Below are 125,773 nucleotides of genomic sequence, written 5' to 3'. Positions count from 1 at the left end.
GTGTTCCCTCCTCTACCTCTCATACCCAGGGTACTGAGAATAATAAGAAGACGAGGAGTAAGGACTATACTTGTGGTTCCGGATTGGCCAAGAAGAGCTTGGTATCCGAAACTTCAAGAAATGATCTCAGAGGACCCATGGCCTCTGCCGCTCAGACAGGACCTGCTGCAGCAGGGGCCCTGTCTGTTCCAAGACTTACCGCGTCTGCGTTTGACGGCATGGCGGTTGAACACCGGATCCTAAAAGAAAAGGGCATTACGGAGGAAGTCATTCCTACGCTGATTAAAGCCAGGAAAGATGTCACTGCAAAACATTATCACCGCATATGGTGGAAATATGTTGCTTGGTGTGAGGCTAGGAAGGCCCCAACAGAGGAATTTCAGCTGGGTCGATTTCTGCACTTTCTACAGTCAGGAGTGATTATGGGCCTAAAATTGGGTTTCATTAAGGTCCAGATCTCGGCTCTGTCGATTTTCTTTCAGAAAGAACTGGCTTCACTGCCTGAAGTTCAGATATTTGTTAAAGGAGTGCTGCGTATTCAGTCCTCTTTTGTGCCTCCAGTGGCACCTTGGGATCTCAACGTGGTGTTGGGTTTCCTAAAATCACATTGGTTTGAGCCACTAAAAACCGTGGATTTGAAATATCTCACGTGGAAAGTGATCATGCTGTTGGCCTTGGCTTCGGCCAGGCGTGTGTCAGAATTGGCGGCTTTGTCATGTAGAAGCCCTTATCTGATTTTCCATATGGATAGGGCGGAATTGAGGACTCGTCCTCAGTTTCTCCCTAAGGTGGTATCTGCTTTTCATTTGAACCAACCTATTGTGGTGCCTGCGGCTACTAGGGACTTGGAGGATTCCAAGTTACTGGACGTAGTCAGGGCCTTGAAAATCTATGTTTCCAGGACGGCTGGAGTCAGGAAAACTGACTCGCTGTTTATTCTGTATGCACCCAACAAGCTGGGTACTCCTGCTTCAAAGCAGACTATTGCTCGCTGGATCTGTAGCACAATTCAGCTTGCGCATTCTGCGGCTGGACTGCCGCATCCTAAATCTGTAAAAGCCCATTCCACGAGGAAGGTGGGCTCTTCTTGGGCGGCTGCCCGAGGGGTCTCGGCTTTACAACTTTGCCGAGCTGCTACTTGGTCAGGGTCTAACACTTTTGCAAAATTCTACAAATTTGATACCCTGGCTAAGGAGGACCTTGAGTTCTCTCATTCGGTGCTGTAGTGTCATCCGCACTCTCCCGCCCGTTTGGGAGCTTTGGTATAATCATGGTCCTTACGAAGTCCCAGCATCCACTTAGGACGTCAGAGAAAATAAGATTTTACTCACCGGTAAATCTATTTCTCGTAGTCCGTAGTGGATGCTGGGCGCCCATCCCAAGTGCGGATTGTCTGCAATACTTGTATATAGTTATTGTTAACTAAAGGGTTATTGTTGAGCCATCTGTTACGAGGCTCCGTTAATATTTCATACTGTTAACTGGGTATAATATAACGAGTTATACGGTGTGATTGGTGTGGCTGGTATGAGTCTTACCCGGGATTCAAAATCCTTCCTTATTGTGTCAGCTCTTCAGGGCACAGTATCCTAACTGAGGTCTGGAGGAGGGTCATAGTGGAAGGAGCCAGTGCACACCAGGTAGTCCTAAAGCTTTCTTTAGATGTGCCCAGTCTCCTGCGGAGCCGCTATACCCCATGGTCCTTACGGAGTCCCAGCATCCACTACGGACTACGAGAAATAGATTTACCGGTAAGTAAAATCTTATTTTTATTACTTTATTCAGCTCTTTATACACTTAACTTTGTGTTTAATATTTCAACGATTTATCTTACATACTTTACTGTACTTAATAAAGGTTATATATTTATTAGTGCGCAAACAGGACAGCACTTTCTCTTCTTTGGTGTTTTTTTATAGCAATGTCCATGTCACCTCTAGTAATCCCACATGAGCATCCATGTCACCTCCTAGTAATCCCACATGAGCGTCCATGTCACCTCTAGTAATCTCACATGAGCGCCCGTGTCACCTCTAATAATCCCACATGAGCGCCCGTGTCACCTCTAGTAATCCCACATGAGCGCCCGTATCACCTCTAATAATCCCACATGAGCGCCCGTGTCACCTCCTAGTAATCCCACATGAGCGCCCACGTCACCTCTAGCAATCCCACATGAGCGCCCACGTCACCTCTAGTAATCCCACATGAGCGCCCATGTCACCTCTAGTAATCCCAAATGAGCATCCATGTCACCTCTAATAATCCCCCATGAGCGTCCATGTCACCTCCTAGTAATCCTTCAAGAGCATCCATGTCACCTGTAGTAATCCCACATGAGCGCCCGTGTCACCTCTAATAATCCCACATGAGCGCCCGTGTCACCTCTAGTAATCCCACATGAGCGCCCACGTCACCTCCTAGTAATCCCACATGAGCGCCCACGTCACCTCTAGCAATCCCACATGAGCACCCACGTCACCTCTAGTAATCCCACATGAGCGCCCATGTCACCTCTAGTAATCCCAAATGAGCGTCCATGTCACCTCTAATAATCCCCCATGAGCGTCCATGTCACCTCCTAGTAATCCCCCAAGAGCATCCATGTCACCTCTAGTAATCCCACATGAGCGCCCGTGTCACCTCTAGTAATCCCACATGAGCGTCCATGTCACCTCTAGTAATCCCACATGAGCGTCTGTGTCACCTCTAGTACTCCCACATGAGCGTCTGTGTCACCTCTAGTAATCCCACATGAGCGCCCGTGTCACCTAGTAATCCCACATGAGCGTCCATGTCACCTCCTAGTAATCCCACATGAGCGTCCATGTCACCTCTAATAATCCCACATGAGTGCCCATGTCACCTAGTAATCCCACATGAGCGCCAATGTCTCCTCTAGTAATCCCAAATGAGCGTCCATGTCACCTCTAATAATCCCACATGAGCGCCCGTGTCACCTCTAGTAATCTCACATAAACATCCATGTCACCTCCTAGTAATCCCACATGAGCGTCCATGTCACCTCTAGTAATCCCACATGAGCGCCCATGTCACCTCTAGTAATCCCAAATGAGCATCCATGTCACCTCCTAGTAATCCCCCAAGAGCATCCATGTCACCTCTAGTAATCCCACATGAGCGCCCGTGTCACCTCTAGTAATCCCACATGAGCGTCCATGTCACCTCCTAGTAATCCCACATGAGCATCCGTGTCACCTCTAGTACTCCCACATGAGCGTCAGTGTTACCTCTAGTAATCCCACATGAGTGCCCATGTCACCTCTAGTAATCCCACATGAGCGTCCATGTCACCTCCTAGTAATCCCCCATGAGCGTCCATGTCACCTCTATTAATCCCACATGAGTGTCTGTGTCACCTCTAGTAATCCCACATGAGCGTCCATGTCACCTAGTAATCCCACATGAGCGTCCATGTCACCTAGTAATCCCACATGAGCGTCCATGTCACCTCTAATAATCCCCATGAGCGTCCATGTCACCTCTAGTAATCCCACATGAGTCCCCGTGTCACCTCTAGTAATCCCACATGAGCGCCCATGTCACCTAGTAATCCCACATGAGCGTCCATGTCACCTCTAATAATCCCCATGAGCGTCCATGTCACCTCTAGTAATCCCACATGAGTCCCTGTGTCACCTCTAATAATCCCACATGAGCGCCAATGTCTCCTCTAGTAATCCCAAATGATCGTCCATCTCACCTCTAATAATCCCCCATGAGTGTCCATGTCACATCCTAGCAATCCCACATGAGCGTCCATGTCACCTCTAATAATCCCACATGAGCGTCCATGTCACCTCTAGTTATCCCACATGAGCGCCCACGTCACCTCTAGTAATCCCACATGAGCGCCCACGTCACCTCTAGTAATCCCACATGAGCGTCTGTGTCACCTCTAGTAATCCCACTTGAGCGTCCATGTCACCTCTAGTAATCCCACTTGAGCCTTCCGTGTTGATCAAGATCCAGTCTAAGCATCCTAGCTTTTTTGTTTTTTTAATAAACATAAAAGCACTGATTACAGGTAAAAAAAAAATGGCAGTTATAGAATTATATATTGTATCCTGTTACATCCTGGGTCTTGTCTGCTCATTTTATATATTAATGTATTTTATTTCCAGCAGATGGACCCACAAGCAGGAATATCTCAGAAGTACATCTAATGTTATCCCTGGATTGTGAAATAACAGATAATGACAGTAGACAGGATTCTCCAGGAGATAATCCCATTACCCCAATTATACATCAAGCTCTATCAGCTGATCCCCCTGATCCTGGGAAATGTTCTCCTGATCACTCTATTACAGCTCTGAGATTAGATACAGAGTTTCCCTGTTCTATAGATGCCAAATGTTTTACACATAATACAAACCGTATTACTCATCAGCCAGCTAAGGCAGGTGAGAGGCCATTTCCATGTTCTGAGTGTGGGAAATGTTTTACATATAAATCAGATCTTGTTAGACATCAGAGAAGTCACACTGGTGAGAAGCCATTTCCATGTTCTGAGTGTGGGAAATTTTTTACAAATAAATCAAATCTTGTTACACATCAGAGAAGTCACACTGGTGAGAAGCCATTTCCATGTTCTGAGTGTGGGAAATTTTTTACAAATAAATCAAATCTTGTTACACATCAGAGAAGTCACACAGGTGAGAAGCCGTATTCCTGTTCTGAGTGTGGGAAATTTTTTGCACAGAAATCGGATCTTTTTATACATCAGAGAAGTCACACAGGTGAGAAGCCGTATTCCTGTTCTGAGTGTGGGAAATGTTTTGCATCGAAATCATATCTTGTTACACATCAGAGAAGTCACACAGGTGAGAAGCCGTATTCCTGTTCTGAGTGTATGAAATGTTTTCCACAGAAATCAGATGTTGTTACACATCAGAGAAGTCACACTGGTGAGGAGCCATTTCCATGTTCTGAGTGTGGGAAATTTTTTACAAAAAAATCAAATCTTGTTACACATCAGAGAAGTCACACAGGTGAGAAGCCGTATTCCTGTTCTGAGTGTGGGAAATGTTTTGCATCGAAATCAAATCTTGTTACACATCAGAGAAGTCACACAGGTGAGAAGCCGTATTCCTGTTCTGAGTGTTGGAAATGTTTTAGACAGAAATCAGATCTTGTTACACATCAGAGAAGTCACACAGGTGAGAAGCCATTTTCCTGTTCTGAGTGTGGGAAATGTTTCACACAGAAATCAGCCCTTGTTAAACATCAGAGAAGTCACACAGGTGAGAAGCCGTATTCCTGTTCTGAGTGTGGGAAATGTTTTTCATCTAAATCAGCTCTTGTTACACATCAGAGAAGTCACACAGGTGAGAAGCCATTTTCATGCTGTGAGAGAAATAAATACGCTCTTGTTGAACATATTAGACATTACCCAAGCACGGAACCATTTAAATCTTCTGGAGTATAATTATCACTGTCATGCAATGTTCCTCAAGGGTCAATCCTATCTCCTATGCTTCATGCAATATACAGTCTGGTCCATATATATTGGGACATCGACACAATTCTCATATTTTGGGCTCTATACACCACCACAATGGATTTGAAATTAGACAAACAAGATGTGCTTTAACTGCAGACTTTCCGCTTTAATTTGAGGGTATATACATCAAAATCAGGTGAATGGTGTAGGAATTGAAATGGTTTTTATATGTGCCTCCCACTTTTTAAGGGACCAAAAGTAATGGTACAAACTAAACAATCCTAAATCAAATATTGTAAATCAGATCAGTGCGCTCGTCCAGTTCAACAAAAAGTACTTTACTACTTAATGTGGTCGCAGCCCGGATCAGTGTTTCGTGAATTGAGCTTTGACATATTTTCCAAGGGCGATCTGATTACCATCTCCTAGATGAAGACCTGGATACAATATCCATACTGATATGCAAATATTTATCTGGTACGCATATAAATTTTGTGTGATAACTGAATTTAATCCCACATACGGAAATATACTACGCTATATAGCGATTATTTGTGTCTCCTAGCAGCATTTAGATCCCAGTAGTAACCTGGACTAAAGAATGGGGGACTGATACGCCATGTGTCAAGCCGTAATCCGTACGCTATAATATTCTTGCGTGTGACAAAACTAGTGATGAGCGGATTCGGTTTTACTCGGTTTTACTCTGTTCTCAAAACGGCATCTTATTGGCTTACAGATGTCATGTGTTTTGTATAGCCAATAAGATTCTGTTTTGAGATCCGAGTAAAACCGAATCCGCTCATCACTAGACAAAACTGATTGAAAAATACTACACCATAGTCGCTCTCTTGTTTCTTCCTTTGATTCCAAAATCCTAAATCAAACTTTTACTTTTTAATATTTTGTTGCAAATCCTTTTGTCAGTTACAGCCTGAAGTCTGGAAGGCATAGACATCACCAGACGCTGGGTTTCATCCCTGGTGCTGCTCTGCCAGGCCTCTACTGCAACTGTCTTCAGTTCCTGCTTGTTCTTGGGGCATTTTCCCTTCAGTTTTGTCTTCATGAAGTGAAATGTATGCTCAATCGGATTCAGGTCAGGTGATTGACTTGGCCATTGCATAACATTCCACTTATTTGCCTTAAAAAACGCTTTGGTTGCTTTTGCAGTATGCTTCGGGTCATTGTCCATCTGCACTGTGAAGCGCCTTCCAATGAGTTCTGAAGCATTTGCCTGAATATGAGCAGATAATATTGCCCGAAACACTTAAGAATTCATCCTGCTGCTTTTGTCAGCAGTCACATTATCAATAAATACAAGGGAACCAGTTCCATTGGCATCCATACATGCCCACGCCATGACACTACCACCACCATGCTTTACTGATGAGCTGGTAGGTTTTGGATCATGAGCAGTTCCTTTCCTTCTCCATACTCTTTTCTTCCCATCACTCTGGTACAAGTTGATATTTGTCTCATCTGTCCATAGGATGTTGTTCCAGGACTGTAAAGGCTTTTTTAGATGTTGTTTGCAAACTCTAATCTGGTCTTCCTGTTTTATTGCTCACCAATGGTTTACATCTTGTGGTGAACCCTCTATATTCACTCTTGTGAAGTCTTCTCTTGATTGTTGACTTTGACACATATACACCTATCTCCTGGAGAGTGTTCTTGATCTGGGCAACTGTTGTGATGGGGTTCGTGCTATTTAGTACACTAGTAGTGTACTAAATAGCACGAACAGCTTGTAACGTAGAGTAGCAAGTTTAATCTTTCTATGGATAATGGAGAGAAATAAAAGCTCCTCCCTAAGTTCCTGGATGCCAAATCACTGTCCTTAGTATCTCTGTACAGTTTTTTCTATTAGAGTACTAATTAGCAGGAACAGCTTATAATGTACAACACATATTCTCACAACACAGATTCTCTAATGCCGACGATCTACAGTACTGTGTTGCTCGAACAGTTAGTTGCGTCAGAATACACTAATTTATATCTACTGTTATGTCTATACGTGCTCATTACCGCTGTGTATTTTAGATAGTGAATGAGTCACTCCTGCAGATTTATCCCGATTTGTGTGAAACCTGTGTGCACCCTTCTGTTGAATGTTTTACAATGGATTACACAGAAAAAATAATAAAGTGAATGTCACTGGAACACAAAAAAAATTGACACTTTGGGAATCGAACCCGGTACTCAGCGTGGCAGACCGGAGCCTTCATCGCTAGCCCACAGCACTGCATGGAAGATTCTCAAGTTCATGTGTAAAAGTACTGCAAAGAGCGATTCCTCCCCATTGGTGTTTGTTTATGCCGTTAGGGGAGTCGGACGCTCATTTTGTGCACTGTACATACTGTAAAGTCAATGAGCTACATTATTCCTTTCACACATTAGTTGTGTCTGCATACACAAGTGTTTTAACACGTTCATTTGCGTCTGTATAAACTATACACACGGATTTGGCATCCAGAAACTTAGGGAGGAGCTTTTATCTCTCCCCATTATACTTAATACTACGGGATTTGGACACTCGCATATCCCTAACATCAATAGACCATACTGTATCTGTAACACGTTCATTTGCATCTGTATATGCTGTACTATTTGCACCTGTACTGTATATACTGTTATATACTTTATGACATACTGTAGCATAATGTAGCGTAATGAGATGCACCAGTAAAGTAGTTCTTACGCTGTAGTTCAGTATTGTATTTTAATGGAGACCACGTGCTTGGGCATTGGTGATTTAAAAAAGCGACATCTAGTGGATGATCTTCGGTATTACACTCGAAGGTAACGCCAAACGCTCTGTGTGTCTTCCTACGACTAGGCGCGCCTCCTTGTGCCCAGGTACGCTGCGTATGCCTGATCGCGACTAACGCCTCAGCCAGCCAAGATAACGGAGGACCCGTCTGTATATTTAGTTCCTAAATAATACATCCCAAATGCTTAGGTATTTTTTCTGCTGTTTATTTTGTATCTTGTGCTTTGTGTAAATGTGAATGTCTAATACCAGTTTGCACAATCTGTATTGCTGCACGACAATATGGCGGCCATTGGAACGTGTTTTCACTTCTAGTTTGCCTAACTTGTTGCAGACACTCATCTTGATAAGGAGTGCTGAGTGTTTTCAGATACAAGATCCTGTCCATATATACCCTGTACATTGTGCATTAGAGTCACCCGGGTTACATCTGCGGTGGTTTGTTGTATGTTACATCTATATGGTGCGGATACTCCCCTGTATGATTTCATAATAAAAGCTTTTGTTTGCATCTAATTATTGCATTATAGCTTTTATTTTTATTCTATTTTATATTCCCATCTGAGTAATTACGCCATAATGTCTAATCTCGGAGTGGACAACAGAAGATGTAAAGAAACCTTTGTAAGTGTTCCATCATTGTGTTTCGTGCAAGCATACAGGTAAGTGATGGCACGGTGGTCACTGACCGTCACCTTCAGGTTGTATAATGGAAGTGGACTATCTGGGCTTATTCTAGTCTACTGCAGAAATAAAAAACTCAGCCTTTATCCTGCTTAAAAAAATGACAAAGCCCATAAATCAAGCTTGGTCGGACAAGACAGTGTCCACATTAATGGTGGCACATCATATAGGCTGAGGACCCATGCTTCTGCTATATATGGCATAACCCTCTTTGTCGAAAAAAACCTTGACGTCACCATTCACAATGTCCACCATTGCCCTTTCAGAAGGGACACAACTTTGCTTGTTCCACCTACTCCACAGAGCCCAGGACCATCTCCATGACCATGTCATGTTTATCTGGGAGGTTCATGGCCTGAGATGACCACAGAACCACCAGGTAGTTGCCAAGAAGAGAGAGGGGGAGCGCTGTCAATAGCAGCTGGTAAGAGGGGTGGTAAATCCCCTGGTGGATAAATATACAGCAAAAGAAAAGAATTACCAGCGCTGGCTGATCATGTATGATTAATAGGTACTATACATCCGAAAGGCTTAGTGAATTAAAAACCACAGTTATTCCACATGTAAAAACACACAAAAAAATAAAATAAAAATAAAATAAATAACATTGAGAAATAAATGATTAAAAATTAGAATATGCCACAATATGCCTGAGTTGATGATTTAGATGTCCACATGAACTGCTAGTGATGGACATTTCCAGTGACATTGGTCCTCTCTGAGTGTCATTAGCCGTTGATGTGGACATCTAAATCATCAACTCAGGCATATTGTGGCATATTCTAACTTTTAATTTATTTCTCAATTTTTTATTTTTTTTTAATGTGTTTTTACATGTGGAATAAATGTGTTTTTTAATTCACTAATCCTTTCGGATGTATAGTACCTATTAATCAGACATAATCAGCCAGTGCTGGTAATTCTTTTCTTTTGCAGTGGCCAAGAAGAACCCAGACTCCCCAGGAACTGGAGAGTCCAAAGATCCACCCCGCATGAGGTAAAGAAGGGACAACCACAGGGTCTGGCTCACCTATTTCCTTCCTAAAAGCTGCTCTTTACACACTTTGATACCTGTGGGATCCCACTCCAATTTCTCTTGAGAGTCCTTACCCTCACTAATCCCTTCTGAACCTACTAGTTCCTTCCTCTTCCAACCACTCCTCCTTTTTAAGCTTTTCACCACCTGCTGTGTGAGTCCCATGCAACTACTCCATTCCTTGACTCATTGGTGTAGCAACCCCCTTCTCCCACCCCCACCACACTGATACACTGCAGTTAAGCTGTGAGACTTGCTGCTAGCAGTACTCACTACTCAGCACACACACTCACATCATGATTACACAGCTGTGCCAGAGACACTGTCTCACTGACAACCAGGACGAGACACTCCCAGAAAGGCATGTATGTATGAGTACGGAGAGAGTGGGTGCAGTGGGGCTGCATAACTGACATCTGAGCCTGTCACATCAGTGAGGTGGATGGGGCATCCCATTCCCAGCTGGAACAGCACAGTATTTGTAAGAGCCGGAGCGGTGCTAGGCTACTGGCTGACAGCCTAGCATCTCGGTGCAGCGGCAGAAGTCTGTAAATGATGGGAAATAACATCTGGCCCATGGCTACTGTGAGGAAATGAGAGGTCTGTTACAATATAGCTATGCCTCATTTCTCTGACGTCCTAGTGGATGCTGGGAACTCCGAAAGGACCATGGGGAATAGCGGCTCCGCAGGAGACTCGGCACAACTAAAGAAAGCTTTTAGACTACCTGGTGTGCACTGGCTCCACACTATGACCCTCCTCCAAGCCTCAGTTAGATTTTTGTGCCCGGCCGAGCTGGATGCACACTAGGGGCTCTCCTGAGCTCCTAGAAAAGAAAGTATATTTTAGGTTTTTTATTTTACAGTAAGACCTGCTGGCAGCAGGCTCACTGCAACGAGGGACTAAGGGGAGAAGAAGCGAACCTACCTGCTTGCAGCTAGCTTGGGCTTCTTAGGCTACTGGACACCATTAGCTCCACAGGGATCGACCGCAGGACCCATCCTTGATGTTCGGTCCCGAGGCCGCGCCGCCGTCCCCCTTACAGAAGCCAGAAGAGGTCCGGAAAATCGGCGGCAGAAGACTTCAGTCTTCACCAAGGTAGCGCACAGCACTGCAGCTGTGCGCCATTGCTCCTCATGCACACCTCACACTCCGGTCACTGGTGGGTGCAGGGCGCTGGGGGGGGCACCCTGAGCAGCAATAAAAACACGCTGTCGTTTGGACTCTCCACGGCACCGAGGGTCTTTACCAAGGTAATGGCAGAAATGATGATACTCCTTCGAAAAAAGGGAGTTTTAACTATCCCGTACTTGGACGATCTCCTTATAAAGGCGAGGTCCAAGGAGCAGTTGTTGGTCGGGGTAGCACTATCTCGGGAAGTGCTACAACAGCACGGATGGATTCTAAACATTCCAAAGTCACAGCTGGTTCCTACCACAAGCCTACTGTTCCTGGGGATGGTTCTGGACACAGAACAGAAAAAAGTGTTTCTCCCGATGGAGAAGGCCGAGGAGCTGTCATCTCTAGTCAGAGACCTCCTGAAACCAAAACAGGTATCGGTGCATCACTGCACACGAGTCCTGGGAAAAATGGTAGCTTCCTACGAAGCAATTCCATTCGGCAGGTTTCATGCAAGAATTTATCAGTGGCACCTCTTGGACAAGTGGTCAGGATCGCATCTTCAGATGCATCGGCTGATAACCCTGTCTCCAAGGACCAGGGTATCTCTGTTGTGGTGGCTGCAGACGGCTCATTTTCTAGAGGGCTGCAGATTTGGCATACAGGACTGGGTCCTGGTGACCACGGATGCCAGCCTTCGAGGCTGGGGGGCAGTCACACAGGGAAGAAATTTCCAAGGACTTTGGTCAAGTCAGGAGTCGTCCCTACACATAAATATTCTGGAACTGAGGGCCATTTACAATGCCCTAAGTCAGGCAAGGCCCCTGCTTCAAACCCAGCCAGTTCTGATCCAATCAGACAACATCACGGCAGTCGCCCATGTAAATAGTTATAGTTATTGCCTAACTAAAGGGTTATTGTTATGAGCCATCTGTTGAGAGGCTCAGTTATGTTTCATACTGTTAACTGGGTATAGTATCACGAGTTATACGGTGTGATTGGTGTGGCTGGTATGAGTCTTACCCGGGATTCAAAATCCTTCCTTATTGTGTCAGCTCTTCCGGGCACAGTATCCTAACTGAGGCTTGGAGGAGGGTCATAGTGGGAGGAGCCAGTGCACACCAGGTAGTCTAAAAGCTTTCTTTTAGTTGTGCCCGTTCTCCTGCGGAGCCCCTATTCCCCATGGTCCTTTCGGAGTTCCCAGCATCCACTACGGACTACAAGAAAAAGATTTACCGGTGAGTAAAATCTTATTTTCTTATGTCAGATATGTACTTTTTATCCCTATACATTCAATTCATCTGTTTCCTCATTCTCCATAACATGTCCATTACTGCTCACCCAATATTGTTTAAATCAACCTTAATATTGTTAATATATGCAATTGTGTTACGTTATCTGTTACCCTTTAGATAATGTATTCAAGTTAGACCTAGTTTTCTATTGTTTACTACCACCACAGTGGACACTCAAAGGGTGAGTCATATAAGGTACCATTGTCCCTTTTTGTTTACTCCCTATTGTCCAACAGTGAGCTGACCAGACATGGTTGCTCTCTGGCTGATGTAATCACCTTGATTAGAATATGTATTGTATTCCAATGCTGTAAGATCCTTAGACAAAGAAGTCACACACACCCCATGTAATATGAAGCTTCTGGGGGTATAAGTAGAGCTAACCAGAGAGCTGAAAGAGATTCTATGCTCCTTGACTAAGAAGTGATGTTCTGGCAGGAGTTTGTGGTGGGAATTGTCATGTGGAATTGGATTACAGAGGTGTACTGAGCTGTTTATAGCCTATACTGTTCAATAAACCACTGTTGGTTTTTCATTTACCACTGTGCCTGAGTGATTTGGAACCCAGTATCTTCACAGCTTCTATCGATGGCGGGTAACTTCCTGGCTCTCTGCCTTTGATGGTAAAACTAGTTATCATCAGGTATAAACCATCAATGATTCCTGATCATCAATAGTTGATGGCCAATCCTAGACCAGACCCTGAGAGACCACAGCCACCACCAGATCCACAATGTGTACCTAGAAGCTTCCACATCTGGCACTTTGTTACCCACCATCAGATCTACCTTCTCCTAGAGAGCCACCTTCACAGCTTTCCACATCTAAGCTGGAACTCTGCAGGTTTCCTTCACCACCAGCTTGGATCTCCTTTGCATCAGCATCCTGGCCAGCCTCAGACAGGTCCATGGAATCAGCATTATGATAACTTTTGACTCTCTATTTGCTGCAGCTGCTGTATAGTTCCTGTGATTTCCTCCAGCTCATTAACCAGCTGCACCAGCTCCTCATTTCATGTAACTCTCCCAGCTGCTGTAACAGTTTTTTCTCTGATGTCCTAGTGGATGCTGGGGACTCCGTAAGGACCATGGGGAATAGACAGGCTCCGCAGGAGACTGGGCACTCTAAAGAAAGATTTAGGACTACCTGGTGTGCACTGGCTCCTCCCCCTATGGCCCTCCTCCAAGCCTCAGTTAGATTTCTGTGCCTGGCTGAGCTGGATGCACACTAGGGGCTCTCCTGAGCTCCTAGAAAGAAAGTATATTTTAGGTTTTTTATTTTCAGTGAGACCTGCTGGCAACAGGCTCACTGCACCGAGGGACTAAGGGGAGAAGAAGCGAACCTACCTAAGTGGTGGTAGCTTGGGCTTCTTAGGCTACTAGACACCATTAGCTCCAGAGGGATCGCACACAGGACCCGACCTCGTCGTCCGTTCCCGGAGCTGCGCCGCCGTCCCCCTTACAGAGCCAGAAGCAAGAAGGTCCGGGAAAGCGGCGGCTGAAGACTTCTGTCTTCTCCAAGGTAGCGCACAGCACTGCAGCTGTGCGCCATTGCTCCTCATGCACACCACACACTGTGGTCACTGATGGGTGCAGGGTGCTGGGGGGGGGGCGCCCTGAGCAGCAATATTAACACCTTGGCTGGCAAACTGACACCATATATAGCCCCAGGGGCTATATAGGGGTTTATTAACCCCTGACAGAACTTTTACAATAGCGGGAGAAAGCCCGCCGAAAAAGGGGCGGAGCCATCTCCCTCAGCACACTGGCGCCATTTTCCCTCACAGCTCCGCTGGAAGGAAGCTCCCTGGCTCTCCCCTGCAGTCCTGCACTACAGAAAAGGGTAAAAAAAAGAGAGGGAGGGCACAAATTAGGCGCAGTATAAATATATTATGCAGCTATAAGGGGAAAACACGTTTTATAGGTGATATCCCTGTGATATATAGCGCTCTGGTGTGTGCTGGCATACTCTCCCTCTGTCTCCCCAAAGGGCTTTGTGGGGTCCTGTCCTCTGTAAGAGCATTCCCTGTGTGTCTGCTGTGTGTCAGTACTGCTGGGTCGACATGTATGAGGAGGACAATGATGTGGAGGCGGAGCAAATGCCTGTGAATGTGATGTCACCCCCTGCGGGGTCGACACCTGTGTGGTTGGACTTATGGAAGGAATTATGTGAAAGTGTCAACTCCTTACACAAAAGGTTTGACGACATAGAACAGCCGGCTACTCAGCTTGTGCCTGTTCCAGCGTCTCAAATGTCATCAGGGGCTTCAAAATGCCCGCTACCTCAGGTGACAGATTCAGACGTCGACACGGATACCAACTCCAGTGTCGACGACGATGAGACTAGTGTAACTTCCAATAGGACCACCCGTTACATGATTGAGGCAATGAAAAATGTTTTACACATTTCTGATAATACCCCAGGTACCACAAAAAAGGGTATTATGTTTGGTGAGAAAAAGCTACCTGTAGTTTTTCCTGCATCTGAGGAATTAAATGAGGTGTGTGAGGAAGCGTAGACTTCCCCCGATAAGAAATTGATAATTTCTAAATGGTTATTGGCAGCGTACCCTTTCCCGCCAGAGGATAGGTCACGTTGGGAAACACCTCCTAGGGTAGATAAGGCGCTGACACGCTTATCAAAGAAGGTGGCACTACCGTCTCCGGATACGGCCGCCCTGAAGGAGCCTGCTGATAGGAAGCAGGAAACTACCCTAAAAGCTATCTACACACACACAGGCATTATATTGCGACCAGCGATTGCATCAGCTTGGATGTGCAGTGCTGCTGCCGCGTGGTCAGATTCCCTGTCGGATAATATTGATACCATGGATAGGGACAATATTTTGCTGACGATTGAGCATATAAAAGATGCAGTCTTATACATGCGTGATGCACAGATGGATATTTGCCGGCTGGCATCAAAAATAAGCGCTATGTCCATTGCCGCCAGAAGGGGGTTATGGACTCGGCAATGGTCTGGCGATGCCGACTCGAAACGGCACATGGAAGTTTTGCCCTATGAGGGGGTGGAACTGTTTGGGGAGGGTCTTTCGGACCTCGTGTCCACAGCTACTGCTGGGAAATCGACCTTTTTGCCACAGGCTACCCCACAGCAAAAGAAATCACCGTATTATCAGGTACAGTCCTTTCGGCCCCAGAATAGCAAGAGGGCTAGAGGCTCATCCTTTCTGCCGAGAGGCAAAGGTAGAGGAAAAAATCTGCAACACACAGCTAGTTCCCAAGAGCAGAAGTCCTCCCCCGCGTCCGGTAAGTCCACAGCATGACACTGGGGCTGCTCAGGCGGACCCGGGTACGGTGGGGGCCCGTCTCAGGAATTTCAGCGCTCAGTGGGATCTCTCACAAGTGGATCCCTGGGTTTTTCAAGTAATATCTCAGGGGTACAGGCTGGAATTCGAGACAACTCCCCCCCGCCGTTTCCTAAAATCTGCCTTACCGGTAACTCCCTCTGCCAGGGAGGCGGTGTTGGTGGCTATTCAAAAAGTGTATTCACAGCAAGTGATTGTCAAGGTACCCCTCCTCAAGCAAGGAAAGGGTTACTATTCCACAATGTTTGTGGTACCGAAACCGGATGGTAACACTTATATCAAAAGGTTCACGTTCAAGATGGAATCGCTCAGGGCGGTTATTGCGAGCCTGGACGAGGGGGATTACATGGTCTCCCTGGACATCAAGGATGCGTACCTGCATGTCCCCATTTACCCTCCTCACCAGGAGTACCTCAGATTTGTGGTACAGGACTGTCACTATCAGTTCCATACGCTGCCGTTTGGGTTGTCCACGTCACCGAGGGTCTTTACCAAGGTAATGGCCGAAATGATGATACTCCTTCGCAAGAAAGGAGTTTTAATTATCCCGTACTTGGACGATCTCCTGATAAAGGCGAGGTCCAAGGAACAGTTGGTAGTGGGAGTAGCACTTTCTCGGGAAGTGCTACAACAGCACGGCTGGATTCTCAATATTCCAAAGTCACAGCTGGTCCCGACGACACGTCTTCTGTTCCTGGGAATGATTCTGGACACAGACCAGAAAAGAGTGTTTCTTCCAGTGGAAAAAGCCGAGGAGTTGTCATCTCTAGTCAGAGACCTCCTAAAACCGGGACAGGTGTTAGTACATCAATGCATACGAGTCCTGGGAAAAATGGTGGCTTCGTACGAGGCAATTCCATTTGGAATGGTTCCACGCAAGGACTTTCCAGTGGGACCTGTTGGACAAATGGTCCGGGTCCCATCTCCAGATGCAACAGCGGATAACCCTGTCGGCAAGAACCAGGGTGTCGCTGCTGTGGTGGCTGCAGAGGGATCATCTACTAGAGGGCCGCAGATTCGGAATACAGGACTGGGTCCTGGTGACCACGGATGCCAGCCTTCAGGGCTGGGGTGCAGTCACACAGGTAAGAAATTTCCAAGGACTGTGGTCAAATCAGGAGATTTCGCTTCACATAAATATTCTGGAGCTAAGGGCCATTTACAATGCCCTAAGCCAAGCAAGACCACTGCTTCAGAACCAGCCGGTGCTGATCCAATCAGACAACATCATGGCGGTCGCCCATGTAAACAGACAGGGCGGCACAAGAAGCAGGAGGGCAATGGCAGAAGTCACAAGGATTCTCCGATGGGCAGAGAATCATGTGTTAGCACTGACAGCAGTGTTCATTCCGGGAGTGGACAACTGGGAAGCAGAGTTCCTCAGCAGGCACGACCTCCACCCGGGAGAATGGGGACTTCATCCAGAAGTCTTCCAAATGCTGGTACACCGCTGGGAAAGACTACAGGTGGACGTTATGGCGTCCCGCCTCAACAAAAAGCTAAAAAGATATTGCGCCAGGTCAAGGGACCCTCAGGCGATCGCTGTGGACGCTCAAGTGACACCGTGGGTGTACCAGTCGGTTTATGTGTTTCCTCCTCTGCCTCTCGTACCCAAGGTACTGAGAATAATAAGAAGGCGAGGAGTGAAAACTATTCTCGTGGTTCCGGATTGGCCAAGAAGAGCTTGGAACCCGAAACTTCAAGAGATGCTTGCAGAGGACCCTTGGCCTCTGCCGCTCAGACAAGACCTGCTGCAGCAGGGACCCTGTCTGTTCCAAGACATTACCGCGGCTACGTTTGACGGCATGGCGGTTGAACGCCGGATCCTAAAGGAAAAAGGCATTCCAGAGGAAGTCATCCCTACCCTGATCAAGGCCAGGAAGGATGTCACCGCAAAACATTATCACCGCATTTGGCGGAAATATGTTGCTTGGTGTGAGGCCAAGAAGGCCCCAACGGAGGATTTTCAACTGGGTCGATTCCTGCATTTCCTGCAAGCAGCTGTGACATTGGGCCTCAAATTGGGGTTCATTAAGGTCCAGATCTCTGCTCTGTCGATTTTCTTTAAGAAAGAACTGGCTTCACTGCCTGAAGTACAGACATTTGTTAAGGGAGTTCTGCATATTCAGCCTCCTTTTGTGCCCCCAGTGGCACCTTGGGATCTCAATGTGGTTTTGGAGTTCCTAAAATCGCATTGGTTTGAGCCACTTAAGACTGTGGATTTGAAATATCTCACGTGGAAAGTGGTTATGCTGTTGGCTCTGGCTTCGGCCAGGCGTGTGTCAGAATTGGCGGCTTTGTCCTGTAAAAGCCCTTATCTGATTTTCCATATGGATAGGGCAGAATTGAGGACTTGTCCTCAGTTCCTCCCGAAGGTGGTATCAGCTTTTCACTTGAACCAACCTATTGTGGTGCCTGCGGCTACTAGGGACTTGGAGGGTTCCAAGTTACTGGACGTAGTCGGGGCCCTGAAAATGTATGTTTTCAGGATGGCTGGAGTCTGGAAAACTGACTCGCTGTTTATTCTATATGCACCCAACAAGCTGGGTGCACCTGCTTCTAAGCAAACTATCACGCGCTGGATTTGTAGCACTATTCAGCTGGCGCATTCTTCGGTGGGACTACCGCAGCCTAAATCTGTAAAAGCCCATTCCACAAGGAAGGTGGGCTCATCTTGGGCGGCTGCCCGAGGGGTCTCGGCTTTACAACTTTGCCGAGCTGCTACTTGGTCAGGGGCAAACACGTTTGCAAAATTCTACAAATTTGATACCCTGGCTGAGGAGGACCTGGAGTTCTCTCATTCGGTGCTGCAGAGTCATCCACACTCTCCCGCCCGTTTGGGAGCTTTGGTATAATCCCCATGGTCCTTACAGAGTCCCCAGCATCCACTAGGACGTCAGAGAAAATAAGAATTTACTCACCGGTAATTCTATTTCTCGTAGTCCGTAGTGGATGCTGGGCGCCCATCCCAAGTGCGGATTGTCTGCAATACTTGTACATAGTTATTGTTACAAAAATCGGGTTGTTATTGCGAGCCATCTATTCAAAGGCTCCTCTGTTAGCATGCTGTTAACCGGGGTTCCTATCACGTGTTATATGGTGTGATTGGTGTGGCTGGTATGAGTCTTACCCGGGATTCAAAATCCTTCCTTATTGTGTCAGCTCTTCCGGCACAGTGTCCTAACTGAGGCTTGGAGGAGGGTCATAGGGGGAGGAGCCAGTGCACACCGGGTAGTCCTAAATCTTTCTTTAGATGTGCCCAGTCTCCTGCGGAGCCCATCTATTCCCAATGTTCCTTACGGAGTCCCCAGCATCCACTACGGACTACGAGAAATAGAATTACCGGTGAGTAAATTCTTATTTTCTCCTGCAGGGTCCACAGGTTATCCACAGGATAACATTGGGATATGATGATGCGACAGTGGATTTGCACCAAATGGTCAAAGCTTTTGGCCTCCCAGAATGCAGTGGGCCCGTCCATATATCCCCACCTCCTGGCTCAGGCAAATCAGTTTTTTGTTTGGTGTGGCAGGAGCCAGTCCATGGTCAAGAGGGCTTCTGGTTTTTAGCAGCTATAAGCTTTCTTATTTTATTTTTATAGTCTTTTTCTTGAGTGATCTTTCTAAAAAGCGTCTTACACCTACCTTAGAAAGAGTAGCTCCAACAATGCCCCGCCGAGTCATGACAACGCTTACCCACATGTACAGTGCTGTTTTGGCGGGAGTCTGCATCGGATATACTAGCAAGTCCAGCAGAATTTACCTGGCTGTGACCGGAGCATGGGGAGAAGGTAAGGCATCGGTTCTGCTTAGAGGGGGAACACGGACACAGCCGCACTGTTTTGGAGACTACCAGTCACTGACGCAGCTGCCACCTAGGGTGCACCGTGCTAGGCCTTCAGGATCATAGGCTCCAGAGGTAGCATAAGGCCACCATACCTGGGATTGATGTCAGCTGTGGGGAGACAGACGCTCCCCTGCTCACCCCTCCCATGAACCATTTTCCGGCTTCCATCTGAGACACTGTGTATCTAAAAGGACCCAGTCGCAGCATAGGCGGCTGTGTGACTGGTGCGGCTTTGTTCACTTGGGCGTCTGTGTTCACTGTAGGTTCACGGGGCGAGTGTGTACACTATTAGTGTCTGGATCCACTCAGCGTTCGCTAACGTATTGATCGGTCCTGGAAGCGAGGTGAGTCTCGTCGTATCCCACTCTACTGAGCCGGGTAATACAGCACTAAGAATCTAACTACCTTTTGAGTATGAATAGTTGGATATGTGCCTACTGCATACGAGTCTAATAATTATTACTGTTGTTTCTTTTGCTATATGTCTGAATATGGCTAAACTCCTATATAAGGTAATAGTCCCATAGTTACATAATTAGTGAGGTTGAAAAGAGGCAAAATGCCCATCGGGTTCAACCTGTATTCTGTGATCATATGATCATATTATAATGTACCTGCTGATGTAATGGTTTCGTACCAATTGACAACAATGACTCTTACCACTCCCAGTTTAATGTCACTGTGGTAAATGCTATAACCCTGGATTCCCTTTCCAGTTAGAAATTTGTCTAATCGGTTTTTAAATGCATTTACAGAGTCTGCCATTACTATCTTCTCCGGCAGGGAGATTCACATTTTTATTGCCCTTACCGTGAAGAACCCTTCCCTACGCTGTATACGGAAGCCTTTCCTCGTACTCCAGTGTCTCTAACCCTTTAATCAGTTTAGTAGCCCGCCTTTGAACCCTTTCTAGTTCTCCTAAATATTTTTTATAATATGGTGCCCAAAATTGAACACAATATGCCAGATACAGACGTACCAATGATTTGTACAGTGGCAGGATTACATCCTCGTCCTTGGTCTCAATGCCCCGTTTTATGCATGCGAGCACTTTACTTGCCTTTTTTGCAGCATTTTGACATTGTGTACTGATAAGCCTATTATCCATGAGCACCCCAAAATCTTTTTCCACCACAGTTACCCCTATAATTTCCCCATTTAGAGTGTACGCTGCTTGTGTGGTTTTTGTCCCAAAATGCATAAGTTTGCATTTTTCTATATTGAACCTCATTCCCCATTTAGACACCCAGGCTTCAAGTTTAAATAAGTCATTTTGTAGAGACTCCACATCGCTATCTGAATTACCTTACACAGCTTAGTATCATCCACAAAGATTGACACTGTGTTTTCCAAGCGTATTCCTAGATCGTTGATAAATATATTGAACAGTTGCGCGCCAAGTACGGACCCTTGTGGTATTCCACTAACTACTGGTGCCCAGCTGGAGAACATCCTGTTGACCATTTCTCTTTGTACTCTATTATCCAGCCAATTACCTATCCATGTACAAATAGTATATCCTAGACCAAGTTCCCTTAATTCGATGATCAGTCTCCTGTGAGGCAGTGTATCGAAGGCTTTTGCAAAATCTAAATACACCACATTCACTGCTTTTCCCTGATCAAGATTCTCGCTCACTTCCTCGTAGAAGCTAATTAAGTTAGTTTGACATGATCTGTCCCTTACAAACCCATGCTGACTTTTGCTAATAATCTTATTAACCTGCAGATAATCCTCTATGCTATCCCTCAAGAAACCTTCCAATATTTTGCCCACTATAGAGTTAAGCTAACTTGGCTATAGTTACAAGGATTATTTTTAGTTTCCTTTTTTAATAATGGCACTACCTCCGCTATGCACCAATCCTTAGGTACCTTGCCTGATCTGTTTGAACTGTGGATTATCAAGTATAGGGGTTTTGCTAGCTATGACCTAAGCTCCGTAATAACCCTCAGATGAAAACCATCTGGCCCTGGTGATTTATTAATCTTTATTTTGCTTAGTCTCTCCAGGACAACAAGTATTCAGCCAAGAGTCATTACCATCACTATCTTTATGCACTACTTTCTCTGACTGATCCTCCCTGGTGAATACTGAGGAAAAAAATTGTTCAGTATTTCCGCTTTTATTTTATCATCGTTTATCAAAGCTCCCAATTCATCTTTTAACGGGCCTACATTCTCCTTCTTTAACCTTTTACTGTTTATGTATTTATAAAACTGTTTAGGATTGCTTTTACTCTCTATAGCGATTTGCTTTTCGTTTACAACTTTTGCTGCGATTACTACTTTATTGCATTTTTTTTGCATTCCTTGTAATGCTGGAATGACTCCTCCCCTCCATTAGATTTAAATGTTTTGAAAGCACGCCTCTTTTTAGCCATTGCTTCTTTGACCTCCTTATTGGTTTGTTTTTAGTACTCCTGCGTTTACTGTTCATAGGAATGTATTTGTGAATATTGCTATCAAGCAACCCTTTTAAAGCATCCCACATTTCTGTTGTCTTTACCATGAAACAAAACTTCCCAATCAATCTCGTTTAGTGCCTGTCTCAGCATATTGAAGTTAGTTTTTCTAAAGTTAAATGTTTAGTTGTTCCCTTATAGCTATGTTTCTTGAAACTGATGTCGAATGTGATCATATAGCGGTCACTGTTTCCCAAGGTCTCCCCAACTTTAGTGTTTGATATAATGTCCACATTATTGGTAATAACTAGGTCCAGAATAGTTTTACCTCTAGTTGGGTCCTCGACTAATTGAGTTAAGTATTGATCCTTTAATGTATTTAAGAACCTGCTGCTCCTAGTTTTTACACATGAATCGTTACTCCAATTTATATCAGGATAGTTAAAATCCCCTAACACTAGGATGTCCCCCATTCCCGCAGCTTTTTCAATTTGGTGTAAGAGTTGTTCCTCGTCGTGTACACTAATATCTGGTTGCTTGTAGCACGTGCCAATGACTAGTTTCTTTGCCTCTGTGCCCCCACTTGTGATCTCACCCCATAGCGACTCCACGTTATCTCCAGCCTCCCTGTAAATATCTTCTATTAAGTTTGGTTTTAGAGATTGTTTAATAAAGAGACATACCCCTCCTCACCTTTTGGTAGCCCTATCCCTCCTGAAAAGAGAATATCCCTCCAAATTCGCAACCCAGTCGTGAGAGTCGTCCCACCATGTTTCCGTAATACCTATAATATCATACTGAGACTTTGATACAAGCCATTCCAATTCCCCCATATTACCCGATAGGCTTCTTGCGTTCACAAGCATACATCTTAGCTTAGCCTCTCCATTGCCCGTTTGTTTTAGTTGTATCTTATCTATATTTACAAGAGCCTTTCTAGACTTACCCTTACTGACTGTTATTCTCCTCCCTCCCTTTCCTCCCATCATGCTTAATGCAGCTTTCCTCTCTACTATCTCTATCTGACCTATAAGACTTTCTAACCCCCCCCCCCTGATGTTATTATCCTCCCTTATGCTATGCACATTATTTTCTATATACTGTGTTGCTAAGCCATATTTGTCATTAGGTAATACATTGGGAATATCTTGGGCAATACCTGTGTCAGTATTTCTGGTGTCAATACCCATGCAAATACCCTTGCCATCTGATCTTACACTCTCCCCTTCTCCACCCTCAAAATGTTCACTACCCCCATCCTTACTGCTTTCCCTAATTAACCCGCAGCTTCTAACTAAAACCTCCCCCCAGGCTCCTAGTCTAAAAGCTCCAACCTTCTGACCATGCAGCACCACAGCCCCTCCTCATTCAGTTGCTATCCATCGCAACAAAGATGGCACCTGACTGAGAAGAACGCCCGGGGTTCCAGGAACACAAACCCCTCCTTCCTACACCAGTCTCTAAGCCACACATTTACCTCCCTAATCTCCCTCTGCCTCCCTGGGCTAGCGCGTGGTATTGGTAATATTTCAGAGAATATTACCCTAGATGTCCTTGCCTTAAGTTTCTTGCCTAAGTCCCTATAGTCTTTCTTAAGGACAACCCACCTACCACTAACTTTGTCATTGGTGCCAACATGCACCAAGTCTGACGGGTCTTTACCAGCCCTTCCCAACAATCTATCTACCCTGTCCATGATGTGTCGTACCCGAGTACCCGGAAGACAGATTACGGCGATCACAGTCACGGTAGTAGGTTGCCCTGTCTTCCTGATAATAGAATCCCCTACCACCACAATCTGACTAGGTACTTCACTATCTTTTTCCCATCTGCATCGTAGGGACCGCTCCTCTGGTTGCTAGAGGAAACTGTCTCCTCCGGTTCCATCATTTTCTCACTGCCATCCTCAGAATCTTCATCCAATCAGGTGAATTTATTGGGGTTTGGCAGATTGGAGATGTCCTGTCTCCCCCTCCCCCTCTTCTTCCTTCTAACCATGACCCAGCTGTCTACCTGATCTTCCTCATCTACCAGTGATCCCCCCTGCAACTCCTCCACCATTCTATCTAACCTTTGCTCGAGATTGTGAATGCTCCTCAGTCGCATAACGGTCCGCTCTAGATCAGTTACCTGGGCTACCAGGGTGGCCGTACGGTCACATCTCGCACAGATGTACCCACACTTGGACTGTTGTGTCAGGTGCGCATACATCATGCACGACACGCACTGAGTGAGATTCCCAATCTCGGCCACCCCCATTTTTTTTCGTATAATCTGCTTTTATTGAATATAATACAGACATGTGCCAATATATAAACACGTAAGAACACATTAACTGACACTTAGAAAACGGCTTAATATAGTGGCGTACAGTAGTATAAACGAGGTAGTAGCAGTGTGTTCAGTATATACAAAGTCTGCACTAACATTTTTTGAGACAGGAGCCATTAGAAGAAAATAGACACAGGATGGAAAAAAGAAAATAACAGAGAAAAAGGTGACCGAGCCGAGAATGCAAAGAAGAGAAGGAAAGGATGCGTGAAAAGAACAGATATATTCAAATATGCAAACCCGAGACAAATGACAAATAGATTCTCATCTCATTTCGCAGAAGAATTATGGGTCTTGTACGACTCAGAGGTCTTCTATTCTATCCAAGGCAGCCATATAGCAATAAACTCAGACCGTCTATCCCCAGCACTCAGTAATATATCTTCCATATTCATAGAATAATCCAGTCTGGAGAACCAGGTATGCCACGTGGGAGGATTGGAGGACCTCCACAGAGTGGGAATTACTGCCCGGGCGGCATTGCCAAGGTGTCGTAGTAGAGATGACTTATAGGTAGAGAGTGGGGTAGTGGAATGGATCAACAACCAAAAGGCCGGTTCAGGTGGGACAGGAACATGAAGGATAGCACTGGAAAGAAGCAAATTATACTTACCGATAATTTCATTTCTTCGAGATACTTCATGGCAGCCATAACTACTGGGATTGTATCCCTATTCCTAACTTTAGACAGGGAGTTTTCTTAATCCACTAGGGCCCACCCACTATGGGTATATAATCGCACTCCACCCCTTCCTCCTTAGTCTTTTGAGTGTCTCCTACGACAAGCCTCTCTGAGAAACCCAATAAGGGAGGGATTTTGTAGGCTGCCATGAAGTATCTCGAAGAAATGAAATTATCGGTAAGTATAATTTGCTTCTTTCTTCTACGCTACTTCATGGCAGCCATAACTACTGGGATATACCAACTCTCGTATAGGGAGGGCAATATAATACACAGGAAGCCTTGCTTTGATGCTGAAAATAATACTTATTTATTGCAAAGCCCCTTGAAGGACCTGCTTCCCAACAATATCTAAAGCATAATGAGTAGAGAATGTATGCATCGAAGACCACGTGGCTGCTGCGCAAATGTCTCTCGCCGACACGCGACCCTTCTTAGCCCAAGAAGTTGCCATGGCCCTAGTAGAGTGTGCCTTTAAACCTTCTGGAACTCTGCGACCACTTCTTTCATATACAAATGTCAAAAGCTCTGTAATCCATCTGGAAATGGTCTGCTTTGTTGGCCTTTCACCTTTCTTCACACCAGAGTGTAGCACGAACAGATGTTTTGTGTTACGGAACTGTTTAACTCTTTCCATATAGATCGAAACTGCCCTTATCAGATCTAACTTATGCATTGCTTCTTCCTCCTCATTCTGCGGATCCGGATAGAAAGATGGCAACACTATGTCCTGACTGAGGTGAAACTCCGACACAACTTTTGGCAAAAAATCTGGATTGGTTCTCAGAACAATTTTATCTGGGAAAAAATTAAGATAAGGTTCTTCCGACCACAGAGCCTGTAATTCGCTAACTCTTCTGGCCGTTGTGATGGCTACCAGAAACACAACTTTCCAAGTTAAGAACTTCAGCGAAATATCCTGCAGAGGCTCAAACGGAGGCAGCATCAAAGAATTGAGAACTAAATTTAAGTCCCAAGGAGCAAGAGTTGGCCTAACTCGAGGTCTTATTCTTTTAATTGCCTGACAAAACTTCTTGACCAAGTCTTCCTCAGACAATCTCCGATCCAACAGAATACTCAGAGCCGATATCTGAACCTTAATAGTGGACACTGCCAATCCTTTCTCAAAACCTTCAAACAGGAATTGCAAAACTTGAGAAGTTTCTGCTTTTAATGGATTAAATCTTGATCCAGACCAAGAGATGAATTTTTTCCAGACCCTATAGTAAACACTAGAGCAGGGGTCTTCAACCTTTAAGACAGTGTGGGCCACATAAAAAAATGAAACGAAGCCGAGGGCCACTAAGCTATACTGCGGTATTTAGAATCTAAATTTTTATTTATGATTGTAATGAGACCTTTTCTAGACTCATAAGACCATAAAAAAGACTTCAAAAGATAATTATTGTAATTTAATGAATGAAACATGGTCTACTTTACCTTTGTTATTATAATAAGTTCATATCAGTGGGAAACTTGGCATTGTTTTTGCTTGGCCAGCTTGTCGATGTTGGCATCAATGTTAGAAGTCGCTATGCGCAGAGTATTCTCAAGATGTTGGTCTGTAAGCTGAGTTCTTGTCTTGGACTTTGCGTTCTTCATCCTTGAGAAGAATTGCTCACATAAGTATGTGCTTCCTAACAAAGCACACATCTTCAAAGCGTGCTGCCAGAGATAAGGGAATGTGTCCTGAGAAATGTAGTCTTTGTAAAACGTAAACAAGGGCACATTGAAGAATTTTTCTCGCAAAGATGAGTTGTTTTGGAGATCAAGCAGCTCCATTTGTACTGAGCCTGGCATATTGGCAGCATTGACAGTAAAAGGCATAGAAAATAAATCGAAAAAAGACTGTTGATTACGGAAATCACTAAATCTGTCTTCAAACTCACTTCGCATCATGCTTAATTTTGTAGCGTAATCACCAGGAGACAAACAGTTGGACTCACCGAGAAGCTTAAAATGTGTAAAGTCTTTTTTCGTGAGTTGTGCCTCCCAAAGTTTGAGCTTTTCTACAAAAGTTTTAATGTGATTAAACAGAGTGTGCACCAGCTGATCCTTGGATTGTAGCCGCGTATTTAGGTCATTCATATGCAAGGAGATGTCGGTCACAAAGGCAAAATCTGAAATCCACTTTGGATCATTAAATTCTGCAATCGGCTTCCCCTTGGTTTGCATGAACTCTTCTATTTCACTTCTTAAGTCAAAGACTCTCTTAAGTACCTTCCCTCTGCTCAACCAACGCACCTCACTATAATAAACCACGTTGCCGTGATCCGCTTGGCACTCCTGTGTCAAAAATTCTTGGAATTGACGATGATTCAATCCTCGTGCCCTAATAAAGTTGACTACAGACACAATAACTTTCATTACATTCTCAAATCCAATCGTTTTCGCACACAAATTCTCCTGGTGGATTAAACAGTGGTACTGGATGAGATCTTTTCCTTCTAGTTCCGGTTCTTTTTTTAAAAGTGCAACAAACCCTTCATTCCTTCCCACCATAGCAGGGGCACCATCAGTTACCACTCCCACAAGGTTGGATAAGCTGAAGTCGAAACGCTGGAGTGTTTTCTTGGTGGCTTCCAGAATATCAGTGCCTTTCGTCGTTCCCTTCATAGGTACAAGCGCTAGCAGCTCTTCTGTCACATTGAAGTGTTGATCAATGCCACGGACAAAGATAGCCAGTTGTGCTGTATCCTTCACATCTGTGCTCTCATCTAAAGCAAGTGAATATGACTTAAATGCGTACAGCCGTTTTTTTAAAGTTCCTTCAATGTCATTGGCAAGTTCTTCGACACGTCGTGCTACAGTTACACCAGACAAACTCAATTTTTTAAACAGTTCGTTATTCTTTGGATAGAGAATTTCCCCAGCAGCGATGAGACACTCTTTTACGAACTCACCGTCCAAGAAGGCTTTTGTTTTTTTAGCAATTTTTTCAGCTATTACATAACTTGCTTTGACGCACGCTTCACTCTCTTCCATATGCCTTTTAAAAGTACCCTGCTGGCGTTTTAGATCTTTTTGGAGATCGTTCACTTTATCCACACGAGGTTGCCCTTGAAGGTGATTGAACTTGGACGCATGTTTTGTCTCAAAGTGTCGCTTTATATTGTATTCTTTTAATACTGACAATGACTCACGACAAACTAAACACACTGGCTTATCGTCAATCTCCACAAAAAAGTACAAATTGGTCCACCTTTGATTAAAAAGCCGGGAACATTCACTTGTTTTATGCTTTTTACTTGTAGACGCCATGGCAAAGCAGATGAACCTAAACAATGATCCCACTGTTCACGACTGAGTGACTGTAGAATAAAATCTGCTTCTATTTATAGCTGACTATAGAAAAAATAAGTAATAAAGACTCAATGAAGTATACACTCCAGCCCGTGTGTGCTTGTAGGACAGATTTGTATGAGAAGTACTCCTCAGATCCCTGTGAGCTTGCCTTTAAAATTCCCCTGTCACCAGCTCACAATGGAAGCTGCCATTTTGAAGCATGAAACAAAATCCAACTCAACACTAGTTCTTTGGTATGGAGGCTTCTGGCGTGTAGCTTTATGTCAAGCTAAAAACAATCAATAAAGAAATGTAAGCATATATAAAATAATTCTGATAGGTTACTGGGGCATATAGCATGGGTACAGCCACAGAATACATTCTATAGATGGGACAATATATATATATATATATATATATATATATCCAAAATGAGGCACTCAAGGAGACATACAGCAGATAAAAACACTGTATTTCAAGATGTAGGTCTAACCTAACGTTTTCAGGGTCTCCCCCTTCCTCAGGACCTCAATACAGACCACAACAGACACACACACAAATCCAATTTAAATACCCCCCGCACACTGACTTACCCGCCACCTTGATTCCTGCTTGCGTCACCTGCCTGTACAGCTGGAAACATCACGTGTCTCTGTCATTACAGAGCTGGTAACCAGGGAAAACGCATAGCATGCGTTCCACCAGGGATCCAACTTCCGAGTTCGAGAGACCAGCCACGGAGTTCCGCTCTGACGGCTGACAATCGCTGGGGACAATATAGGTGGGGGCTATAATATAAACAAAACACCAATGAAAATAGTTACAGAAATAATAAAAAGAGCATAGATAGCAGTAGTTAATACAGAGAAATACCAACCGAGATTAACTGAACACTTTTTGCCAGACTGATAACATTGTCAATATTCACCAGACCCATCGATGGTGTTACTCCTACACCTTAGTCATGGGTGAGTGAGTAAGTAAAGTGTAGGAGTAACACCGAAACAGCTGTCGGGTGTGCTGTGAATCTGTTTGGCATTATGATCGGACCTTTCTTATGATGACACTTGTGGCTAAGTACCCCTTCTACATTTTGAATATTCTATCTACCGGTCTATGCCTGTTTTTATGCACATATAAATGTACTTTTGTGCTACTAAAATACTTTTGCATGATAAATGGATGTTTGCTGGCCTTTTTTTAAATATATATATACACACACACAATGTATCATAGGTGGTAGAAACACATCTCAGAAATCACAGCCCCCATTATTCCCATCCCCACCCCCATACACAGACATTACATCTGCCATTGTCATTCCCACCCCAGCACCCACCACATATACAGGAATCACAGCCCCCATTATTCCCAACCCCACCCCCATACAGACATTAAATCTGCCATTATCATTCTCTCCCCAGCTCCACCACCACATAGGGCCTATAATCCATATATAGTCCAGAATAGGACTGGACTTATATGGCTGTACCACTGGACTTATTCGGCTATATCACTGGACTGGACTTATATGGCAGTACCACTGGACTTATACGGCTGTACCACTGAACTTATACGGCTGTATCAATGGACTGGACTTATACGGCAGTACCACTGGACTTATATGGCTGTACCACTGGACTTATACGGCTGTATCAATGGACTGGACTTATACGGCAGTACCACTGGACTTATACGGCTGTACCACTGAACTTATACGGCTGTATCAATGGACTGGACTTATACGGCAGTACCACTGGACTTATACGGCTGTATCACTGAACTGGACTCATACGGCAGTATCACTGGACTGGTGGGTATAATGTGGGCATGCTTTCACAATATTGCTGCTGTCTGTCTGTGATGGGGGGAGGGAGGGTATGATAGCGCCTATGTCATTATTTTTTTTTGTGTTCATATGTGCGCTGCGGGCGGGCGCGTCGGCGGGCCATGGAAACCATAGCAGCGGGCCACCTGTGGCCCGCGGGCCACGGGTTGAAGACCCCTGCACTAGAGGATACTTTCTTCCTTGCCTGGATAAGCAAATCGAGGACCTGCCCGGACAGACCTCTATTTCTTAATAGCTGCCGCTCAATTTCCACGCCGTCAAATGAAGCCGTTGCAGATTCAGATGCAACAATGGCCCCTGATGCAGCAACTCCTTCTTCAACGGCAACCTCAAAGGACCCTGCACTGCCATCCTGAGCACTGAAGGAAACCAACCCCTCTTCGGCCAGTAGGGAAGCACCACACTTAATGCTTTGTCCACTTTCTCTATCGACTCTCCGCACACCAGCAAGTCGTCAAGGTATGACCATATTGCTACTTTTTGACCTCTGATCACAGCAATGAGCGACATCAGAACTTTGGTGAACACCCTTGGAGATGACTTTAGGCTGAAAGGAAGGCAAGTGAACTGAAAGTGTTTGCCGAGGACACAAAGCCTTAGATATTTCCTGTGCTGCCTGCAAATTGGAACGTGGAAGTAAGCGTCCTTTAGGTCTACCGAAGCCAAAAAGTCTCTCTCTCTCACCCCTAACAGGATAGACTTTAGGGTCTCCATACGGAACTTTATTGTTTCTATATACTCGTTGAGCTGTCTGAGATCTAAGATGGTTCTGAACTCGCCGGAAGGTTTTCTCACCAGAAACAGTATCGAATAGAAACCTCTGTTTCTTTCCAAAAACGGAACAGTCTCTACAGCTTTCGCTCCGATCAGTTTCCTTAAACTGTCTTTCATAGCTTTTAACTCCAGATTTGTAGTTGGTGTCTCTGAAACTAGAAATTTGTCCAACACGGGAATTTTTGAGAATTCTATCCGGTATCCCTGGGATACGACATCTATTACCCACGTATCCTGAATAGACTCTATCCAACAGCCGGCAAACTCCTGAAGTCTGCCACCCACTGGAAAAGATACCGGAACCTTGTGACAGTCATGCCCTTAGACCACCTCTCCTGTAGGCCTGCCGAAAGGACTGCCTATTGTTACCTGAGGAGTACCTTCCTGAATAAAAGCGACCTGGTCGATATCCTCTTGCCTCCTTAAACTGCTGCTTAGAGGACGGTATTGGAAATCTATTCCTCCTGTCCTGAGGAAGTTTTGCAGATTTTCCTCCAGACATTTTCTGTATTATGGCTTCTAATTTATTTCCAAACAGCAAAGACCCTTCATATGGCAGGGACACCAACCTATTCTTGGAGTGCATATCTGCCGACCAAGAACGCAGCCACAAAGCTCTTCTTGCCATCACACCTGCTGCCATAGACTTTGCAGCAAAATCCAGAGCATCTAACGAGGCCTCACAGAGATACTCGATCCCTTTGAACATTACGGCCAGACTTCTTTGCAGATACTGCCTCGAAACACCTCCTTCTATATCAGTCGCCAATACTGACCCCCAGACTCTCAACGCTCTAGCAACAGATGCTACCGCCACACCGGATTTTAGTGATATTGCTGAGGACATATGCAATTTCTTTAACGCACTCTCCATGCGTTTATCCATACCATCTTTTAAGACTGCGCCATCTTCTAACAAAATGGTGGTTTTTGATACCATCTCTGCGACTGCAGCATCAACTTTAGGGATTGCACACCAATTAGTAAACTGCTCATCTTCCACTGGGAACATACGATCAAGCCTTTTAGTATTACCCAGCTTTTTATCAATGCTTTTCCACTCCTTACTCACAACATCTTTTAATGCTTTATGGACTGGAAAGACCCTGTTCTTTTTGGTTTTATCACAGAACAGAATATCCTCATCATTACATTCCTCTTCAGGCATCTTATAATTCATAGTCTTAAAGATATCTTTCAGAAGACTATCCACCAGCTCCAAATTAAACTTTCTCTCCTCTTCCTGCTCGTCCACCGACTCAGCACTAGAAGCAGCCAGATAATCATCATAAGCAAAATCCTGAGAACCTGACTCATCCACTAAATCAATTCTATCAAAAGACCTATCCCTTTTATTCCCTTGGAATTCCGAGAGCTGCTCTTTGGTAACAAAAGACTCCTTCATCCATCTCATTAAATCTCTTATTTGCTTGGACTGCACAGTCTCCTGAGATTCACTCTGTATACATTCCTCACAGAATTTAACATTTTCAGCAGCTGAAAAGATTTTGTCACAAGCTGCACACTGCATGTCCTTATGCCTTTTTCTTACATAACCTCTTCTTAGGTGGAGACACACTAAAACAACAAAATAAAACACCTTACAACCTATCCTAAACTACCACATGGTAACAGAACAAACAATAAACAATAAATAACAACCAGCCCTCTATGAGGACTTACCTCTTTAGGGCACTGACCGGCTTTTGGGGAGAAGGCTCTCTTTCCATTCTGCTGGTAAGCTTAGAAAACCAGCCCAGCAATTATAGGAGCTTCCTAACTCCTGTGTGCAGCGCCATTAATTCAAATTTCTATGCCTTATAAAAGGCTATGGCGTCCGTGCAGCCCGCCCCCCATAATCAGCTGGGACGGGTGCCAACAGCACTTCCGCCAGCCAGCCTTTTACTGCATCCCCCCAGCACTTCCGCCCACCGCCGCACTTTCCCTTCAGTGCCAGGACCTTCCGGAGGAAGTCGCGTACATCCCCTTCAGCAGACGGACCTCCGGCCGGAAACTGCACAGATGCCCTTCAGAAGAGGTACTCCTCACTGAAAGGCCCCATACACACAGCAGAGCGGCGGCCACAGCAGCGGAAAACGGCAAGAGGGGGACCCACAGCAAAGAGCTGACAGGAGGACACCTTAAGCTGGACATATGGGGACTTACTTGACCGCCCCTTAGCACACCTAGCCAAACACCCAGGGAGCCACCCTCTTCTAGCACTGCTACCAGGAGACGTATCAGCTAGGAACAACCTGAGGTAAGCCCTGAAAAATAAAATTATTTAAATAGAAAAAATAATACAGGAACTCCTCCTGCCAAGCTAGGAGACAGGAAAAAAGACAAAGTAGGAAGGGGTGGAGTGGATTAAGAAAACTCCCTGTCTAAAGTTAGGAATAGGGATACAATCCCAGTAGTTATGGCTGCCATGAAGTAGCGTAGAAGAAACAGGATTTTTCTGAGATCACATTCCCATTGTGAAAGGATCTTATACATTTGATAAATAAAACCTGTGTTTAAATCCCTTTTATATTTCTCTTGCTTATATCAATTATTGCTCTACCTATATACCCATACATAGGTAGTGCTGGTATATAAATTATTTTATATCTTTCATTCATTTTTTGTCTTTCCAGGCTGACAATCAATTGCCTTATGTCATGCCTATTGACAAATCTATCTTAAATAAAAATAATAAGTTATGTTTTAATTTATTCATGAAACAAAGAAAAAATGAGTGCACCACACATTAAGGCTTCTTTATATATAAGCCCACTAGCTGTTTCTTCTAAACCCCCTAACCAGTCATTGCAATTTGCTTAATGGCGCACCTCCAACCAGATTAGCTAATCTTTGGTATTAACACTTTCGGATTATTCCCTCTATCGGTTGGTTCATACATAGAACGATCATAAAACAATTATCATTTGGGTCTGTGCATAGTCCCTTAGACTTAACGTCTTCCCTGGAAATACTTGTGGATGGAGCCCTTCATTCGCTTTGCCAGGATTCAAGGGGGGTCAATATGTTGAAATCAGAGCACTACATTTTGGCCACCGTGCTTGATCCTAGGCTTAAAGCCTACGTTGTATCTCTCTTTCCGGACACAAGTCTGCAGAGGTGGAAAGACCTGCTGGTGAGAAAATGGTCAACTCAAGCGGAACGTGACCAGTCAACAGATCCTCCTTCATTTTCTCTAGCAACTGGGGCTGCGAGGAAAAGGATAACATTTCCGAGCCCACCCGCTGGACACAAAGTAATAATACAAGTGACACATTAACAGGAAATTGTTTCTGTCACCATAGCGACAATTATCTGGAAATAAGATAACACACTGACACATAAAAAGACTCAACGAAAATCTTTTGTTTTTAAACAACTTTATTTCATATCTTTAATACACAGATTTTTCTCTATATTTTAAACTTAAAAAATACTTTACTCTGCACAACATGGATAAAATATCCTTTACATCACAGAAACAATTCAAGTTACATTATAGCATTGCAGGTAAGTAAAACAGATACATATCAGGAGAGCCAAAACTCTATGGGGGTCATTCAGACCCAGCCGCAATAGCGGGCCACAGCAGTTTGCTGGTGGTGACAAAATGCACATGTGCAGCGGCCGCGCAGACACACATTGCGGTTGCATCCCTGAGGGGTGAATGCGGGCGGGCCGGGACCATTTTCCAGGGGCTGCGTGATGTCACATCTGCGTTCATCTCTGATTAACCCCCTATAAGCTTCCAGATTGCACCTCATATCTCATCTTTTCCAAGTTACTACAAATGATATGAGATCGGTAGCAGCACTACTTTCAGGATTATTACACAGAACACACATAAAGGCTGACACAGCAAATAACAGTGACACATACAAGGGATTAATTAGAAATAAGGAAGCATGATCATCATTAAGTCTAATAGTAAACTGATTCTGTGCGGGACCCATACACCTCTTTACTGCTTCCAGCATCCCATGGTACTGCACTGTGGCCATCCACCCTGTCTCCCCCCTCTACTGCCACACAGCCGGTCTCCCTCCTACTACTGCCACCACCCTGTCTCCCCCCACTACTGCCACCCGCTGTCTCCCCCGCTACTGCCACCCACCCTGTCTCCCCCACTAATGCCACCCGCCCTTTTTCCGTCCACCACCCTGTTTTCCCCCACTACTGCCACCACGTCTCCTTCCACTACTGCCACCCACCCTGTCTCCCCCCCACTACTGCCACCGCCACTGCCCGTCTACCCCCACAACTGCCAACCGCCTTGTCTCCCCCCACTACTGCCACCGTTCTGTCTACAATACTGCCACGTCTCCAACTACTGTCACTGCACTGTCTTCCCCCATTACTGCCCCCACTACTGTCACCACCCCATCTCCCCCCACTACTGCCACATCTCCCAACTGTCACCACCCCACCCCCTTCACTTCTGCCACCACCCTGTCTCCCCCACTACTGCCACCACCTTGTCTCCCCTCTGACAACTCAGTGCTGCTTGAGGACAAGATTCTCACAGACATTGCCTCCGGCAGCCCCCACTAGAGCACTAGTGCCACCACCCTGTCTCCCCCTCTGACATCTCAGCACTGCTTGAGGATTCTTAGTACTGCTGGTAACAGTCCTTCATCTGCAGGTGGAAGTTAGAAAGCAGGGCAGTAAGGAGGCAGAAGCTGCTTCTGGTACCATGGACCCTGGTCATGGTGGGCTGAGTCAGTAAGATTATGTAATAGTCACCATCTTACAGGCAGCCGGTGAAGGGAGCAGAGAATGGGTGTTATGTGGCAGGAACGGTCTGGTTAGGTAACAGCCTGGCTGCTGCATTCTGTACAAGCTACAAGCGGTGCAATTCTTTTGCTGGGAGACCCAGGTAGGGGACATTACAGTAGTCTATGTGTGATGATACAAGTACATGTATGACTGTAGGTAGATCTTCTGAGAGAATTACGTGCTGGAGTCTGGCTATGTTCCTCAGATGAGGATCTAATTGTGGCAGATACTGATGTTTAAGTGTCACTCCACCATCCCGGACACCCAGATTCCGCAAATTATCAGCATTCTGTAACTCTGAACCCCCAAGCCCGGTTGGTTTGGAAAGCTGAGCTGTAGCCCTGCCCTTTGTTGGTGAGCTTCTACCATAAATGCCTGTTTCACCAGGACTGAATCACAGCCAACTGGCATCACCCACACCTGGAGCTCAGCTAGACAACCATTTAGGATTGGGACTGGGTTCTCAGTACCTGGAGCAAAAGACAGGTCATCTGCATAGCAGTGGTAGATGATGGCAGGACATCTGATTATTTCACCCAGTGGTAACATGTATATTGCAAAAACATAGGAGAGAGGATAAGAAACTTGAAGAACAACGCATGGCAATGAGTATACTTCAGAAGATTAAAATGGTTCCTCATCTGAGTGATGTCTACTGTGTGCAACAAGAGCTGATTTATTTCTCAGAGTATGAAAATGACCTCTCACCTGTGTGACTTTGCTGATGTCTAACAAGATTTGATTTTTGTGTATAACATTTCCCACACTCAAAACATGGAAATGGCCTCTCACCTGTGTGACTTCGCTGATGTGTAACAAGTTGTGATTTCCGTGTAAAACATTTCCCACACTCAGAACATGGAAATGGCCTCTCACCTGTATGACTTCGCTGATGTGTAACAAGTTGTGATTTCCGTGTAAAACATTTCCCACACTCAGAACATGTAAATGGCTTCTCACCTGTGTGACTTCTGTTATGTTTAACAAGATGTGATTTGTGTGAAAAACATTTTCCACACTCAGAACATGGAAATGGCCTCTCACCTGTGTGACTTTGCTGATGTCTAACAAGATCTGATTTCTGTGTAAAACATTTCCTGCACCCAGAGCAAGAAAACCACTTCTCACCTGTGTGACTTCTCTGGTGTATAACAAGAGCTGATTTGTTTGCAAAACATTTCCCACACTCAGAACATGGAAATGGCCTCTCACCTGTGTGACTTCGCTGATGTATAACAAGATGTGATTTGTGTGTAAAACATTTCCCACACTCAGAGCAAGAAAATGGCTTCTCACCTGTGTGACTTTTCTGATGTGTAACAAGATTTAATTTCAGTGTAAAACATTTCCCACACTCAGAACATGGAAATGGCATCTCACCTGTGTGACTTTGCTGATGTTTAACAAGATTTGATTTCCGTGTAAAACATTTCCCACACTCAGAACATGGAAATGGCCTCTCACCTGTGTGACTTCGCTGATGTGGAACAAGTTGTGATTTCCATGTAAAACATTTCCCACACTCAGAACATGGAAACGGCCTCTCACCTGTGTGACTTTTCTGATGTGTAACAAGATTTAATTTCAGTGTAAAACATTTCCCACACTCAGAACATGGAAATGGCATCTCACCTGTGTGACTTTGCTGATGTTTAACAAGATTTGATTTCCGTGTAAAACATTTCCCACACTCAGAACATGGAAATGGCCTCTCACCTGTGTGACTTCGCTGATGTGTAACAAGTTGTGATTTCTGTGTAAAACATTTCTCACACTCAGAACATGGAAATGGCCTCTCACCTGTGTGACTTTGCTGATGGGTAACAAGTTGTGAGTTCTGTGTAAAACATTTCCCACACTCAGAGCAAGAAAATGGTTTCTCACCTGTGTGACTTCTGTTATGTACAACAAGATGTGATTTCAGTGTAAAACATTTCCCACACTCAGAGCAAGAAAATGGTTTCTCACCTGTGTGTCTTCTGTTATGTACAACAAGATGTGATTTCAGTGTAAAACATTTCCCACACTCAGAACATGGAAATGGTTTCTCACCTGTGTGACTTCGCTGATGTACAACAAGATGTGATTTCAGTGTAAAACATTTCCCACACTCAGAACATATCAGTGGCATTTCACCTGCCTTACCTGTGTGTGGGTTAATAGGCTTTGTGTTCTGTGTAAAACATTTGGCATCTATAGAACACGGAAACACTGTATCTACTGTCAGAGCTGTAACAGTTGCACCAATATCAGAGTGATCAGGAGAACATTTCCCAGGATCAGGGGGATCAGCTGATAGAGCTGGATGTATAATTGGGGTAATGGGGTTATCTCCTGGAGTATCCGGTCTACTGTCATTATCTTTTATGTCACAATCCGGGGATAACATTAGATGTCCTTCTGAGATATTCCTGCTTGTGTGTCCATCTGCTGGAAATAAAACACATTATGGAAATGTGAAATTTTCTGTAACAATATTAATCTTGTAAACAATAGGAGAAGACGACTCTCTGGGACACTTATTAGTAAATGTGTGTGTATAATAAAACATAACTTTTAATGAAGGCTTTATAATATTGTGTCTCAGACTATCATTGTGTCCACCCTCCTGAGAACATCACAATAACAAATGTAATATTATAAGAAGACTTAGATGTATCTCTCTCTTGTACTGTTAACTAACCATGAAGTATAAATGGAGATGTAGTCACTCGCCAAGTCCTACGTCAGCACCAATGTAAAACAATGGATGGGGAACATATCGTATGAATTGGAGATTCTAGATGAACAATAACATCAGTCATATGAGCTGATGGATCAGAGAAATGTCTAACGTTACTACTGGAAGCATTGGTAAGGTAGCATTCCTTTATGTGTGTGCTCATACGCTGGTAAGCCTGTACATGTGTTACTCACCCTTATATAACGTATATTGCTACAGCAGAGTAGGTGTGGCACAAGGTACTTTACATGCAATACACCATATGATACCCCTGCAATCATCATAATCATCTGCTAGGTTATAATCAACTTTATTTTACGTCCTAGAGGATGCTGGGGTCCATTTAGTACCATGGGGTATAGACGGGTCCTTTGGGAGCCACTGGCACTTTAAGAGTTTAATAGAATAGGCTGGCCCCTCCCTCTATGCCCCTCCTACCAGACTCAGTTTAGAAAATGTGCACGGAGGAGCCGGTCACAGCTAGGGGAGCTCCCAGGAGTTTTCTTAGTTTTTTATTTTCTAGAGTTAGTTAGGTTACAGGAAGGCTGCTGGCCACAGAATCCCTGCTTCGTGGGACTTAGGGAGGGGGAAGGAACCAACGTCTTGAAGAGTTAATGGTTCTCTACTCCACTGACAGGACACTGAGCTCCTAAGGGTGCTGATCACAAGCCCACGGGTGACTACTCACTCCCGCAGTACGGCTGCCACCCCCTAACAAAGCCAGAAGAAAGTGTTGAGTACAGCGTCGGCGACCCGGTTTGCGGGTCGCCGGCGGGTATGGCGGCATAAGGGTGGGAGCGCAGCTCTGACAGGCTGCGCTCCAGGAAGGCTCAGCAACACACAGTGTAGGCGCTTTGAGGGGCATCCTGAGCCAGCGCGGATAAACCCTACACTGGTCACACAGCTAACAGGGGCTAATCCTCCTGTTATCACTAAAATCCTCAGGCCAGTATAAACAATTAGTGCGGGAAGCCGCGCGCCATTACAAGGGGCGGGGCTTCCTCTCAGAGTGGATCCAGCACTCACCAGCGCCATTTTCTCCCTGCAGATCATAGGAACTAGGACACTGACAGGGAGCGCTGCCCTCCCTATTAAGGTTAGTTAGTCAGCGCCGGGCTTTTATCATAATAACTGTCTACAGGGGCGCTGTGTGGCTGGCTCCTTATACTCTGTGACTCTCTGAAGGTACTCTGGGGGAAACTGTGTCTGACATTTTCCTGTGTGTGTGTGTGTGTGTGTGTGTGTGTGTGTGTGTGTGTGTGTGTGTGTAAGTGTATATCCACATTGCCATGTCTAAGGACTCTGTGTCCTATGCTGCAGAGTGTGTATCTTCTCCTGAGGAGTCTATTCCATGTACTCCGGACTGCAATGTGTTGTCTCAGCCTTCTGAATCCAAACCCCCATGGGTGGATTCTTTAAGGGGAATGATATCCCAGATTTCAACAAGGATGTCACATACAGAGAAAGAGACGCAGGTTTTTGAGACAATCTGTAGTGGATTTGAAGTATTCAGCTCCCACTACTTCATCTAAAACCCCCCCTACATACCCCAAAAAACGTACACTTGCCCAGATAATGCAAGCTGTCACTGATACCGACTCTGATACAGGGTACGGTGATGGCGATATGCAGGGGGGGATGCATCCATTGCTAAAGGGGTGCAGCTAATGATTGAAGCCATTAGGGATGTTTTGCATATTTCTGGGAAGGTTCAGGAACAAGTAGAGGAATCTTAGATTACAGTAAATAAGAAATCCTCGCTGACCTTTCCTGATTCTAAGGAGTTAAACTCCTTGTTTGAAAAATCCTGGGAAAACCCAGAGAAAAAATTCCAGATCTCTAAAAGAATTCTCATTGCTTTCCCTTTCCCTGAAGAGGATAGGAAGAAGTGGGAAAACCCACCTACAGCAGACACTTCTGTATCTAGGCTGTCTAAAAAATAAGAATTTACTCACCGGTAATTCTATTTCTTGTAGTCCGTAGTGGATGCTGGGAACTCCGTAAGGACCATGGGGAACAGCGGGCCCCGAAGGAGGCTGGGCACTCTAGAAAGATCTTAGACTACCTGGTGTGCACTGGCCCCTCCCCCTATGACCCTCCTCCAAGCCTCAGTTAGGATACTGTGCCCGGACGAGCGTACACAATAAGGAAGGATTTTGAATCCCGGGTAAGACTCATACCAGCCACACCAATCACACCGTACAACTCGTGATATGAAAACCAGTTAACAGTATGAAACAACAGAGCCTCTCAACAGATGGCTCAACAATAACCCGATTTAGTTAACAATAACTATTTACAAGTATTGCAGATAAACCGCACTTGGGATGGGCGCCCAGCATCCACTACGGACTACGAGAAATAGAATTACCGGTGAGTAAATTCTTATTTTCTCTGACGTCCTAGTGGATGCTGGGAACTCCGTAAGGACCATGGGGATTATACCAAAGCTCCCAAACGGGCGGGAGAGTGCGGATGACTCTGCAGCACCGAATGAGAGAACTCCAGGTCCTCCTCAGCCAGGGTATCAAATTTATAGAATTTTGTAAACGTGTTTGCCCCTGACCAAGTAGCTGCTCGGCAAAGTTGTGAAGCCAAGACCCCTCGGGCAGCCGCCCAAGATGAGCCCACCTTCCTTGTGGAATGGGCATTAACAGATTTTGGCTGTGGCAGGCCTGCCACAGAATGCGCAAGCTGAGTTGTACTACAAATCCAACGAGCAATAGTCTGCTTAGAAGCAGGAGCACCCAGCTTGTTGGGCGCATATAGGATAAACAACGAGTCAGATTTTCTGACTCCAGCCGTTCTGGAAACATAAATTTTCAGGGCCCTGACCACGTCCAACAACTTGGAGTCCTCCAAGTCCTTAGTAGCCGCAGGCACCACAATAGGCTGATTCAGGTGAAACGCTGACACCACCTTAGGTAGAAACTGGGGACGAGTCCTCAATTCTGCCCTATCCATATGGAAAATCAGATGGGGGCTTTTACAAGACAAAGCAGCCAATTCTGATACTCGCCTGGCGGAAGCCAAGGCCAATAACATAACCACTTTCCACGTGAGATATTTCAGATCCACGGTTTTTAGGGGTTCAAACCAATGTGATTTTAAGAAACTCAACACCACGTTGAGGTCACAAGGTGCCACGGGAGGCACAAACGGGGGCTGAATATGCAGCACTCCCTTTACAAATGTCTGAACTTCAAGTACTGAAGCTAGTTCTTTCTGAAAGAAAATCGACAGAGCCGAGATCTGTACCTTAATGGAGCCCAGTTTTAGGCCCATATTCACTCCTGTTTGCAGGAAATGCAGAAATCGACCTAGTTGAAATTCCTCTGTTGGGGCCTTTTTGGCCTCACACCATGCAACATATTTCCGCCATATGCGGTGATAATGATTTGCTGTAACTTCTTTCCTGGATTTAATAAGCGTAGGAATGACTTCCTCTGGAATGCCCTTTTCCTCCAGGATCCGGTTTTCAGCCGCCATGCCGTTAAACGCAGCCGCGGTAAGTCTTGGAACAGACAGGGCCCCTGCTGTAGCAGGTCTTGTCTGAGTGGCAGAGGCCACGGGTCCTCTGAGATCATCTCTTGAAGTTCTGGGTACCACGCTCTTCTTGGCCAATCCGGAACCACGAGAATTGTGTTTACTCCTCGCTTTCTTATTATTCTCAATACCTTTGGTATGAGCGGCAGAGGAGGGAACACATAAACTGACTGGTACACCCACGGTTTTACCAGAGCATCCACCGCTATCGCCTGAGGGTCTCTTGACCTGGCGCAATACCTCTCTAGTTTTTTGTTTAGACGGGACGCCATCATGTCCACCTGTGGACGACCCCACTGATTTGTAATCATTTGGAAGACTTCTGGATGAAGTCCCCACTCTCCCGGGTGGAGGTCGTGCCTGCTGAGAGTCTGCTTCCCAGTTGTCTACACCCGGAATGAACACTGCTGACAGTGCTAGTACATGATTTTCTGCCCATCGGAGAATTCTTGTGGCTTCTGCCATTGCCATCCTGCTTCTTGTGCCGCCCTGTCGATTCACATGGGCGACTGCCGTGATGTTGTCTGACTGGATCAGCACCGGCTGATTTAGGAGCAGGGATTTTGCTTGACTTAGAGCATTGTAGATGGCCCTTAGCTCCAGAATATTTATGTGAAGAGAAGTCTCCTGACTTAACCATAGTCCTTGGAAGTTTCTTCCCTTTGTGACTGCCCCCCAGCCTCGCAGGCTGGCATCCGTGGTCACCAGGACCCAGTCCTGTATGCCAAATCTGCGGCCCTCCAGAAGATGAGCACTCTGCAGCCACCATAGAAGAGACACCCTTGTTCTTGGAGACAGGGTTATCAAGCGATGCATCTGAAGATGCGATCCGGACCACATGTCCAACAGATCCCACTGGAAAATTCTGGCATGGAACCTGCCGAATGGAATTGCTTCGTAAGAAGCTACCATCTTTCCCAGGACCCGCGTGCAGTGATGCACCGATACCTGTTTTGGTTTCAGGAGGTCTCTGACTAGAGAAGACAACTCCCTGGCTTTCTCCTCCGGGAGAAACACTTTTTTCTGGGCTGTGTCCAGAATCATCCCCAGGAACATTAGACGTGTCGTCGGAACCAGCTGTGACTTTGGAATATTCAGAATCCAGTCGTGCTGGCGCAGCACTTCCTGAGATAGTGCTACTCCCACCAACAACTGTTCCTTGGACCGTGCCTTTATTAGGAGATCGTCCAAGTACGGGATAATTAAAACTCCCTTTCTTCGAAGGAGTATCATCATTTCCGCCATAACCTTGGTAAAAACCCTTGGTGCCGTGGAGAGTCCAAACGGCAACGTCTGGAATTGGTAATGGCAGTCCTGTACCACAAATCTGAGGTACTCCTGGTGAGGATGGTAAATGGGGACATGCAGGTAAGCATCCTTGATGTCCAGGGAAACCATGTAATCCCCCTCGTCCAGGCTCGCAATAACCGCCCTGAGCGATTCCATCTTGAACTTGAATTATCACCTGCTGGGAATACAGCTTGTGAATTGCCGCTAGCACCGCCTCCCTGTCTGAGGGAGCAATCGGCAAGGCAGATTTTAGGAACCGGTGGGGTGGAGCCGCCTCGAATTCCAGCTTGTACCCCTGAGATACTACTTGAAGGATCCAGGGATCCACTTGTGAGCGAGCCCACTGATCGCTGAAATTTTTAAAACGGGCCCCCACCGTACCTGGCTCCGCCTGTGGAGCCCCACTGTCATGCGGCGGACTTAGCAGAAGAAGCGGGGGAGGACTTTTGCTCCTGGGAACCTGCTGCTTGTTGCAGCCTTTTTCCACGCTTGCTTTTCTGTGTCCGAAAGGACTGAACCTGATAAAATGGCGCCTTCTTAGGCTGTGAGGGGACATGGGGTAGAAATGCTGACTTCCCAGACGTTGCTGTGGAAACTAGGTCGGAGAGACCATCCCCAAATAATTCCTCCCCCTTATAAGGCAAAACTTCCATGTGCCTTTTGGAATCTGCATCTCCTGTCCACTGGCGAGTCCATAAGCCTCTCCTAGCAGAAATGGACAATGCACTTACTTTAGATGCCAGCCGGCAGATTTCCCTCTGTGCATCTCTCATATACAAGACTGAATCTTTGATATGGTCAATTGTTAGCAGAATCGTGTCTCTGTCTAGTGTGTCAATATTTTCTGACAATTTATCTGACCACGCAGCTGCAGCGCTGCACATCCATGCTGACGCAATAGCTGGTCTAAGTATAATGCCTGAGTGTGTGTAAACAGACTTCAGGATCGCCTCCTGCTTTCTATCAGCAGGCTCCTTAAGGGCTGCCGTATCCTGTGACGGTAGTGCCACCTTTTTAGACAAACGTGTGAGCGCTTTATCCACCCTAGGGGGTGTTTCCCAGCGTAACCTATCCTCTGGCGGGAAAGGGAACGCCATTAGTAGCTTTTTAGAAATTGCTAATTTTTTTATCAGGGGAAAGCCACGCTTCCTCACACACCTCATTTAATTCATCTGAAGGGGGAAAAACTACGGGTAGTTTTTTTCTCCCCAAACATAATACCCTTTTTTGTGGTACCTGGATGTAAATCAGAAATGTTTAGCACCTCTTTCATTGCTTCAATCATGCAGTGAATGGTCCTGACGGGCATTAGATTCGACTCATCCTCGTCGACACTGGTGTCAGTATCAGTGTCGACATCTACGTTTGCCACTTGAGATAGCGGGCGTTTTAGAGCCCCTGATGCCCCTTGAGACACCTGGACAGGCACGAGCTGAAGACTCGGCTGTCCCACAGTTGGCATGTCGTCAAATTTTTTATGTAAAGAGTCTATACGTGCACTCATTTCTTTCCATAAGCTCATCCACTCAGGTGTCTGCCCCCCTGCTAAAGGCATCTGCTCCGCCTCCACATCATTATCCTCATCAAACATGTCGACACAGCCGTACCGACACACCCCACACACACAGGGAATGCTCAAACAGAGGACAGGACCCACAAAAGCCCTTTGGAGGGACAGAGTAAGAGTATGCCAGCACACACCAGAGCGCTATATATATACAGGGACTAACTGAGTTATGTCCCTAATAGCTGCTTTTCAATAAAATATAATATATATACTGCCAAATTTAATGCCCCCCCCTCTCTTTTCCCTCTTACTGTACTGTAGACTGCAGGGGAGAGCCAGGGAGCTTCCTTCCAGCGGAGCTGTGAGGGAAAAATGGCGCCAGTGTGCTGAGGAGATAAACTCCGCCCCTTTTTTCGCGGCCTATTCTCCCGCTTTTTATGGATTTCTGGCAGGGGTATTTACCTCATATATAGCCCCTGGGGCTATATATTGAGGTATTTTAGCCAGCCAAGGTGTTTTTATTGCTGCCTCAGGGCGCCCCCCCCCCCAGCGCCCTGCACCCTCAGTGACCGGAGTGTGAAGTGTGAGAGGAGCAATGGCGCACAGCTGCAGTGCTGTGCGCTACCTTGGTGAAGACTGAGTCTTCATGCCGCAGATTTTCCTGGACCAACTTCTTGCTTCTGGCTCTGTAAGGGGGACGGCGGCGTGGGCTCCGGGACCGAACACCAAGGCTGGGCCTGCGGTCGATCCCTCTGGAGCTAATGGTGTCCAGTAGCCTAAGAAGCCCAATCCGGCTGCAAGCAGGCGAGTTCGCTTCTTCTCCCCTTAGTCCCTCGCTGCAGTGAGCCTGTTGCCAGCAGGTCTCACTGAAAATAAAAAAATCTAAGACTATTACTTTCTAAGAGCTCAGGAGAGCCCCTAGTGTGCATCCAAACTCGGCCGGGCACGAAATCTGAGGCTTGGAGGGGGGTCATGGTGGGAGGAGCCAGTGCACACCAGGTAGTCTAAGATCTTTCTAGAGTGCCCAGCCTCCTTCGGGGCCCGCTGTTCCCCATGGTCCTTACGGAGTTCCCAGCATCCACTAGGACGTCAGAGAAAGGTGGTTTTACCTGTCCCTGGTTCAATCGCCATAAAGTAGCCGGCTGACCGCAAGATTAAGACTACGCTCAAATCACTATACACTGCTAAAAGCATGGCTTTAAGGCCCACTATTGCTTGCGCATGGATTTCTAAAGCCATAGTAAAGTGGTCAGGCACCTTACTAGAGAACTTAGATACTATGGATAGGAGTGACATTGACTTGTTTTTTCGGCACATACAGGATTCTGCAGGTTTCATGGTGGAGGCCATGAAGGACATTGGCCTGCTACTTCCATGGCTGTCTCGGCACGCAGAGGACTCAGGATACGCCAATGGACTGCAGATGCAGTATCCAAGAAAAGTGTGGAGAACCTGCCATTCAAGGTCAGGCACTATTTGTTATGATTCCCGTACTCCAGACCAGAAGAGATCTTATGGCAGAGGTCTGAGTACTGGGAAGATATGCTGGTTGTGGGAGCAGGAGAGCCTAGTAACCCCTGGCGCCCTAACTCCGTTGTCTCGCCCGTGTTATCAGAAATCCCTTGCGAGACTATGGTTGCTTGAGCCCATGGCAGCCGCGTTCGAGGGGCGGATTATGTCTGCCCAACCCCGATGCCCCCGCAGGTCTTAATGGGAGACAAAGGGAAATCCGAGACAGGGTGATAACAAGGGGCCCTCTGACTAAGCAACCAGGCCAGGGGTTACAAGCTAACTAACTTTAACCAAAGGTATGTGCGGACTAGCCGCCAGGGAAAAGGACAACCAAAGAACCACTGATCCGTTACTCCTATCCAGCACCGCTGGATACCAGAGTGGATCTGTGGGAGCGGAATCCTCCGCAAAAGCTCCAGAACACAAATAAACTAAATAATAAACAGTAAGCGGACAAGCCGCAACACACGGCTGAGCCGCGACTCACGAACACCACAGGATGTTAAAGGTGCTCGGTCAGACTCCAGGAATAGATGGCAAACTTCCGAGTACAGGATCTCTGAGGACAGGAACAACCGGATAGAGCAGGACTGGAAACTCTCTGTAGCAGACACAGGCAAACAGGAAGCTATCACCGGCGTCTGTAAGAAGTCCTGAGGGTGCCTTTATTCAGGAACCCTCCAATCAAGATCCAGACAGGGTAATCAATGGAAATGCCGTGCAGCTTGCATGCTGCACGGCCAGCACATAATCAGGTAATTTAGGACAGACCCAGCAACGGGGAACGCGGCTGAACGTGGCGTCCCCGTTGCTAAGGTCAGAGCGGCTCTGTGCGCCCGGCGTCTAGCGTTGCCAGGGAGCCGGCGGCTGAACGCGCACGGCGTCCCTGGTTGCTAGGCGCCGGGCCGCACCGACGAGCGGACCCCGGCGCCTAACAGTACCCCCCCCTTGAGGAGGGGTCAAGGAACCCCTAAAGCCAGGTTTCTGAGGAAATTCTCGAAAAAATGCCCTTTTGAGCCTTGGGGCATGAAGGTCCTCATCCAGGACCCAAGACCTTTCCTCTGGCCCATAACCTCTCCAATGTACCAAAAAATAAAGCCGACCCCGGGACAACTTGGAATCGAGAACCTTCTCCACCAAGAACTCCTGCTGACCCTGTACATTTACTGGAGATCTCCCCTGAGATATTCTACGAGGAAATCTACTGGACGAAACATAAGGTTTAAGCAATGAGCAATGGAAGGTATTTCCGATCCGTAAAGTTTTTGGTAAGCGTAACCGGAAAGCAACTGGATTGACTTTTTTGATAATGAGAAATGGTCCAATAAATCTAGGACCCAATCTGGCTGAGGTTTGTCGGAGTTTAATGTTGCGAGTCGACAACCACACCCTGTCTCCTACTTTAAAAGTGCACGGCCGCCGGAGCCTGTCAGAAAAATTTTTCTCCCGGAATGCCGCTTTTCTGAGAGCCAGGTGCACTTTTTTCCAAATAAGTTTAAGATGAGAGGTCAGGGCCAGAGAGGAGACAGAGGAATGTTGAAAAAATGAACCAGCTCTGGGGTGAAAACCAAAAACTGCAAAAAATGGAGACACATTGGTGGAGGAATGACAGGCATTATTATAAGCAAACTCCGCCAATGGAAGAAACTCAGACCAGTCATTTTGGAGTTTGGCCGAGTACAAACGCAAATATTGTTTAAGAGATTGGTTAACTCGCTCAGTCTGTCCATTGGATTGGGGATGATAGCCGGAGGTTAATGATAATTTCATCTTCAACGAAGCACAAAAGGACTTCCAAAATTGTGCAATGAATTGTGGACCCCTGTCAGAGACAATATCAGTGGGTAAGCCATGGAGTCTGAAAACATGACGGAGGAACAAGACTGCCAATCCCTGGGCAGATGGCAATCGGGGAAGAGCAATGAAATGGGCCATTTTGCTAAAACGGTCCACTACCACCCATATGACTCGGCATCCGGCTGACAGAGGGAGGTCCACCACAAAATCCATGGAGATATGCGACCATGGCCTAAGGGGAACATTCAAGGGCATAAGTTGACCTATAGGCAAAGAACGGGGAACTTTATGCTGTGCACAGACCTGACAAGAACAAACAAACTCTTTAATGTCTTTGGAAAGACCAGGCCACCATACTGAGCGGGAGACTAATTCCAAAGTCTTAGCGATTCCCGGATGCCCGGCAACCTTGCTATCATGAAACTCCGCCAAAACAGTAGCTCTCAAAAACTCAGGGACAAAAAGACGACCAGCAGGAGTATTTCCAGGAGCTTGATGTTGAAGCAGCTTTAACTGGGTAAATACATCCTGTGTGAGGCCTGCCCGAATGACTGAAGACGGAAGTATGGGAGTAACAGGACTGTTGTCTTGAACTGGAAGAAAACTGCGTGACAGGGCATCTGCCTTAGTATTCTTGGAACCTGGCCTGAAGGTGATAATGAATTTGAAACGAGTAAAAAATAAAGCCCAACGAGCCTGCCGGGCATTCAGTCGTTTGGCAGATTCAATGTATTGTAGATTTTTGTGATCAGTCAAAACTGAAATGGTATGGGTCGATCCTTCAAGCCAATGCCTCCACTCCTCGAAAGCCCATTTAATAGCCATCAATTCCCGGTTACCAACATCGTAGTTGGATTCTGCAGATGAGAATTTCCTGGACATAAAGGCACAAGGATGTAATTCAAGGGAATCTGGATCCTTCTGAGAAAGGATAGCCCCTACTCCAACCTCCGAGGCATCAACCTCAACAATGAAAGGCAATTCTGGGTTGGGATGTCTAAGGACAGGGGCTGAGACAAAGGCTTGTTTCAAGGCCTGAAAAGATAACTCAGCTTCACATGACCAATTGGTAGGATCTGCTCCCTTCTTAGTAAGTGCCACAATGGGAGCAACTAGGTCAGAGAAAGAGTGAATAAATCTTCTATAGTAGTTCGCAAACCCTAAAAAGCGCAGAATTGCTTTTAAATTGGTGGGTTGCGCCCAACTAAGGATGGCTTGGAGCTTCTTTGGTTCCATTCGGAATCCCCGAGGGGAAATAATGTACCCTAAAAAGGATACCTCCGTGACATGAAATTCACACTTCTCCAGTTTGGCATATAGGTGATTTTCACGTAATTTCTTTAGCACCTGACGCACCTGGGTAACATGTTGTTCTACAGAGTCAGAATATATCAAAATATCGTCTAAGTAGACTACAACGAATCTTCCAAGAAATTCACGGAGCACATCATTAATGAGATCCTGGAAAACTGCCGGAGCGTTTGACAGGCCGAATGGCATAACCAGATACTCGTAGTGGCCTGATTGAGTACTGAATGCCGTTTTCCACTCATCCCCTGACTTGATTCTGATGAGGTTATATGCTCCTCTAAGGTCAATTTTAGAAAAAATCACAGCCGAACGTAGCTGATCAAAGAGGACAGAGATCAGCGGCAGAGGGTAAGTATTCTTTACTGAGATTTTATTCAAGGCTCTAAAATCAATGCAGGGTCTGAGTGAACCATCCTTCTTCTCTACGAAGAAGAATCCTGCACTTAATGGGGATTTAGATGGCCTGATAAAACCTTTCCCAAGGCTTTCTTTCACATACTCATTCATGGCCACAGTTTCAGGACCAGACAATGCATATAACCTTCCTTTAGGCAACGTGGCACCAGGAATTAGCTCAATGGCACAATCGTAAGGCCTATGGGGAGGCAGAATATCCGCATTGCCCTTGGAAAACACGTCGACAAAATCCTGATATTCCTCAGGAATGGGTGCAGGAACGGCGGCAGCTACTCGGATAGGAAGCGTAATACATTCTTTACTACAGATGGTACCCCATTGTAAGATCTCCCCCGACTGCCAATCAATGATGGGATTATGAAAGGCCAGCCAAGGGTGACCCAGAACCACAGGAACTGCTGGACAATGAGTAAGGAAAAACTCAATCTTTTCAGAATGCAGGGCACCCACCGAGAGTAAAACAGGAGGTGTACCTAGAGAAATAATCCCATTGGACAAGGGACTCCCATCTAAACCATGCATGGTGACACACCTACCCAAGGTTAACTGAGGAATACCTAAGGCCTTGGCCCATGTTAAATCCATAAAGTTCCCTGCAGCTCCACTGTCCACAAAAGCAGAGACCGAGGAACAGAGGCTACCAAAGGAAACTTTAGCAGGAACTAGCAGTGAATTATTTGAGGAGATGAGCTGCAGACCAAAGTGAACCCCCTCACAACTCACTTGGTCAGGAAGTTTCCCGATTTGTTCGGACAACTACGGGCAAAATGTCCCTTACCTCCACAGTATAAACAAAGACCAGAATTTTGCCTCCTGGTTCTTTCCTCAGGAGACAATTTGGAGAGACCTATCTGCATAGGCTCCTCCATGTCTACAGGAATGGAAAGCACACAAGGAGTAGACCCGACAGATGCCCCTTTTTCAGCCCTCCGCTCTCTGAGCCGACGATCTATCTTAATAGAGAGCTCCATGAGTTTATCGAGAGTCTCAGGAGCGGGATACTGAAGGAGACTGTCTTTTATAGATTCAGATAAGCCGAGGCGAAACTGACTGCGCAGGGCTGGGTCATTCCATCCACAGTCGTTCGACCAACGGCGAAACTCCGTACAATAATTCTCTGCGGGATTCCTACCCTGTCTAAGAGCACGCAACTGACTCTCAGCAGACGCCTCTCTATCAGGGTCGTCATACAATAGCCCTAAAGATCTTAAAAAGGCGTCTACAGATGATAAAGCCGGATCGTCTGTCTTTAAACCAAAAGCCCAGGTCTGAGGATTCCCCTGAAGCAGAGAAATAATAATTCCAACCCGCTGAGCCTCCGTACCTGAGGAGACTGGTCTTAAACGAAAATAAAGTTTACAAGACTCTTTAAAATTAAAAAACTGTTTTCTATCCCCAGAAAAACGGTCAGGCAGATGCATTTTTGGTTCAGGGATGACCCTCGGGGAAGTCCGTAACAGATCTTCCTGTGAGCTCACCCGGAGGGACAGATCCTGAACCATCTGAGTAAGTTCTTGAATCTGACTAACTAAAAACTGGCCAGGATTTGGCCCAACACCGGCGGGATTCATGAGGCCGACAAAATCTCCCAACTGAATAAGTGAAAAAATTAACTCCTGTTAATTTAAATTTTTTCTTTTGTTAGGCCGGTGATAATGTTATGATTCCCGTACTCCAGACCAGAAGAGATCTTATGGCAGAGGTCTGAGTACTGGGAAGATATGCTGGTTGTGGGAGCAGGAGAGCCTAGTAACCCCTGGCGCCCTAACTCCGTTGTCTCGCCCGTGTTATCAGAAATCCCTTGCGAGACTATGGTTGCTTGAGCCCATGGCAGCCGCGTTCGAAGGGCGGATTATGTCTGCCCAACCCCGATGCCCCCGCAGGTCTTAATGGGAGACAAAGGGAAATCCGAGACAGGGTGATAACAAGGGGCCCTCTGACTAAGCAACCAGGCCAGGGGTTACAAGCTAACTAACTTTAACCAAAGGTATGTGCGGACTAGCCGCCAGGGAAAAGGACAACCAAAGAACCACTGATCCGTTACTCCTATCCAGCACCGCTGGATACCAGAGTGGATCTGTGGGAGCGGAATCCTCAGCAAAAGCTCCAGAACACAAATAAACTTAATAATAAACAGTAAGCGGACAAGCCGCAACACATGGCTGAGCCGCGACTCACGAACACCACAGGATGTTAAAGGTGCTCGGTCAGACTCCAGGAATAGATGGCAAACTTCCGAGTACAGGATCTCTGAGGACAGGAACAACCGGATAGAGCAGGACTGGAAACTCTCTGTAGCAGACACAGGCAAACAGGAAGCTATCACCGGCGTCTGTAAGAAGTCCTGAGGGTGCCTTTATTCAGGAACCCTCCAATCAAGATCCAGACAGGGTAATCAATGGAAATGCCGTGCAGCTTGCATGCTGCACGGCCAGCACATAATCAGGTAATTTAGGACAGACCCAGCAACGGGGAACGTGGCGTCCCCGTTGCTAAGGTCAGAGCGGCTCTGTGCGCCCGGCGTCTAGCGTTGCCAGGGAGCCGGCGGCTGAACGCGCACGGCGTCCCTGGTTGCTAGGCACCGGGCCGCACCGACGAGCGGACCCCGGCGCCTAACACTATTTGGGGACGCATTGGATTTGTGGATTTCCACGGCGACTGCGGGTAAGACAACATTTCTTCCCTCTGCAGCAGCCCCAGGTAGAAAATATTATCCTACACCTACACTGGTCCTTTTGGACCTCAAAATTTAAAAAATCCAAACCCCCTCCCACCTTCTTTAGAGGAGGTCGGGGAAGATCCAAAAAAACCTGCACCAACAGGTTCCCAGGGACAGAATCCAGGTTCTGCTTCCACCAAATATTCAGCATGATGGTGGACCTCCCAGCCTGGAGATCAGACAGGTGAGAGCGAGACTAAAAGATTTCAGTCACGTCTGGGCGTCATCATGCCTAGACCCCTGGGTGACGGATATTGTTACCCAGGGGTACAGACTGGAGTTTCAGGAACTCCCACCTCACAGATTCTTCAAATCAGGCTTACCAGGTTCGCAGACAGAAAGTGCTGTCCTACAGGAAGCCGTTAAAAAACTGGTACGAACAAATGTTATTGTTCCAGTTCCACCTCACCCAAAAATCAAGGGTTATTACTCAAACTTGTTTGTAGTACCAAAACCAAATGGTTCGGTAAGGCCTATATTGAACCCGAAAGCGTTGAACCCCTACTTAAGGGTTTTCCAATTGAAGATGTAGTCTCTGAAAGCGGTGATCTAACGTCTGGAGAAGGGGGAATTCCTAGTATCCCTGTATATCAAGGATGCGTACCTTCACATTCCTATCTGGCCGCCTCACCAGGCCTATCTACGGTTTGCACTACAGGACTGTCACTATCCGTTCCAAACATTGCCATCTGGCCTCTCCACAGCACCGAGGGTGTTCACCATGGTCATGGCGGAGATGATGCTCCTCCTACGCAAACAGGGAGTAAACATAATTCCATATCTGGATGATCTGCTGATAGAGGCATCTTCCAAGGAGAAGCTGTTGCAGAGTATTGCGCTCTCAACTCAACTACTCTGGGATCATGGGTGGATCCAGAACCTTCCAAAGTCACATTTGGAACCGACAAGGAGACTGACCTTCCTGGGGATGATACTCAACACGGAAGTGCAGCGGGTGTTTCTACCGGTGGAGAAAGCTTTGGTGATCCAATCAATGGTCCGGGATGTCTTGAAACCTCCCCGGGTATCGGTTCATCGGTGCATTTGGCTTCTGGGGAAGATGGTATTCTCCTACGAGGCTCTACAATACGGAAGATTCCATGCACGCTTCATCCAGCTGGATCTCCTGGACAACTGGTCTGGATTGCATCTTCACATGCACCAATGGATATGCCTGTCACCGAATGCCAGAATTTCACTACTCTGGTGGCTGCAAACTTCTCACCTGCTTGACGGCCGCAGGTTCAGGATTCAGAATTGGATTCTTCTAACCACGGATGCAAGCCTCAAAGCTTGGGGAGCAGTCACCCAGGGGGAAAACTTCCAAGGAAAGTGGTCAAGCCGGGAACTGGTCCTTCCAATAAACATTCTGGAACTAAGAGCCATATACAATGGCCTTCTAAAAGTGGCTCATCTTCTGCAATATCGAGTCATGCAGGTTCAGTCGGTCAACATCACAGAGGTGTCCTACATAAACAGGCAGGGTGGAACGAAGAGCAGGGATGCAATGTCAGAGGTACAAGAATCCTCCTCTGGGTAGAACGACACGCGCTGGCACTGTAGGCGTTCTTCCAGGACAATGGGGCCTCCACCCAGAAGTATTCACAGAGGTAACACGCAGATGGGGTGTACCTCAGATAGACATGATGGCCTCTTGCCTCAACAAGATGCTTCGGAGGTACTGTTCCAGGTCACAAAACCCACAGGTAGTGGCTGTGGACACCCTAGTGACTCTGTGGGTGTTCCAGTCAGTATATGTGTTCCCTCCACTTCCACTCATCCCAAGGATTCTAAAACTAATAAAAAGATAAACAGTTCCGGTGATCCTCATTGCTCTTGACTGGCCAAGGAAGGCTTAGCACGCGGATCTTCCGAGGCCTCTTCCTCTTCGCGAGGACCTTCTACTGCAGGGGCCATTTGCCTATCACGACTTACCGCGGCTCCGTTGGACGGCATGGAGGTTGAATGCCAGATCTTAGCTCGGAAGGGCATTCCGAATAAAGTTTTTCCTACTCTGATCCAAGCTAGGAAGGGGGTACCGTCTAAGCATTACCATCGGATTTGGAAAAAGTATGTGTTTTGGTGTGAATCCAAGAAGTTTCCTACGGTGGAGTTTCAACTGGGACATTTTCTCCTCTTTCTGCAAGCGGGTGTGGATGTTGGCCTACGTTTGTGCTCCATCAAGTTCCAGATTTCGGCATTGTCTATTTTCTTCCAGAAACAATTGGCTGCTATCCCTGAGGTTCAGACTTTCTTGAAAGGAATTCTGCACATCCAACCACCCTTTGTGCCTCTTAAGGCGCCTCGGGATCTTAATGTGGTGCTGCAGTTCCTGCAATCAGATTGGTTCGAACCTTTACAGGAGGTGGACGTAAAGTTTCTTACTTGGAAGGCGGTCACGTTGTTGGCCTTGGCTTCTGCCAGACACCTGTCAGAATTGGGGGCATTTTCGCACAAGAGCCCCTACTTGATTTTCCATGAGGATAGAGCTGAGCTCAGAATGCGTCAGCAATTTCTCCATAAGGTTGTGTCGGCTTTTCATATCAACCAACCTATTGTGGGGCCAGTGGCTACTGACACCTCAATTACCTCAAAGTCCGTGGATGTCGTGCGGGCTTTGAAAATCTATGTGAAGAGAACTACTCGTCACAGGAAGTCAGACGCACTATTTGTACTTTATGATACCAACAAGATTGGGTGTCCTGCTTCTAAGCAGACAATTTCACGCTGGATCAGACTTACTATCCAGCATGCTTATTCCATGGCGGGATTGCCAATTCCAAAATCTGTTCAGGCCCACTCTACCCGTAAAGTGGGTTCTTCCCGGGCAGCTGCCTGGGGTGTCTCGGCTATTCAGCTTTGCCGAGCAGCTACTTGGTCAGGATCGAACACGTTTGCTAGGTTTTACAAGTTCTATACTTTGGCCTCTGAGGACCTCAAGTTTGGTCAATCAGTTCTGCAGGAACCTCAGCACTCTCACTCCTGCACTGGGAGCTTTGGTACATCCCCATGATACTAAATGGATCCCAGCATCCTCTAGGACGTAAGAGAAAATAGGATTTTAATTACCTACCGATAAATCCTATTCTCGTAGTCCGTAGAGGATGCCTGGTGTCCGCCATGTGCTTCGTATTACTGCATTGTTACTTGGTTCAGTATTGTTGGATCAGCCATTGCTGATTTGTTCCAAGTTGGTTAGTTTGGATTTTTGTTATGTGTGAGCTGGTGTGAATCTCACCACTATCTGTGTATTTCCTTCTCTTGAAGTATGTCAGTCTCCTCGGGCACAGTTTCTAGACTGAGTCTGGTAGGAGGGGCATAGAGGTAGGGACCAACCTACACTGTTAAACTCTTAAAGTGCCAGTGGGTCCTAAAGAACCCGTCTAGACCCCATGGTACTAAATGGACCACAGCATCCCCAACAGACTACGAGAAAAGGATATACTGGTAGGTAATTCAAATCCTATTTTTACATCCCCATCATCATTCTCTCTCAAAAGTAATAAGGATGATGTGTGTACGGTAAGTATGATATAGAGAATTACATATCAGAATCTATACAGCTGCCGCCATACTTCTGCTTCTCATACGTGTGCTACTGGCAGCAGTGAACATCTGAGTGAGAATGCAGGGAAGACAGCAGAGTCTGATGAGAAAGAGATTGGATCAGCCTTTGCAGGGATGTACCACACCGGTCACCCCTGTTAGTATATAAAATAATAAATAAGAGGAGCATGGTCCATCCAGACATGCTTTCTGGAGCTCTCCTCACTAAGTGGCTTCTTATCTACCCTACCTGATAGCTCTCACTGCCCTAAAACCACTCGCTCCGCTCACTCCGGGCACTGTTCACTGCCGCAGCCTAGTGACGCCTATGAAGCCACGGGCTGTATTCTGGGGCTATGTGCGCTCAGTCTTTCCTGCACACTCCGGATACCTGACTTGAAGGCGCTTTTGGCTCAGACGGGAGTACTTGCTCTCCAGATAACACAGGTGCGTAGCTCCCGCGGTGATATTGGGGAGGGAGATAACTGCCATTTTAGATCCTTGTGCGTGGCCATCGCATGCTTTGCCTTCTGCCTTCAATAAGGTTTAATATAAATAAGTGTCCTGACAGCTGGACCGTGGTCACTACACTAAATTGAAGAATTTGCCTGGAGGTGAAACTACCTTCTATTTATATAGTACCACTATAATCTACTTCCCTGGAAGAAAAAAAGACAAGGCTGAGATTTGAACTTTTATGGAGCCTAAAAGTAGGCCCACATCCACAACAGCCTGCAGGAAGTGCAAGAAATGTCCCAGATGAAAATCCACAGCAGAATACTGTTGACCCTCACACCAAGAGACACATTTCTTCCATATGCGATGGTAATGTTTCGATGCGACCATCTGGCCAGCTTGGAGCATAGTTGAGATAACCTTGCCTGGAATCTCTTTCCTGGCAAAAATCCTCCCATATACTTCCATTGCATCAAACATAGCCGTGGTAAGTCTGGATAGACTAACGGCCCTTGTGTAAGATGATCATCCTGAATTGGCAGAGGCCAGGGGCCTACGAGTAATAAGGCTAGAATGTCTACATACCAGGCCCTGCGGGGCCAGTCTGGGGCAATCAGAATTGCTTGAACCCTGTCCCCTTAAATCCTTTGAGAACTCTTGGAATTACAGAAACTGGAGGGTACAAGTACATCAACCGGTAAATCCACAGTGTCGCCAGAGCGTCCACTGCTGCAGCCTGTGGATTCCTCGTCCCAGAACAGTAACGCAGAAGCTTCTTGGTGAGCTGAGAAACCAACAAGTTGATTTGCGGGTAGCCACACCGATGAAATATCTGCTGAACAACTTGCGGGTATAGGCCCCATTCCTCCAGGTGCAGATAGTGTCTACTGAGGAAGTCTGCTCCCCAATTGTCTACTCCCAGAATTAATATGGCGGAAATGGCCTTGGGATTCCGCTCCATCCAGAGGAGTATCTGTGACACCTCCCTCATTGCAGTTCTGCTGTTTGGACCTCCTTGTTGGTTTATGTACACCACAGTTGGTGGGTTTTCCGACCATACCTGTATGGCCTGATACTGAAGGATATAATGAGATCAGCAGGTCATTGTAAATCGCCCTGAGTTCCAAAACTTTTATCGGAAGGGAAACCTCTTGATCAGACCACCTACATTGGAACCGAACCCCAACCATGGAGGCTTGCATCCGTTGTCAACAGAATCCAATCCTGAATTCTGAAGTGTCGACCCTCCAGGAGGGAGATCAGCAACCACCATAAGAGGGAAATCCTGGCGTTTGGTGAAAGACATATCATCTGGCGTATGTGCAGATGTGACCCAGACCATTTGTCCAGCAGATCCAGCTGGAATGGTCATGCATGGAATCTTCCTTACCGAAATGCGTCGTAGGAGGCCATCATCTTTCCCAGTAAGCTTATGCAAAGATGTACAGATATTTTGTTCAGATTCAAAATGGAACATACCATTGTCTGAATTATCTTTGCCTCGTCCATAGGAAGGAACACCTTCTGAGACACCGTGTCTAATATCATTACCAGGAACTGAAGCCTCTGCGTAGGTCCTAGGTGGAATTTCTGCAGATTGAGAATCCACCCATGATCCGTGAGTAGTCGTGTTGGAAGGCTGATCTTTTCCATCAAGTGCTCTGAATATAGCCATTATGAGGAGATCGTCCAAGTATGGAATGATTTTCACTTCCTGCTTGCGGAGTTGTAGCAACATCTCTGCCATCACCCCTGATAACACCCTCAGTGCCGTTGATAGGCCGAAAGGCAAGGCCTGGACCTGGTAGTGACTGTCCTGCAGTGCAAACCTGAGGTAAGTCTGAAGAGACGACCATATTGGGATGTGAAGATATGCATCCTTAATAGCCAGAGAAACCAGGAATTCCCCTTCTTCCATGTCACGCTTGGCTTGAGTTGGGGATCTGACGACTGATAATTGACTGAGGGAGCAGCTATCGGCAAAGGAAGGAAATGAGGTGGCTGAATGTAGTTCTTACTCATGGATTGAAGATTAAGGCCCGAAGATGTAGAGGGGTAGGCAATGAGGACAATGACCGAGAATGATACACTGAAGAAAGAGGAATTCAGTTTTAATGAGACCTCAATCATACACAACGACTAGGAGAGAAGTCTGAGTGAATTCTGAAAGACGGAAGGTTAGTGATTTGTAAACGATGCTGAAGAACACTGAATGAAGAGATGACTTGCGATTTGTAAGCGATGCTGAAGAATACTGAATGAAGAGATGACTTGTGATTTTTAAAAAATGCTGAAGAGAGGATCGCTGTGAGCACCATCAGCAAATGGAGACCCTCTACCAGATAGAGGGCCCAGTGGTTAAACCACAAGAGCAGGTGGACTGGGAGCAAAGGACTGCAATAACAGAACTGACCACCAGGCGGACACAACAGACCCAGGATACCAGGGGTTAACCTGGGAGCGGAGAGCACCTTACAGCAGCAAGTAACTTGAAGTACTGGCAACTTAGCTAAGCATCAACCCTTCTTTATAAGGGAAGCCTGTACCGGACTGGCTGGACGCAAACTGGGATACCTATTGACTTGGATTGGTCTCCAACATGGTGGCTCCCTGCACAGAGGACACATGTGGTACCAGCACACAGCCACTACCTCTGGCCTCAGCCTCCCAGACTCCGCACTCCAGCAACAGGACACATGGAAACAGACACCTCCGGCTGCCATGCTCCGCTCCCCAGGACCCGGCTCCTATCCATCGCAGCGACACCAGCCGGCTAAGAGGAAGGCCGCAGGGACCAGAACCGGTGGTAAGACTCCGGATACTGACAGTACCCCCCCCCCCCATCCCTTTTAGGGTGGTCTCCGAACACCCACGCTGCTTAGTGAGATTCTTGGCATGAAAGGCACAACTCAGTCTTGGAGCATGAACATCCTCTGCAGCCACCCAAGATCTTTCCTCCGGACCATATCCTCTCCAATCTATGAGATACTGGAGACGACCATACCTCTTGTGGAAGTCAAGAAACTTATGAACCCCGAATTCCTCATTTTGAGCAGCTTGAACCTTGAGAGGTTAAGGGAAAGCTGCACGAAAATGATTTAGTACAAGAGGCTTTAGCAGAGAAATGTGAAAGGCATTGGGAATTTTCAAATAGGGAGGCAGTTTCACCTTGTAAGAAACAGGATTCAACACTCTTAATAGGATACGGACCGATGAATCTTGGAGCAAACTTTTTGGTAGGAACTTTGAGTCTGAGTTCTCTGGTGGTTATCCAAACACAACCTCCCACTTTGAGACTAGGAACAGCCCTATGTTTCCGATCAGCGTAGGTCTTTTATTTCTGGGAAGTCTTACGTAGCGCCTTATAAGTTTGTCTCCAAATTTTAGTGAACAGACAAAGAGCGGATTCAGCAGCAGAAACCTTAAGAGGTGGGAGAGATTAGAAGGAAGGAACTCGTGGATGAAAAATATAGTTATTGAAGAAAGGAGTGGAATTGGTAGAAGAATAATATAGGTTATTGTATGCAAACTCAGCAAATGGGAGGTAATCCATCCAGTCTTCCTGAGCAGGGGACATGAACGTCTGTAAGAAAGTTTCCAGATCTTGGTCGACTCTTTCAGTCTGTCCGTCAGTCTGGGGATGGTAGGCTGAAGAGAAGTTCAACTTGATTCCTAGGACAGAGCCGAGAGCTTTCCAGAACTTGGCGAGGAATTGAGGACCCCGATCAGAAACTATTTCCTGTGGAAGGCCATGCAAATGAAAAATCTATGAGAAAAACTATTTGGATAGCTGAGGAGCAGAGGGAAGACCGGTGAGGGGTATGAAGTGAGCCGTCTTCGAAAATCATTCCACAATGACCCAAATGGTGTTGTGCCTTCTGGAGACTGGCAAATCGGTTATGAAATCCATAGAGATGCGAGTCCAAGGCTTTTGAGGTGTTGGAAGTGGATGAAGAAGACCCGAGGAAGATGTTCGTGGACTTTTATGTTGAACACACTTGGAACAGGCTGCTACAAATTCAAAGACATCCGTTTTAAGATGAGGCCAACAGTAGAATTGCTGAATGAACTTGAGAGTCTTAAGACCACCGGCATGACCCATGAAAGATGAAGAATGAGCCCACGTAAGCAATTTCCTGTAAAATTTTGGTGCTACAAAAGTTCTCCCCGGAGGAGGTAGAGGAACGGTATGAGTTGAAGCAAATGAAGCCAGATTCAGAATAAATTGTTTCTCAGAGGAGTTGAGTGAATCATCCGTTTGAAAAGAACAAGAAAGTGCATCTGCTCTTCAATTTAAGGTTCCTGGGTGGTTAAAGAGTTTGAAGGAGAACCGAGGGAAGAAGAGAGCCCACCTGGCTTGCCATGGGTTTAAACAACGAGTTTAAACAATGGGTTTAAACTATCATGGAAGGTTTGGAGGAGAAAACGGAATTGGAGAAGATTCTGAATGATCAGGACTGGGGCTCACTGTTAGTTGATTAGGAAGAAGAAAAGGTCTCAAGTCAGTTTGAGAGGTTTACTGTTGAGGACGAGGTTTAGCTTTCTTATGAGATGATTTTCCAGTTCTGCCCATTCTTCAGCATAACATTACAGAGATTAGAGAACAAGGTCAGGAGGCCAGTAGTGACATAGCAGAAGTATTGAAGTGTGAAAATAGGGAGACATCAGTGAGCATAGACCCCCAGTGGCCATCGGTTACAGAAACATCGTGAGGTCAGTTGTTTATGGGTAAAAGCAAGAAGGTGCCATCCTTGAGCGGTAAAGTAATTGATAGGAGCCAGCAACTGGAGCCTGCTACTGTCCTGGACACATGGACTGTTACGCCATAGCTATACTGATGCCCCAAGAGCTCTAATTGGATCTTGTGGGGATTGAGGGGAGCAGGAGGGAAAAAAAACCCCTGCAGCAGTCAAACAGTATGGAGGATGTAGTCAGCACAGTCTGCCACCAGAGGGAGTCGACAGAGCAGGAGTGGAGGCCCGGCAATAATAATAATAAAAGCAGTTCTGGCGACCACTTACTGCCCAGGTAGGGCCACAGCGGCAGAAGTCCCTGCCAGAAATCACTGAGGCTGTAGTGAAGGGCACAGATCATAGGCTGGCAGTGTCTGTAGCTCCCAGAGAAGCGGCTGGTTTCAGGAGGGCATGTGGCTATATTGCCAGTTTTCAAGATGGCACTTCTGGCAGGGAAGCCCAGATCAGAAGAAACTGGCCGGCTATGGCGGGTGGACCAGGTCAGTAATAAGGCAGGAGAGGGTACTAGGATGCAGTGGCACAGGGTAGCGTATCTTGCTGCGTAGGAACCCCACGTGTATGTCCTCTATAATTCACAGCTCCACCAGATTCCCCCATAGCACCATGGGTTAGGAGGAGAGGGGGAGATGCCGGGACACTGCTGGAGTGATGACAGGCAAGTGCTCCATGTATTCCCCGGTGCCACGACTCAGGGCTTCAACGGCCGGTCAGTAGGAGAAGGCAGGCTGCGGGCGAGTGAGCTGACTAACCTGACGCGTCCCTGCTGAGGCCACCAATCCCCATAGTATGCACCGTATCAGATGCCGGGAGAGCAGCTCCGCTCTGTGTCTCCAGCCGCGGTCACCGCTGATCCCCAGTCAGCCTCTCCACACGACTCCAACAGCACGGCTAGGCACAAGAGTGGACAGGGCGCACAGCCCTCGGTGAGTAGCAGTGCTACCTCGCTGAGGTCCAATCCGTGGTGGGATCACTGCACAACTTCAGTCCGCGGCTTCGGATCCGGGAGTACGCCGCAACCTGCAAAAGCCAAATGAATGGCTCGGCAACGTACAAAACACACAGAGGGGCAAGAAAGGGCCCGAAAGAGCCCGTAGGACAGCTGTAAAAGGCAGAAAGGACCTATATAAGCAGGTGCTCCTTTATCCTGCTTCCTGCTGCCTTTCCAGTCAGCCCCCCCCCCACCCCCGTGACATCATTTATTGATGTTGAAAACAAAAGTAATGTAGATTTTCGCACCAATCTATGACCCACTAATCTACTTTGGGAGCCACCTCCCTTTTAAAAAAAAAAAAAAAAAACAGTCCCCAGCTGGACGAGGATAATTAGAATTTAATTTCTTGGAATTCTAACTTCCTACTGGGCGTAAACAAAAAATTTCCATCTGCTGTTTTTGGACGTTTAAATACAGTTGCCTTCGTTTTTAACACAGGCTCTGCTGCCTCTTCTAAGGATAGAATGGCTTACATAGCACTAATTAGCATAGATATGTCCACTAAACTGAGAACTTCCGAAATGCAATGAGTCCTCATCCTCCAACGAATCCTCATCTAAAACATGTGTAGACTATGAAGATGTTGTATCATGTCTATGTGATTTACTTACCACCAGCCTTTCAGCCTGCTTTTTTGAGAGGCTGACAATTCCCTAGGTGTATAAACCTCAGAATGAATGTTGCATGTAAGGGTTAATAGGGAAACCTATCACTGGTATAGGAGCTGGTATAAACTGCTCAGCTACATTGGATAATGTCTGTGCAAAGTAGCCCATGAAGGTTCACCAGAACCTGTGCCTGCCTCCCTGTACACGTGGGTAAGCATTGTCACGACCCCATGGGGAGTTGTTGGAGCGACTCTAAGGTGCGTATAAGATGCTTTTTAGAAAGATCACTCAAAAAAAATAGTAATACTATAAAAATAAAAATAGGATTTTAATACCTACCGGTAAATCCTTTTCTCCTAGTCCGTAGAGGATGCTGGGGTCACTTCAGAACCATGGGGTATAGACTGATCCACAGGAGACATGGGCACTTTAAGACTTTTCCAGAGTGTGAACTGGCTCCTCCCTCTATGCCCCTCCTCCAGACCTCAGTATACGAACTGTGCCCAGGGAGACTGACATTTCGAGGAAAGGATTTATTGTAAAGTTAATGGTGAGAGTCATACCAGCGCACACTTCAACAATGCCGTACAACAGGGCATTCAACGTTACACGTGTCAACGGCATGCAACATGCTGAAAAGAAATGTAACACAACTCTTGTGTAACAACTGCAGGTAAAGTACGCACTGGGCTGGGCGCCCAGCATCCTCTACGGACTAGGAGAAAAGGATTTACTGGTAGGTATTAAAATCCTATTTTCTCATACGTCCTAGAGGATGCTGGGGTCACTTCAGAACCATGGGGTTATAACAAAGCTCCAGAACGGGCAGGAAAGTGCGGATGACCCTGCAACACTGATTGACCAAACTTGAGGTCATCATCGGCCAAGGTATCAAACCTGTAAAACTTGGCAAACGTGTTTGCCCCCGACCAAGTAGCCGCTCGACAAAGTTGCAACGCCGAGACACCCCGGGCAGCTGCCCAGGAAGAGCCCACCTTTCTAGTAGAATGGGCAGTCACCAAATTCGGTAACGGCAATCCTGCCGTGGAATGAGCGTGCTGAATCATACCTCTGATCCAGCGCGCAATGGTCTGCTTAGAAGCAGGATACCCAATCTTGTTGGGAGCATACAGGACAAACAGAGCCTCTGTTTTCCAAATTTGAGCTGTCCTTGCGACATAAATTTTCAAAGCCCTGACCACATCTAGGGACTTTGATGCAGAGAAGGTGTCAGTAGCCACTGGCACCACAATAGGCTGGTTTATATGGAAAGAGGAAACCACCTTCGGAAGAAATTGCTGCCAAGTTCATGGAAGATCAAGTAAGGGCTCTTGTGAGACAAGGCCGCTAACTCAGACACCCGCCTTGCGGATGCTAAGGCCAACAGTATGACCACTTTCCAAGTAAGAAATTTTAACTCTATCTCCTGTAGAGGTTGAAACCAATGTGATTGAAGGAACTGCAACACCATGTTAAGATCCCACTGTGCCACTGGAGGCACAAATGGAAGTTGATTGTGCAAAACCCCTTTCACGAACGTCTGAACTTCTTGAAGGGAGGCCAATTGTTTCTGAAAGAAAATTGATAAGGCCGAAATCTGGACCTTAATGGAGCCCAATTTCAGACCCGCATCCACACCCGCCTGTAGAAATAGGAGAAAAACGTCCCAAGTGAAACTCTTCCACTGGAGCCTTCTTGGATTCACACCAAGATACATATTTTCTCCAAATACGGTGGTAATGTTTAGACGTTACTCCTTTCCTGGCCTGAATGAAAGTTGGAATGACTTCTTCTGGAATACCCTTTCGGGCTAAGATCTGGCGTTCAACAGCCATGCCGTCAAACGTAGCCTCGATAAGCCTTGATACACGCACGGCCCCTGCTGCAGCAGGTCCTCGCGAAGAGGAAGAGGTCGAGGATCTTCTATGAGTAACTCTTGAAGATATGGATACCAAGCCCTCCTTGGCCAGTCTGGGACAATGAGGATCGCCCGAACACTTGTTCTTCTTACAATCTTGAGAACTTTTGGAATCAGTGGAAGTGGAGGGAAGACATACACCGACTGAAACATCCACTGTGTCACCAGTGCATCCACTGCTATTGCTTGAGGGTCACTCGACCTGGAATAATATCTCTGAAGCTTCTTGTTGAGGCGAGATGCCATCATGTCTACTTGAGGGATTCACCAAAGATCTGCCACCTCTGTGAAGACGTGAGGGTGGAGGCCCCATTCTCCTGGATGGAGATCGTGTCTGCTGAGGAAGTCTGCTTCCCAGTTGTCCACTCCGGAATGAAAATTGCAGAGAGCGCTTGCATGTTTTTCCGCCCAGAGGAGGATTCTTGTCGCCTCTGCCATCGCCGCTCTGCTTTTCATTCTGCCCTGACTGTTTATGTACGCCACTGCTGTTACATTGTCGGAAAGGATCTGTACGGGTAGATCTTGAAGAAGATGCTCTGCTTGTAGAAGGACGTTGTAAATGGCTCTCAACTCCAGAACGTTTATGTGAAGACAAGTTTCCTGACGACCATCTTCCTTGGAAGCTTACTCCGTGTGACTGCCCCCCAGCCTCGGAGACTTGCATCCGTGGTTAACAGGACCCAGTCCTGAATCCCGAACCTGTGACCCTGCAGTAGGTGAGCACTGTGTAGCCACCACAGGAGCGAAATTCTGGCTTTTGATGACAGGATTATCCTCTGGTGCATGTGTAGATGGGATCCGGACCACTTGTCCAACAGATCCCACTGGAATACCCTGGTATGGAATAGTCCAAACTGCAAGGCCTCAAAGCCCGCTACCATCTTTCCTAACAACCAAATGCATTGATGAATTGACACTCTTGTCGGTTTCAAAATTTGTTTGACCATTTTCTGGATTTCCAGAGCCTTTTCCACTGGAAGAAATACCCTCTGTACTTCTGTGTCCAGAATCATTCCCAGAAAGGATAACTTTGTTGTAGGTTCCAATTGTGATTTTGGAATGTTTATGATCCAACTGTGTTGTTGAAGCACTGTCGGGGAGAGTGCAATGTTCTGCACCAACCGTTCCCTGGACCTCGCTTTTATTAGGAGATCATCCAGGTAAGGAATTAGAATGACTCCTTTCTGACGAAGGAGGACCATCATCTCCGCCATCACCTTGGTGAAGACCCTCGGTGCCGTGGAGAGTCCAAACGGCAACGTCTGAAATTGGTAATGACAATCCTGTACAGCGAATCTCAGATAAGCTTGATGCGGAGGATAAATGGGAACATGTAAGTAGGCATCTTTTATGTCCACTGATACCATGAAATCCCCTTCCTCCAGACAGGAGATCACTGCTCTCAGATTCTAACTTCAATTTGAACCTTTTCAGGTATAGATTCAGAGATTTTAGGTCCAGGATCGGTCTGACCGAGCCGTCTGGCTTCGGAACTACAAAGAGGCTTGAATAAAAACCTTCTCCCTGTTGTGAGAGGGGAACCAGGACAATGACGTGATCCTGGTACAATTTTTGTATTGCTGCAGTTACCACCTTCCTGTCAGGGAGAGAAACTGGTAAGGCCGATTTGAAAAAGCGGCGCGGGGGAACGCCTTGAAACTCCAGTTTGTACCCGTGGGACACAATTTGTAAGACCCACGGGTCTAGGCCAGAATGAACCCAGAACTGACTGAAAAGCTGCAGACGAGCCCCCACTCGAGCGGAGTCCCGCAAGGGAGCCCCAGCGTCATGTTGTAGACTTGGCAGAAGCAGGTGATTTCTGCTCCTGTGATCCTGGGGGCGCTGAGGACCTTTTTCCTCATCCCCTTCCTCTACCTGCCAAGAAAGGGGAACCTTTACCCTTTTTGTATCTATTGGGCCGAAAGGACTGCATCTGAAAGTGATGAGGTTTCTTTGCCGGCGTAGGAGCATAAGGCAAAAAAGTTGATTTACCTGCGTTAGCCGCAGAAACTAAAGCATCTAGCCCATCACCAAACAAGGCCTCTCCATTATACGGGAGAGACTCCATATTTCTTTTGGAATCTGCGTCAGCATTCCACTGGCGAATCCACAACGCCCTCCGTGCCGAGACTGCCATGGTAGATGCTCTTGATTCCAAGTGCCCAATATCTCTCATAGCTTCACGCATGTATGCTGCGTCTTTTATATGACCCAACGTAAGGAGAACCTCATCTCTATCTATTTTGTCAATTTCAGAAGAGTTATCTGACCACTTTTCAATATCACTACTCACCCACACACAGGCAATGTTAGGCCATGAGTAGTGTCCCATTGGCCACATAAAAACTTTAATGAAGTCTCCAACTTGCGTTCTGCCGGCTCCTTGAGAGCAGCCATCCCAGGTGCAGGGAGAATCACCTTTTTTGTTAACAGTGACAGGGCCCTGTCTAAAACAGGGGGTGACTCCCACTTTGTCCTGTCCTCTACCGGGAAAGGATAAGTAGCCTGAATTCTTTTGGGGATCTGAAATTTTTTTCAGGGTTTGCCCAGACACCCTCAAAGAGAGTGTTCAGTTCATGAGGAGGAAACGTTACATTAGTTTTCTTTTCTTTATAGAGGTAAACCTTCTGCTGAGGTAAAGAAGGGATCTCCGTAACCTCTAACACCTTCTTTATAGCCACAATCATGTACTGAATGTTTTTAGCTAATTTTGGATCTATTGCCCTGAAATCACCAGTGTCGACACAGGAATCAGCGTCCGTGTCGGTCTGTATAACCTGAGCAAATGACCTCTTATGGGACCCAGAGGGATCCCCTGTGGATGAAAACACAGAGTTTTGACAAATCACATCTTCCACAGACTTTCTCCAGGTTTCTGCATGAGACTCAGACTTATCCAATCTCTTACTGATATGACTCACACTATCACGTAACTCTTTCACCCATTCAGGCTCGTGGTGTGCCGGTAGCGACATCACATTACAACCGTGTCCCCATAATGGCTTCCTCAGGGGAAGAGCTCCCTGCCTCAGACATGCCACACACGTGTACACCACACCACAGACACTCCGGGGCTTATAGGGGACAGACCCACAGTAAAATCTGTCAGAAGGATACAGAAGGAATTGCCAGCTCACAACTCAGCGCCAGTAATAAATTGTCTGTGAAACACAAAATGCCAACAGAGCTGCAGCGCTTTTATAATTACACAATGTACATAGCACCAAATTTCACTGCGCCCCCCCCCCTGTTTTGCACCCTGATACTTGTTACAGCAGTGGAGGAGTACCAGCGGTCTTCTCTGCAGCCTGGAGGGAGAGAAAATGGCGCTGAGCAGTGTGCTGTCTGTCTGAGGAAGAAGCCCCGCCCCCGTAATGGCGCGCTTTCACTCAGACTTAGAGAGACTCATGTTTATACTGGCGTGGGGTAGGACTGTGCCGCAGCAACTTATGCCCCTAATCTGCCAGTCCTATAAGGGTTCATGCTGCACAGGGCGCCGCCCCCCCCCGCGCCCTGCACCCTGCACCCTGCAGTGCCTGTGTGTGTGTGATCATGGCGCGCAGCATTCCCGCCCGCTGCTCGGTACCTTTCTAGTCGTCCCGATGTTGAAGAGTCTTTTCCTCTTACTCACCTGTCTTCTGACTTCTGGCGCTGTAAGGGGGGGTGACGGCAGGCTGTGGGAGTGAGCACATAGCCGCAGCTAGCGTTCAGTACCCCTCAGGAGCTAATGGTGTCCTGTCAGCTTAGAAGCAGAGCCATGAAACTCACAGAAGTTGTTTCCTACTTCCTCTCCTAGGTCCTACGAAGCAGGGAGGCTGTTGCAAGCAGTGCTCCCTGAAAATGAAAAACCTAACATAAGTATTTTCAGAGAAACTCAGTAGAGCTCCTCAGAGTGCATCCAGTCTGCCTGGGCACAGATTCTAAACTGAGGTCTGGAGGAGGGGTATAGAGGGAGGAGCCAGTTCACACTCTGGAAAAGTCTTAAAGTGCCCATGTCTCCTGCGGATCAGTCTATACCACATGGTTCGGAAGTGACCCCAGCATCCTCTAGGACGTATGAAAAACTTATGGCTGCTAAAAACAGCAGCCCTCTGACCATGGTCTGACTCCTGCCGCAACAAACAAAAAACTGACGTGCACATGCGTGTAGATGGTGACACTAAAACTACTGGAAGATCATTGTGAAGGTCTGAGGTATTGGTACAATGCAAATTTGTTGAGATATTGTTTCTTTTTCAGATGGAACCATGGGTCGTGCACATGATGCGACTGGCAAAAGGGAGCCATTGGTTGTGGCCTAGACCGGCATTTGTTTGTTGGTGATCCCTTGTAGACAGTGAGTAGTATCCATCTACAGTGGAAGAAGCATGGACACCAAGAATCTCAGTGGCGGAACAGTGGGCGAAAGTAGATCACGACAAATTCGGACCACAGGCATTTAGGTCGCCTAGCAACCACCAATCGTTCCAAACGCATCAGGAACTGCACCAACAGTACAATGCCGGACCCAGCCAAGCAGTCCCAGATCTGGTGAATTGGAGGGCCACGTGAGATGTGGTGGCATGTCAGACTGGTGCTCTGAAAACCAATAGAAGCCTTTCGGCAACTATTCCGCCGCTGAGAGTACACCTAAAGTCTAAAACTAATGTGATAGCTGTTTTTATGGTAATTATTTTGAGCAATAGAGTAGGACCTGCAGTATAGTGGGGTCCCTTGTCGGGAGCTGCAGGCTTAAATGCACTGAGCAATACATGAACTACAAATCCACTTTTTATTATGGTTAGTTAAAATAGTGAGTGCAAGACACATTTATGTATGTAGTAAGACTACTGGGAGACCTTAGATTGAGTAATATTGGATGTGGCCATTACATTCCCTAAAGTCATAACCTCATAACTGCACAGAGCAGGAACTATTATTCACAAGTAATTAGGAATGTGTTCATCATGAACAAGACTACAATTACCGTCTGAAGGTTACACAATTATTTCAAGTCTACACAACTGATATTTGAGGATAAAGCCTTTAACAGAAAACACCCCTGAAGAAGTCACTATTGGAGAAACGCGCTGATCACGCGCAGTTTGTATTTAGAGTGAATTGGAGTGGATAAGAACAAGCCCGCCCATGAAAGGGTGACAACAAGTGCAAAACGCTTGTCTTATGATTATAAAGATATGTACCTGTGATAAGCTTTTACTCTGTTTTACTTGAAGTTCTAGATTCAAATTTAATTTTATTTCTGAATCTTATGCAAATTGTATTTGGTGACCTCAGGTCTACTGTATAGCAGGAAATATTTCATACCTGCATCATCTAACAAAATGCATATAAATTAGGCACTCCACAAAAAACAATTCTAATTATATTATATACATACATACATATATACACATTTATATATAATCACTAATAATACATTTCTGCTTGTTACTTTTAATAACATTATAGTGATGTGTGTAATAACTCTCTAAATGTGATATTTGTCATGGATAGCCTTGTGTTATAAACACCCAACTGAGAACAGGGCTGATGGCGAAGGAGGGTGTAGGATAAGAGATTGCTGTAGTGACTGAGCAATGAGAATATGTGACTTCTGTAATAAGTGTTTATTACTCACCTGTGCTGATATCTGTAGGGATCTCCTCCTCCTTACACTGCTGATCACCCCTCACATACGTCTCTTCTTCTCCCTCTGTATCTTCTGCCTTCATATCAGTCACATACGTCTCTTCTTCTCCCTCTATATCTTCTGCCTTTATATCAGTCACATACGTCTCTTCTTCTGCCTCTGTATCTTCTGCCTTTATATCAGTCACATACGTCTCTTCTTCTCCCTCTATATCTTCTGCCTTTATATCAGTCACATACGTCTCTTCTTCTCCCTCTATTTCTTCTGTCTTCATATCAGTCACATACGTCTCTTCTTCTCCCTCTATATCTTCTGCCTTTATATCAGTCACATACGTCTCTTCTTCTCCCTCTTTATCTACTGCCTTTATATCAGTCACATACGTCTCTTCTTCTCCCTCTATATCTTCTGCCTTTATATCAGTCACATACGTCTCTTCTTCTCCCTCTATTTCTTCTGCCTTTATATCAGTCACATACGTCGCTTCTTCTCCCTCTATATCTTCTGCCTTTATATCAGTCACATACGTCTCTTCTTCTCCCTCTATATCTTCTGCCTTCATATCAGTCACATACGTCTCTTCTTCTCTCCTTATATCTTCTGCCTTCATATCAGTCACATACGTCTCTTCTTCTCCCTCTATATCTTCTGCCTTTATATCAGTCACATACGTCTCTTCTTCTCCCTCTATATCTTCTGCCTTTATATCAGTCACATACGTCTCTTCTTCTGCCTCTGTATCTTCTGTCTTTATATCAGTCACATACGTCTCTTCTTCTCCCTCTATATCTTCTGTCTTTATGTCAGTCACATACGTCTCTTCTTCTCCCTCCATATCTTCTACCTTCATATCAGTCACATACGTCTCTTCTCCCTCTATATCTTCTGCCTTTATATCAGTCACATACGTCTCTTCTTCTCCCTCTATATCTTCTGTCTTTATATCAGTCACATACGTCTCTTCTTCTCCCTCTGTATCTTCTGTCTTTATATCAGTAACATATGTCTCTTCTACTCCCTCTGTATCTTCTGCCTTTATATCAGTCACATACGTCTCTTCTTCTCCCTCTTTATCTACTGCCTTTATATCAGTCACATACGTCTCTTCTTCTCCCTCTATATCTTCTGCCTTTATATCAGTCACATACGTCTCTTCTTCTCCCTCTATATCTTCTGCCTTTATATCAGTCACATACGTCTCTTTTTCTCCCTCTATATCTTGTATTTTAGTATTAGACAGACGTTCTACCTAAAAAACAAACAAACACTATTATAATATTTGCGTACAGTCAGATTAAACTGAGGTGAAACAGTATAATATCAGTGTATAATACACACACAGCTTCTCTACAGATCATATAGTGACAGTCACTTTGGTATATTGGTGAGACCCTAAATCCCACCTACCTGATCCTCCTGTGGGGTCCTGTGATTCTCCTCTGTACAATCCTGGGAATACAGAGGACGGGGACATCTCTCTGGGGTATCTCTGTTACTGGGTCCATCTGTAGGAGACACACATTGACTGAGTATAGTGTATATATGTGATTATCAGGTGATGTGTGTATATAGGGGACCCCATACCTGCTCTCCCCTGTACAATACATGACAGTCTCCTCTTACCCAGTGATGTGAGGGGCCGGAGATTCTCCATCATCATCGCCTTGTACAGACCCCTGTGTTCCTCTATATACTCCGCCTCCTGCAAGGAGACATAGACAGTGACATCCTGACACCTTATAGACACCTGACACACACAGTGATACAGTCATCACCCAGACACGTCCCCTGGTGTTACTGTATAATGCCCCATTCCCAGCAGTCACCTCTCCAGTCATCACCCAGACACGTCCCCTGGTGTTACTGTATAATGCCCCATTCAGGCACATCCCCTGGTGTTACTGTATAATACCGCATTCCCACCAGTCACCTCTCCAGTCATCACCAAGACACATCCCCTGGTGTTACTGTATAATGCCCCATTCAGACACATCCCCCGGTGTTACTGTATAATGTCCCATTCTCAGCAGTCACCTCTCCAGTCATCACCCAGACACGTCCCCTGGTGTTACTGTATAATGCCCCATTCCCAGCAGTCACCTCTCCAGTCATCACCCAGACACATCCCCCGGTGTTACTGTATAATCCCCCATTCCCAGCAGTCACCTCTCCAGTCATAACCCAGACACATCCCCTGGTGTTACTGTATAATGTCCCATTCCCAGCAGTCACCTCTCTAGTCATAACCCAGACACATCCCCTGGTGTTACTGTATAATGCCCCATTCCCAGCAGTCATCTCTCCAGTCATCAACCAGACACGTCCCCTACTGTTACTGTATAATGCCCCATTCCCAGCAGTCACCTCTCCAGTCACCACCCAGACACATCCCCCGGTGTTACTGTATAATGCCCCATTCCCAGCAGTCACCTCTCCAGTCATCACCCAGACACATTCCGGGTGTTACTGTATAATGCCCAATTCCCAGCAGTCACCTCTCCAGTCATCACCCAGACACGTCCCCTAGTGTTACTGTATAATGTCCCATTCCCAGCAGTCACCTCTACAGTCATCACCCAGACACGTCCCCTGGTGCTACTGTATAATACCCCATTCCCAGCAGTCACCTGTCCAGTCATGACCCAGACACATCCACCGGTGTTACTGTATAATTCCCCATTCCCAGCAGTCATCTCTCCAGTCATCATCCAGACACATCCCCTGGTGTTACTGTATAATGCCCCATTACCAGCGGTCACCTCTCCAGTCATCACCCAGACACATCCCCTGGTGTTACTGTATAATGTCCCATTCCCAGCAGTCACCTCTCCAGTCATCACCCAGACACATCCCCCGGTGTTATTGTATAATGCCCCATTCCCAGCAGTCACCTCTCCAGTCATCACCCAGACACATCCCCTGGTGTTACTGTATAATGACCCATTCCCAGCAGTCACCTCTCCAGTTATCACCCAGACACGTCCCCTGGTGTTACTGTATAATGTCAAGGGTTCAGCTTGCTGGGGGTAGCTTGCGTGGAATTTAATAAGTGTGGAATTAAGAAGTGTGTTATCCGTAAAGTTAAAAAAAAACAGTTGAACAAACATTGAGCGCCATCAAGGAAAGGTAACTTACTTAAACAACTTATTCCTACACCACTTAACCCAACATTATCTCACAAACGACCACAGCATGTTCATCAAACTACTGTTTCTTATTTCAATTCTTGGAATTCTCACCAAATGTAGCAACATTCTACACACCCTAAAACTCACCCCTCTGTGCACATTACAGCTTCTATTCTCCACTCCCCTCTTCTAACCACTCATGAGCTTTATACTTACTTCTCTGCAAGTACTTTGACAACCACAATTGGCCACCAGAATAAACACTCGTGAACATCCACCAATATTTATCTCACTCTTCTGCTTTTATTAGCTGGTGCCATATCACCAAATCCAGGCCCCAACCACCTGTCCCTCTCACACTCAGCTGTCTCAAAACAACATAGAAATCCATCTAACCTCATAAATATCACGTCTCCCATCCCCCTCCAAGTCACTAAAATGTGGCTTATGGAATGCAAGCTCTGTTTGTAACATATTACCATCCATCCATGACCTCTTCATATCTCACAACTTTAATCTGCCGACTATAACAGAAACCTGGCTCACACAATCAGACACAGCCTCCCATGCAGCACTGTCACACGGTGGTTTCCACTTCACACACACACACACACACACACACACCCAGGCCTGGTAATAGTAAAGGTGGTGGGGTTGGAATATTACTGTCCCAATTTTTCACATACACTGTTGTACCTCAGGTTCCATCACTCGCATTCACATCATTTGAAGTTCACTCTATCAGGATCCCCCCCCCCCCCCTTCTCTCTGCGTGTTGCAGCTATCTATTGCCCTCATGGGCAACTCGAACAACAATTTCTAGAAGATTTTTCTGCCTGGCTCCCTCACTTCCTCTCCTCTGACATCTCCACCATCATTATGGGTCGATTTCAATATAGCTCTTGACAGTCCACAATCTGTTCATGCCTCCAAACTCCTCTCTCTAATCTCCTCTCTTGGCCTCACCCAATGGTCTGACTCCTCTACTCATCAGGAAGGCCACTGCCTTGATCTTATGTTCACCAGGCTCTGCTCAGTTTCTGAATTCATTAACACTCCTTTCCCTCTCTCTGATCACAACCTGATCACCTTCACAATCTCTTCTATTACTCTAAATTCTATGACACTAAAACCTAGCAAGCCTCCTCTAACCTGCAGAAATACTAACAATATACATTTTTAACAACTTTCCACTTCTCTGCAACAACTGGTCTCACCAATCTCTACATTTATCACACCTGACACTGCTGTATCCCACCTGCACAAGACCCTAGAGAGTGCCCTTGATGAAGTGGCTCCAGCTACCCATCACACTCCACGTAGGCTTAGATGCCAACCGTGGCACTCTAAATCAACAAGACACCTACAAAAACTGTCACGTAAGGTAGAACGTCAGTGGCGGAAATCTCAGAATCCAAGTGACTTCCTCACATATAAGACCACCTACCACTCCTATCATCAGGCCCTGGACACTACCAAACAAACATATTTCCAATCTCTCATGTCTTCTCATGCCACCAACCCCAAGCGACTTTTTAATACATATAAATCACTTCTTTACCCTCCCTCACTTCCCCCACTAGCTACTATCAGTGCACAAGAACTTGCTTCCTACTTCAAGGATAAGATTGATAAAATCCGAGATGAAATGGTACGCTCTTCCTCAGCCAGTGACCTGCTCAATTCCCTACCTGAACCCTCTGGCACTTTCTCTTCATTTGATCCCACAAGTGAAGATGAAGTATCAACACTCTTTCCATCCTCCTACTCCACTACCTCTCCTCTTGATCCTATACCCTCACAAGTCAGTAAAACTTTGTCTCCTGTGCTTATCCCAACCTTAACTAAAATCTGTAATCTCTCTCTCTACTGGTATCTTTCCTTCTCTGTTTAAGCATGCAGTGATTACTCCCATTCTAAAAAAATACAACTCTGACCCAAACACACTCTCTAACTACCGTCCCATTTCTCAGCTACCAGGTCCCTCAAAGCTACTTGAGAGACTTGCCTACACTCGCCTTGCACACATTCTTAACTCCCACAACTTATTAGACCCACTTCATTCAGGCTTTCATGCCCAACACTCCACAGACACTGCACTGACCAAAGATCTGCTAGATCTAAAGCCGATTACACACTACTCATTCTTCTAGATCTATCTGCTGCTTATGACACTGTTGCCCTCTCCTGGTTCTCATCCTACCTATCTAATCGCTCTTTCAGTGTTCACTTCTCTGATTCTACCTCTTCTTCTCTACATCTATCAGTTGGAGTACCGCAAGGCTCAGTCTTGGGTCCTCTGCTGTTCTCAGTCTGTACCTCATCTCATTGCTGGGTGATCATATCATACAACCCATTAAGAACCTAGCAATCTGGTGGACCATTATGCAACAGGTAGCATCTATCCTTGTGTATCAATGCCTATTCCCCCATATATTGTAAGCATGCAAGCAGGGCCTTCCTACCTCTATGTCTGTCTGTTTTTACCCAGTTTTGTTCTATTACTGTTATTTTAATTGTAAAGCGCAACGGAATATGCTGCGCTATATAAGAAACTGCTAATAAATAAATAAATATTAAAATAAATACAACACAGGCCGCTGCCCCTGTATAGTATGACAATACAGTCCACTCCCCCTGTATACTATGACAGCACAGGAAGCTACGCCTGTATATTATGACAACACAGGCCGCTCCCCCTGTATACTATGACAGTACAGGATGCTATCCCTGTATATTATGACAACACAGGCCACTCCCCCTGTATACTATGACAGTACAGGATGCTACCCATGTATATTATAGCAACACAGGCCGCTCCCCTTGTATACCATGACAGCACAGGATGCTACCCCTGTATATTATAGCAACATAGGCCGCTCCCCTTGTATACTATGACAGCACAGGATGCTACCCCTGTATATTATGACAACACACGCCACTCCTTCTGTATAGAAAGCCAATACTTGCCACTCACCCTATATAATAATAGTAACAAGACACCACAGGCCCCTCCGCCTGTATATTATGACAACACAGGTCGCTCCCCTTGTATACTATGACAGTACAGGAAGCTACCCCTGTATATTATGACAACACAGGCCACTCCTTCTGTATAGAAAGACAATCCATGCCACTCAACCTATATAATAATAGAAACAAGACACCACAGGCCCCTCCTCCTGTATATTATGACCACAGGTCACTCCCCTTGTATACTATGACAGTACAAGAAGCTACCCCTGTATATTATGACAACACAGGCCACTCCTTCTGTATAGAAAGACAATCCATGCCGCTCAACCTATATAATAATAGAAACGAGACACCACATGCCCCTCCTCCTGTATATTATGACCACAGGTCACTCCACTTGTATACTATGACAGTACAGGATGCTACCCCTGTATATTATGACAACACAGGCCACTCCTTCTTTATAGAAAGACAATACATGTCACTCACCCTATATAATAATAGGAACAAGACACCACAGGCCCCTCCGCCTGTATATTATGGCAACCCAGGTCGCTCCTCCTGTATACTATGACAGTACAGGACGCTACCCCTGTATATTATGCCACTACCCCTGTATACAATGACGGAACAGGATGCTAGCCCTGTATGTTATGACAACACAGGCTGCTTCCACTGTACACTATGACAGCACAGGATGCTCCCCCTGTATACTATGACAACACAGGCCGCTCCTCCTGTATACTATGACAGCACAGGATGCTACCCCTGTATATTATGACAACACAGGCCCCTCCTTCTTTATAGAAAGACAATACATGTCACTCACCCTATATAATAATAGGAACAAGACACCACAGGCCCCTCCGCCTGTATATTATGGCAACACAGGTCGCTCCTCCTGTATACTATGACAGTACAGGACGCTACCCCTGTATATTATGCCACTACCCCTGTATACAATGACGGAACAGGATGCTAGCCCTGTATGTTATGACAACACAGGCTGCTTCCACTGTACACTATGACAGCACAGGATGCTACCCCTGTATATTATGACAACACAGACCACTCACCCTGTATACTATGACAGCACATGATGCTACCGCTGTATATTATGTTAACACAGGCCGCTACCCCTGTATACTATGACAACACAGGCTGCTACCTCTGTATATTATAGCAACACAGGCCGCTCCCCCTGTATACTATGACAGCACAGGATGCTACCCCTGTATACTTTGACAGCACAGGCCGCTCCCCCTGTATACAATGACGGCACAGGATGATATCCCTCTATATTATGACAATACAGGCCGCTCCCCCTGTATACTATGACAGCACAGGATGACAACACAGGCCGCTCCTCCTGTATACTATGACAGCACAGGATGACAACACAGGCCGCTCCCCCTGTATACTATGACAGCACAGGATGCTACCCCTGTATACTTTGACAGCACAGGCCGCTCCCCCTGTATACAATGACGGCACAGGATGATATCCCTCTATATTATGACAATACAGGCCGCTCCCCCTGTATACTATGACAGCACAGGATGACAACACAGGCCGCTCCTCCTGTATACTATGACAGCACAGGATGACAACACAGGCCGCTCCTCCTGTATACTATGACAGCACAGGATGACAACACAGGCCGCTCCTCCTGTATACTATGACAACACAGGATGCTACCCCTCTATATTATGACAATACAGGCCGCTCCCCCTGTATACTATGACAGCACAGGATGCTACCCCTGTATATTATGACAGCACAGGCTGCTCCCCTTGTATACTATGACAGCACAGGATGCTACACCTGTATATTATGAAAACACAGGCCGCTCCCCCTGTATACTATGAAAGCACAGGATGCTACCCCTGTATACTATAACAGCACAGGATGCTACCCCTGTATATTATGAAAACACAGGCCGCTCCCCCTGTATACTATGAAAGCACAGGCTGCTACCTCTGTATATTATAGCAACACAGGCCGCTCCCCCTGTATACTATGACAGCACAGGATGCTACCCCTGTATACTTTGACAGCACAGGCCGCTCCCCCTGTATACAATGACGGCACAGGATGATATCCCTCTATATTATGACAACACAGGCTGCTCCCCCTGTACACTATGACAGCACACGCCGCTCCCCCTGTATACTATGAAAGCACAGGATGCTACCCCTGTATATTACAGCAACACAGGCCGCTCCCCCTGTATACTATGACAGCACAGGATGCTACCCCTGTATACTATGACAGCACAGGCCACTCCTTCTGTATAGAAAGCCAATACATGCTGTTCACCCTATATAATAATAGTAACAAGACACCACAGGCTGCTCCCCCTGTATACTATGACAGCACAGGCCGCTCCCCCTGTATACAATGACGGCACAGGATACTTCCCCTGTATATTATGACAATACAGGCCGCTCCTTCTGTATAGAAAGCCAATACATGCTGCTCACCCTATATAATAATAGTAACAAGACACCACAGGCCCCTCCCCCTGTATACTATGACAGCACAGGCCAGCCCCCTGTATTCAATGACGGCACAGAATGATAACCCTGTATATTATGACAATACAGGCCACTACTCCTGTATACTATGACAGTACAGGACGCTGCCCCTGTACATTATGCTACTACCCCTGTACACAATGATGGCACAGGATACTACCCCTGTATATTATGACAACACAGGCCGATCCACCTGTATACTATGACAGCAGATGATGCTACCCCTGTATATTATGTAAAGACAGGCCACTCCCCCTGTATACTATGACAGCACATGATGCTACCCCTGTATATTATGTAAACACAGGCCACTCCCCCTGTATACTATGACAGCCCATGATGCTACCCCTGTATATTATGAAAACACAGGCCACTCCTCCTGTATTCTATGACAACACAGGCTGCTACCCTGTATATTTTAGCAACACAGGCCGCTCCCCCTGTATACAATGACAGCACAGGCCACTCCTTCTGTATAGAAAGCCAATACATGCTGCTCTCCCTATATAATAATAGTAACAAGACACCACAGGCCCCTCCCCCTGTATACTATGACAGCACAGGCTGCTCCCCCTGTATTCAATGACGGCACAGAATGATACGCCTGCATATTATGACAATACAGGCCGCTCCCCCTGTATACTATGACAGCACAGGATGCTACCCCTGTATATTATGACAACATATGCTGCTCCCCTGAATATTAATACAACACAGGCCGCTCCCTCTGTATAGTACAATGCCAAAGGACACAACACCTGTATTGTTCCGTTTATGGAAATACAATAACGGAGGGGTCAGCGCCACCTGTATTACGGTAATGGCGGGGTCTGAGTCAGCATAGGATGCTACCCCTGTATACAATGACAGCACAGGCCACTCCTTCTGTATAGAAAGCCAATACATGCGGCTCACCCTATATAATAATAGTAACAAGACGCCACAGGCCCCTCCCCCTGTATACTATGACAGTACAAGACGCTACCCCTGTATATTATGACAATACAGGCCACTACTCCTGTATACTATGACAGCACAGGACGCTGCCCCTGTACATTATGCTACTACCCCTGTATACAATGATGGCACAGGATACTACCCCTGTATATTATGACAACACAGGCCGCTCCACCTGTATACTATGACAGCAGATGATGCTACCTCTGTATATTATGTAAACACAGGCCGCTCCCCCTGTATACTATGACAGCACATGATGCTACCCCTGTATATTATGTTAATACAGACCGCTCCCCCTGTATACTATGACAGCACATGATGCTACCCCTGTATATTATGAAAACACAGGCCACTCCTCCTGTATTCTATGACAACACAGGCTGCTACCCTGTATATTTTAGCAACACAGGCCGATCCCCCTGTATACAATGACAGCACAGGCCACTCCTTCTGTATAGAAAGCCAATACATGCTGCTCTCCCTATATAATAATAGTAACAAGACACCACAGGCCCCTCCCCCTGTATACTATGACAGCACAGGCCGCTCCCCCTGTATTCAATGACGGCACAGAATGATACCCCTGCATATTATGACAATACAGGCCGCTCCCCCTGTATACTATGACAGCACAGGATGCAACCACTGTATATTATGACAACACAGGCCGCTCCTCCTGTATACTATGACAGCACAGGATGCTACCCCTGTATACTATGACAGCACAGGCCACTCCTTCTGTATAGAAAGCCAATACATGCTGCTCTCCCTATATAATAACAGTAACAAGTCACCACAGGTTGCTCCCCCTGTATACTATGACAGCACAGGCCGCTCCTCCTGTATACAATGACAGCACAGGATGCTACCCCTGTATATTATGACAATACAGGCCGCTCCCCCTGTATACTATGACAGCACAGGATGACAACACAGGCCGCTCCTCCTGTATACTATGACAGCACAGGATGCTACCCCTGTATATTATGACAATACAGGCCGCTCCCCCTGTATACTATGACAGCACAGGATGCTACCCCTGTATATTATGACAACATATGCTGCTCCCCTGAATATTAATACAACACAGGCCGCTCCCTCTGTATAGTACAATGCCAAAGGACACAACACCTGTAATGTTCCGTTTATGGAAATACAATAACGGAGGGGTCAGCGCCACCTGTATTACGGTAACGGCGGGGTCTGCGCCACCTGTATTACGGCAACAGCGTGGTCTGCACCACCTGTATTACGGTAACTCCAGGGTCTACGCCGCTTGTATTACGGTAACGCCTGGGTTTGCGCCACCTGTATTACGGTAACAGCGGGGTCTGCACCTCCTGTATTACGGTAACAGCGGGGTCTGCGCCACTGTATTACAGTAACGGCGGGGTCTGCGCCACTGTATTACGGTAATGGCGGGGTCGGCGCCACCTATATTACGGTTACGGCAGGGGCTGCGCCACCTTAATTACAGAAACGGCAGGGGCTGCGCCACCTGTAATACGGTAACGGCGGGGTTTGCGACGCCTGTATTACGGTAATGGCGGGGTCTGCGCCACAGTATTACGGTAACGGCGGGATCTCCACCACCTGTATTAAGGTAACGGCGGGGTCTGCGCCACCTGTATTACTGTAACACCGGGTCTGAGCCACCTGTATTACGGTAACGGCCGGGTCTGCGCCACCGGTATTACGGTAACGCCGGGCTCTGCGCTACCTGTATTACGGTAACGGCGGGATCTGCACCACCTGTATTACGGTAATGGCGGGGTCTGCGCCACCTGTATTAAGGTAACTCCGGGGTCTGCGCCACCTGTATTACTGTAACGCCGGGGTCTGAGCCACCTGTATTACGGTAACGGCCGGGTCTGCGCCACCGGTATTACGGTAACGCCGGGTTCTGCGCTACCTGTATTACGGTAACGGCGGGATCTGCGCCCTCCTTTATTACGGTAATGGCGGGGTCTGCTACAACTGTATTACGATAACGGGCGGGTCTGCGCCACTTGTATTACGGTAATGGCGGGGTCTGCACCACCTGTATTACGGTAACGCCGGGGTCTGCGCCACCTGTATTACGGTAACGGCGGGGTCTGCGCCACCTGTATTACGGTAACGGCGGGGTCTGCGACGCCTGTATTACGGTAACGGCGGGGTCTGTGACGCCTGTATTAAGGTAACGGCGGGGTCTGTGCCACCTGTATTACAGTAACAGCTGGGTCTGCGTCACCTGTATTACGGTAACGGCGGGGTCTGTGACGCCTGTATTACGGTAACGGCGGGGTCTGCACCACCTGTATTACGGTAACAGCTGGGTCTGCGTCACCTGTATTACGGTAACGGCGGGGTCTACGCTACCTGTATTACGGTAGCGGCGGGGTCTGCGCCACCTGTATTACAGTAATAGGACACTAGAGTGTCAGCCACCTGTATAGGGCATACTTGCCTACCTGACCCTCTCCATGAGGGAGAAAATGCTCTGTTCCTGGGCTTTCCTGGTAATGTATGATTGCCATCACCTGTGGTGAAACACCTTTCTTATCAAGTAACTAGCTCACCACAGGTGATGGCAATCATACATTACCAGGAAAGTCCAGGAACAGAGCATTTTCTCCCTCATGGAGAGGGTCAGGTAGGCAAGTATGGTATAGGGATAATGCAGCACCAGAGGCTGCTCCAGCTGCACTATAACAAGGCACCAGAGGCTGCTCCCCCTGTAGTACAGAACCTGACACCAGAGCTGCTCAGCCTATAGAATAATAATAATAATATCATTACCTGCTGCCAGACACAGCAATGGCTGAACTCTGCTCCTGCTGCCTTGTGGGAATGATAGAAGGAAGGCGGAGCTCAGACCTGGGGAAAATGGCCGCCGCTCCTGATGTCATTACACGGCCAGGGAACCTATTGCTGCTGCAGTTGATGCCGGACTGGTCTACCATAAAATTGCCGCCGGCCTTCTGCACTGAGGACTTTTATGGTTTTTGTCATTACTGGGGGCGGAGCTGCGGGCGGGGTGAAGGAGGGGAGGGGCCAATAACCAGGAAGCAGCTTTTGCCAATCATGCCCTACTTCCTATCTGTGCGTTCCACCTTACTTCCGGATTGTGCGTTCCACATACAGGAAGTGAGTTTTCATCGACTGCTGCAGCCTTCCAGTGTCCGTTGAGATCAGGTAATGGCGTCTTACTATACAGGGGGAGCAGCCTGTAGTGTCCTGATATTATTATTAAACAGGTGGAGCAGCCATTTGTGTCCTGTTATTATTACTATACAGTGGGAGCAGCCTGTGGTGTCCTATTATTATTATTATACAGGAGGAGCAGCCTTTGGTGTCCTGTTATTGTTATTGTTGTTATTATTATTATTATTATTATTATCATTATAATAATACAGGGGGAGCAGCCTGTGGTGTCCTGTTATTATTATTATTATTATTATTATTATTATTATACAGAGGGAGCGGCGTGTGGTGTCCTGTTTTTATTATTATACAGGTGGAGCGGCCTGTTGTGTCCTATTATTATTATAGATGGGGAGCTACTTGTAGTGTCCTATTATATTTTTACTGGTGGAGCAGCCTATTGTGTGATTTTATTATTAATATAAAGGGAGAGCAGAATGGGGTGTGCTGTTGTTATTAGTGTTATACAGGGGGAGCAGGTTTTTGTGTACAGTTATTATTATACAGGGACAGCATCTTGTGGTGTCCTGGTATTATTATTATTATACATTGGGAGTGATGGTGATGTCCTACAATACAGGAGGAATGGTCTGTGGTGTCCTGCTTTTAAATACATTTGTTATTATTTTTTTATTGGGGTGCAGCCTTTAGTGTCGTTGTTATTATTATTATTATTATTACTACAGGTTGAGTATCCCATATCCAAATATTCGGAAATACAGACTTTTTTTGAGTGAGAGTGAAATAGTGAAACCTTTCTTTTTTGATGGCTCAATGTACACAAACTTTGTTCAATGCACAAAGTTATAAAACAATATTGGCTAAAATGACCTTCAGGCTGTGTGTATAATGTGTATATGTAACATAAATGCGTTCTGTGCTTAGACTTGGGTTCCATCACCATGATATCTCATTATAGTATGCAATTATTCCAAAATACGGAATAATCCGATATCCAAAATACCTCTGGTCCCAAGCATTTTGGATAAGGGATACTCTGGGGATTGAAAATATTGCTCAAAATCTAGGATGTATTAAAGCAGAGACCATAATATCCCTGGCATGTGTAACAGATGATAATTGGAGCAGTATGAAGCAAATGTATATCAGACTTCTGGGAGTGTCACAGTGACATAACATATCTATAATAATAATACAGGAACATGACTGGGGAGGTGAGGGGATCTGGGAGCATCATAGTGACATCACTTATATCTATAGTAATAACACAGAGACATGACTGGGGAGGTGATAGGATCTGGGAGTATCACAGTGACGTCACTTATATCTATAGTAATAATACAGGGACATGAGTGGGGAGGTGAAGGGATCTGGGAGTATCACAGTGACGTCACTTATATCTATAGTAATAATACAGGGACATGACTGGGGAGGTGAGGGCATCTGGGAATATCACAGTAACATCACTTATGTCTATAATAATACAGGGACATGACTGGGGAGGTGAGGGAATCTGGGAGCATCATAGTGACATCACTTATCTCTATAGTAATAATACAGAGACATGACTGGGGAGGTGAGGGGATCTGGGAGCGTCACATTTACATTACTTATATCTGTAGTAATAATACAGGAATATGACTGGGGAGGTGATGGGATCTGGGACCATCACAGTGACATCACTTATATCTATAGTTATAGTACAGGTACATGACTGGGAGGTGAAGGGATCTAGGAGTATTTGCAGCGATATTGATGTCTCCCCCATTTCGCAGGGTTACACAGTAGTGAAGAAGATCTCTGGTGAGTGTGAGACACCCAGCAGCCATCCTCGTGTGTCAGGTGGACTAAGCAGGACCCACAGCCCCATCACAGTGCCTCCACCTCACTCACTGATACATGAGAGAGACAGTGACCAGAAGATCCTGGAACTCAACAACAAGATCATTCAGCTGCTGACAGGAGAGGTGACTGCTGGGAATGGGACATTATACAATAACACCAGGGGACATGTCTTGGTGATGACTGAAGAGGTGACTGCTGGGAATGGGACATTATACAGTAACACCAGGGGATGTGTCTCGGTGATGACTGGAGAGGTGACTGCCGGGACTGGGACATTATACAGTAATACCGGGGGACGTGTCTGGGTGATGACTGGAGAGGTGACTGCTGGGAATGGGGCATTATACAGTAACACCAGGGAATGTGTCTGGGTGATGACTGGAGAGGTGACTGCTGGGAATGGGGCATTATACAGTAACACCAGGGAATGTGTCTGGGTGATGACTGGAGAGGTGACTGCTGGGAATGGGGCATTATACAGTAACACCAGGGAATGTGTCTGGGTGATGACTGGAGAGGTGACTGCTGGAAATGGGACATTATACAGTAACACCGGGGATGTGTCTGGGTGATGACTGGAGAGGTGACTGCTGGGAATGGGACATTATACAGTAACACCTTCGGATGTGTCTGGGTGATGTCTGGAGAGGTGACTGCTGGGAATGGGGCATTATACAGTAACACCAGGGAATGTGTCTGGTTGATGACTGGAGAGGTGGCTGCTGGAAATGGGACATTATACAGTAACACCAGGTGATGTGTCTGGGTGATGACTGGAGAGGTGACTGCTGGGAATGGGACATTATACAGTAACACCAGGGGACATGTCTGGGTGATGACTGGAGAGGTGACTGCCGGGAATGGGGCATTATACAGTAACACCAAGGAATGTGTCTGGGTGATGACTGCAGAGGTGCCTGCTGGGAATGGGGCATTATACAATAACACCAGGAGATGTGTCTGGGTGATGACTGGAGAGGTGACTGCTGGGAATGGGGTATTATACAGTAACACCGGGGGGATGTGTCTGGGTGATGACTAGAGAGGTGACTGCTGGGAATGGGACATTATACAGTAACACCAGGGAACGTGTCTGAGTGATGACTGGAGAGATGACTGCTGGGAATGGGACATTATACAGTAACACCAGGAGATGTGTCTGGATGATGACTGGAGAGATGACTGCTGGGAATGGGACATTATACAGTAACACCAGGGGACGTGTCTGGGTGATGACTGGAGAGGTGACTGCTGGGAATGGGACATTATACAGTAACACCAGGAGATGTGTCTGGGTGATGACTGGAGAGGTGACTGCTGGGAATGGGACATTATACAGTAACACCAGGGGATGTGTCTGGGTGATGACTGGAGAGGTGACTGCTGGGAATGGGACATTATACAGTAACACCAGGGGATGTGTCTGGGTGATGACTGCTGGGAATGGGACATTATACAGTAACACCAGGAGATGTGTCTGGATGATGACTGGAGAGGTGACTGCTGGGAATGGGACATTATACAGTAACACCAGGGAACGTGTCTGGGTGATGACTGGAGAGGTGACTGCTGGGAATGGGACATTATACAGTAACACCAGGGGATGTGTCTGGGTGATGACTGGAGAGGTGACTGCTGGGAATGGGACATTATACAGTAACACCAGGGGATGTGTCTGCGTGATGACTGGAGAGGTGACTGCCGGGAATGAGGCATTATACAGTAACACCAGGGGATGTGTCTGGGTGATGACTGGAGAGGTGACTGCCGGGAATGAGGCATTATACAGTAACACCAGGGGACGTGTCTGGGTGATGACTGGAGAGGTGATTGCTGGGAATGGGACATTATACAGTAACACCAGGGGATGTGTCTGGGTGATGACTGGAGAGGTGACTGCTGGGAATGGGACATTATACAGTAACACCAGGGGATGTGTCTGGGTGATGACTGGAGAGGTGACTGCTGGGAATGGGACATTATACAGTAACACCGGGGGATGTGTCTGGGTGATGACTGGAGAGGTGACTGCTGGGATTGGGACATTATACAGTAACACCAGGGGATGTGTCTGGGTGATGACTGGAGAGGTGGCTGCTGGGAATGGGGCATTATACAGTAACACCAGCGGATGTGTCTGGATGATGACTGGAAAGGTGACTGCTGGGAATGGGACGTTATACAGTAACACCAGGGGACGTGTCTGGGTGATGACTGGAGAGGTGATTGCTGGGAATGGGACATTATACAGTAACACCAGGGGATGTGTCTGGGTGATGACTGGAGAGGTGACTGCTGGGAATGGGACATTATACAGTAACACCAGGGGATGTGTCTGGGTGATGACTGGAGAGGTGACTGCTGGGAATGGGACATTATACAGTAACACCGGGGGATGTGTCTGGGTGATGACTGGAGAGGTGACTGCTGGGAATGGGACATTATACAGTAACACTAGGGGATGTGTCTGGGTGATGACTGGAGAGGTGGCTGCTGGGAATGGGGCATTATACAGTAACACCTTCGGATGTGTCTGGGTGATGTCTGGAGAGGTGACTGCTGGGAATGGGGCATTATACAGTAACACCAGGGAATGTGTCTGGTTGATGACTGGAGAGGTGGCTGCTGGAAATGGGACATTATACAGTAACACCAGGTGATGTGTCTGGGTGATGACTGGAGAGGTGACTGCTGGGAATGGGACATTATACAGTAACACCAGGGGACATGTCTGGGTGATGACTGGAGAGGTGACTGCCGGGAATGGGGCATTATACAGTAACACCAAGGAATGTGTCTGGGTGATGACTGCAGAGGTGCCTGCTGGGAATGGGGCATTATACAATAACACCAGGAGATGTGTCTGGGTGATGACTGGAGAGGTGACTGCTGGGAATGGGGTATTATACAGTAACACCGGGGGGATGTGTCTGGGTGATGACTAGAGAGGTGACTGCTGGGAATGGGACATTATACAGTAACACCAGGGAACGTGTCTGAGTGATGACTGGAGAGATGACTGCTGGGAATGGGACATTATACAGTAACACCAGGAGATGTGTCTGGATGATGACTGGAGAGATGACTGCTGGGAATGGGACATTATACAGTAACACCAGGGGACGTGTCTGGGTGATGACTGGAGAGGTGACTGCTGGGAATGGGACATTATACAGTAACACCAGGAGATGTGTCTGGGTGATGACTGGAGAGGTGACTGCTGGGAATGGGACATTATACAGTAACACCAGGGGATGTGTCTGGGTGATGACTGGAGAGGTGACTGCTGGGAATGGGACATTATACAGTAACACCAGGGGATGTGTCTGGGTGATGACTGCTGGGAATGGGACATTATACAGTAACACCAGGAGATGTGTCTGGATGATGACTGGAGAGGTGACTGCTAGGAATGGGACATTATACAGTAACACCAGGGAACGTGTCTGGGTGATGACTGGAGAGGTGACTGCTGGGAATGGGACATTATACAGTAACACCAGGGGATGTGTCTGGGTGATGACTGGAGAGGTGACTGCTGGGAATGGGACATTATACAGTAACACCAGGGGATGTGTCTGCGTGATGACTGGAGAGGTGACTGCCGGGAATGAGGCATTATACAGTAACACCAGGGGATGTGTCTGGGTGATGACTGGAGAGGTGACTGCCGGGAATGAGGCATTATACAGTAACACCAGGGGACGTGTCTGGGTGATGACTGGAGAGGTGATTGCTGGGAATGGGACATTATACAGTAACACCAGGGGATGTGTCTGGGTGATGACTGGAGAGGTGACTGCTGGGAATGGGACATTATACAGTAACACCAGGGGATGTGTCTGGGTGATGACTGGAGAGGTGACTGCTGGGAATGGGACATTATACAGTAACACCGGGGGATGTGTCTGGGTGATGACTGGAGAGGTGACTGCTGGGATTGGGACATTATACAGTAACACCAGGGGATGTGTCTGGGTGATGACTGGAGAGGTGGCTGCTGGGAATGGGGCATTATACAGTAACACCAGCGGATGTGTCTGGATGATGACTGGAAAGGTGACTGCTGGGAATGGGACGTTATACAGTAACACCAGGGGACGTGTCTGGGTGATGACTGGAGAGGTGATTGCCGGGAATGGGACATTATACAGTAACACCAGGGGATGTGTCTGGGTGATGACTGGAGAGGTGACTGCTGGGAATGGGACATTATACAGTAACACCAGGGGATGTGTCTGGGTGATGACTGGAGAGGTGACTGCTGGGAATGGGACATTATACAGTAACACCGGGGGATGTGTCTGGGTGATGACTGGAGAGGTGACTGCTGGGAATGGGACATTATACAGTAACACTAGGGGATGTGTCTGGGTGATGACTGGAGAGGTGGCTGCTGGGAATGGGGCATTATACAGTAACACCAGCGGATGTGTCTGGATGATGACTGGAAAGGTGACTGCTGGGAATGGGACGTTATACAGTAACACCAGGGGATGTGTCTGGGTGATGACTGGAGAGGTGGCTGCTGGGAATGGGGCATTATACAGTAACAGCAGGGGATGTCTCTGGGTGATGACCGGAGAGGTGACTGCTGGGAATGGGTCATTATACAGTAACACCGGGGGACATGTCTGGGTGATGACTGGAGAGGTGACTGCTGGGAATGGTACATTATACAGTAACACTAGGGAACGTGTCTGAGTGATGACTGGAGAGGTGACTGCTTGGAATGGGGCATTATACAGTAACACCAGGGGATGTGTCTGGGTGATTACTGGAGAGGTGACTGCTGGGAATGGAGCATTATACAGTAACACCAGGGGACGTGTCTGGGTGATGACTGTATCACTGTGTGTGTCAGGTACCTATAAGGTGTCAGGATGTCACTGTCTATGTCTCCATGCAGGAGGGGGAGTATATAGAGGAACACAGGGGTCTGTACAAGGACGTGATGATGGAGAATCACCGGCCCCTCACATCACTGGGTAAGAGGAGACTGTCATGTATTGTACAGGGTAGAGCAGGTATGGGGGCCCCCTATATACACACATCATCTGATAATCACATATATACACTGTACTCAGTCACTGTGTGTCTCCTACAGATGGGCCCAGTAACAGAGATACCCCAGAGAGATGTCCCCGTCCTCTGTATTCCCAGGATTGTACAGAGGAGAATCACAGGATCCCACAGGAGGATCAGGTAGGTGGGATTTAGGGTCTCCCCAATATACCAAAGTGACTGTCACTATATGATCTGTAGAGGAGCTGTGTGTCTTATACACTGATATTATACTGTTTCACCTCAGTTTAATCACTATGCAAATGCCATTGTATTTTCTGCTGCGGGGTATACTGGGCTCCACAAGGATTAACATCGGGTGTAGAGTAGGATCTTGATCCGAGGCACCAACAGGCTCACATCTTTTGACTGTTCCCAAGATGCACAGCGCCGCCTCCTCTATAGTCCCGCCTCCGTGCACAGCTCAGTCAGTAGGTTGGTGTCTTGCAGTAAGCAGTCACATAACAGGGGTGCTGCATTAGGCAGCCTATTGATGGCTTTATTGTAAAGGAAAAGACTGAAGATTCTTCTGACAGAGTAACAGGGCTGCAGCCGGCAACGTCTCACAGACGTCCCTGACTGCAGCTCCATCACTCCCAGCGGCTCTGTATACTCCCGCGCCCTGGTTGCCGGGTCACTGCAGCGGAGGCTCCGGTTCTTTCACAACATCAGTCACACACTCGCCGCCGTCCTCCCGGATCGTGGGGCCGCAGGTACGGGGGAGGTAAGGGGTCTCTCTGGCCGCACTTTACCGCGATCCAGCGATCTAGTAAAGGGTATTTCACTCAGCGGGCTATTCCTATATTGCTGTACCTGAGTGACTAAGTGTATCAGATGTCTTTCTGTATAATATAGGATTGTATCACAAGATATACTTGCTGTGTATTTTTCCTTGTGATTTATAGTCACCATATTGATTTATATCTCTTGAACACCCGGTTTGTGCCGTCATAGTCACATCACCGGGTGTTCTTGCTGGGTATATTGCTGCTACACCTTGTACCAGGTTTCCCGATATTGTGCACGCTCTTATGTCTGCTACACGTGGCAATGACGCTGGGGCTTCTCCCACACTGCGTGGTAGTGAGGCCGCAGACGTAATGGAGGAAATGGTTGTTTCCTCTGCTCTACAAGTAACTACCGTCACCTCCCTGAAGGAACCGACGGATAGACGTGTGGAGGGCTGTTTAAAAGCGATTTATACCCTAACAGGGGCTGTGTATAGGCGAACCATTGGACTGCTGAAGCTGTTGAGGCGTGGGCTCAGGAGCTTAAGGCGGAACTGCCTTCCAATGCGTCTGAGCATGCTCCACAATGTCTCTCGTATTGTCACGATCCGGGTATCTGGACGCCATTACTTACCCTTCAGATGCCTCCTAAGGCGGGCTCAGCGTTCCAGGACCGGATCCCGCTGTTCCTGAGTTTCCACATGCAGAGTGTCAGAGTGGTGTTTTCATCAGCCGCGGCCTCCGCTGTGCCCGCGTGGTTAAATGTGCATCTATCAGCCTGGCGTCTCCTGTCTCTGGTGGCCGGCGCCGCCATTACTGTTTCCCAGACCACATGGATTACAAACCAAACTTCCCTCCAAGTGTCTGCATGGGCGCAGCCATCTTGGATTCTGTCATCTGATCATTTCCACCAATCTGCTGTCTGTATTGTTGATTTGCATAATTGCCTAGCCAACCCCTTCCTTGCTGCAGGTATAAGTAAGCTGTGCCTGAGCAAGGAAGACGTCAGTGCTTTGGTTGTCAAACCTAGTTCCTGTTTGTCTCTCTCCTGTGATTGTCTTCCAGGTTCCAGCTCCTGTCTCAAGACTTCCACCATAGAGACCCGCACCAGCATTCCACCTGCGGTGTAGCCTGACTCTCCAATCCATCGTGGATTCATCTGTTTCCAGCTACAACATTACCTGCTTCCAGCTCAGCTTCCAGCAGAGTACAGCTTCCCTTAAAGGGCCGGTGTCCTTTCTACACTTTACCACTCTCCACCGGTATTATTATTTCTCCGCTCTCAAGTTCTACATTTCAGTTCATATTTCATCGCTCCCAAGTTCATTTATTATTTAACTGGTTCCAGCCAGTATCCACTCCGTGCTAACAGCAGTCTGGTTCCAGCCAGTATCCACAGCAGCTGTTTTACCTTCAGCAACCCAGCTTTTCCTGGAACACCAGCTGGCACAATCCTGGGTTATCTCCATTGCTACAGTCGGGCCTGGTAAGGACTTTCCATCTAGAAGATCATAAGAACTATCTCACACTACCAGTGCCCTGTGGCTCCTGCCATCCTGTAGTACTCAGGAACTGTATTTATTCTTTGCTGACTTTTACGTTTTCTTTTACTGCTGCCGTGTTGCGGAGTTGTCATAATAAACATCATTGACTTTTATCCAAGTTGTCGTGGTCACGCCTTCGGGCAGTTATTATTCATGTTACTTACATGTCCAGGGGTCTGATACAACCTCCCTGGTTCCGGTACATCTCAGCCCCTACAACTGAGGCTGCCTCCCGTCAGCTCAGGCCCTCAGTTGTGACACGTATATTACCACGGCTTCTCTATACCTTAAGTAGGCAGCCTCCGATGCCGGGGTGCTCGAGACCAAGGCTGCTACTACGTCTGACTTGACAAGACGTATACTTTGGTTGAGATTCTGGTCGGTGGATGTGGATTCCAAGAAAACCCTGGAGGTGCTTCCTTTCAAGGGAGACATTCTCTTCGGAGAAGACCTCAATAAGATTGTGGCTGATCTGGCTACTGCTAAAACTGCTTGCCTACCTAGTACGGCTCCTTCCGCACAGAAGGCTAAAAGTACTCTCCCTCGGCCCTTTCGTCCTCCAGGAAAAGCAAAAGGTCAGGCATACCCAAAGCAAGCTCGTGCTTCCAGACCTGCCAAGCCCAGACCAAAGCGTGCCTGGGCCGCCCATCAGCCTGCTTCCAAAACTGACAAGCCTGCCACATGACGGGGCGGGCCTCCCACTGGGGGATCCCAAGGTGGGGGGCCGACTTCTAGGTTTTGCCCAGGAATGGTTGCAGAGCACTTCGGATAACTGGGTAAGGGAAGTCGTCACTCGAGGTTACGCCATACCCTTCAAGAATCGTCCCCCTCATCGATTTTGTTTTACAGATGTGCCTCTGTATCTGGCAAAAGCAAACACTTTGTATTCGGTGGTGCGCTCCCTCCTGTCCACCGGAGTGGTGATACAGGTGCCTCTAGCTCAAAGGGGGAACGGGTACTATTCAACGCTGTTCCTAGTCCCGAAACCGGATGGGTCCTCACGGCCCATTCTCAATCTGAAGTCCTTGAACAAGCATATGCGGGTCTCCTAGTTTCGTATGGAAACTCTGCACTCTATTGTTCTGGTCTTGGAGCCTGGGGACTTTATGGTCTCCCTGGACATACAGGATGCCTTCCTCCATATTCCTATTGCGGTATCTCATCTGAGGTACCTGAGGTTTGCGGTGGGCAACCTACATTACCAATTTCGGGCGTTACCCTTTGGTTTGACAATGGCTCCCCAAGTTTTCACCAAAGTTATGGCGGTCATGACAGCTTCACTCTGCCGTCAAGGGGTAAGGTTCCTGCTGTATTTGGAAAAATTGTTGATCCTGGCGAATTCCCCAGATCTTCTCCTGTGTGATCTCGATCTGACGGTCCAGTGCATGAAATCCCACGGGTGGCTGATCAACTGGAAGAAATCCTCCCTGGTTCCTGCTCGGAGCATGGTACACCTGGGAGCGTTATTGGACACTCACCACCAGCAGTTGTTCCTGTCTCAGGAGAAAGTCCTGAAACTTCAAGACACGATTCAATGCTTCCTATCTCGTCCGCAAGTGTTGATTCATTCGGCAATGCAAGTGCTAGGTCTCATGGTGTCGGCTTTTAACATGGTGGAGTATGCTCAATTCCATTCTCGCCCTCTGCAGAAGTTGATTCTGTCCAAGTGGGACGGCCTGCCTCACCGGATCAGGTTTCACATGATGTCCTTGTCTCCGGGGGTCTGCCTGTCACTGAGCTGGTGGCTCCAGGACCAACGGTTGTGCAGGGGCCATTCCTTCTGGATATCCAACTGGGTCCTGCTGACGACGGATGCCAGTCTTAGAGGTTGGGGAGCAGTGTTGGAACAGCACTCTCTTCAGGGTCGGTGGGCCAAGGAGGAGTCTCTACTCCCGATAAATATTCTGGAACTGCGGGCAGTGTTCAATGCATTGACAATAGCCCAGCATCTCATACAGAACAGACCTGTTGAAGTACAATCGGACAACGCCACCACGGTGGCGTACAACAATCAGGGCGGCACTCGAAGCCGCATGCCATTGAGGGAAGTATCACAGATTCTTCAATGGGTGGAACTTCATCTGCCAGCCATATCGGCAGTGTTCATTCTGGGGGTCCTAAACTGGGAAGCGGACTTTCTCATTCATCAGGACATACATGTGAGAGAGTGGAGCCTCCATCCAGAAGTGTTTCAACTCTTATTGGACAAGTGGGGCCTTCCAGATGTGGACCTGATGGCATCTCGACACAAACGCAAGGTTCTGGTCTTCAGAGCAAGGACAAGGGATCCTCAAGCTGCGTTCGTGGACGTTCTGGCAATACCATGGAACTTTCAGCTACCGTATGTGTTCCCTCCGGTGTCACTCCTGCCCAGAGTAATACGGAAGTTCAAGTAAGAAGGCGGAAACCTGCTTCTGGTTGCTCTAGCGTGGCCCAGATGGCACTGGTTCTCCAATCTACTGGGTCTCTCGTGGGATGGTCCCCTTCTACTTCCACAACGACCGGACCTCCTCGTTCAGGGTCCTTGTGTTTACCAGGATTTGGCCCATCTGTCTTCGACGGCGTGGCTCTTGAAGCTTTCGTCCTGAGGCCCAAGTGTTTTTCTGAGGTGGTCGTTCAAACTGTGTTGAAGGCCTGTAAGCCGGCTTCTGCTCGGAACTACCATAGGGTCTGGAATGCTTACTTCACTTGGTGTGCATTTCATAATCATGACGTTTTCAAATTTAGTACGGCCAAACTATTGGCTTTTCTACAACAGGTCCTGGATTTAGGCCTGCGTCTAGCCTCCCTCAAGGTTCAAATATCTGCCATCCCTCAAGGTTCACATCTCTGCTTTGATGGTTTGGTTTCAGAGAAAGATAGCTACCCTACCTGATGTCCATACATTCACTCAGGGTGTGCTGCGGATTCAGCCTCCATATGTGCCACCTGTGGCCCCTTGGGACTTGTCGGTGGTTTTGGAGGCCTTGCAAGAGTCTCCGTTTGAGCCTCTTGCCTCTACTGACCTTAAGTGGCTTTCCTTTAAGGTCCTCTTCTTGCTGGCGATTGTTTCAGATAGAAGGGTATCAGACTTGGATACCTTATCCTGTAACTCTCCCTATTTCATTTTTCACCGTGACCGGGCGGTTCTTAGAACGCGGCCAGGTTATTTGCCTATGGTGGTGTCTTCCTTCCACCTTAACCAGGAGATATTGGTTCCGGCTTTTAATTCTCCTGAGTTGTCTTCCAAAGAGCGGTCTTTGGATGTGGTACGGGCTCTCCGTATCTATGTGAAGAGAACTGCCTCTTTTAGGAAATCTGATTCTCTTTTTGTGTTGTTTGGATTTCACAAACGTGGCTGGCCTGCTTCCATGCAGACTTTGGGCAGGTGGATTAGAATGGTGATTGCACATGCTTATGTACAGGCTGGTCGCCCGGTTCCTGCTACCATTAAAGCCCATTCTACTCGGTCGGTTGGACCTTCTTGGGCGGCCCACCATGGTGCGACCCTTGAACAGTTGTGCAAGGGGGCAACATGGTCCTCTGGGAACACGTTTATAAGGTTCTATGCCTTCGATACCGCCACTTCCCAGGATGCTTCCTTTGGACACCAGGTTCTTGTGCCCACTACAGTGCTTCCCCTCACATAAGGAACTGCTTTAGGACATCCCCGATGTTAATCTTTGTGGAGCCCAGTGTACCCCGCAGCAGAAAACGAGATTTATGGTAAGAACTTACTGTTGTTAAATCTGTTTCTGCGAGGTACACTGGGCTCCACAAGGCGCCCACCCTGACACACTTAGCTTCTTTGGGTTGGTATTGGCATAGCCGCTGACACCCTTTCCTGTGGTGAGTGTGTGGTGTACTTGGCTACGAGCGATTGTCGTCACTGATACCTGCTACTGCATTGGGCTAATTAACGAAACTGAGCTCCTGTGCACATAGGCGGGGTTATAGAGGAGGCGGCGCAGTGCATCTTGGGAACAGTCAAAAGCTTTGAGCCTGTTGGTGCCCCGGATCAAGATCCTACTCTACACCCGATTTTATCCTTGTGGAGCCCAGTGTACCACACAGAAAGAGATTTAACAACGGTAAGTTCTTACCATAAATATCTTTATTTTTTGGTTATTTAGGTAGAACGTCTGTCTGATATTAAGGCAGAAGATATAGATGAAGAAGAAGAGACGTATGTGACTGATATAAAGGCAGAAGATATAGAGGGAGAAGAAAAGACGTATGTGACTGATATAAAGGCAGAAGATATAGAGGGAGAAGAAGATACGTATGTGACTGATATAAAGGCAGAAGATATAGAGGGAAAAGAAGAGACGTATGTGACTGATATAAAGGCAGAAGATATAGAGGGAGAAGAAGAGATGTATGTGACTGATATAAAGGCAGAAGATATAGAGGGAGAAGAAGAGACGTATGTGACTGATATGAAGGCAGAAGATACAGAGGGAGAAGAGGAGACGTATGTGACTGATATAAAGGCAGAAGATATAGAGGGAGAAGAAGAGATGTATGTGACTGATATAAAGGCAGAAGATATAGCAGGAGAAGAAGAGACGTATGTGACTGATATAAAGGCAGAAGATATAGAGGGAGAAGAAGAGACATATATGACTGATATAAAGGCAGAAGATATAGCGGGAGAAGAAGAGACGTATGTGACTGATATAAAGGCAGAAGATATAGAGGGAGAAGAAGAGATGTATGTGACTGATATAAAGGCAGAAGATATAGAGGGAGAAGAAGAGACGTATGTGAGGGGTGATCAGCAGTGTAAGGAGGAGGAGATCCCTACAGATATCAGCACAGGTGAGTAATAAACACTTATTACAGAAGTCACATATTCTCCTTGCTCAGTCACTACAACAATCTCTTATCCTACACCCTCCTCCGCCATCAGCCCTGTTCTCAGTTGGGTGTTTCTAACACAAGGCTATCCATGACAAATATCACATGTAGAGAGTTATTACACACAACACTATAATGTTATTAAAAGTAACAAGCAGAAGTTTATTATTACTGATTATATATAAATGTGTATATATGTATGTATATAATATAATTAGTATTATTTTTTTGTGGAGTGCCTAATTTATATGCATTTTGTTAGATGATGCAGGTATGAAATATTTCCTGCTATACAGTAGACCTGAGCTCACGAAATACAATTCGTATAAGATTCAGAAATAAAATGACATTTGAATCTAGAACTTCAAGTAAAACAGAGTAAAAGCTTATCACAAGTACATATCTGTATAATCAAAGGCAAGCATTTTGCACTTGTTGTCACCCTTGCATGGGCGGGCTTGTTCTTATCCACTCCAATTCACTCTAAATCCAAATTGCGTGTCACCCAATGCGTTTCATCAAAAGTGATTTATTCAGGGGTGTTTTCTGTTAAAGGCTTTATCCTTAAATATCAGTTGTGTAGACTTAAAAATAATTGTGTAACCTTCAGACAGTAATTGTGGACTTGTTCATGATGAACACATTCCTAATTACTTGTGAATAATAGTTCCTGCTCTGTGCAGTTCTGAGGTTATGACTTTAGGGAATGTAATGGTCAGATCCAATATTGCTCAATCTAAGGTCTCCCAGTAGCCTTACTACATACATTAATGTGTCTTGCATTACTATTTTCTCCGGCTGGGTCCACAGGTTATCCACAGGATAACAATGGGATATGATGGAGCGACTCCGGATTGGCACCAAATGATCACAAGCTTTCCGGCCTCCCAGGATGCAACCGGCTCGTCCATATATCCCCGCCCACCGGCTCGGTCAAATCAGTTTTTTGTTTGGTGAGGAAGGAGTCCGGACCACGGTCACAGGGTGCTGTGTTTGGCAGCCCTAAGCTTTTTTATTTTATTTTTATAGTCTTACTACATAGTTTTTTGAGTGATCTTTCCTAACAGCGTCTTACACGCATATTGGAAAGAGTCGCTCCAACAACTATCTGACGGGAGACAACAACGCTTACCCACGGTACAAGTGCTGTCTCGACGGGCGTCTGTGTTGGATATACTAGCAGGTCCAGCAGACGTTACCAGGCTGTGGCCGGAGCACTGGGAGAAGGTAAGGCGTCTGTTCCGCTTAGAAGGGGAATACGGACACAGCCGCACTGTTTGGGGGGAGACTACCAAACAGTAGCTAGCACGCCGCCACCACGGGTGCTCCAGCGATAGGCCTTAGAAATCATAAGGCACTAGGATTAGTTTGAAGTGGCGATCCCTAGGGTTGATGTCAGCGGTGGGGAGTCAGACTCTCTCCTGGTCGCCCCTCCCCCAGTTCTGGACCAGTTTCCTTGTGTCTCCCGCCATAAACTGATTGCCTCACTTCCGTCTGACGCTACCACGAGGGGACTCTGTCGCAAGCATAGGCCGCTGCGTCTGTATACACTAAGTTTTCCGCTAGGAGATCGGGTCGCAGACGGGTGCGTCTGCATGCACTAATGTTCACTGAGAGTCTGTGTCCACTAAAAAGTTACCGGAGCGGTAGTGTACACTAGTAGCGTCTGGATCCACTCAGCGTTCGTGAACGTATTGATCGATCCTGGAAGTGGGGTGAGTCTTCCTGTATCCCACTGTATGGAGTAAGGGTTATACAGCACTAAATTTCTATCTACTTTTCTCTTACATCCTAGAGGATGCTGGGTACTCCGTGAGGACCATGGGGATAGACGGGCTCCGCAGGAGACACGGGCACTTTAAGAAAGACTTTAGATCTGGTGTGCACTGGCTCCTCCCTCTATGCCCCTCCTCCAGACCTCAGTTTGATACTGTGCTCAGTGGAGACTGGGTGCTTACAGAGAGCTCTCCTGAGTTTCCTGTCAGAAAGTATATTTGTTAGGTTTTTTATTTTCAGGGAGCATTGCTGACAACAGACTCCCTGCATCGAGGGACTGAGGGAAGAGAAGCAGACCTACTTCTGTGAGTTTCAAGACTCTGTTTCTTAGGCTACTGGACACCATTAGCTCCAGAGGGAGTCAGAACACAGGTCTCACCCTGGAGTTCGTTTTGGAGCCGCGCCGCCGTCCCCCTCGCAGAGCCGGAAGATAGAAGCCGCGTGAGTATGAGAAGAAAAGAAGACTTCAGAGGCGGCAGAAGACTTCATGATCTTCACTGAGGTAACGCACAGCATTGCAGCGGTGCGCCATTGCTCCCATACACCTCACACACGGCAGTCACTGTAACGGTGCAGGGCGCAGGGGGTGGCGCCCTGGGCAGCATGTAACCCTCTTTTCTGGCAAAAATAATATATATACAGCTAACCACTGTATAGATATATATATATATAAGAGAATATCCGCACTGTGCTGTGCATGAGAATCCACATAAGATGGTGCTCAACTCCACGGAACAGTTAATTCCAATAAACAGTCATTTGTAAAGGAGGGCACTCACCAGATTTTTTTGTAAAATAATAGCTGCAGTTTTAATATTGTATCATCAAGTCGACGTTTCGATCACATCCCAGTAATCTTTGTCAAGACACCAAACATTGTTCCAGGCAACAGGACACCACAAGTAGCATGTCCAACCAATTCACATACAGAGCTATTTATACCCCTGCTAATTGAGCACACCCAGGACACACCCACCGTCACTCAAGGTGTAGAACAAACTACAAATCTGTAATACATCATATCAGAAAATGAAGAACACTGGCCAGATCAGTATTAACATCTATCAGAGAAGCCATAGGGACAAAAACGGCGAGCCACATAGACCTACAGGTCTTAAAAATAGACTAAATAGAAAGCCAGGAAGTGCTTGTGCGTTCCATTCAGCCGTGGAACACACGCGCCGGGCGGAAGTGACTCGCAAAGATCCACCTGGATTTGCGTTGTCTAAGTTTCAGTTCCCTGTTGCCGCCACGGATAGACGAGGGAATATGGTCAGTCAGCATGCATTTGAGACCGGATATGGAATGCTTGAGTCGTAGTCAGTGTTTTGCTACTGGCTTGTCTGTTTTGTTTGTTTCGAGTGCCTAACCACTGTATATATAAAGAGCCCCCGCCAGTGTACAGTATATTTGATCGGGACAGAAGCCCGCCGTCGAGGGGGCGGGGCTTCTCCCTCAGCACTCACCAGCGCCATTTTCTCCACAGCACAGCGCTGAGAGGAAGCTCCGCGGACTCTCCCCTGCTCAATCACACGGTGAAAGAGGGTTTTGAAGTAGAGGGGGGGCACATAATTGGCGGAAATTTATAAGTAAAACAGTGCTACTGGGTAAACACATAATTATGTAGTGTTTTTTTCCTGGGTCATATAGCGCTGGGTGTGTGCTGGCATACTCTCTCTGTCTCTCCAAAAGGCCTTGTGGGGGAACTGTCTTCAGATAAGAGGATTCCCTGAGTGTGTTGTGTCGGTACGCGTGTGTCGACATGTCTGAGGTAGAAGGATTTCAGGAGGAGGAGGTAAAAATGAATGAGGTGTCTCCGTCGACAACGTCGACACCTGACTGGATGGATATGTGGAATGTTTTAAGTGCTAATGTAAATTTGTTGCACAAAAGATTAGACAAAGCTGAAGCTAGGGTACGGCCAGGGTCTCAACCCATGCCTGCCCCTATGTCGCAGGGACCTTTGGGGTCTCAAAAGCGCCCACTATCCAAAATTGTTGACACAGATACCGACACGGATTCTGACTCCAGTGTCGACTATGATGATGCCAGGTTACAGCCAAAAGTGACAAAATGTATTCGGTATATGATTATTGCATTCAAAGAGGCTTTGCATATCACAGAGGAACCCCCTGTCTCAGACACGAGGGTACACATGTATAAGGTGAAGAAACCTGAGGTCACCTTTTCCCCCTCACATGAGTTGAACGAATTACTGTATGTGAAAAAGCTTGGGAATCTCAAGACAAAAAACTGCAGATTCCCAAGAGGATTCTTATGGCGTATCCTTTCCCGCCAACGGTCAGGATACGTTGGGAATCCTCCCCTAGGGTGGATAAAGCATTGACACGCTTATCCAAAAAGGTAGCGCTGCCATCCCAGGAAACGGCTGCCCTCAAGGATCCTGCTGACCGCAAGCAGGAGGTTACCCTGAAGTCCATTTACACACATTCTGGTACCTTACTCAGACCGGCTATTGCGTCGGCCTGGGTTTGTAGCGCTGTAGCAGCATGGACAGGTACCTCATCTGTGGAGATTGAGACCCTATATAAGGATTCTATGTTATTGACCCTAGGGCATATAAAGGATGCTGTCCTATATGAGAGATGCTCAGAGACCTTAGTCTACTGGGTTCTAGAATAAACGTTATGTTGATTTCTGCTAGACGAATCCTATGGACCCGGCAATGGACAGGTGATGCCGACTCAAAAAGGCATATGGAGGTTTTACCTTACAGAGGGGAGGAATTGTTTGGGTAAGGTCTCTCGGACCTGGTCTCCACAGCTACGGCTGGTAAATCAAATTTTTTGCCTTATATTCCCTCACAACCTAAGAAAGCACCGCATTATCAAATGCAGTCCTTTCGATCACCAAAATACAAGAAAGTACGATGTGCGTCCTTTCTTGCCAGAGGTAAGGGCAGAGGAAAGAAGCTGCACAACACAGCTAGTTCCCAGGAACAGAAGTCCTCCCCGGCCTCTACAAAATCCACTGCATAACGCTGGGGCTCCGCTAAAGGACTCCGCCCCAGTGGGGGCACGTCTTTGGGTTTTCAGCCACATCTGGGTTCACTCGCAGGTGGATCCCCGGGCCATAGAAATTGGGTCTCAGGGTTACAAGCTGGAATTCGAAGAAGTGCCCCCTCGCCGATTTTTCAAATCGGCCCTACCATCTTCTCCCCAGGAGAGGGAGACGGTGTTAAATGCAATTCACAAATTGTATCTTCAACAGGTGGTAGTCAAGGTTCCCCTGCTTCAACAAGGAAGGGGATATTACTCGACCATGTTTGTAGTCCCGAAACCGGACGGTTTGGTCAGACCCATACTGAATTTAAAATCTCTGAACCTATACTTGAAAAGGTTCAAGTTCAAGATGGAACCGCTAAGAGCGGTCATCGCCAGCCTGGAAGGGGGGGGATTTTATGGTATCTCTGGACATAAAGGATGCATACCTTCATGTCCCCATTTATCTACCTCATCAGGCCTACCTAAGATTTGTGGTACAGGATTGTCATTACCAATTCCAGACGTTGCCGTTTGGTCTTTCCACGGCCCCGAGAGTTTTCACCAAGGTAATGGCGGAAATGATAGTGCTCCTGCGAAAGCAGGGTGTCACAATTATCCCATACTTGGACGATCTCCTCATAAAAGCGAGATCAAGAGAGCAGTTACTGAACAGCGGATTTCACAAGAGGGGTTGGCCTGCTACTAAACAGACACTAGCAAGATGGCTTCGAATGACTATTTCAGAAACATATTCTCGAGCTGATCTCCCTGTTCCGGCTAATGTCTCTGCTCACTCTACATTTAAGGTAGGTCCTTCAAGGGCAGTACAACGTGGTGCTTCAGCAGAACAGATATGTAAGGCAGCCACATGGTCTTCCATTAACACATTAGACATTATGCCATGGATACCTTTGCCTCTCATGACGCTGGATTTGGGCGCAAGGTTCTCCTGTCTAATCAAGAGCGTCCCCCACCACTAAAAATTTATTTTTTGGGGGAAATCCCATTTTCTCTTACGTCCTAGAGGATGATGGGGACTCCGTAAGGACCATGGGGTATAGACGGGCTCCGCAGGAGACATGGGCACTCTGAGACCTTTTAATGGGTGTGAGCTGGCTCCTCCTTCTATGCCCCTCCTCCAGACCTCAGTTAGATTCTGTGCCCAGAGGAGACTGGTCACAAACTAGGGGAGCTCTACTGAGTTTCTCTAGAAAAGACTTTTGTTAGGTTTTTTTATTTTCAGGAAGCACTGCTGGCAACACTCCCTGCATTGTGGGACTAAGGGGAGAAGCAGACCTACTTTACTGATAGGCTCTGCTTCTTAGGCTACTGGACACCATTAGCTCCAGAGTGTCAGAACACAGGTGTCTTCCTCGCTGTTCGTCCCAGAGCCGCGCCGCCGTCCTCCTCGCAGAGCCGGAAGATAGAAGCCTGGTGAGTATAGGAAGCAAGAAGACTTCAAAGGCGGCAGGAGACTTCAGATCTTTGTGAGGTACCGCGCAGCGGTCGTGCTACACGCCATTTCTCCCACACACACACACAACAGCACAGCAAGGGCACAGGGGGGGCGCCCTGGGCAGCAATTTTTACTTCATATATAGGCTGGCACAAGTATAGATACTGCTGAGGCAGTATATAAAGCCCCGCCAGTATAAAGAAACAGCGGGACCGAAGCCCGCCATCGAGGGGGCGGAGCTTGTTCCCTCAGCTCTAACCAGCGCCATTTTCTCCACAGCGTGCTGCAGAGAAGATGCTCCCGGACTCTTTCCCCTGCTGTACACAAGTAACAGGGTGCAAAACGAGGGGGGGCACATTAATTTGGTGCAAAATGTATTATTATAAAAGCGCTTACTAGTCTGGGACTTTGTTTCAGAACCACAGGGCGCTGGGTGTGTGCTGGCATACTTTCTCTCTGTCTCTCCAAAGGGCCTTATTGTGGGTCTGACCCCATATCCATATATCTCAATGTGTGTGGGGTGTCATTACGTATGTGTCGACATGTCTGAAGCGGAAGGCTCTTCTAGGGAGGATGCAGAGCAGATGGTAGTATTGTCTCCGGAGGCACCGCCGACGGCTAATTGGGTTGACATGTGGAATGTTTTGAATGCAAATGTGGCTTTATTACATAAGAGATTGGACAAAGCAGAGTCCAAATGCCAACCAGGGAGTCACTCCATGGCCCTTACTGTGTCACAAGACCGTTCAGGGTCCCCAAAACGTCCCTTTACCCAGTTAGCAGACACTGATACCGACACGGATTCCAACTCCAGTGTCGACTATGATGAGGCAAAGTTGCACCCAAGGGTGGCAAAGAGTATTCAATACATGATTATTGCAATAAAAGATGTTTTACATATCACAGAGGACCCGTCTGTCCCAGACACACGGGTCTGTATGTTTAAGGGGAAGAAACTCAAGACAAGAAACTGCAGATTCCCAAGAGAATTATAATGGTGTATCCCTTCCCCTGACAGGACAGGTTACGGTGGGAATCCTCACCCACGGTGGACAAGGCCCTGACGCGCTTGTCCAAAAAGGTGGCCCTACCGTCCCCGAACACGGCGACCTTAAAAGATCCTGCGGATCGCAGGCAGGAAACTACCTTCAAATCAATTTATGCGACTACGGGAGCCCTGCTCAGACCGGCGGTAGCGTCGGCATGGGTGGGGAGCGCAATTGCAGCATGGGCAGATAACTTGTCTTCTGACATGGACACCCTCAATAAAGACAGTGTTTTGTTGACATTAGGTCACATAAAGGACGCAGCGTTATATATGAGGGAGGCTGCGAGAGATATTGGGCTCTTGGGTTCAAGAGCAAATGCCATGGCAATTTCAGCTAGGAGGTCACTGTGGACCCGCCAATGGACTCGGGATGCTGACTCCAAGAGACTTATGGAGGCTTTGCCTTACAAGGGTGAAGTTCTGTTTGGGGAAGGCCTCGCGGACCTGGTTTCCACAGCTACTGGGGGTAAGTCTTCTTTTCTGCCTTACATTCCCCCACAGCAAAAGAAAACCCAGATGCAGTCCTTTCGGTCTCATAAATTCAGAAAGGGGCGCGGTTCATCCTTCCTCGCCAGAGGTAGAGGTAGGGGGAAAAGAACACCAGCTTCGGCTAGTTCCCAGGAGCAAAAGTCCTCCCCGACCTCTACCAAATCCACCGCATGACACCGGTGGGGGCACGTCTTCAGCTCTTCAGCCAGGTCTCGGTTCATTCAAACTTGGATCCTTGGGTGATAGAAATTTTGTCCCAAGGCTACAAACTGGAGTTCGAAGATGTGCCTCCACGCCGATTTTTCAAATCGGCCATACCAGCTTCTCTACCAGAGAGAGCAATAGTTTCGGCGGCTAAACAAAAGCTGTGTCAACAGCAAGTGATTATCCAGGTTCCCCAGTTGCAACAGGGAAAGGGGTTCTATTCAACCCCGTTTGTTGTCCCGAAGCCGGACGGCTCGATCAGACCGATTCTGAACCTAAAATCCCTAAATCTATATTTGAAGAGATTCAAATTCAAAATGGAATCTCTCCGGGCAGTGATCTCCTGCCTGGAAGGGGGGGATTTTATGGTGTCACTAGACATAAAGGATGCATACTTACATGTCCCCATATATCCTCCTCATCAGGCGTACCTGAGATTCGCTGTACAGGATTGTCATTACCAGTTTCAGACGTTGCCGTTTGCTTTCCACGGCCCCTAGGATTTTCACCAAGGTAATGGCAGAAATGATGGTGCTCCTGCGCAAGCAGGGTGTCAAAATTATCCCGTACTTGGACGATCTCCTGATAAAAGCGAGATCAAGAGAACAATTACTGAAGAGCGTGGCTCTCTCTCTGAGGGTGCTACAGCAACACGGAACGGCAGAGGGTTTTTCTCCTAGTGGAAAAAGCTCTGGAACTCCAGAACATGGTCGGGGTTCTGCTGAAATCGAAAAGAGTGTCGATTCATCAATGCACTCGAGTGTTGAGAAAGATGGTGGCGGCCTACGAGGCCATTCCGTTTGGCAGGTTCCATTCAAGAACTTTTCAGTGGGGCCTATTGAGCAAGTGGTCAGGGTCCCATCTCCAAATGCATCAGATGATAAGCCTGTCCCCCAGCGCCAGTATATCTCTCCTGTGGTGGCTCCAGAGTGCTCACCTTCTAGAGGGTCGCAGGTTTGGAATTCAAGATTGGGTTCTCGTGACCACGGATGCGAGCCTCCGAGGTTGGGGAGCAGTCACACAGGGAAAAAACTTTCAGGGAATATGGTCAAACCAGGAGGCTTGTCTGCACATAAACGTGCTGGAATTAAGGGCCATATACAACAGCCTGAGACAGGCGGAGCATCTCCTTCACAACCTACCCGTTCTGATCCAGTCAGACAATATCACAGCCGTGGCGCATGTAAACCGCCAGGGCGGAACAAGGAGCAGAGCAGCAATGGCGGAGGCCACCAGGATTCTTCGCTGGGCGGAAAATCATGTAAGCGCTCTGTCCGCGGTATTCATTCCGGGAGTGGACAACTGGGAAGCAGACTTCCTCAGCAGACACGATCTCCATCCAGGAGAGTGGGGACTTCATCAAGAGGTCTTTGCAGATGTAACAAGTTGTTGGGGACTCCCTCAAATAGACATGATGGCGTCACACCTCAACAAGAAGCTTCGGACATATTGTTCCAGGGCAAGGGACCCTCAGACAATAGCAGTGGATGCGCTAGTAACACCGTGGGTGTATCAAGCGTTCTATGTGTTCCCTCCGCTTCCGCTCATCTCAAAAATATTGAAAATCATAAGAAGAACAAAAGTTCAGACGATACTCATTGTCCCAGATTGGCCTCGAAGGGCCTGGTATCCAGATCTTCAGGAAATGATCGCATAAGATCCTTGGCCGCTTCCCCTCAGAGAGGACCTGTTACAACAGGGGCCGTGTGTGTTCCAAGACTTACCGAGATTAAGTTTGACGGCATGGTGGTTGAACACCAAATCCTAGCTAGGAAAGGTATTCCAGGGGAAGTCATCCCTACTCTACTTAAAGCTAGGAAGGAAGTAACGGCGAAACACTATCACCGTATCTGGATGAAGTATGTGTCTTGGTGTGAATCCAAGAATGCTCCTACGGAAGAATTCCAGCTGGGTCGTTTTCTCCATTTTCTACAGACCGGAGTGGATATGGGCCTAAACTTAGGTTCCATTAAGGTGCAGATTTCGGTCTTATCAATATTCTTTCAGAAGGAATTGGCCTCTATTCCAGAAGGACAGACTTTTGTGAAAGGAGTACTGCACATCCAACCTCCTTTTGTGGCACCGTGGGACCTGAACGTGGTGTTGCAGTTCCTTAAATCACATTGGTTTGAACCACTTCAAACTGTTGAGTTAAAATTTCTCACGTGGAAAGTGGTCATGTTATTGGCCTTGGCATCTGCAAGGCGGGTGTCAGAATTGGCGGCCTTGTCCCACAAGAGTCCCTATCTGATTTTCCATGTGGATAGAGCAGAATTGAGAACTCGTCCACAATTTCTACCTAAGGTGGTTTCGACGTTTAACATGAACCAACCTATTGTAGTGCCGGTGGCTACAGATGTCTTGGAGGAATCCAAGTCCCTTGATGTAGTCAGGGCTTTAAAAATCTATGTAGCTAGAATGGCTCATATTAGGAAAACAAAGGCTCTGTTTGTCCTATATGCGGCCAACAAGGTTGGCGCTCCTGCTTCCAAGCAGACTATTGCACGATTCAGCAGGCTCATTCTACGGCAGGATTGCCGTTACCAAAATCGGTGAAGGCCCATTCCACAAGGAAGGTGGGCTCTTCTTGGGCGGCTGCCCGAGGTGTCTCTGCTTTACAGCTTTGCCGAGCTGCTACTTGGTCGGGTTCAAACACTTTTGCAAAATTCTATAAGTTTGATACCCTGGCTGAGGAGGACCTCCTGTTTGCTCAATCGGTGCTGCAGAGTCATCCGCACTCTCCCGCCCGGTCTGGAGCTTTGGTATAATCCCCATGGTCCTTACGGAGTCCCCAGCATCCTCTAGGACGTCAGAGAAAATAAGATTTTAAACCTACCAGTAAATCTTTTTCTCCTAGTCCATAGAGGATGCTGGGCGCCCGTCCCAGTGCGGACTAAATTCTGCAGTACTTGTACATAGTTACTGATGTAGTTACACGAGAGTTGAGATCAGACTGTTGCTGATTTCTGTTGTTCATGCTGGTAACTGGTTTAGTTATATACCATGTTATACGGTGTGTTTGTGGTGTGAGCTGGTATGTATCTCACCCTTACATAACAAAATCCTTTTCCTCAAAATGTCCATCTCCTCTGGGCACAGTTCCTATAACTAAGGTCTGGAGGAGGGGCATAGAGGGAGGAGCCAGCTCATGCCCATTAAAAGGTCTTAGAGTGCCCATGTCTCCTGCGGAGCCCGTCTATACCCCATGGTCCTTACGGAGTCCCCAGCATCCTCTACGGACTAGGAGAAAAAGATTTACCGTTAGGTTTAAAATCTTATTGTTATCCTGTGGATAACCTGTGGACCCAGCCGGAGAAATATACGTTATGGTAAGAACTTACCATTGATAACGGTATTTCTCCTATGTCCGCAGGTTTCCACAGGGATCTCACCCTGACGCACTTGATTTGAGAAACTTTATACTCACTAACCTCTTTCCTCTTGCATGGAAAGGTGTGCATGTGTGTTCTTCTCGCCTGAATAGGGGGGGTAATTCCAAGTTGATCGCAGCAGGAAATTTTTTAGCAGTTGGGCAAAACCACGAGCAGTGCAGGGGAGACAAATATAACATGTGCAGAGAGAGTTAGATTTCGGTGGGTTATTTTGTTTCTGTGCAGGGTAAATACTGGCTGCTTTATTTTTACACTGCAATTTAGATTGCAGATTGAACAGACCCCACCCAAATCTAACTCTCTCTGCACATGTTATATCTGCCTCCCCTGCAGTGCACATGGTTTTGCCCAACTGCTAAAAAATGTCCTGCTGCGATCAACTTGGAATTACCCCCTGGGTTCTACATAAAGCTCCTGCCTAAATGCTTTGGAATACAACTGATTTGACTGAGCCAGTGGACGAGCCTGTTTCATCCTGGGAGGCCTGAAAGCTTGTGATCATTTGGTGCCAATCCGCTGTCGCTCCATCATATCCCATTGTTATCCTGTGGAAACCTGTGGACATAGGAGAAATACTGTTATCAACAGTAAGTTCTTACCATAACGTATATTTAACTAACAATAATAAACAGTGGAGTTTTAGTTCATGTATTGCTCAGTGCATTTAAGCCTGCAGCTCCCGACAAGGGACCCCACTATACTGCAGGTCCTACGCTATGGCTCAAAATAATTACCATAAAAACAGCTATCACATTAGTGTTAAACTTTAGGTGTACTCTCAGCGGCGGAACAGTGGCCGAAATGCTTGGATTGGTTTTCAGAGCACCAGTCTGACGTGTCACCACATCTCACATGGCCCTCCAATTCACCAGATCTGGGACTGTTTGGCTGGGTCCGACATTGTACTGTTGGTGCAGTTCCTGATGCGTTTGGAACGATTGGTGGTTGCTAGGTGCCCTAAATACCTGTGGTCCCGATTTGTCATGATCTACTTTCACCCACTGTTCCGCCGCTGAGATTCTTGGTGTCCAGGCTTCTTCCACTGTAGATGGATACTACTCACTGTCTACAAGGGATCACCAACAAACAAATGCCGGTCTCGGCCACAACCAATGGCTCCCTTTTGCCAGTTGCATCACGTGCAGGGCCTATGGTTTCATCTGAAAAAGAAACAATATCTCAACAAATTTGCATTGTATCAATACCTCAGACATTCACAATGATCATCCAGTAGTTTTAGTGTCGCCATCTACACGCATGTACACGTCCCGTGTCGTTGTGCTCTCTCTCTCTCTCTCTATATATATATAATATTTATATTAAACCTTATTGAAGGCAGAAGGCAAAGACTGGGCACGCTTAGCCCCAGAATACAGCCCATGGCTTCATAGGCGTCACTAGGCTGCGGCAGTGAAAGGTGCCCAGAGTGAGTGGAGTGATTGGCTTTAGGGCAGTAGGAGTGGGGGACTTAATAGACTGGGTCTTGGTCCCAGCGGCGGCTGAGAGCTATCAGGTAGGGTAGATAAGAAGCCACTTAGTGAGGAGAGCTCCAGAAAGCACGTCTGGATGGACCACGCTCCTCTTATTTATTATTTTATATACTAACAGGGGTGACAGGTGTTGTACAGCCCTACAAAGGCAGACACAATCTCTTTCTCATCAGACTCTGCTGTCTTCCTTGCACTCTCACTCAGATGTTCACTGCTGCCAGTAGCACATATATGAGAAGCAGAAGTATGGCGGCAGCTGTATAGTTTCTGATATGTAATTCTCTTTACACACACCATCCTTATTACTATTGAGAATATAGAGGTAAGACACTGATGTAAAAATATGATTTTAATTACCTACCGGTAAATCCTTTTCTCGTAGTCTGTAGAAGATGCTGGGATCCATTTAGTACCATGGAGATGTACCAAAGCTCCCAGTACAGGAGGGAGAGTGCTGAGGTTCCTGCAGAACTGATTGACCAAACTTGAGGTCCTCAGAGGCCAAAGTATAGAACTTGTAAAACTTAGCAAACGTGACCAAGTAGCTGCTCGGCAAAGCTGAATAGCCGAGAAACCCTGGGCAGCTGCCCTGGAAGAACCCACTTTACGGGTAGAGTGCGCCTGAACAGATTTTGGAATTGGCAATCCTGCCGTGGAATAAGCATGCTGGATAGTAAGCCTGATCCAGCGTGAAATTGTCTGCTTAGAAGCAGGACACCCAATCTTTTTGGGATCATAAAGTACAAATAGCGCGTCTGACTTCCTGTGACGAGTAGTTCTCTTCATATAGATTTTCAAAGCCCGCACGACATCCAAGGACTTTGAGGTAATTGAGATGTCAGTAGCCACTGGCACCACAATAGGTTGGTTGATATGAAAAGCCGGCACAACCTCAGGGAGAAATTTCTGACGCGTTCTGAGCTCAGCTCTATGCTCATGTGAAATCAAATAGGGGCTCTTGTGTGACAATGCCCCCAATTCTGACACGTCTGGCAGAAGCCAAGGCCAACAACGTGACCGCCTTCCGAGTAAGAAACGTTACATCCACCTCCTGTAAATGTTCGAACCAATCCGATTGCAGGAACTGCAGCATCACATTAAGATCCCAAGGTGCCATAGGAGGCACAAAGGGTGGTTGGATGTGCAGAACTCCTTTCAAGAAAGTCTGAACCTCAGGGATAGCAGCCAATTGTTTCTGGAAGAAAATAGACAAGGCCAAAATCTGTACCTTGATGGAGCCCAAGCGTAGGCCAACACCTGCTTGCAGAAAGAGGAGAAAATGTCCCAGTTGAAACTCCACCGTAGGAAACTTTTTGGATTCACACCAAGACACATACTTTTTCCAAATTCGATGGTAATGCTTAGACGTTACCCCCTTGGATCAGAGTAGGAATAACCTTACTCGGAATGCCCTTCCGAGCTAAGATCTGGCGTTCAACCTCCATGCCGTCAAACGTAGCCACGGTAAGTCTTGATAGGCAAACGGCCCCTGCAGTAAAAGGTCCTCGCGAAGATGAAGAGGCCTCAGATCCTCCAGCAGTAATGCCAGAAGATCCGCGTACCAAGCCCGCCTTGGCCAGTCCAGAGCAATGAGGATCGCTGGAACTCTTGATCTTTTTATTAGTTTGAGAATCCTTGGGATGAGTGGAAGTGGAGGGAACACATACACTGACTGGAACACCCATGGAGTCACCAGGGTGTCCACCGCCACTGCCTGTAGGTCTCGTGAGCTGGAACAGTACCTCCGAAGCTTCTTGTTGAGGCGAGAGGCCATCATGTCTATCTGAGGTATACCCCATCGGCGTGTTACCTCTGAATACTTCTGGGTGGAGGCCCCATTCTCCTGGATGGAGATTATGTCTGCTGAGGAAGTCTGCTTCCCAGTTGTCCACTCCCGGAATGAAGATCGCCGACAGTGCCAGTGTGTGTCAGGATTCTTGTTACCTCTGACATTGCAGCACTGCTCTTCGCTCCACCCTGCCTGTTTATGTAGGACACCGCTGCGATGTTGTCTGACTAAACCTGAATGGCTCGATCTTGCAGAAGATGAGCCGCTTGTAGAAGGCCATTGTATATGGCCCATAGTTACAGAATGTTTATTGGAAGGACCAATTCCTGGCTTGACCACTTTCCTTGGAAGTTTTCCCCTTGGGTGACTACTCCCCAACCTTTGAGGCTTGCATCCATGGTTAGAAGAATCCAATTCTGAATCCCGAACCTGCGGCCCTCGAGCAGGTGAGAAGTTTGCAGCCACCAGAGTAGTGAAATTCTGGCTTTCGGTGACAGGCATATCGGCTGGTGCATGTGAAGATGCGATCCCGACCACTTGTCCAGGAGATCTAGCTGGAAGAACCGTGCATGTAATCTTCTGTATTGTAGAGCCTCGTAGGAGGATACCATCTTCCCCAGAAGGTGAATGCATCAATGAACCGATACCCGGGGAGGTTTCAAGACATTCCGGACCATTGATTAGATCACCAATGCTTTCTCCACCGGTAGAAACACCCTCTGCATTTCTGTGTCGAGTATTATCCCCAGGAAGGGCAGTCTCCTTGTCAGTTCCAAATGTGACTTTGGAAGGTTCAGGATCCACCCATGATCCCAGAGTAGTTGAGTTGAGAGCGCAATACTCTGCAACAGCTTCTCCTTGGAAGATGCCTCTATCAGCCTATCATCCAGATATGGAATTATGTTCACTCCCTGTTTCCGTAGGAGGAGCATCATCTCCGCCATGACCTTGGTGCACACCCTCGGTGCTGTGGAGAGGCCAAATGGCAACGTCTGGAACTGATAGTGACAGTCCTGTAGTGCAAACCGTAGAAAGGCCTGGAGAGGTGGGATCAGATCGGAATGTGATGGTACGCATCCTTGATATCCAGGGATACTAGGAATTCCCCCTCCTCCAGACCTGAGATCACCGCTCTCAGAGACTCCATCTTGATTTGGAAAACCCTCAAGTAGGGGTTCAATAATTTCAGGTTCAATATAGGCCTTACCGAACCGTCCAGTTTTGGTACCACAAACAGGTTTGAGTAATAACCCTTGGTTTTTGGGTGAGGTGGAACTGGAACAATTACATTTGTTCGTACCAATTTTTTAATGGCTTCCTGTAGGATAGCACTTTCTGTCAGTGAAGCTGGTAAGCCTGATTTGAAGAATCTGTGAGGTGGGAGTTCCTGAAACTCCAGTCTGTACCCCTGGGTAACAATATCCGTCACCCAGGGGTCTAGGCATGATGACGCCCAGATGTGACTGAAATCTTAGTCTCGCACCCACCTGCCTGATCTCCAAGCTGAGAGGTACACCCTCATGCTGAATATTTGGAGGAAGCAGAACCTGGTTTCTGTTCCTGGGAACCTGTTGGTGCAGGTCTTTTGGATCTTCCCTGACCTCCTCTAAAGAAGGTGGGAGGGGGTTTGGATTTTTAAAATTTTGCGGTCCAAAAGGAATGCAGTATAGGATAAGATTTCTTAGCTGGGGCTGCTGCGGAGGGAAGAAATGTCGACTTACCCGCTGTCGCCGTGGATTCCACGCATCCAATGCGTCCCTAAATAGTGCCTGACCTGTGAATGGCAGGAACTCCACACTTTTCTTGGTTTCTGCATCCGCAGTCCATTGGCGTGCCGAGACAGCCATGGAAGTAGCAGGCCAATGTCCTTTATGGCCTCCACCATGAAACCTGTAGAATCCTGTATGTTTTGTAAAAACAAGTCAATGTCACTCCTATCCATAGTATCTAAGTTCTCTAGTAAGGTGCCTGACCACTTTACTATGGCTTTAGAAATCCACGCACAAGCAATAGTGGGCCTTAAAGCCACGGCTGTAGCAGTGTAGAGTGATTTGAGCGTAGTCTCAATATTGCGGTCAGCCGGCTCATTTAAGGCGGTTGAAGCAGGGACAGGTAAAACCATCTTTTTAGACAGCCTAGATACAGAAGTGTCTACTATATGTGGGTTTTCCCACTTCTTCCTATCCTCTTCAGGGAAAGGGAAAGCAATGAGAATTCTTTTAGTGATCTGGAATTTTTTCTATGGGTTTTCCCAGGATTTTTAAAACAAGGAGTTTAACTCCTTAGAAGCAGGGAAGGTAAGCGAGGATTTCTTATTTACTGTAAAATAAGATTACTTGTTCCAGAACCTTCTCAGATATATGTAAAATATTCCTAATGGCATCAATCATTAGCTGCACCCCTTTAGCAAGGGATCCATCCCCCCCCCCCCCCCCACCCACCCGCATATCCCCATCACGTCCCCTGTATCAGAGTCGGTATCAGTGTCAGCTTGCATTATCTGGGCAAGTGTACGTTTTTTTGGGTATGTAGGTGAGGTTTTAGATGAAGTAGTGGGAGCTGAATACTTCAAACCCACTACAGATTGTCTCAAAACCTGCGTCTCTTTCTCAGTATGTGACATCCTTGTTGAAATCTGGGATATCATTCCCCTTAAAGAATCCACCCATGGGGGTTTGTATTCAGAAGGCTGAGACAGCACATTGCAGTCCTGAGTACATGGAATAGTCTCCTCAGGAGAAGATACACACTCTGCAGCACAGGACACAGAGTCCTTAGACATGGTAATGTGGATATACACACACACACACACACACACACACACAGGAAAATGTCAGACACAGTTTCCCCCAGAGTACCTTCAGAGAGTCACAGAGTATAAGGAGCCAGCCACACAGCGCCCCTGTAGGCAGTTATTATGATAAAAGCCCGGCGCTGACTAACTAACCTTATTAGGGAGGGCAGCGCTCCCTGTCAGTGTCCTAGTTCCTATGATCTGCAGGGAGAAAATGGCGCGGGTTAGTACTGGATCCGCTCTGAGAGGAAGCCCCGCCCCTTGTAATGGCGCCCAGCTTCCCGCTCTAATTGTTTATACTGGCCTGAGGATTTTAGTGATAACAGGGTGATTAGCCCCTGTTAGCTGTGTGACCAGTGTAGGGTTTATCCGCGCTGGCTCAGGACGCCCCTCAAAGCGCCTACACTGTGTGTTGCTGAGCCTTCCTGGAGCGCAGCCTGTCAGAGCTACGCTCCCACCCTTGTGCTGCCATACCCTGCCGCTAACCGAGACGCCGGCGCTGTACTCACCACTTTTCCTTCTTCTGGCTTTGTTAGGGGGTGGCGGCTGTGCTGCGTGAGTGAGCAGTCACCTCGTGGGCTTGCGATCAGCACCCTCAGGAGCTCAGTATCCTGTCAGCGGAGTAGAGAACCATTAACTCTTCAGGAAGTTGGTTCCTATTCCCGACCCCCCTAAGTCCCACGAAGCAGGGAGGTTGTTGCCAGCAGCCTTCCTGTAACCTAACTAACTCTAGAAAATAAACACCTAAGAAAACTCCTAGGAGTTCCCCTAGCTGTGACCGGCTCCTCCGGGCACATTTTCTAAACTGAGTCTGGTAGGAGGGACATAGAGGGAGAAGCCAGCCCACACTATTATACTCTTAAAGTGCTATTGGCTCCCAAAGGACCCGTCTATACCCCATGGTACTAAATGGACCTCAGCATCTTCTAGGACGTAAGAGAAAGTAGATTATAACTTAGCAGCTTCAGGTCGGCACACCCTAACACTTTATTAACACTTATGATTTTCCCTATCACTTTGTATATATTTTTGTATTTTAAACACACTTCACTTACATAGTACTTATGTGCTTCTTATTAACCCTTATTAATTTTCACCTGTGTGCTGACCTGGGGTAGCGGACCTGTGCCAACGTGATGGGGTCCTTCACCCCGGACCCATACCTAGTATTAGGGACCCCCAGTGACGGAGACGGCTTGCCGATCGACCTGGGGGCTTAACCCTATATCTGCAGATATACGCAACTAAGATCTCCGTATTATCTGATTATTATGTAGTGTTATTTCTCACTCAGTGTGCATTAGGGAACACAAATTGTGTTTTCTTACACAGAATTACCCCCCCCCCCTTTAGCACCTGAGTGACATCACAATCTGATTGAGCAGCTTGCCAATATATGTGCATTGTAGTTAGAGAGGCATAGATGGGTCAGCATTAGGAGGGATTGCTGACTTGTGCCATTGGAGAATTTAGGGGTGTCTCTAGGTAAGCTGGCTCTCAGATGCTGTAGGAGCCATTATCATGTGGCCTTACACTGGACATTCAGACCCAGACATAGGTGTAATTTATTATGGAGTGGGTGTGGGGTGCGGTGGCACCTATGTCGGTATGGCTGGGCGGCTTCAGGTCGGCACACCCTAATACTTTTTTAACACATGATTTTCCCTATCACTTTGTATACATTTTTGTATTTTAATCACACTTGACTTACATAGCACTTATGTGCTTCTTCTTAACCCTTATTAATTTTCACCTGTGTGCTTACCTGGGGTAGCCGACCTGTGCCGACGTGATGGGGTCCTGCACCCCGGACCCATACCTAGTATTAGGGACCCCCAGTGACGGAGACACCTTGCCGATCGACCTGGGGGCTTAACCCTATATCTGCAGATATACGCAACTAAGATCTCCGTATTATCTGATTATTATGTAGTATTATTTTTCACTCAGTGTGCATTAGGGAACACAATTTTTTTTTATTACACCGAATTACCCCTCCCTTTTAGCACCTGAGTGACATCACAATCTGATTGAGCAGCTTACCAATATATGTGTATTGTATTTAGAGAGGCATGGATGGGTCAGCATTAGGAGGGATTGCTGACTCCAGAGTGCCATTGGAGATGTTAGGGGTGTCTCTAGGTAAGCTGGCTCTCAGATGCTGTAGGAGCCATTATCATGTGGCCTTACACTGGGCATTCAGACCCAGACATAGGTGTAATTAATTATGGAGTGGGTGTGGGGTGCGGTGGCCCCTATGTCGGTATGGCTGGGCGGCTTCAGGTCGGCACACCCTAACACTTTATTAACACTTATGATTTTCTCTATCACTTTGTATATATTTTTGTTTTTTAATCACACTTAAATCTTACACAGAATTACCCCTCCCTTTTAGCGCCTGAGTGACATCACAATCTGATTGAGCAGCTTGCCACTATATGTGCATTGTGACTTAGCAGATGATGATACAGGGTATCATATGGTGTATAGCATGTAAGGTACCTTGTTCCACACCTACTCTGCTGTAGCAATATACTTTATATAGGGGTAATACATGTACAGGTTTAATAGTGTATGAGCACACACATAAAGGAATGCTACCTTACCAATACTTCCAGGAGTAACGTTAGGAGACGTTTCTCTGATCCATCAGCTCATATGACTGATGTTATTGTTCATCTAGAATCTCCAATTCATACAATATATTCCCCATCCATTGTTTTACATGGGTGCTGACATAGGACTTGGCGAGTGACTACATCTCCATTTATACTTCATGGTTAGTTACCAGTACAAGAGAGAGAGAGATCTAAGTCTTATTATAATATTACATTTGTTATTGTGAGTGTTCTCAGGAGGGTGGACAAAATGATCGTCTGAGACACAATATTATAAAGCCTTCATTAAAAGTTATGTTTTAATATACACACACATTTTTAAGTGTCCCAGAGAGTCATCTCCTATTGTTTACAAGATTAATATTGTTACAGAAAAGTTACATTTCCATTATGTATTTTATTTCCAGCAGATGGACACACAAGCAGGAATATCTCAGAAGTACATCTAATGTTATCCCCGGATTGCGAAATAAGAGATAATGACAGTAAACCAGATTTTCCAGGAGCTAACCCCATTACCCCAATTATACATCCAGCTCTATCAGCTGGTCCCCCTGATCCTAGGAAATGTTCTCCTGATCACTCTGATATTGGTGCATCTGTTACAGCTCTGAGAGTAGATACAGAGTTTTCATGTGCTATAGATACCAAATGTTTTACACAGAACACAAAGCCTATTAACCCACAGGCAGGTGAGAGGCCATTTCTATGTTCTGAGTGTGGGAAATGTTTTGCATACAAATCATATCTTGTTAGACATCAGAGAAGTCACACAGCTGAGAGGCCATTTCCATGTTCTGAGTGTGGGAAATGTTTTGCATACAAATCACATCTTGTTAAACATCAGCAAAGTCACACAGGTGAGAAGCCATTTCCATGTTCTGAGTGTGGGAAATGTTTTGCACACAAATCAGATCTTGTTATACATCAAAGAAGTCACACAGGTGAGAGGCCATTTTCTTGCTCTGAGTGTGGAAAATGTTTTATCCAGAAATTACATCTTGTTATACATCAAAGAAGTCACACAGGTGAGAAGCCATTTCCATGTTCTGAGTGTGGGAAATGTTTTGCCCACAAAACAGATCTCGTTAGACATAACAGACATCACACAGGTGAGAAGCCATTTTCTTGCTCGGAGTGTGGGAAATGTTTCGCACTCAAAGCAGATCTAGTTTTACATCAGAGACGTCACACAGGGGAGAAGCCATTTCCATGTTCTAAGTGTGGGAAATGTTTCGCACACAGATCAGATCTTATTAAACATCAGAGACGTCACACAGGCGAGAAGCCATTTCCATGTTCTGAGTGTGGGAAATGTTTCGCACACAGATCAGATCTTATTAAACATCAGAGATGTCACACAGGTGAGAAGCCATTTCCATGTTCTGAGTGTGGGAAATGTTTTGCACGCAAATCATATCTTGTTATACATCAGAGACGTCACACAGGTGAGAAGCCATTTCCATGTCCTGAGTGTGGGAAATGTTTTGTACACAAATCAGATCTTGTTATGCATCAGAGAAGTCACACAGGTGAGAAGCCATTTCCATGTTCTGAGTGTGGGAAATGTTTTGCACACAAATCATATCTTGTTATACATCAGAGACGTCACACAGGTGAGAAGCCATTTCCATGTCCTGAGTGTGGGAAATGTTTTGTACATAAATCAGATCTTGTTATACATCAACGAAGTCACACAGGTGAGAAGCCATTTCCATGTACTGAGTGTGGGAAATGTTTTGCACACAAATCAGATCTTGTTAAACATCAGAGACGTCACACAGGTGAGAAGCCATTTTCTTACTCTGAGTGTGGGAAATGTTGTTTAACCACTTAACTGACCATTTATTTAGCAAAAAAACGCTCCGAAATTGTTATTTTTTTTTTAATGAGTGAATTAGGTGAAGAACATGAATTTAACCCTATCCCAAATGATTTTAGGTAAAAAAAAAAAGAGGGAATTTTTTTTTTAGCATTTTCTTTGTAAAATGTTTTTCCCCCCAAACATCAATCGGGAACATTGCGTCCATCGCGGCTTTCATTTTGAAAGCCGAGACAGCCTCGAGGTACGCAGGGGGAGGGTCTGGGGGCAGCTAGCGAGGGTTTATTTACACTCCCCAGCGGCTGCCATTGTCTGCAGCCGCTGGAGGGGACAGATCCTTACCGTGCTGACCGATCAGCAGTGATCGGCAGCACGGCAGACACAGGGGGAGAGTGCAGGGAGGCAGAGGGACCTTCCGGTCCCTCTGACAGCAGCAGAGGGAAGTTTCTATTCCCTGCCGCTGCTAACACTATCTGACTGGTCGCATCCCGTGCCACCAGTTCAGATAGAGCACTTGCAGGCATGGTCGCATGCGACCATGCCAGGCAAGTGGTTAAGTAAATCACATCTTGTTAGACATCAGAGAAGTCACACAGGTGAGAAGCCATTTCCATGTTCTGAGTGTGGGAAATGTTTTGCACACAAATCAGATCTCGCTAGACATAACAGAAGTCACACAGCTGAGAGGCCATTTTCTTGCTATGAGTGTGCGAAATGTTTTACACGGAAATCACAACTTGTTGTACGTCAGAGAAGTCACACAGGTGAGAAGCTATTTCCATGTTTTGAGTGTGGGAAATGTTTTGCACACAGATCAGATCTTGTTAAACATCAGGGACGTCACACAGGTCAGAGGCCATTTCCATACATAAATCAGCACAATAGAAATCACTCAGGTGAGAAACCATTTTAAGCTTCTGCAGTATACTTATCATTGCCATGCGTTGTTCTTCTAGAGGATGCTGGGGACTCCGTAAGGACCATGGGGTATAGACGGGCTCCGCAGGAGACATGGGCACTCTAAAGACTTTAGATGGGTGTGCACTGGCTCCTCCCTCTATGTCCCTACTCCAGACCTCAGTTAGATCCTGTGCCCAGAGGAGACTGGATGCACTGCAGGGGAGCTCAACTGAGTTTCTCTGAAAATACTTTTTGTTAGGTTTTTTTATTTTCAGGGAGCACTGCTGGCAACAGGCTCCCTGCATTGTGGGACTGAGGGGAGAGAAGCAGACCTACTTAACTGATAGGCTCTGCTTCTTAGGCTACTGGACACCATTAGCTCTAGAGGGTCGGAACACAGGTGTCGTCATCGCTGTTCGTCCCGATGTCGCGCCGCCGTCCTCCTCAGCCGGAAGATAGAAGGCGGGTGAGTATAAGAAGAAAGAAGACTTCACAGGCGGCAGAAGGCTTCAGATCTTCACTGAGGTACCGCGCAGCGGTAACGCTGCGCACCATTGCTCCCAAGCATACACAGAAGGCACTTAAGGGTGCAAGGCACGGGGGGGGGGGCGCGCCCTGGGCAGCAATATTAACCTAAAGGGACACTGGCTAATATATTAGATACTGCGGAGGCAGTATATTGAAAAACCCCCACCAGTATAAAGAATCTGAGCGGGACCGAAGCCTGCCATTGAGGGGGCGGAGCTTGATCCTCCAGCACTAACCAGCACCATTTTTCTCCACAGCAAGCTGCAGAGAAGCTTCTCCCCTGCTGTACAGAGGGCAAAAAATAGGGGGGCACATGTAATTGGCGCAGTGATTGTATTATTTATTCTATAAAATAGCACTGTACAGTCTTGGATTTGATTCCAGTGTCCAGTGGTGCTGGGTGTGTGCTGGCATACTCTGTCTCTCCAAAGGGCCTTATTGGGGGCTGTCCCCATAATTGTATATCCCAGTGTGTGTGGGGGTGTCAGTACGTGTGTGTCGACATGTCTGAAGTAGAAGGCTCGTCTAAGGAGGAGGTAGAGCAGATGATTGTGGTATCTCCGTCGGCGCCGCCGACACCTGATTGGTTGGATATGTGGAATGTTTTAAATGCATATGTGTCTTTATTACATAAAAGATTGGACAAAGCTGTCCAGAGAAAAAGCAGGGAGTCAATCCATGGCTTTGACTGTGTCACAAGGCCCTTCGGGCTCTCATAAATGTCCCCTGTCCCAGGTAGCAGACACTGATACCGACACGGATTCTGACTCCAGTGTCGACTACGATGATGCGAGGTTACACCCAAGGGTGCCCAAAAGTATTCATTATATGATTATTGCTATAAAAGATGTTTTGCATATCACAGAGGACCCCTCTGTCCCTGACACAAGGGTATGCATGTTTAAGGAGAAGAAACCTGAGGTAACCTTTCCCCATCTCATGAGCTGAACGCTTTCTTTGAAAAAGCTTGGGAAACTCCAGACAAAATACTGCAGATTCCCAAGAGAATTCTTATGGCATATCCTTTCCCCGCACAGGACAGGTTACGTTGGGAATCCTCACCCAGGGTAGACAAGACTTTGACGCGCTTGTCCAAAAAGGGGGCGCTACCGTCTCCAGACACGGCAGCCCTCAAGGATCCTGCTGATCGAAGACAGGAGACTACCTTAAAATAAATGTATACACATATGGGTGCTGTGCTCAGACTGGCAGTAGTGTCGGCAAGGGTGTGTAGCGCAATAGCAGCATGGGCATATAACTTGCAATGGGAGAGAGAGAAAGCTCTCTCTCCCATTGCCAGTACTTGTACTCTCTAGCTCTGGGCGCACCACCAATAAGGACTATTATCGAAAGATTGTATCTCCCTTTCTTATAGTTTAATTGTCCGCCTTTGTTTTTTTTCAATATTAGCAACAACCTATTACATACCAGTGCCCAGTCGCTCTTTTTTCTCTATATGGGCAGATAACTTGTCATCTGACATTGACACCCTAGATAAGGGTAGCATTTTATTGACCTTGGGTCATATTAAAGATGCAGCGTTATATACGAGAGACGTTGGGCTGTTGGGTTCAAAAGCCAATGCCATGGCAATTTCTGCTAGGCAAGTCCTGTGGACCCGCCAATAGACGGGTGATGCCGATTCAAAGAGACATGGAAACTTTGCCTTACAAGGGTGAGGTTTTATTTGGGGAGGGCCCTCGCGGACCTGGTTTCCACAGCTACCGCGGGTAAATCTTTTTTGCCTTATGTTCCCCCACAGCAAAAGAAAACACCTCAATATCAGATGCAGTCCTTTCGGTCGCATAAGTCCACAAGGGGTCGGGGCTCTTCCTCGCCAGAGGTAAGGGTAGAGGGAAAAGAATGCCTGCTACGGCTAGTTCCCAGGAACAGAAGTCCTCTCCGGCTTCTACAAAATCCACCGCATGACGCTGGGGCTCCACTGTGGGAGTCCGCGCCGGTGGGGGCATGTCTTTGACTCTTCAGCAAGGTCTGGGTTGTCAGATTTGGATCCTTGGGCGATAGAAATTGTATCCCAAGGCTACAAACTGGAATTCGAAGAATTGCCTCCTCGCCGATTTTTCAAGTCGGCTTTGCTAGCTTCTCCCCCAGAGAGGGAAATAGTTTCAGCTGTAATACAAAATCTGTATCAACAGCAAGTGATTATAAAGGTTCCCCTAATGCAACAGGGGAAAGGGTACTATTCAACCCTATTTGTGGTCCTGAAACCGGATGGCTCGGTCAGACCCATTCTGAATCTAAAATCCCTAAACCTGTATCTAAAAAAGTTCAAGTTCAAGATGGAATCGCTCCGGGCAGTGATCTCCAGCCTGGAAGGGGGGGATTTTATGGTGTCGCTAGACATAAAGGATGCATACCTTCATGTCCCCATTTATTCTCCTCAGGTGTACCTGAGATTCGCTGTACAGGACTGTCATTACCAGTTTCAGACGTTGCCGTTTGGGCTATCCACGGCCCTGAGGATTTTCACCAAGGTAATGGCGGAAATGATGTTGCTCCTACGCAGGCAAGTAGTCACAATTATCCCATACTTGGACGATCTCCTGATAAAAGCGAGATCAAGAGATCAGTTGCTGAAAAGCGTGTCACTCTCCCTGAGAGTGCTGCAGCAACACGGCTGGATCCTAAATCTGCCAAGTCGCAGTTGATTCCAACGACTCGGCTATAATTTTTAGGCATGATTATGGACACGGAAAAGAAGAGGGTTTTTCTCCCAATTGAAAAAGCCCAGGAACTCCAGAACAAGGTCAGAGACCTGCTAAAGCCAAAAAGAGTCAGTTCATCAATGCACTCGAGTGCTGGGAAAGATGGTGGCGGCCTACGAGGCCATCCCCTTCGGCAGGTTCCATGCGAGGAATTTTCAGTGGGACCTTCTGTACAAGTGGTCAGGGTCCCATCTACAAATACATCAGAGAATAAGCCTGTCCCCCAGGGCCAGGGTGTCTCTCCTGTGGTGGCTGCAGAGTGCTCACCTTCTAGAGGGTCGCAGGTTCGGCATTCAAGACTGGGTTCTGGTAACCACGGACGCGAGCCTCCGAGGATGGGGAGCAGTCACACAAGGAAGAAATTTTCAGGGACTGTGGTCAAGCCAGGAGGCTTGTCTACACATCAACGTGCTGGAATTAAGGGCCATATACAATGGCCTACGACAAGCGGAGACTCTTCTTCGCGACCTACCTGTTCTGATTCAATCAGACAACGTCACAGCAGTGGCTTATGTAAACTGCCATGGCGGGACAAGGAGCAGAGTGGCAATGGCGGAAGCCACCAGGATTATTCGCTGGGCGGAAAATCACGTAAGCGCGCTGTCAGCTGTCTTCATTCCAGGAGTGGACAACTGGGAAGCAGACTTCCTCAGCAGACACGATCTCCACCCAGGCGAGTGGAGTCTTCATCAAGAAGTTTTTGCAGAGATAACAAGTCGTTGAGGGCTTCCTCAAATAGACATGATGGCATCACGCCTCAACAAGAAACTTCGGAGGTATTGTTCCAGGTCAAGGGACCCTCAGGCTGTAGTGGTAGACGCCCTGGTGACACCTTGGGTGTTTCCGTCGGTCTATGTCTTCCCTCCTCTTCCACTCATCTCAAAAATACTGAGAATCATAAGACAAAAAAGTGTCCAGACAATACTCATTGTTCCGGATTGGCCCCGAAGGGCATGGTATTCAGATCTTCAGGAAATGCTCACAGAAGATCCGTGGCCTCTTCCTCCCAGGGAGGACCTGTTGCAGCAGGAGCCCTGCATGTTCCAAGACTTACCGCGGTTACGTTTGACGGCATGGTGGTTGAATGCCAGATCCTAGCTAGGAAAGGTATTCCGGGGGAAGTCATCCCTACTCTGATAAAAGCTAGGAAGGAGGTGACGGCGAAACATTATCACCGTATCTGGAGGAAATATGTATATTGGTGTGAAGCCAAGAATGCTCCTACGGAAGATTTCCACCTGGGCCGTTTTCTCCACTTTCTGCAGACAGGAGTGGCTATGGGACTAAAGTTAGGCTCCATTAAGGTGCAGATTTCGGCCCTGTCAATATTCTTTCAGAAGGAATTGGCTTCTCTCCCAGAAGTCCAGACTTTTGTAAAGGGAGTGCTGTACATCCAGCCTCCTTTTGTGCCCCCAGTGGCGACATGGGACCTTAACATGGTGTTACAGTTCCTTAAGTCACACTGGTTTGAACATCTTCATAAAGTTGAGTTAAAATTTCTCACTTGGAAAGTGATCATGTTGTTAGGCGGGTGTCCAAATTGGCGGCTTTGTCTCACAAATGCCCCTATCTGATTTTCCATGTGGATAGAGCAGAGTTGAGGACTCGTCCTCAATTTCTGCCTAAGGTGGTTTCATCGTTTCATATGAACCAACCTATTGTGGTGCCTGTGGCTACGGGAGACTGGGAGGATTCCAAGCCTCTTGATGTAGCTAGGACGGCTCGGGTTAGGAAAACAGAGGCACTGTTTGTCCTGTATGCAGCCAACAAAGTTGGTGCTCCTGCTTCTAAGCAGACTATTGCCAGTTGGATCTGTAACACGATTCAGCAGGCTCATTCTACGGCTGGATTGCCATTACCAAATTCGGTAAAGGCCCATTCCACTAGGAAGGTGGGCTCTTCTTGGGCAGCTGCCCAAGGTGTCTCGGCGTTACAGCTTTGCCGAGCAGCTACTTGGTCGGGTTTAAACACTTTTGCTAAATTCTATAAGTTTGATACCTTGGCTGATGAGGACCTCATGTTTGCTCAATCAGTGCTGAAGAGTCATCCGCACTCTCCCACCCGGTCTGGATCTTTGGTGTAATCCCCATGGTCCTTACGGAGTCCCCAGCATCCTCTAGGATGTAAGAGAAAATAAGATTTTTTTTTTTTTATAAATTCTTTATTTTTCTTTTTGTAATATAAAACAATTTTTCCAGATATGTCAACACATATATCAAAAATAAATCGTATGCAGCGGTCTCATAGCTTATCAGCTGTTAATATACAAAATCTCAGTAAATGGTTTGCATAAAGAGAGATTAACAAATTCACATGTGTTATCTTAAACCGTGCTACATTCATAACAAATTGCATACTCTGGAATAGAGAGCAACCTCAGTACAATAATGCATAGTAACATAGTATATGGACAAGGTATGAGGTCGTAAGAACCATCAAAGACAGACAAGAAGAGGGGGGGAGACAAGGGAAAGAAGGGGGGAAGGGAAAGAAAAAGCCCCATGGGCTTCCATTTTCAGTGTGCATTTCAAGGTCCATAGTCAGCATAGGTCTTAGTGGTCTTAAAATCAATCCAAAGGAACCAGGTTGCCACATAATCT

General features: G+C 46.9%; 1 protein-coding gene and 1 long non-coding RNA gene across 2 annotated transcripts; both read left to right on the top strand.

The window, feature by feature from the left end:
- Positions 1–4,148: 4,148 nt before the first annotated feature.
- Positions 4,149–119,060, top strand: LOC135036329 (oocyte zinc finger protein XlCOF6-like; the record flags this gene model as incomplete). Its single annotated transcript, XM_063954432.1, has 2 exons — positions 4,149–5,348; positions 118,310–119,060. Coding segments are annotated over 2 exons (1,925 nt in total), but the record flags the coding sequence as incomplete, so codon positions are not given.
- Positions 83,065–89,943, top strand: LOC135036330 (uncharacterized). Its single transcript, XR_010231113.1, has 3 exons — positions 83,065–83,146; positions 84,892–85,083; positions 89,871–89,943. It is a non-coding gene; the product is annotated as an uncharacterized LOC135036330 (long non-coding RNA).
- Positions 119,061–125,773: the final 6,713 nt, after the last annotated feature.

This window comes from Pseudophryne corroboree, unplaced genomic scaffold (genome assembly GCF_028390025.1).
Source record: "Pseudophryne corroboree isolate aPseCor3 unplaced genomic scaffold, aPseCor3.hap2 scaffold_641, whole genome shotgun sequence".
Lineage (NCBI taxonomy): Eukaryota > Metazoa > Chordata > Amphibia > Anura > Myobatrachidae > Pseudophryne > Pseudophryne corroboree.
This window is presented reverse-complemented; position numbering and strand designations above follow the sequence as displayed.